Source organism: Callithrix jacchus, chromosome 1 (assembly GCF_049354715.1).
Source record: "Callithrix jacchus isolate 240 chromosome 1, calJac240_pri, whole genome shotgun sequence".
Taxonomy (NCBI): domain Eukaryota; kingdom Metazoa; phylum Chordata; class Mammalia; order Primates; family Cebidae; genus Callithrix; species Callithrix jacchus.
Window position 1 is genome coordinate 75,522,905 of NC_133502.1, and position 144,179 is coordinate 75,667,083.

General features: G+C 39.7%; 1 long non-coding RNA gene and 5 pseudogenes across 1 annotated transcript; all 6 read right to left on the bottom strand.

The window, feature by feature from the left end:
* Positions 1–9,446: 9,446 nt before the first annotated feature.
* On the bottom strand, positions 9,447–13,235 carry LOC100413611 (NACHT, LRR and PYD domains-containing protein 7-like; annotated as a pseudogene).
* Positions 13,236–65,709: 52,474 nt separating this feature from the next.
* Positions 65,710–101,175, bottom strand: LOC144578790 (uncharacterized). Its single transcript, XR_013525238.1, has 3 exons — positions 101,081–101,175; positions 99,346–99,452; positions 65,710–65,793 (listed from the first exon to the last, which is right to left on the bottom strand). It is a non-coding gene; the product is annotated as an uncharacterized LOC144578790 (long non-coding RNA).
* On the bottom strand, positions 83,063–86,802 carry LOC100413247 (eukaryotic translation initiation factor 4E transporter pseudogene; annotated as a pseudogene).
* Positions 101,176–103,661: 2,486 nt separating the features above from the next.
* Positions 103,662–105,420, bottom strand: LOC100391758 (proton-coupled zinc antiporter SLC30A9, mitochondrial pseudogene; annotated as a pseudogene).
* An 18,834-nt stretch (positions 105,421–124,254) lies between these two features.
* LOC100391396 (forkhead box protein N3-like) lies at positions 124,255–126,017 on the bottom strand (annotated as a pseudogene).
* Positions 126,018–143,709: 17,692 nt separating this feature from the next.
* The window catches only part of LOC100412894 (ubiquitin-conjugating enzyme E2 S pseudogene), a 698-nt pseudogene continuing 228 nt past the window's right edge, over positions 143,710–144,179 (bottom strand).

Below are 144,179 nucleotides of genomic sequence, written 5' to 3' on the forward strand. Positions count from 1 at the left end.
GTTGGGAGCATGGGGGAGCTTGTTAATGATAGGAGTTCAAAGGTCATGGTGCAATAATCTGGGAAACACTGGAGAGCAAGTGCATTGCTGGGTGTGAAGAGGGAGGGCCTGTCACCTCCAATTCTACCTCAGGCAGGAAAGGAAGTTACAGAGCCCCCATGAGAGCCACTTCTCCCAGAGCAGGGACAGCGCCAAGGGCTTCTGCTCTGCTCTGAGGTTCAGAGTCCACACAAGGTCACGGTGTCTGTGAGCTATACCTGAGGACTGTGACAATATGGCTTCAGCAGCATCCATGCAGACCGCTGGGAGATGTGTGACTCAGTACCCGGATTCATGCCTCTGCTGTTCAGGGAGCTGCGTTAGGTGATCTTCTTGGTTTGGTGAGTCTTGCAGGTGCTTCAATGAGTCAAAATAATAAAAAATCAGTCACCAACTCTCAAAAAAAAGTAGATATTAGTATAGCAGGAAGTATGCTTGAAACGTATCAGCTGTGTTTTCATGTCCTGTGAATATTATTTTCCTGAGGTGGGTTTCCACCAATTGAACCATGGGCTTCATTGCTTCTGGGAAAAGATGGATACCAATGAGAACAACAGAGCCATTCCCCCAGAGATGCAGAATTTTGAGTGTCTAGTAGGACAGTGAATTAAAAATCAGCCAGGATTTGAAGTAAAAAGGAGTTCTACATGTCAAAACTCTGCCTTCACATGCCAAAAACACAGCTTTCAAGTTGGAGCACTATGCGTGGTAGGTACAGTGGGTAGAGGAACTCAGGATTTGATGCAAAGGAGGAAGAGGAAAGTGGATGATATTTGGCATGGAGCACATAGCAGATACACGTGTCCTGGACACCACTCTCTGGGGCAGAACCCCGGATCCAAGGAGTAACAGGAACATGAAGGAAGGCCTGAAGGAATCAGGAGCTTCAGGATCAAGTACATGTTTCTGCCTGCACGGCCTGGGGGGGGTTGGTGTTTCTCAGGGAGGGACTTCACCCAATGCCACCAATTCCTGCCTATCCAGGAGCTGTAGAGTAACATTGGAGGAGCAATGTCCCTAGAGAAACTGACACTTGGACTGGTTCCCTGCACATGGTGTCCCAGGCACCCAGAGGTTTCTGTGTGCCACCTGAGGGCTGTGCTAGTGATAAGTGTTGTATAACTGGCTTCGTGAGCTAAAAAGACAACTGAATTTCTTCTTCTCATAAATCTGTAATCCCAGAAGAGCTTAGTGAGGACCACACATCTCTGCTGCAGTGGCTGGACTGATCTGGAAACTCTCTCACTCATTCGTGGGGAGCAATGGGGATGCAGCAGTGGGTTCCTTGGGTGCCCCTCCTGTCTCCAAGTGGTCTCTCATGCCTGGTGGCTCCAGGGTGGCAGGACTCCACACAGGCCAGCTCAGGGCATCTAAGGCACATTTCCTGAGAGAAAGAGAGCCAGGTGGAAGCTGTCTCACCTTTGCCAGCCTAGCCTCTGAGGCTACACATGTCATCTCCTACATATTCTGTTGGATGAGGCATTTATAAGGTGCATCAGCTCCAGCAGAGGAACACAGACCTCATCTCTCAATGGAGGAGCATCACAGGCTCTTTGTCAACAAAGAGCTGTGGCCTGGGATATATATGGACATGACCTTTTTGGGAAAATACAACCTGGCACAGAGTGGTGAGGTGGGATGTTGTGGTGCTGGCAAAGGCAATGGACAAGAGAGGTCTGGGCCAAAACTGATAACTTTTAGGCAGAGCAGAGCTGTGACAACTGGAGGCAAATGACCAGACCATGAATTTCATCAGAAGATGCTAACCACAAAAGCCAGTCCCTCTGGGGACACTGGCCCAGTGACAGAGCAGCGGAGCCTTCCTGACTCTCCACAGGAGCCAGGCCCAAAGTGAACTCTCTCATCTTCCCAGAGACAATAAAGGGCAGGCATGAAAGTGCTTTAAAAAATGGGATTGTTACCTTACAATGAGGCACCTTTACTTGAAAGACCTGGTTGCAGAGGTAGCTTGATGAGGCAAGTGCAGTTTCTTGCTTCCTGTGGCTATGAAGGAGCACATATGTACAAAGGTTAATAGTGACTGCACGTAACAAAGCACAGATCAGAAATACAAAATAAAGGGCTACCCTTTCCTGAGCACTTGGATGTGGGTGGGCATCACAATTTTTATGCATGGCAGGAAGAACTGACATCTCCCTCCCAAACACAATTGGAAGATGCAAAAAAATCAGATTAGTGAAGACTGTCCCCATGACTCTGGCCACAAAGAGAGAATCCTTAGAGGCCATGTGGTTTCCAGGTGGCTCTGACATTCCAGGTGATCCCTTGGCCGGGGATGGGGACCCACTGCCTCAGCACAAGTGAAAGCTCCACTGTTCCTCGAGGTCAGGACAGAGATGGGAAATAAAACACTCTTCCCTCTTCAACATGTAAATGCTTCTTTCTGCACCATTTCTTCAACAATTTTCCATCTCCATGCAATCTATGGTTGTCTTACACCCAGACACCATTTTAAAATAAAGTTAGAGTAAAGAATAATGCCTTCAGTGCCTGGAAACACATGCGAAGAACACACTTCGTACACATACTGGAAATCGTAGCAGATCCTCCCCTTTCATCACTCTCTGGGCTACATAGGCAGAGAAAAACACCTTGTGTTCATCACATGTGGCACAAACTCAACCATGTCATGCTTTCTGGCCAGGAAATGCTGGGTGGAGTAAATTCATAAGTGTGTCCTTGCCTGAAGCTGTCATGTATAGCACTTTTTACAGAATATTCGTTCAGTGTGTTTTTGTATGAAAATGCCATTATATTCCCCGGAAAGCAGTCTTCCAGAAAGTGGCATAATTTTTCAAGAGCTGATATGCTAAAATGTGGTTATACAAGCTGGTCTTTGTTTAAAGACTTTTGTGTGCCCTGACAGCAGAGGCATTCCCCAGGGGTGTTCAGTGAGAGTCAATGGCCTAATGAAAAACCACAGAATACTATACAGCCACAAAAAAAGAATGAGATCACGTCCTTTGCAGGGACATGGATGAAGCTGTAAGCCATTATCCTCAGCAAACTAACACAGCAACAGAAAACCAAGCACCTCATGTTCTCACTCATAAGTAGGAGTTGAACATTGAGAACACATGGACACAGGGAGGGGTAAAACACACACCAGGGCATATCGGGGGGTGGAGAGTGAGGGGAGGAAGAGCATTAGACAAATTCCTAATGCATCGGGGACTTAAATCCTATCTGATGGGTTGACAGGTGCAGCAAACCACCATGGCACAGCTATACCTATGCAACGAACCTACACAATCTGTACATGTATCCTGGAACTTAAAGCAAAATAAAATAAAGTAGAATGAAATAGGATAAAATATAAAATAATTTTAAAAAGAAAGAAAGAAAAATGCCCCATGGCAGGGGTCCCGGTTTTGCTCAAGAGAAGGATGGTCGTCTGACTGAGGAACATCCAGAAGGAGTCCTGACTAAGGCCCAGATATTGAAGGGTCTTGCACTTGTGGAAGAAAAAAATGTGTGCCTTTGATAGAACTTCAAACTTTCTTCTTTATGCCAATAGAAGATGGAGTCTCTGGAGCCGCCCGGTAGCAGCCTCATGGCTCAGAAGATGAAGGTGCTGATGAAGACCCACACAGTAATAAAGAAAGAAAAAGCATCCTGACTGTTGCATTAGCAAAGCCATGGCCCCGAAGAGCAAGGGGAGGGGTACAGCAGGCAGCCACATACATGACATGCATCTGCAGCTTGTGAGCAATGCATGAGAACAGGAAGGAATCACACAACGGCACTGCCTTCAGCTTCCATGTGCTATGGCTCACTCCACACCAGCTCTGCAGGCTACCTAAGCCAGAAGTCAGTCTCTGCCTTTAAACTTGCTCACTTCTTCTGGGAATGGAGATACCCACTGATCCCTTGTCCTACAACCTCAGTTAATAGTTAGTGTCTCTGCAACAGCCATCTGCCAAACTCAAGAAGACCCTGGAACAACCTAATTCGAAATGTTTCCCTCTTATCCCTTGAAAAACTATAGAAAAGCAATGTCATACAAATGTTTAATTTCTGATTTCTACAATTTCTGATACCAGGATTTATCTGTTACCATGACAACTAAGAGCTTTATAAATGTTTTCTAGCTTCTGCTATTTTCTGGAACTTATCTACATTTCAGTATTTGCTTAATATTTTTGAGCTGACGCTAGTAACATAATTGTGTGCTGATTGTGTATGTGCTGTGTGTGTTGGCAGGGGATGGGTATAACTGATGTCTTTGTTTTTCGATATGAGAAATTTTTAATAAATTTTTATATTTAATATGCACATTAAATTTCCCATTCCCTCTGCCTGGATTCTAGCTAATTCATTGCCTGTCCCTTTATTATTATTCCCTCCAAACTGAGAAATCATCACTAATGTGATCATTCACTGCAGGCATTATCAGGCCATGGACATTTGTGGGGAGAGGCATTGTCAAAACAACTACCAGACTGAGTTTATCAGCACTAGCTGGGTTAATGTCAGCTTGTGGGAGACAGTACAAGCAGTGCTTTAGGTGAAATTTACAGTCTTAAGTATTTAGAGTAAGGAGTAGCAAAGCTAAAAATTGATGAGCAAATTGACTAATTAGTAATGAAAAGCAAAATAAACTCAAAGAAAGCAAAAAGGAGATAAAATTGTGAAAATAAAAAGCTATAATAGAAAATCCACAATCAACTTCCAAAAAAGTTGCTTTTTTGAAAAGATGTATATAATTTGGGTAATTGTGTGCTCTGGCTTGCCCAGGATAGTCCCAGTTTCCTTGCTGTCTGGCATCACGTTTTGATTAGCTTACCTCTCAAATTATTTGTTACTGAAATATTATTAATAGTTGGATTCTACTTAGCCAGGATGAATTTGGTAAACTTCTGTTTTGTATTTCCAGCTTCTTTCGTGGTCTCATCTCGCTGTATGTCTGATTAAACAGAAATCTCATTATAACATGTGTTTCAGTCTGAGAGATGACCTGTGATAAATTGCCTCTCTTTTTATAATCTTTTCAAGAGAGGACATGACTAGCACCTACCCTAGAGAGACAGCATGTAAGGTTAGCTGATCGATTACACGTGCCTAGACACAAACAGTTAGGGACAGATAACTTCTCCTGATGGTGGGAACATGTTTGGCCCCACCACTTTTGCCACACATTTGGTGTACCCCAGCTAGTTGCGGCAGGGCCACCAGGGTGCCTCTTAGTGAGGACAATCATTAAACAAGGGAGGTTAAGGGTCAGGTATATGGGAAATGGAAGTAGACCAATTCTTTTATAGAGCATAGACAACCTGAACATGCTTGTTATGGCATTCTTCTCATCTTATGTAGAGTAAATTTATAATTATTTATTATATTGTTTTGCAGTTAAATATTTTGTTTTGAAATAATGAGCTAAAAACTTGAAAAGTTTATGTTCAATGAAAAATTATATATGGAAATTCTATTTCTCAAGAAGATTGATGATGGATAGTTACCTTGCACAAAACATTCAGCGACACAGACCTCCCACCATGGGGTTCACGGAGAACATACAGAAATCAGAAGTGACAACATGGAAATCAGAAGACATAAATAATTTCAAGGTTAAGAATTATTATAAGAAGACCATACCTGAAAGTGAAAAGTGAACACATCTTCAGAAATGTGTTAACATAGCATGCTATGAAGAAAGACTTTTCATTTAGATCAAATAGCTGTTTTCACTTTCATTTTCAAATTTTCTTAGCATCTATAAAAAGTGAAGCTATAGCTGTAAATGTTTTGTCTTTTGTTAGCAGAAGAATGTGGTCAACAATTGAATAATGCTGGATTTCTATCAATAAACTGGATTCCTCAAATAGATCATGTATTTAATTCCAATACTGGCTTCAACTTTTCATCTAATCTATGGAATCAAAGTAGGTCTTTGGAAGTTTATTTCGTTAAAGGTGAAACATCTGATATTATGTGAATGTTTTCAGGATTTTAGTTAAAAGCTCAACCATGAATATGAAAGTGTTTTTATCTGTAATGATAATAAAATTTTGTTGATGCCAAGGTTCATGGAAAAAACAATGTTGCTGAGTTAAAAAAAATCTTTTGGCAGAAATCTACTAGAAAGTGATTATATACACAAAATTCAAAATTTGCTCCAAATAAATTGCAATATTTTGCCAACTGGAACAAAAATATTGTTCACAAAATTTACAAAATTTTATCTATCCACAGCTGAGAAGCTGAACAACAAAATGTGTGAAGAAGCTGACAATTAAATTAAAAATAGCATAATGGAATGTGCTTTATTCCTCTTCTTCACTCAACACAAATCTAATCTTATTTTAAGTCATTGAATCTTTGAAGTAACAATTTTATATAGTAATCCAAGTAATCAACAATGATATTTAATTTTTATAAGAGTCATTCAAATTTAGTTTTGTATTATTCCAAATGAGTGAAAAATCTTAAAACACAAGATCTACAAAAAAATACTCAAAGAAAATTGTTTGACTGACAATTTTACAGCATCTAAATTTGGCAAAATATTCCCCCAAAATATAGAGACAACTTGATTGATAAGTTTACCTTGTAAGATATTGGTCAATGAAATATATTCTGAGGAAAGGCACATGGTAGTACCTGTAAAATACTTGAGCTAAAATATTTACATTCTAATTAAAAAATTAGAACTGAGAATAACTCCTGCCAAACTCTGCTGACACTTTGAGTTTAGCTTATGAGACCCTGAACAGAGAACCCAGCCATGCCGTGCCGGATTCTGACCCACGGAAACTCAGATGAGACATTTGTGATGTTCTAAGCCACTGAGTTTGCAGTAATTTGTCAGGCAGCAAATTAAGCAATAAAATGATTTGGTTTTTAAAAACCTAGAAACAAATAATTAAAGCAGAAGAATGGCATTTCATAAGGGGAAAGACATACATGATCAATAAATATATGAAAGATATATTTAAATTTAACATCTAACACGCAGTGCAAGTGAAGCTATGATGAAATGGTATTTGACATCTATTAAATCGCTGTTATTTGGGAAAACCATCTATACCAAGATTTGGAGATGATATGAATCAAGAATCTTGTATATACAGTGCATAGAAATGTAAACCAACATAACTACTTTGGTAAATAATGTAGCATTTTCTGGTAAAGTGGAATATTTGACTATCTTATTATGACTAGGAGATTCTCTTCCTGGGAACATTCCCAAGAATGTTGCAAGTGTGCATTAGGAATGATGAATAAGTTCAAAACAGCACTATTTTTGTTAGAAATACCTTGGAAACAACCAAAATGCCTGTTAGTCCAAGAATGGATAAATTAACGGTGGCACAGACACACGTGAAATATTATGTAGTGGTCAACACAGCAGCATGCAGAGCCATATGGATCAATCTTAACAATATATGATAATAAAATGGAGCACATTTCTATAGGTTAAATATAGCAGGATGTCATTTTGAGAAAGTTAAGTAAATTAATTATAAGAACCTTTAAAAAGGGTTTCAGAAAGTTTCATGCTAAAATAGTATTTTGCAAAAGCATCAGAATCATAAACACAAATTTCAGGTAATCATAAACACAAATTTCAGAGGGAGTTTGGGTATAGAAGGAACACATGGGGAGATGTAAGTGGCAATTGGATGTATAATTAATGTGGCCTCTGAGAAATTTCTAGTAAATAGAATATTCAATTTTGCTTTCATTTTTTTCTATCTAATTTGCTTATAGTTCATATACAGCAATATAAAAACATTCAAGAAATAAAAAACTAGTTATCCCACCACGAAAAAAATACTTAATTTTCTTAATTTTTCCATTTTTTTATTGTGTCTATCATATGTCAAAAGATATTTTTAACAGTTTAATTATGTCACTAACTTATTGTACATTTTTCTCTATTTATAAGTGGCTTTTGGATATAAACTGAATGCCACAACCTCTGATGATTTATAGTCACAGATGCTCTAGAGGATTAATGCAGTATCATGCTGTGTGTCAAATTTCTTGGAAGAAATCTATGAGGAAATCACTGAGTATTATTAGAGGATCAATTATGTGACTGAGTCTAGCTTCTAGCACACTGTTACTGCATTAATAAATTGAAAAAATAAAACTAGTATATTGCATTTGTGTTTGCAAAGATATTGGATTTGTCTATAATGTGTGTGGCTCAAAATACTGTGGAAAACCTGCCTGCAGTCCTCTGCAGTGACCCAGCTGTGTGCCCTGAGACTGACCACATGTCCTCCAGGAGCAGAGTTTCCTTACAGATGAAATGAGAAACTGGATTTGATGAGCTCTAGTCTCCTTCTAACATCTCAAGTTTTGTAAACCTCAGAGGAAAAAAGATTACTTCCAAGCATGTTAATGCAAATGCTGTCACTTGGAAATGTTTTTACTTTTGCGGTCAAATTTTTGTTGCTAGAAAAACAACACACAATTCTAACTTGCTGCATTTTGGAGGCATAGAATATAAAAAATTGATAGTAAATGGAAGACTCTGTATTCATTTTTTAAAATGAAAGAAGGAAAGGCTAAGACAATATTGGCAAACTGGACAGCTACAGAAGGAGTGTTTAGCCACCAAGACAAAAATATGTGGACATCATGTGAATAAGGGACCTGGGTGTGCTCCTCAAAAAGAAGTGATGGTTGGGGCAGAGATATAGAGTCTGCCTTCAAACATTTGAAATATTGTCATAACTGAGCAGGAATAAACTTTCCCCATGCAATTACAGAGACAGAATTAACACAAATAAATAGAACCAGACAGGCAAATAACAAATATTCCCCCCCAAAAAAACCTTTTAAATACTGAACTTCTTCCAAAAACTAGTTTCTTATGAAGCAATGTAATAGTTGCATAATTATCAGAATTTATGAAGAAATATTCTAAAATTGGCTTAGAAGTTTAATAAAATGATCCAAATTCCTTCCAATGTTAAGATTCTTTATATTATTCTGATATTCAAACATTATAAAATAGTACGTAATCTTTTATCCCTCTTTATTTTTGCATATGAAACTTATGCAAACATCTTTTATGTAATCCCACAGATAATATTTATGTTTGTGTTTGAATTTTAAGTGTCCATGTATTTTCTGGAAAAAAAAATTCTGAAAGGGTAAACATTTCCCTTCAATATAACACTGAAGCAGAATTAGTATGTTAAACAAACATGTTTTCATTTGATTTGAGATATTATCTAATTTTCCTTGTGACCTCTTCTTTAATTATTTGTTTTATTTATTTTTTTTAATGCTCCAACTTTTTATTATCCCAGTGAGAAAGTGCACAGCATGAAGTGAAGGGTGTGTGTGGCTTTTGCAGAATCTCCTACAAACAGCGAGAAAAGCAGTGTCAAGTCCTACACAGAGTTAACATGTGACCCTCTGACCCACATTCATAAGATATCTTAGAGACCAGATTCCCACTTCTCATGTAATTCATATGGCAATCCCAGTCTGCTCAGCAAAAAGAGTCACAGCACAGAGGTGCTGCCTCCCTGGAAGCATTGCAATCAATCGTCAGCTTGGAATTTTTTTTCTTTCACTTCCTGCAGCAGCTTCTCAGATTCCAAACTAGTGTCATAGGTCTTCAACCGTAAGTGTTTTAGGTTCCAGTCTGGATGCCCAGCACAAGAGCTCCCTCAGAGCCTGACAGAGAATCCACAATCCACAACCTATATGGTTGAGGCTCAGATCCAAGTCTGTGAGGCTGCAGACTCCTTGGAGAACCTTTGAGATAGGTCTGCAGCCATGTTTGGTTATGTTGCATTGCTGTAACACCAGGGTCTGCACTTTACAGTCCGGGTAACTCAAGCCCTCACACAGCAACTTCACCCCTTTATCCCCGATGGGGTTCTTGGCCAAGCACAGGTGTGTCAGATGCTGGTTGACAATCAAGATATCATCAAGCTCCTTGCAACTGGCTTCTGTAAGATGACAGTTTTCCAACGACAACTTCTGCAGCAAGTTCGTTGGGTGTCCCACAGTCTCATACAGCAATTTGGCACCCTCCTCCAGGAGCAGACTGGCTGAGAGGTGTAGGTGCCTCAGGGTGTCGGGGTCCGGCACGTCTGCCAGGGGGGCTACCGACCCGCGGGAGTCCCCGAGACCACCAACGTAGATGTCTCGTTCAACCTGAGGGAGAGAGCGCGCGGAAAAGAAAGAATACAGGAAAGTAGAGTCTGGAGGTCTGCGTGCAGTCAAGCAGCACACAGCACTTTATTTTTGTAGGTTACAGCTTTTATACCTTTTTTCTTGTTACATTTACTTTAGCTCATCAGAAAAAGGGGGCAAACAGAAAAGGGAACAGAAATCACGTAAAAATAGTTATCAGGGGCCTTTGTTAACAGCTCACAAAGCATTTTCAAGGGGGCTTGTGATAATAGCTTACAAAGCAGTTCAAGAGTTAATATACGTTTTTCAAAGATACACAGTGCAAGCAAACAATGGTTCCTTAAAGGTGGTTTGTTAATTATGCTTTCCATCAGGAGGTAGAACAGAGGCTCAGCTCCTGAGAAAATATGGGCAGGGGTCTTTGCCCCTCTCAAGCACCTCAATTGCAGCAAGCCTATTGCTTACACAGAGACTAAAGGGGATATGAAGCAGTCAGCACAATGTCCTCGCAAACCGCAGGCCCTTACTCTGCATTCTGTTTTTTGCCTCAGTGGCTTAGCCATTCTTGCCTCGACTCGACAGCCCTCGAGAGCAGGGGTAGAGCAGCACAGGTCCAGCAGCCAAGTTGGGGCGAGACAGCTACTGTCTCAAGCCCTTGGCGTGAACCCTGCCATCAGGGACTTGTTGGCTTTGAGAAGAAAGGGGAAATCGCCCCACTGCTCTGGGGTGGCCGAGTGACCTCCAAACCTCAGGTACTGCAGATTGCCTTTGGGAGTTCTGAACAGATCACACATCAGCAGCAGCATCATGCGTTCCCACTCGATGTGCCCTTACAGGGTCAGGTGAGTGAGGGTCTTCTTCCCAATGAAAGCAAGACAGAAGTCCAGGTAAGCAGGGTCAGGGGTGACGTTTTTAATCTCTGCTTTCTGCAGATGACAGGTGTTACCGGCTATGTGGTCACAAAGAACCCTTACTTTGTGAGTCACGGATGACTCGCTCAGGAAGCTTTGTCTCACTTCCAGAAACTTCAGATTGCTGTTTGAGCTGATGAGAGAGCAGAAATCCTTCCAGAAGCGAAGAGAGTGAAGATCCTGCCACACCCAGTTCAGAAGGGTGAAGTAACCTCTCCAACTCAAAGTCCGGGCCGAAGTCCACGTAATTCTCCAGGACACCCCTTTTGCTACCTGCAGTGAGTTCCTGCAAGTCTGGACAGTGCTTCAGGCTGAAATAACAGTGCATCATTTCAGACGTATTTGTCAAGTGAATAGAAATTTCCTTGAATGGGGCCATCACCACCTTTGCCCCCTCGTCCTCTTGAGACTCATACAGGCAGCACAAGAGCTCCCTCAGGCCTGCCATGGATGACGGCTTCTTTACGTGAAGATTTGCTTTGCACCGCAGCAATTCCTGTTTGATCTCCTGTGAGTGACATCACGCAGCCAAAAGTGGTCTCCAACTCCTTGGCTCTCTTCTCTTTGGCGAGGCCGAATAAGAAGTGTTCTGCTTGGATCAGGTCGGGGTTCTGGACTCTTTCTTCACTGAAAAGCAGCTTCTGCACATCCCCAATGTCCCAGGCATGGCTGTCCCTGTCCTCCCCTCCTTCTCCAGGGTGTAGAACAGCGCGGTGAAAAACTGCTGGAAGCTGAGCTGGAGGAAGGAGTAGCAGTTCTTAGAGTCTCTATTCTGGCAGAGGATGCCTCTGTCCAGGAATGGGCGGAGGTCGGACTCCTGCACCCCGAAGCTCTCCAGGTCCTCTCTGTGGAATGCGGACATCTGCGCCCACAGGCCCTGCGCAGTCAGGACCCTCAGCGCCTGCAGCGTGCCCCTGAGCTGTGCACCCTTCGGGAAGCCGCTGCAGAGAAAGTGCAGGAACAGCCCCGTGCGGGAGTGGCAGGTGGGGACAGGGTCCTCCCCCGTTCTCTATCTGCAACTTCAGACTCGTACACACCATCCAGTACCCCGTGGGCGCCGAGCCCAGCTGGAACAGGACTGCGTTGCTCAAAGGCACGTGGCTTGGTCCTCCTCTCCAGTGTCTCAGGAAATAGGCCCTCCTGTCCTCCTCCAGGAACCCCTCCACCCTTATTAGATGGGCTTTTCAGGCAGGAGCTGCAGGTCCTTCAGGGACCTGGGCCATGTGGTGACCAGCAGGGCGGCCTTGGGTAACATCTCCCTCTTCAGCAAACTCCCCAGGAGGACCGGCACCGGCTTCGGCTTCTTCCAGTCCCCGCAGATGTCGTGGATCAGTGCGCCGGGGCGGTGGGGAGGGGAGGCGGGGGAACTCTCAGCTCATCAAGGCTGTCAACCACGAACAGGATTCCCTGTGCTTGGGCTAGGATGTTTGGAATGTCATCCTGCAATTCCGGCTGGTCTTTGGCGATCAGCTCTGCAAAACTGCACAGGCCCAGGTGGCTGAGCTCCTTGCAGCTGAGGTAGAAAGCCTACCTGGCCTTCGGGCTGAGGTTGTAATCTTTCCAGTCCAGCAAACACTTTTTGGCCAGCGTCATTTTCCCCATGCCCGCAGGACCGTGCAGAACCACCGTGTAAGGGGATGGCTGCGTGAGTCTTCTGGGATTCAAGAATGGAATGAACCTTTGGTTTCTCTGAGTGACGTGGTCGTGGAAATTGTCACTGTCTCCTCGCCAAAAGCTGTTCCTCCAGACCAAAGACTGTTCGTCCATCACGTTTCTCCATCCTTCCTTCTCACCTGGCTTTGCTAACTCCAAGTCCTCTTCTGAGTCTCCCAGCTCAGGGTTATCTACTTCTTCCACCTGCCTGTCCTCCAGCTACTCTGCCTTTGCCATCTTAGACAATTCTGGGAGATTCAGCTCTTCAAAGACCTTCACAGTCGCATTCCTTATCCAGCATTCTGAGGATGTGTTGACCATAATTTCTGCCAGTTTCTTGCCATTGGCCTCTTCCATCTCAGACCATGGCGTCTTCTGTAGCACATCTTCTTGGGGAAAAGCCCACAAGATGGATTTGAAAGTTCCTAATTCACCCTCGCTCAGCTGCTCCAGAAGGGACTGCAGAGTGCACTCTAGCTGTGGTGATGTCATAGTGCTCCACGAATGAGACCTTAGGTTAAGGCGGAAGAACTCCATAGGGCAGGACTTGCTTCTAGCCTGTGTTTTCTGCAAAGGACATGGGTAATAAGAGGGTAAGGGAGCTCTGGGATTGGCCTTGGGGACATGGGGTGGAGGCAGGTGTTTCCCGCCCAGGGTGGAGCTGCCCACTTAATTATTTATTTAATAGTGTGTTACTTTCTACATATTTGTGTCTTTTCAGTTTTCCTTTTACTATTTATTTCAAGTTTTATCCCACTGTGGTTGGAAAAGATACTTAGTACGATTTTAATCTTCTTAAATTTGTCAAGACTTGTTTTATAGCCTAAGATGTGTATAACCTTGTAGACTTATTTGGAAACTATATAAAAAACTCTTAGAACTTAGTAATATAAGGACATGTAACCCAAGTACAATAGAGAAAGAATCTAAATAGATATTTCTTTAAGGAAAATATAAAATGGGCCAAAAAAAACCCATCAAAAGATGCTCAACATCATTAGTCATCAGACAAAAGCAAATCAGAAACACAATTTTATATCATCTCACTCTTACTAGACTAACCATTAAAAAAAAAACAGAAAATTAAAAGTGTTGAGAGGACATATAGAAATTGGAATCCTCATACATGGGTGGTGGAAATATAAAACCATGCAGCCACTTTGAAACACAGTTTGACATTTCCTCAAAAAGATAAACATGTTACCAAATGACCTAAAAATTCCACTCTTAGGTTTATACGTAATTACAAAAAGTTAAAAATATATGCCCTCACAACCACTTGTTCATGAATGTTCATAGCAACATTATTCTTATTAGTCAAAAATTAGAAGCAACTCAAATTTCCATCAATGAATGAATTCGTGAAAGGTGGCATATTTATAAAATTAAATATTATTCAACAATGAGAAGGAATGATATACTGATACATGCTACAATCTGGATGAACCTTGAAAATATAATGCTAAATAAAAGAATGCAAGCCCAAAACACACACACACACACACACACACACACACACACACACACACAAGCCACATATGGTATAATTCAATATATATAAAATATCTAGAATAGGCAAATCTATTAATGGCCACTTAGCACCAGGGAGAGGGGTTGAGGAAAATGAGGTGTAACTGCTAATAGATTACTAAGTTCCTCTTTGGAATGATGAAAATGTTTGGAAATTGATTGTGGTAATGGTTGCAAAACTCTGTGGATATCCTAAAAAACCACTGAATTAACAATTTAAATAGGCAATTTATATGTTATATAAATTATGTATCAATAAAACTGTTTCATAAATATTATATACAAAAATATTCATAGAGGCATTGAGAAAAAAATGAAAAAATCAATAAGAATGTCCATTAATAACAACTATATTAAAGGGCATCTCTTTAATGGAATATTATGTGGTCTCCCATAATAATATGGCAGAGAATACACCCACTGATGTATTCTAAATTCACTCACTGATGAGGAGCAAGCTCTGTGCAATTGAAAACCGAGTTTTCTAAATATGTTCGCATACCATATTCCAATTTTTAATTTAAAGAGTATATATTTGTGGCTCATGCCCATAATCCCAGCACTTTGGGAGGCTGAAACAGGCAGATCGCCTGAGGTCAGGAGTTCAAGACCAAGCCGGTCAACATGGTAAAACCCCATCTCTACTAAGAATACATAAATTAGTTGGCTTGGTGGTGTGCGCCTGTAATCCCAGCTACTCAAGAGGCTAAGGCTGAAGAAGGAGAATCGCTTGAACCCAGGAGACAGAGTTTGTGGTGAGCCCAGATGGCACCACTGCACTCCAGCCTGGGCAACAGAGGGAGACTCTGTCCCAAAAATAAAGGAAAAAAAATTTTTTCTAAGACAAATAATTGGGCCAGAGGATGCCCAGATGGCTGGCTAAACATGTTTTCTGGCTGTATCTGTGAGGGTATTCCTGGAAGAGACTGGTGTTTTAATTAGTGGACGGAGTAAAGCAGATGACCCTCCCCAATTTGTATAGGAATCACCAGTCTGTTGAGGGTGTGAATAGAATAAAAAGGCAGAGGATGGTTGAATTCACTTTCTGCCTGACTGCTTATGTATATGTTTACTAACTAATTATGTAAGAGCACTACAAAATAAACAAAAGACAGATCTATTTGCCAAAATCATCTTTGGAAAGTATGGTGAAGAAGAAAATATGAGAATGGGAGGCCAACTGGACCTTTTTTTTGTTTATTTTATATACTCTGAAATTGCTGGAATTTTTGAGGATGAGAATGTATTTTTACATGATGTGGATAATGAGTTATAAACAGATAAACAAATAGTTAAACAGAAACTCTGAGTGTATGGAAATGAGTTTGACAAAGGCCTGCCATTTGTTCAGTGTCCCCTGACTCAAACAAGCAGGGCCACTGGTGCTGGTACAAATAGCTTCCACCGGGGACTTTACTGGCAGGCCAGTCATAATCATGGTTTTGAGGAGGAGAGAGTTTTTGCCTTGAGAAAAGAAAAGAGAGGGTATCCCAAGGTTCTGTGCTTTTTGTTCTCTTTACATGTATTGAATTATTTTCTTCTTCTTTTTCATTCTTTTCATTTCTTGTCATTCATTTCTATTTTCATAATTCATTTCCATTTCTTGTGATTTATTTCTGTTTTTAATCGTTTATACCTATTGATAAAAGAGAACATACCAAAGTGTATTCAGGGGCCAAATTAGAATTAGTTAAGGAGGATTTGTTTTTAAAGAGAGCCTTTGACGTATACAAAAAGGTTGTAGGGTTGCCTCAGGGATAGTGCAGCTGTATTAGTGAGGTTTCTTCTGAAGGGAAAAAATAGGAGATATATTTCTATATGTACATTTACATTTATTTATATAAGTTTGTTATAAGATATTGGCTTACTTGACTACAATGGCTGAGACGTTTCCATGATCTACCATCTACAAGCTGGAGACCCAGGAAAGCTGTCAGTGTAGTTTGAAGGCCTGAGAACCTCAGAGCAGGTGACACGTATGGATCCCAGTCCAGGTCCAAAGGCCTGAAAACCAGCTGATCAATGTTCCAGCACAAGCACTCAGGCAGAGATTGAATTCAACCACCTCTGCCTTTTTGTTCTACTCACACCCTCAGTGGATTGGTGATTCCTATGCAAATTGCAGGAGATGGGCATCCACTTTACTCCATCCACCAATTAAAACACCAATCTCTTCCAGGAACACCCTCATAGACCCAACCAGCCTCATGTTTAGCCAGCCATCTGGACATCCTGTGGCCCAATCAAGTTGACACTTAAAGGCAACCATCACAGCAGCAAGAGAGCTATGACCACCTTTAGATCTAACAGGATCAAGGAAGAGCTGGTTCAGAAACTGAAATGAGTTTGAGAAACAGTGATGTTCAGTAAAGAAGTCCAGCCCTCCAAAGGTTACCTCACTTTGTGAACACCAGAGAAGAACCTGACCTCTCTCTCTGCTCTCCCTATAATCTCTTGCCAGAGGTCCCCATTGGGAAACTTGTGGGAATCCCGCAGACATTGGCCTAGCCCCTGGGGCAGAGAATAGGATAAGAAGAGTCTAAATATGGAAATAGCATAAAATTCTGGATAGAACACTTTGACCTCTATTTGCTATGCAATGTTCCAACTTGCTTTGTGAACTTGACATTTCCTGCAATTCTTTTGAATCGCAACCTATTCTGATTGGCATTTTAAATGTCAAGAATAGTCTAAAACAGGTTCAGCCCAATTGCTCAACAATAGAGTGTTGTATTTACTTTATGCAAGGTCTCTCATGACTAAAATTTGCACAGTACTTTCTTATCCAAAATTGCTTTTGAGAGAACTCTTATAGGCTTAATTTAAGTTTTATCTCAATAGTTTTAGAAATGAAGCACTCTTTTCAAATACTGCCCACGATTCATTTTTAATTGCTCTTTCAAAAGCAGTGCTTGAAAACATCCCCACCGCAAAACTCAAATCATTTTTTATTCCTTCACAGAAGATGGGGAAGGGAGGAGTCCACTGGCAGAAGGGACCCATTCAGGTCAGCAGCATGACTGTGCGTCTTCAGGAAGACCTTGCTGTTGTTCTGTCTTTCCAAACCAAGCGTGCTCTTTCTATTGGGCAAAACAGGGCTGCACTTTAGCCCACGTGGAAAATAAACAGCTTCCTCATGGCCCTCTCACCCCAGCCCCCACATGAACAAAACTCATTGCTACAGCTATTTTCCTTTTGAGAAATGCCTTCTAACTTATCTAGTGGAGAGTGTGTGTTGGACTATGACACACAAGGTGACCAGGGGACCCAAGAGGCCCTTCACGAGCTGCCTTCTGCCTGATGCATCTGCCATGATGTCAGTAGGCTTAGCAGCATTCCAGTGTCAGGTGGAGGTGTCTGTTGTGCAGGGGACCTGCCTCAGACTGGTCCTGAAGTGCCAACATGATGTCCTTACAGCCCTGCAGGCTGCCCTCAGCCCACCTCTGAGTTTCCTGGGGATTCCCTATGATGGCTTCACAGAGAAACAGAAACTTCAAGTCTCCTTTACAAACAGCTCCAGAAGATATCCAGGGCAGCTGGAGAGCACCTTATTCTGCAAGCTTCTCATTTCAACTCAATGTCACCTTCTTGGAGACACCCTCTTTTCTTAACTTTTCTGTGCAAAGAAGCACCAACCCCATACCTTTCTATCATACCACACTGTTTTACTCTCATCATACAACTTAGTATATAAAATGGCCTGGCTTGTTAATTTCCTTGGTTTTTGTCTGTTCCCTTTGTTTAGAATATAAAACACCTTAAATGCAGGGAGGTTATTTGTCCAGGCACATAAAAAATGTTTGAACTCACACTGTTCAACCAAAGTGTAATGCAAGCCAGATATGTAATTTTTAGGGTTTCTACAATATTTTTTTAAGTTTTTTTAAAAATCAAATTATTTTAAATAACGTATCTTATTTAACCTAATATATTAAAATATTATCATTTTAATGTGTAATCAATATCAATATTTCTTTAACAGCTTATCTCAATTTGGACTCTATGTTTCTGGAACACAAATGCCACAGGTGACCTGTAGCTGCTGTAATGCACAGGGCTGATCATAGATACTCAGTAAAACCTGCTGAATGCCTTAAGGCATAAAGCATTCAGACTGTAACCTGAATCAGAAGAAGACTTGAGGCAATGTGACAACTGATACCCTAGTTGGTCCATATGATTTTATAACAACGGTTATACTTCATTTCCTTTTTTCTCCCATTCTGTATATTTGCTGGTTTCATTGTGTTTCTGTTCCCTCTTCCTTTACATTTTGAGTCTAACTTTGCTTTTCAGTTCTACCAGCGTTAATATTTTCATTCTTGGTCGGGTGCAGTGGCTCATGCCTGTAATCCCAGCACTTTGGGAGGCTGAGGCAGGCGGATCAATTGAGGTCAGGAGTTAGAGACCAGCCTGGCAAACATGGTGAAACCCTGTATCTACTAAAAATACACAAATTAGCTTAGCATGGTGGCACACACCTGTAGCCTCAGCTACTCCGGAGGCTGAGGCAGGAGAATCACTTGAAACCAGGAGATGGAGTATAGTGAGCAGAGATCATGCCACTGCACTCAAGCCTGGGCAAGACAGAGCAAGACTGTATCTCAAAAAAAAATTATTTTTTACAGTCAATTTCTTTATAATAATATAAAATTAATGAATTATGAAACCACTCACTAAGATGCCTTATTGCACATTTTCTCTCTTCACCAAAAGGCAGCATTCAAACTCTATTGCTTCTCTATTCTTCCCCACACAAGAACTCTGATTAGGAGCCTTCCCTTATTCCACCATGCACATTTGTAAATCTTAAGATTGGTTGGAGAGGTATTTTTTTGTGTCAAGCCACTATTAAGATTCTTTTATCATATAGTATGTTTCGCTTCATATACTCACATTGAACCTTTCCATCTCAATCCCAGTCTCATCATCACTATCTACTAACTGTACCTATTGTAACAATCTGTGCTCATCACTGCTTGCTAATTATCCACTGCTGTTTTGACATATTTGTTCTGCTCCAGTTAATATTTGGGTTAAGAGCTTAAAGCATCTTTCTCAGATAAGATTCATGAGCTGAATTCTCTCTGAATCCCTACTTTGCCCTGACAGCTAAATGATATCTTTCAAAAAAATCTTTATTGAGTTATAATTAACATAATATAAAATTCATCCATTTAAAATTACAATTAAATTGATTTTATTATATTCACTGAGTTGTGCAACCATTACCCCAGTCAATTTTAGAACATTTTGTCACCCCAAAAAGAGCTACTGTATTTATCCTACATCTATTACCAGTCATTCTCTATTTTCTCAGGCAAACATTAATCTACTTCTGTCTTAGTAGATTTGTCTATTCTGGAAATTTCATATAATTGCAATTATACAATATGGTGTCTTTCGTGACTGGCTTCTCTACCTGGCATGCTTTTCAGACTCACCCATGTTTTAGAATGTATCAGTACTTTTTCAAATTGATGAATAATGTCCATTGCATGAATATACCACGTTTTCTTTAGTCATTTTTCAGTCGGTAAATGTTTCAGTTGTTTTCCACTTTGGGTTATTTTGAATAATGCTACCTTAAACATCTGTGCATAAGTTTTTGTGTGGACATAACATATTTTCTTTTCTCTTAGGGATATACCTAGGAGTGGAATTGCTGGGTCTTATAGTAACTCTATGTATAACCTTTTGAGAAAACACCCAACTGTTTTCCAAAGTGTTTGCACTATTTTATATTATAAGAGGATTCCAATTTCTCCAAATCCCTCCCAACACTGGGCGACAGAATGAGACTGTCACACAGACACATGCACACACACATGCGCATGCACGTGCACACACACACACCCCTCATTATAGTTTTGATTTTCATTTCCCTGATGGCCAGTGATTTGAGCATATTTTTGTAGTATGTATTAGTCGTTTATTTACATGCTTTTAAAAAGTGTCTTCAAATTCTCTGCCCATTTTAAATTAGATTATTAACATTTTAGTATTGACTTGTAAAAATTCTTCATATATTCTCAATTATAAGCACCTTATCGATATATGATTTGCAAAAATTTTGTTCCATTCTATGAATAATTTTTTCACTTTCTTGATGGTATCACTTGCAGCTCAATTTTTAAAATTTTGATAAATTTAATGTATGTAATTTCTTCTGTTAATGGTTATGCTTTTTATGTTATATATTGCTTAAACCTAAGTTACCAAAATTTGCACTTAAATTTTCTTCTGAGAGTTTTACATGTGTAGCCTCTGCATTTAAGTCTGGAATCTACTCTGAGTAAATTTTTGCATATGATGTGAGAGAAGAGTCCCAAATCTTTTTTGTGCATGTGGATATCCAGTTGTTCCAGCACCATTTGTTGAGAAGAAAATTTTTTCCTCATTGAATTTTCTTGGCACTATCATAAAAAATCAATCACCAGGCCGGGCGCGGTGGCTCAAGCCTGTAATCCCAGCACTTTGGGAGGCCGAGGCAGGTGGATCACGAGGTCAAGATATCGAGACCATCCTGGTCAACATGGTGAAACCCCGTATCTACTAAAGATACAAAAAATTAGCTGGGCATGGTGGCGCGTGCCTGTAAGCCCAGCTACTCAGGAGGCTGAGGCAGGAGAATTGCCTGAACCCAGGAGGCGGAGGTTGCGGTGAGCCGAGATCGCGCCATTGAACTCCAGCCTGGGTAACAAGAGCGAAACTCCGTCTCAAAAACAAAACAAAAAAAATCAATCACCAGACCAGGCACAGTGGCTCATGCCTGTAATCCCAGCACTTTGGGAGGCCAAAGCGGGCAGATCACTTGAAGTCAAGAGTTCAAGACCAGCCTGGCCAACATGGTGAAACCCATCTCTACTGAAAATACAAAAATTAGCAGGGTGTGGTGGTGTGCACCTGTAATTCTAGCTACTCGGGAGGCTGAGGCAGGAAAATCACTTGAACCCGGGAGACGGAGGTTGCAGTGAGCTGAGATTGCACCACAGCACCCCATCCTGGGAGACAGTGAGACTTCATCTCAAAAAAAATATAAATCAATTGCCCATAAACGGAAGGCTTGATTTCTAGGGCTTATTTCTCTCAGTTCAATGATACATGTGCCTGATCTTATGGTAATACTATAGTCTTGATGACTGTAGCTTTGTAGTACATTTTAAAATTGGAAAGTGTGAGTTCTCCAGCGGTTTTATTTATTTATTTTTTTTTTTTTCAAATTTTTTGGCTATAAGTACATCTAGTATTTTCATGTGAATATTATTGCGATCTCATTAATTTCTTCAACAAATATTAGCTGACTGGAATTTTTATAAGGATTATGATAAATCTGTAGAACAAATTGAGGAATATTGCTACATTAACAATTGCTTTCAATCCATGAATTTAGAATATCTTTTCCTTTTATTTAGATCATTGTTAATTCTTTAACAATGTTTTGCAGTTTTCAGCGTATGTTTGGCCCTTCCCTTTTAAATTTATATCTAAGTATTTTGTTCTTTTTGATGCTATTGTGAATTATATTGTTTTCTTAGTTTGATTTTCAGACTTTTTAAAATTATACAAAAATATAATTGGATTCTATAAGCTGACTTTATCCTTCAACATTTATAACTTATTTACTCATTATAATATTTTTGGTGGATTCCATAACATTTTCTATATACAATATGTCATCTGCAATTAAATATAATTGTATATATTTTTTTCCAATCTAAATACAGTTTTTTCTTGCCTAATTGCCCTGAATAGAAATTTCAGTATAATGTTGAATAAAAGCAGCAAGAGGGCACAGCTTTGTCTTTTTCTTCGGAGCAAAGGGAAAGTATTCAGTTATTCACCAAAAGCATGGTATTTTCTGTGAGTTTTTCACAGATATACTTTATCAGGTTAAAGAAGTTTATTTTAATCCTAGATTGTTGAGGGTTTTTACCTTGAAAATGTGTTGAATTTTGTCAGGTCCTTTTTCTACATCTACTGAGTCAATCATGGTTATTTTTCTTTATTCTATTAACACGGCATATTTTACTACTTACTTTTAATTGTGATAAAACACATAAAATGTATTATTTATAGATTCTTTTGTTTTTGTTTGTTTTTCTGTTTGAGATGGAGTTTTGCTCTTGTTTCCTAGGCTGGAGTGCAATGGTGTGATCTTGGCTCACCACAACCTCCGTCTCTTGGGTTCAGGCGATTCTCCTGCCTCAGCCTCCTGAGTAGCTGGGATTACAGGCACGCGCCACCATGCTCAGCTAATTTTTTGTATCTTTAGTAGAGACGGGGTTTCACCATGTTGACCAGGATGGTCTCGATATCCTGACCTCGTGATCCACCCGCCTCGGCCTCCCAAAGTGCTGGGATTACAGGCGTGAGCCACCGCGCCCGGCCTATTTATAGATTCTTTAAGTATATCGTTCAGTGGTATTTTTTCACATTGTTGTGCAATCTCTAGATCTTTTTTATCATGCAAAACTGAAACTCTGTACCCATGAAGCAACAATTCCCCAATTCCTCCTCCCTGAACCCCTGCCACCATCATTGTATTTTTGATTTTTATGAACTTGACCCCTGTCGATACTACATGTAAGTGGAATCATGCATTATTTACCTTTTTGCAACTGGGTTATTTCACTAGGCATAGTATCCTCAAGATTTATCCATGTTGTGGCATGTATCAGGATTTCCTTAGGTATGTACATATTTTGTTTACCCATTCATTTGTTGATGAACATTTGAAGCTTTCTGTTTCTTGGCTATTGTGAATAATGCTGGTATGAAACTGGGTGTACAAACACCTCTTCAGAGCCCTGTTTTCAATTCTTTTTCGTATGTACCCAGAAGTGAGATTGCTGGATTATACATGTTTAATTTTTTGAGGAACCACTATACTGATTTCTGCAGTTGCTACACCATTTTACTTTTCACCAACAGTGCACTAGTTTCCAATTTCTATGCATTCTCGCCACCACTTGTTATTTTTTGAGTGTTTGTTGCGTGTGTGTTTTGTTTTGTTATTTGTTTGCTTTGTGTTGTTGTTGTTGTTGTTGTTATGAGACAGAGTATCACTCTGTAGCCCAGGCTGGAGCACAGTGGCGCAATCTTGGCTTTGCCTCCCGGGTTTAAGCAATTTGCCTGCCTTGGCCTCCCGAGGAGCTGGGATTACAGACATGCACCACCACACCCAGCTAATTTTTGTATTTTTACTAGAGATGGGGTTTTCGTCATGCTGGCCAGGCTGGTGTCGAACTCCTGACCTCAAATGATTTGCCCACCTCGGCCCCCTCAAAGTGTTAGGATTACAGGTGTGAGCCACCTCACCCTGCCAAGTTTTTGTTCTTTTGATAGTAGCCATTTTAATGAGACTGAGGTGATATATCTCATTGTAGTTTTCATTTGCATTTCTCTAATAATTAGTGATGAAAATCTTTTCATATGTCTGTAGGCCATTTGTATATCTTCATTGGAGAAATATCTATTCAAGTTCTTTGCCCATTTTTTAATCAGGTTATTTGCTTGTTTTGTTGTTGTTTAGTTGAAGTTCGTTATGCATTCTGGATATTAACCCTTTATCTGATATTATTTTTAGTATTTTTGTCTGTGTTTTTGGCCAAAAAAATCATTGCCAAATTCAATGTCATGTCGCTTTTCCTCTATGCTTTCTTCTGAGTTTTATAGTTTTAGGTCTTATGCTTAGGTCTTTGATCTAATTGAATTAGTTTTTGTATATGATCCAAGATAAGAGTCCAGCTCCATTTGCTTGCTTGTGGATATCCAGTTTTTTCAACACCATTTGTTGAGGAGACTCTCTTTTGCTGTTGAATGATCTTGGGATCCTGATGGAATAGCATTTGACTATTTAAGCCAGGCTATATTCTGGGCTTTCTATTCTAATCCACTGGTTTATATGACTCTTCAAGGTAGAACTGCACTGCTTTAATTACTGTAGCTTTGTAATAAGTTTTGAAATCAGGAAACCTGCACATTTTTTTTTTTCTTTTTCAAGATTGTTTTGGGAGTTCAAGAGGTTTTGGAATCCTTCAGATTCCTTAAGAATTTTTTTGATGATTTTTTTCCTTTCTTCAAAAACATCACTGGGATGTTAATAAGGATTGCTTTGAATCTGTAGATTACTTTGGGTGGTATTGCCATCTTAACATTATGTCTTCCAATCCGTAAATACAGAATGTCTCTCCACTTATTTGTGTTTTCCTTAATTTTATTCAGCAATGTTGTATAGTTTTCAGTGTACAACTCTTTAGCTACCTTAGAATTCATTCTATTGTTTATGTTGCTGTAAACATAATCATTTTCTTAATTTTCTTTTCAGACTGTTCCTTATTAGCATATTGAAACAAGAATGCTTTTATGTGTTGATTTTATATTCTGTAGCTCTGATTATTCTGTATATTAGTTTCAACAAGTCTTTTGTGGAATCTTTAGGGTTTTCTATATGTAAGATCATGTCATCTGCAAACAGATAATTTTACTGTTTCTGGCTAGGACTTACAGTACTATATTGAATACAAGTGGCAAAAGCAGGCATCCTTGTCTTGTTTCTGGTCTTAGAGGAAAGGCTTTCAGTTCTTCACTTAAAGTGAACTATGAAGTATAAAAAGGCTTTCAGTTCTTTTTATGCATAGCCTTTGTTATGCTGAGATTGATTCCTTTTATTTCTAGTTTCTTAAGTCTTTTTTTAACCTTAAAGAATGTTGAATTTTGTCAAATACTGTTTCCATATCAATTTAGGTAATGATGTGTTTTGTTTTGTTTTTCTCCTTGATTCTGTTACAGTGATGTATTATGTTCATATTTCATATTGAACCATTTTTGCATTTCAGAAATAAATCCCACTTAGTTATGATGTATAATTCTTTTATACATTGCTGGATTCAGTTTAATATTTTATTGATAATTTTTACATTTACATTCATGAAGATATTGATTTGTAATCTTCTTGAAATGTGTATCTAGTTTTGGTACTAAGGTGCCTCATACAATGTGTTAGAAAGTTCCTCTCTGCTTCTGTTTTCTGGAAAATACTGCAGATAATTAGGTATCTTTTTTTAAGCAGATGTTTGGTAGAATTTACCAGTAAAACCATTGGACCTGGTGCTTTCTTTTTGAAGTGTTTTTAATTACTGACTCATTTCTTAAACAGATATGAGCTTACTATGATTATCTAGCTCTCCTTGTATCAGTTTAGATGCATTGCATTTTTCATGGAATTGCATCTTTTATCTAAATCATCAAACTTGTGGGCATAGTGTTGTTTATGATATTTTTATTGTCCTTTAAACAGCTATGGGATCTGTAGTGATGGTCCCTCTTTTATTTCTGATATAGTCATTTGAGTCTTCTTTTTTTCTCATTAGCCTAGCTAGAGGTGTGTCAGTTTTACTTATCTTTGCAAAAAACAAGCTTCTAACTTTATTGGTTTTCTCTACTGTTTATTTCTTTCTATGTCATTTATTTCAGCTTAAATTTATATTATTTCTTTTCTTTTCACTTGCTTTAGGTTTATATTGTTCTTCTTTCCCTAGTTTACTAAGTCTGAAGCTTAGTTTATTAATTTTTAAAATTATTCTTTTCTTTTCTTTCTTTTTTCTTGGAGATGGGGTCTTGCTCTGTCACCCAGGATGGAATGCAGTAGCATAGTCTTGGTGCACTGCGACCTCTGCCTCCTGAGTTCAAGTGATTCTCCTGATTCAGCCTCACGAGTAGTTGGAATTACAGGTATCACTTCGCCCTGCTTATTTATTAAGTTTCAGTAGAGACAATATTTTACCATTTTGGCCAGGCTGGTCTCCAACTCCTGACCTTAGGTGATCCACCCACCTCAGCCTCCCAAAGTGCCGGGATTACAAGTGTGAGCCATTGTGCCCAGACTAAAATTATTCTTCTTTTCTGATGAATGCATTCAATATGTTTCCCTCCAAATACTGCTTTCTCTGATGCCAAATCTTGACAAATTATGTTTTCACTTTATTTTAAAATATTAAAAAAAATTCTCCTGCCACTTCTTGACTGTGTGTTATTTACTAGTGTGTTATTTAATCTCTAAATATTTTTGAATTTTTCAGCTATCTTTCTATTACTGTTTTCTACTTTTATGCCATTGTGGTGTTAGGGCATACTTTGTATGATGTCTAGTCTTTTAAAACTTTTAAGATGTGTTTTGTGGCCCAGAATATGTTCTGTTTTGGTGACTATTTCATATGTGTTTGAGAAGAATGTGCATTCTGCTATTATTGCATAAAGAATTATATCAACGTCAGCTAAATCCAGTTGATTGATGGCCCTAATTTTAAATCTATTTACATTTTGGGGTATTTTTAAAAATAAAATCTGTGATTATCTGTCTTTCAATGAATGCCTTTGGATCATTCACATTAAAGTGATTGTTGATATAGTTGTGTTAATGTATACCATGCTTACAACTATTTTCTATTTGCAGCTTCCGTTCCTTTTTTCTTTTTCTTGTTTTTCTTTTGTCTTCCCTGTTTTTGTTTGTTTGTTTGTTTGTTTGTTTTTTGGCTTTTTAAAATTTAATTTTATCTTATCTTAGTGTATCAATTATGTTTGTTTTATTTTTAAGTGTTTACCCTAGACTTTGTAATATACGTTTACCTCTAATCTAAATGTAATAATTCTCAACACTATACTGCTTCACAGGTAGTGGAAATAGCTTCCAACAGAGTATTGTCAACACCTCCTTTCTACCCCCTGTAGCAGAGGTGTCCCATCTTTTTGTTTCTCTGGGCCACATAGGAAGAAGAATTGTCTTGGGTCACACGTAAGATACACTGATACTAACAATAGCTGATGAGCTAAAACAAACAAAAAAACAAACAAAACTCATAACCTTTTAAGAAAGTTTACAAAGTTGTGTTGGACCACTTCAAAGCTGTCCTGCGGCCAGTGGGCTGAAGATTGGACAAACTTACCCTATAGCATTGCTGTCATTCATTCTATTTATACATAAGTGATAATCACACAATGTATTATTGATATTATACTGTTGAACAAACCACTATCTATTAGATCAATAAAGAATGAGGAAAACAAAAGAGCTTTACCTTGTTTCTTCTTCAATTCTCTTTCTCTCTTTATGTAGATATGAGTTCTGACCTATATCATTTTTCTTCTTTCCAAAGAATTTAACGTTTTGTCCAAGGTAAGTGTTTAGGTGACAAATTCTTTCAGTATTTGTTTGTCTTGGGATGTACTTTTCCTTTACTTTTATTTTTATGTTATTTTTCATTTTACTTTACTTTTGAAGAACAATTATACCAGATACAGAATTCTCAGTCTGTAATTTTCCCCCAAAACTTTAAATATTTCACTCTACTCTCTTCTTGCTTGCATGGCTGATATAATTCTTATTTTTGTTGCTCTATAGGTAAGGTTCTTTATCCAACTCTGGCTTCTTTCAATATTTTCTTTTTCTCTTTGGCTTACTAAAGTTTAAATATAATACACTAGATGTCGAATTTTTGTTATGAATCCTTCTTGGTGTTCTCTGACCATCCTAGATCCTGATGCCCTGTTTTGGTGTCTGTCGTTGATTTTGGAAAATTCTCTCAGCCATTATCACTTCAAAAATTCTTCTGCTCCTTTCTTTCATTCTTCTCTTTCTGATATTCTGATTATGCATGTGATAATTGTCCCACAGTTCTTGGATATTCTGTGTGCTATCTTATTGCTGTTCATTGTTTTCTTCTCTTTGCACTTTAGTTTGGGGAGTTTCCACTGGCATATCTTCAAGCTCACTGATTCTTTTCTTGACCTTGTCAAGTGTACCGATGAGCCCTCAAAGGCATTCTCCATTTCTTTTACATTAGTTTCAATATCTAGCATTGATTCCTTCTTAGTGTCTCCACCTGTCTGCTTGCACTACACATCTGTTCTTATATGATGCCCACTTCTTTTTATTAGCGGCCTTAGCATATTAATGATAGTTCTATTTCTGGTCTGATAATTCTAAAATCTCTTCTAAAGCTGTAAGTTTGGTTTTGATATTTGCTTTGTGTCTTCACAGTTTTTTTGCCTTACCTTTTCTCATACATTAACATCTTATGTTGAAAGCTAGAAATTATGGATACAGTAATAGGAGCTCAGGTTAACAGACTATTAGTGTGAGGTTTTATGTTTATCTGGGTAGGAGTTAGTCTGTGTTTAATGTTTGCTATAGCTATAGATGTAAGAGATTTCCATTTCCTTTAGTTTTCCTGTTATGATCTCTGCTGTTGCCTTTGAGTTTCCCTACAACTTGTATCTTAAGCAGAGTTTGTGTCTTGCAGCTCTCTCATTTGTAACCCACAGTTACTTTATTGGAATTTTGTTGATATGGTGGTGAGATGTTGGAAAAGTTAAGGATTCTTTAATCTCATCATTAAATATCTGTTTTATTTAGATGCGCCTGAGTCCCTGTATTGTGACCTTCAGAGACATTTCCTATTCTTTTTATCCTCTTATGTAAAATAGGAAGGCCAAGGCCAAAGAGGGCTTGAGACATCCCTTCCAACTGCATCCCCCTAGGTGAGCAAGGTTCCAGCAAAGTATTTTCCCTGAGGGCAAACTCCTGTCTCTGAGAACAGGATGCTCTGGTGCTGTTTTAAAATGAGTGCTTTTCCCCATGCCCTGCCGGAAGCACAAGAGGATTTTTCTGCCATCTTTACCATGAGAGTTTGGTCACAACAGCGTGGTGCCCCTCTCTACCCCAGGAAAGTTAAACTCCCAAGCTAGTGTTTATTTCAGCCTCTTGCAATTTTCCAGTTGCCATTTAAGTTCCCTTTGCAGTTTCTGGCTTCAGTGATGTCTCTGGTCCTGGTGAGCTATGGCTCTCCGCATTACCTGTCTTTTCATCTCTTGACATGCAGTAGACCTTCTAGTTTCCAGACTACTTATGGAGAATTGTTGTTAATCCATTGTGAAAGTTTTTTCTTGTTGTGGGGATTGGAGTGAGAACTTCCAAACTCATACTGGAGTGGAAAGAGAAGGAGAATTTTAAACAGTTCTATTTCCTGCTGTACAAGATACAAGAGTAAACCGCGTTCAAAATTATGATCTTTAATTATTTACCCATAAGTAAATTAAAGGTAGCCTGGTATTCAACTTCCACTTCACTCTATTGTTCCTTCTTGAACTGCAGAGGGTGAAAAAACAAAAAATATTATTTTCTAGGCTTCCTTGCAGTTAGGGTGCTGTAGCTGATCTAGGTTCAGCTAAAAAGATGTACTCATTTCAGGTCTGGAAGGGGAAAGAAAAGCTGTATTTCCCCTGATTCTACTGTTTTGACTGGTCATGAAGACGTGTGTGTGTGTGTGTGTGTGTGTGTGTGTGTGTCTTTTTTTCCCTATGTTAACAATGCCATCATACCCTGCATAGTAACGTTTTAGTCAACATTGGACTACATATATGACTGTCACCCTGTAAGATTATAGTAGAGATGTTTTAAAAATTGCTATCATCTGGTAACATTTTGATGATGCTAACAATGTACAGGCCTAAGCTAAGGTAAGTACTTATCTTGTAGGGGTTTCCTTAAGTTACAAAGAAAAAAGGTATTTTTGTATAGCTGTAAAATGTGTTTGTTTTCAGCTAAATGTTATTGCAAGAGTCAATATTGCAAGATTTAAAAAATAGTGTATAGAGTTAAAAAGTTACACTAAGATTAATTTATTATGGAAAAAAGTTTTTTTGATTAATTTAGTGTAACCTAAATAGTTAGTGTTTATAAAGTCTACAGAAATATACAGTACTGTCCTAGGCCTTCACAGTCACTCACCACTCACTCACTGACCCACCCAGAGCAACCTGCAGTCCTGCAAGCTCCGGTCCTAGCATGTGACCTAAACAGATGGATCATTTTTTAATCTTTTTTTTTTTTTGAGATGGAGTCTTGCTCTGTTGCCCAAGCTGGAGTACAGTGGTGTAATCTTGGTGCACTGCAACCTCTGCCTCCTGGGTTCAAGTGATTCTCCTGCTTCAGCCTCCTGAGTAGCTGGGACTACAGGCACCCGCCACCATGTCTGGCTATTTTTTGTATTTTTACTAGAGACAGGGTTTTGCCATGTTGGCCAAGCTGGTCTTGAACCCCTGACCTTGTGATCTGCCCACCTTGGCCTCCCAAAGTGCTGAGATTACAGGCTTGAGCCACCACACCTGGCCTTTTAAATCTTTTATACTGTATTTTTACTGTACCTTTTCTAGGTTTAGATATGTTTTGATACACATATAGTTACTATGGTGTTACAGTTGCCTACAGTGTTCAGTGAAGCCACATGCTGTACAGGTTCAGCCTAGGAGCTATATATAGGCTAGACAGCCATATAGGAGCCAGGTTTAGCCAGATAGCCTAAGTGTGTAGTAGGCTACACCATCCAGGCTTGTCTGAATACACTGTACAATGCACAAAATGGCTTAAGGGTGCATTTCTTAGAATTTATCCCCATTCTTATGTGATGCATGACTATAATTGAGTTCCAGTATCCATCAGATGTCAAGACATAAGAAATCTACTCTGCCGGTTCAGTTCATACTGGAGCTGGTGGTAAGATCAAAGGCTGAGCTATGCATGAGGCTGCTCATGATGACTGTGATATGGAACCAGCAATGCCCTCATGTAAAAGTGGCAGCTGCTCCCCTGCTGGCCTAAGTCAAGTGCGGTTCTTGGAATCCCGAATGTTCAACCAAGAGCAGCAGTTCTCAGCCTGGCTATACACCAGAGCTGCCTGAAGCAGCTGTATGAATCCCACAGTCTGTGCCACAGATGGTTACTATTTTATACTCTGGGAGTGAATTCAGCGCCTCTCTTCAATGACTATCCATGCAGAGGGGTGGAGAGCTTCTGATCTAAAATCTGTACCTTGGGGCCTTCCAACAAACCTGCAAGCTATTTGTTTTCCTGTAATACTTATTTTCTTACTGAAACTAGCTGAAGTAGATTCTGTTTTGTGCAACTAAACCCTGACTAATACATGTATTTGGCGGACTTCCAGGTTTTATATAATGAAGCACTTAAAACTTGAGAAGTTACAAAAAGGACTTACATTATAATTTTATATCATCCTGTTTCCTGCAGTTTCACTGCGGCATGGCTTATGGATAATGGCACACTGTGGTATTAAATAACAGCACTGCAAGGCATTTTCAGTGCAGCGATACAGTTCCCACCATAAACAAGAGCAATCAAGTCTGGCCCTCGGTCAAACTGAAGAATGGTCCCAATGTCTATTTCATTCCTCAGTGGTCCTTCCTGCCTCCAGGAGTTAATTTACTTTCCTTCAGGAGTCATTGATTTATCCACTAAGTTGTTAGCTAATGATGCTCTGAGTCTTGGCCTTGCTGAAGGCATTGAGAGAACATTTATAGGAATAAAATTGAAAAATAATGACTTTTGACTTAATAGAATTTTATATCTTGCAAGCCAATGAAGGAAATTCTTTCGTGTGACTGAGGGTGAAGACAGTACGTTAACATTTCCAATCCCTTTTCAAAGTCTGTTTTGTCAGGAGCTTCTTCTTCTAGCCATTAATTAAGTTGACCCTAACATGAGCAGTTGTTATAACATGCTGGAATGTTTGGATACATGACATGAATGTCCCAAGAGAGTAGCTCACAGAATGCAACGCCTTTGCTCAGCATACAGTATACACAGTAAAAGATCCTTGCCACCTGTCACTTGCCCACATTTTTAGGATCAATTATCAACATTATTTTAGGTAAAGCTTATTGAAAATAAAAGTATCACTGCTCTTTTACCCCTTTGTATGATTGCACATGCTATTCTCACTCCTTGAAATACACACACACACACACACAATATTTGAACACCCAGGACGTTCTTGCATGTTCAAGTTCTAGTCAAATGTGACCAGTGTTGGATGGCTCCCCCTGGGTGTCCATCTTTTATGGTGGCAGCTATTAAGTTGTGAGGTTGAGTGCATGCTGCATACACTTGTGGAGAGCAGACATGGGGAAAGATGGGCAGAGGCGAAAGGCAGCTTGTGTCTCCCAGATCTTCCTGAGAGCCTTTTCCAAAGCACTGGCTTTGTGGTGGCTGGTAGGCATGTGCACACCGGGAGACACAGTTTTCCCACCCAAGCCTACCTGCCCTGACCTTTCTGTGGGCCTCCAGCCAGCTGGTGAATAGCTTTCAAAGAATGTACTAATGACCTGAGTGACTTGTAGATTTCCATCGCTGCTTCCAGGGAGCCACAATGCCTCTGTCTGCCACCCTGCATTCATAACCAGTGGGCCTTTTAAAATAAAAAGAATATGGTGGCAGCTTTGCCTGCAGAGGTGATGAATCTCCATCTCACACCAAGCAGCAGATGCCAAGTGAACTATGTTAAATTTCTTTTGTTTTTCTACCCTTTACTGTAGCAGAATGGAAAGCTTGGGTTTGCATATTACTCTTGCTTCCTGGTTTACAAAACTCACTCGAATAAGGGAATGTAGTCATAATAATTATCTCTTTAACATTAAATACTTTTTAATGCATTTTTAGTGTCAGCATGGACCAGCTTCCCTCCCACAAGGATGCAGGGAAGAGGGACAGAGGTGTGCATGGGTTTGGGATTTGCCACCGATGACATGGAATACCTCACCAGCAGTGCAGGGACTGTCCTCGTACAGTTCCACTGGGATGCTTCCCTCCACTTTCCTCTCACATCCACCCCATCTCATCTATGTTGAACGTGTCTTCTAAGAATCATACTCAAGACAGAGTCTCACACACACACACACGTGTACACACACACACACGTGACTGGTTAAAGGGTAGGGAGTGGGAGAGACAGGGAGAGCCATTGGCATGTTGTGGGTTGGACAGTCCTGAAAGTAAAGGGGGAAGGAAATAAGGTGGGAAAAGCCTCAGCCCGCAGCACAGCTCTGAGAAAGTCCTGGCCAGCTCAGTGGTGAGCTCCAATGCAAAGGCTGTCTAGAGAAGAATCTCACATTACAAAGAAATAACTAGACCCAAGGAAATAGCTGCTGCTTTGGGACAGTAGGTTCTCAGCTCCAAGGTTGCAGCCAACAGCTCTCCTAACAGCTGAATGGCGGGTCATTTCTTGATGGTGAACCCACATGGCACATGCTTGGGGCTGCCTCCTATGGATTCCCTCGTGGAGTGAAAGCAACGCTTTCTACCCACTTCCTGCTTCCAGCACTGAGGATTCTCTAAGATATTATGCACTTGCAGCATTTTTGTTTTTGCCCCTTTCCCTCACAAACACTAAAGTATCAGTTCCATGAAAGAAAAAATGTTTTTCCGGGTTACACTTTCCCCTTCATCAAGAACTGTTCTTGGCAAACAAGAGGTGCTCAAGAAGTACTTGTTAAATAAATACAGAGAAAATGCCAGTCATTGAGTTCCTATGAGGTCCCTGGGCATGTGTTAGATTCCCCTTACACATTTCTTATGTTCACAATTACCATGCAGGGAAGGCATTGTATCCATGAAACAGAGGAAACAGGAGGTGATGGAGATTAAGTCCCCTGCCCCAGGCCACACCATCCTGGATCACAGGTGAATGTTGCCTGAGGCTGGCACGTTTCCCACTATTCTAGGCTGGCACACCATCAATCTGCAACAAGACAGCAATTTGGGAAGAGATTTTTCTCTTAATGGCACATTTCTTTGGGAGAGAAGCTATATTATGTTTTCCGCACATCACAGAGTGAGGAAGTACTCAGTTATTTTCTTTAAATTTTGCAGGCTAGTATTTGTATTCAGAAGACATGGAAGCAGTTTGCCTGCTGAATCCAGCATGCTGCCTTGTGTTATTATTTACTTGCCAATGGTCTGAGAACCAAACTTAAGCAGTTTAATTTTCTGCCACAGTTTTAGCTTGCCTCTGGGTAAATCCTCTGGTTTCTAAACATGAAGAGTTTTCCAGTTTTCACACCTGCCAAATACACGACTTATTTTCCCATCTAGACAATTCCTGATTTAAATAATGTTTCAAGCTAGAATTAAGATAAAAATGTATTTAATATTGATTTAAAACATCAAATCTAAAATGCTTGTGTCGATACATACCTAAAGAGATTTTTCCTTAAACATATAATCACGTTCTACAGTTTCATAATAAAATGAACTTAAGAAGTAATTCAAGGCTAGTTACAGACAATAGCCTACACATGACCATACAAGGTGAATGTGACTATATTCCGGCAAGTGTAATAATTCATGATTCGTCACCATGGTCTATGAGGGGCAATCTGGCATCAAGGGTTATATTTAGATATACTGGGAAGGAATAGTTTGTTTTCTCTCAAGTCTTTTAGTAAAAATTTTCAGTTCAGGATTCTTCATATTTCCTGCTTTCCCACATAAATTTCAATCTCCAGCTCCCCAAATACTTTTGCCGCCTTTAGCATCTTTTAAAGATCTCTTACACGAAGAGGAGAACACTGGCCAGCGGCTTGAGGGTGGAGGTTGGGAGGAGGGAGAGGATGGAAAAACTACCTATCGGTTGCTGTACTTATTACCCAGGTGACAAAATAACCTGTACAGCAAACCCCATGATACATGATTTACCCATGTAACAAACCCACACGTGTACCCCTAAACCTCAAATAAAAGTTAAAAATGAATAAATAAAGGTCTCTTTATCACTGTTCCTCAGATAACCAGTCCTTAGGGGCCTCTTGCTGCTATCAGACATGGTGTGTTCGGCAGTGGGAGCTTGAATGAATTCGTGCCCATGCTATGACTTAGCACGTACATCAACCATAAATCATAACAACACGTTAGCCATAGTAGCCCCCAAGCTCAAAACCACTCAAATGTCAAACAAACAAACCTAGGCAATAGACTGTGAAGCATTCATACCATGAAATTCGATTTTTGCAACGAAAACCAACAAGCCACTGCTGATACCACAGTATGGATGAATACAAAAGATACTGCGTGAGCAAAGGCAGATCAGAAGAATGCATATTTTAGGTTATCATTACAAAGTGTGTAAGAGGACAAGACTGAAATGCAATGTTTAAAAATGCATAAATGGTACAAAGACTTTGTTCTAAAATGTGAACATTAATAGCATAACAGAGTGAGTCACCTTTGGAAAGAGTAAGTCATCCTTTTCGTGTCACTACAGAGGAAGACCTAAGACTCCACAATTTATAAAGAAAAAAGATTTATGTGGCTCACGATTCTGATATCTGGAAAAGTTCAAGATTGGGTGTCTGGTGAGTGCCTCAGGCTGCTTCCACGCCTGATGGAAAGCTGAGGAGTGCCAGCATGTGCAAGAGAGGAAGCCAGAGAGAGGGGTGGTGCTGGGCTCTTGTCTTAAACAGCCACCCCTCATGGAAATTGAGTGAGAACTCACGGACACCAAGAAAGATCATTAATCTACTCATAAAGGATGTGCTCCTATGACCTAAACACCTCCCATTAGGCCCTGTGTCCCAGATTGGAGATTGACTTTCAGCAGGAGATTTGGTGGAAATAGCAGGGAGCAAGAGTGGCTTCTTCTGCAATGCTGATGAAGCTTATTTCTGGACCAGAGGCTGTGGCTACATGTGCACATTCAGTCTGTGATAACTTGTGGAGGTGCACATTCAGTTTGTGCAGTTTTTGGTATGCATGTTTCACTTTCTGTATGCAGAGTTTTACAAACTCTGACAATTGCAAACTCCACCATGCTTACTCTCTCACCCTCCGTCTGTCCCTCCCCTCCTTCTCCCTCCCCAGTGGTTTCTGTAACAATTTCCTCAATATTACGTAAAGGAGGTGGATTCGATGATTTCTAAACGCAACTCCAGTTTTAGCATTTTATGATTCCAATATGCTGATGATTACTTGTAAGATATTATTCTGCAGGAAAACTGCATCTGTTTCCTAATAGGTACTTTAAATTTTCTTAGGATTTATTGTCTTGATTTTTGTTATGATACTGCTGATGCAGTTATCAACAGCTCTTTCAGCTTGCTTGACAATTGCTGAGATCATGCACAAAGCTGGTGATGACAAGGGAGAAAAGCTGTTTGCTTCATTTTCTTCTAACAAAATGTCAGTTGAGACAGAAACTGGTGGGGAGGAGTGCGCTCTCCTTTCTGTATCTCGAGGGCATCAGGACTGTAGAGAGAGGAAGCAGGAGCAAAGGTCAAGTTTAAAAGGTGTCCTGCAAGGAAAATGTGGCACATATACACCATGGAATATTATGCAGCCATCAAAAACGATGAGTTCGTGTCCTTTGTAGGGACACGGATGAACCTGGAAACCATCATTCTCAGAAAATTGATGCAAGAACAGAAAATCAAGCACCTCATGTTCTCACTAATAGGCGGGTGTTGAGCAATGAGAACACATGGACACAGGGAGGGGAGCAGCACACACTGGGGTGTGTGGGGGGAAACAGGGAGGGACAGTGGGGGGTAGGGAGTTGGGAAGAGACAGCATGGGGAGAAATGCCAGATATAGGTGATGGGGAAGAAGGCAGCAAATCACACTGCCACGTGTGTACCTATGCAACAACCCTGCACGTTCTTCATGTACTCCAAAACCTAAAATGCAATAAAATAAAATAAAAATAAAATGTGTCCTGAAAAAAGTAGCTAACAAAAAACAGACGGAAAAATAGCATTAAATTTTGCTTTGTTCTGTAATTCATTCATTTATTTATTTTGAGTTCAAGAAAGGCTCTAGTTTTATTAAGGAAAGAGTCTACCGCCATTTGATGAAGGCAGGGAAAGGAATAGACTAGGAACCATGAGGAAGGTTCGAGGGTGCTGAGGCTGAGGCTCCTTGGGAGGAGCCACAGGGCAGGGTCCCAACCTTAGATTTGGTGGCTCAGCTCCGAGGGTCTGCCTGGTTCCACCTCCAGCAGTGGACTCTCACTAACATGGCTTTCAGAGGCCAACATGGCAAAACAAGAAACCTCACCTTCCCATCCAGTGAGAACTGCAAGCTGTCAAACGGACTGAATGGCCAAATCCACAGATGCCACGTGGAAAATCCAACATCAGCATATCCAAGCATGTAGATTCAGGGAGACTTCAGAAGTTTTTCTCAGTTGTGCTACTTTTTTTTTTTTTGAGATGGAGTTTCGCTCTTGTTACCGAGGCTGGAGTGCAATGGCACGATCTCGGCTCACCGCAACCTCTGCCTCCTGGGTTCAGGCAATTCTCCTGCCTCAGCCCCTTGAGTAGCTGGGACTACAGGTGCACACCACCATGCCCAGCTAATTTTTGTATTTTTAGTAGAAACGGGCTTTCACCTTGTTGACCAGGATGGTCTCGATCTCTTGACCTCGTGATCCACCCGCCTCGGCCTCCCAAAGTGCTGGGATTATAAGCGTGAGCCACCGCGCCCGGCCCAGTTGTGCTATGTGGAGGTCCTGTGGTGACCTGGGGGTCAGGTAGGCAAGCTATTTAGGAAGGTGTCAGTTTTGTTGAGGGGCTTCCTTCTGAGACATTCTTGATTCTCTGCGTCTCCTTCTCTTAACTGCCTCTTCCCAAACAAGGATAGTGCAATTGATGAAGTCTCCACTTAATCACAGCCAGATTCTGGTCTTGGCCCCTCAGCCTCCTCACTGGCATGATTGGACTTGGAGTCCCACCTTATAGTAGTGCCTCAGCTTGGGCTACCAAAAGCAAATATCTTAGACTGAATGGGTCACACCACACATACAACAAATTTTTTTCACAACTATGGAAGCTAGAATCTGACGGTAGTTTCCGGTGAGCGCCCTCTCTCCCTTGTAGACAGCTTTCTTCTTGCTGTGTGCTCACATGACAGAGAAACAAGGAGCAAGCCTTTCCTGTCTCTTTTCATAAGGGCACTAATCCCATCATATCAGCCCCACCCTCATGACTTCCTCCAACCCCACTGCCTCTCAAAGTCTTTGTCTGTAAATACCATTCCATTGGGGGTTAGGGATTCAATATGGGACTCTGGAGGGGTGGACACAACTCAGTCATTATAGTTGTAGTTGTAATAAAGAACAAGTACAAGTCAAGTTGTAGTCAAGTAGTTTAATTTTTAGATGTGGCACCTTGCTGTCTAGGCCCAGCCCCCTCATCCTGACCTTGGGCTGGCACTTGCAGACAGCCTGAGGAGCATGCTGGGGATGCAGTCCCAGCCCAGGGAGATGGAATGAAGGGCTTGGTCTGGCATTTAAACAGGGATGACCCTTCATGGAGAGACGCCAGGGCTGGCTTCTTTCTCCCAGCCAGAGCTGCCAATGGGGTCCTGGCCTACCAGCCCATCTGTGGGCCCCTCTTGGGAGGAGGATTCCCAGGGTCTTTCTCACTCATTCCTGAGGCAAGCCCAATAAGGGGTCTCCTTGTCTAGTGAAGAGGCTGCCTATCATTGTCCTGGGCCTGCTGGAGAGTGGCCAGTGCAGCCACTGAAGTGTCTGTGGCCTCCCACAGGGGAGGGGAGGGCAGGCGTGGGGAGGAAAAGCACAGGTGAGGATTTGCTCTTATGTTTCATATTTAAGCCCTTGATTCATTTTGAGTTTTTTTTTTTTTTTTTTTTTGAGACGGAGTTTCGCTGTTGTTACCCAGGCTGGAGTGCACTGGCGCGATCTCGGCTCACCGCAACCTCCGCCTCCTGGGTTCAGGCAATTCTCCTGCCTCAGCCTCTGAGTAGCTGGGATTACAGGAACGCACCACCATGCCCAGCTAATTTTTCTTTTGTATTTTTAGTAGAGACGGGGTTTCACCATGTTGACAGGGATGGTCTCGATCTGTTGACCTCATGATCCACCCGCCTCGGCCTCCCAAAGTGCTGGGATTACAGGCTTGAGCCACCACGCCCGGCCGAGATTTTTTTTTTTTGTATAATGTGTGAGAATTAAGTTAAGGTGTTTGTTTTGTTTTGTTTTGTTTGCCTGAGTATGTCCACTTCCTCCAGCACCATTGTCACAGATGTAATGTTTTCCTCTGTGAATTCCCCTATTAATTCATGTGTACCTCTGTCAAAAATCAGTTGCCTACTTTACTGACTACCCTAACTCTAACCCTAAGTCTTATTTCTGGATTTTCTGTTCTGTCCTTCTGGTCTATGTGCCTCTCACTCTCCTAATAGCCACACCTTCTTGGTTGTTTAGTTAAGTAAGTGCTGAAATTGCAGAGACTGGTTTCTTCCACTTTATTGTTTTTCAAAAACATGCTTTAACTATTCCAAGTCCTCTAACTTTCTGCATGAATTTTAGAATAACCTTGTCTATAGCTACAAAAAATCTTGCAGGCATGTGTACAGGAATTACAAGAAGTCTGTTTATCTATTTGAGGAAATTGGCATTGGAGGAGAATCACTATATTGACTTCCAATGCATGAGCACTTATTTTAGCCTTCTCTGATACAGCTGCAGTGGGAGTGTTAGGCACCTCATTCCAGCCTGACAAAGCTAAAAATCTCTTTGCTGGGCAGGTGGGGTTGGGGGCCACAGATTATTTTGTGTGGTATTTGGCTGGAGAAGAGTGGTTACCATCTAAAAGTGTTCTGCCCTGCTGGGCTGCCCTTTTCCTGGTCCTTTGGCCGGAGAGAGAGAAGGCTTTTCTTGTCTGCACCTGTTAACATTTCTAGGTTGCTGGATTCTCTATATAACTTAGAACATATGAAGCAAAAGGAAAAGGAAAAGAAGAAAGGAAGGAAGAAAAGAGGGAAAGAGGGAGGGAATGAGGGAAGGAGAAAGGGAGGGACAGAGGAAAAGAAGGAAGGAAGGGAGGGAGGGATGAATAAAGGAGGGAAGGAAGGAAGAGAGAAAGAAAGGGAGGAAGGAAGGAGGGAAAGAGGGAGGGAATGAGGAAAGAAGAAAGGGAGGGAGAGAGGAAAAGAAGGAAGGAAAGAAGGGAGGGAGGGAGGAAAAAAGGAGGGAAGGAAAGAAGAGAGGAAGGAAGGAAGGAAGGAAGGAAGGAAGGAAGGAAGGAAGGAAGGAAGGAAGGAAGGAGGGAAGGAGGGAAGGAGGGAAGGAGGGAAGGAGGGAAGGAGGGAAGGAGGGAAGGAGGGAAAGGAAGGGGAGGGGAGGGAGCACCCAGGGAACTTACCACTAAGTCATTCCTCAGGTCCCAATGTCCTTAGCTGGTCTGCTGTCTTCTCTCCACCTTTCAGAATCTTCTTAAGTTGATTAAAACACCCAGGGTATTTATTTGTACATAGTAGGAGCATGAGGGAAAAGTATATCTACCTCATCTTCCTGCTTTAATTTTATTGTTTAAATGAGATATATATGATTTAGCTCAAAGACAGAGACTGAAATAAAACTTGCTTAACATAGGCAAAAATGTACAGAAAGACCTGTAAATAATTTATCTAAATTTACAGGCAATCATAATGCTCATTAAAATCTATGATAACTGTCTCTGGTCTGAGTCACTTTCTTTTTGAATATGCTTAATGTTTCCTATTCTAATGAATTTGACAACTGTAAATCTCTAGCTGGATATGATAAACGCTGTTGAAAAATCACACAATGATCTCTTAACAATCAGCAAGGCAAGGGCATGTGTTATCTTTTATTCAAATTCATATTCACAATACCTAGAAACAGCCTTGGTGTGTAGGCCCTACTCAGTTAAGTTAGAGCTGCCAAGTTTAGCAAATAAAAATATAGGATGCCCAGTTAAATTTTAATTTCAGACATAAAACAAAACACCTTTTTGGCATAAGTACATCCCATGCAATATATGATACATAAGTACAATAAATCATTCATTGTTTTCTTGAAATTAAAATTCAGCAGGTCATCTCTTATTTTATCTGATAATCCTAATGTTTTCATTTGTCGGGTGCATCAATACACCATTATACTATATGTTCATTTATTCCTTTATTAATGCAGATTCGTACCTAGTTTGCTTCTTCTCTATCCTTGTGTACTTATAACTCAGTCTTCCCTATAAAGTTTAGTTCAAACGATGCCTCTTCCCCAATGCCTTGCAGCAGGCCACAGACTCTTTAATTTCCATAGCTTTACATTTTTCTTACATAATTTATTACAAATATTCATATTATCATTATTTATATATATGCCTATCACTCTTGATACTGCATGATGATTGAAGGTATGATCCAAATCTAATTAATTTGTGCATGTTACACAGTGCCTTGATCACTGCAAGAGCTCAATCAATATTTTAAATTAGTAAATGAATTTTCAAATCCCTATGGAAGCCATACTTATAATGAGGATAGCATATGCTTTAATTCCTTTGGAGGTAAATGAATGTGCTTGATGTTTCCCATTCTAATTAACTTGACAACTATAAATCCCTAACTGGATATGAGACACACTGTTGAAAAATCACACAATAAAAGACCTGATCACATTTGTCTTTTAAATGGGATGCAGCTGACTTCACCACTAATGCTTTATTTTGCTTAGAAATGGTCACTTACAAACAGAAATATGACCTTGAAAACAAACTTGTCTTGAAATCAATAATTTCGTTCATTTAAAAGCTACAGTTTATGTGTTCAGAGGCAAGTTTTATTACAAGTCAAGAATGGAGAATGTGGCATGAGGGACATTTCCACTACATAGGAAGAGGGGACACAAGGGTAGAATTGCATGGAGAATATTTGGAGGGTTATCAGGGTGAGGACGGAAACTGGGTCCCTGAAAAGGGATCACAGATTCAGTCATCCTCCAGATTTTATTGAAAGCAAGAGTGGTGAAAAGCAAAATCTCTGATAAAGTAGCACTAAAACTCTTTTCTAAAGAGTGCCACTTCAGAAGCCAAGAGTGAAGATATGTACAAGAGAAAAGCATGTTCCATTTGCTTCCATTCTCTTGGTATAGCTTATATAGGGGGAGACCTAATGACTAACCACCCAGGAGTCACGGGCCACTGGCAAGGGGTGGTTTCCTTGATCTGGTGGGCATATAATGATGAATGAGAGAGCAGACAATGGGGATGTAGAAAAATGAACTCAAGTTTTGTTGTAAATATGGGTATAAAGAAAGGATCGTGGCCAGGAGGAGATATGGAAATCAAGGGAAAGTTTTGTAAAGATGGGAGAACTACTGCATATTTTATGTTAAAGTCTCCAGTGGAGACTGAAAAAGGTAGAATGCACGTGAATAAGGAGATGATACAAGAGCAAAGGGTCCTTGAGAAGGCAGGAGGGGTTAGCGTCATTCCCATGGGTAATGGGGCTGGCCTCAGGGCTAGGGTTTACCTGTCTGCACGGGAGGAGAGGTAGCACATAGATGTGCAAAATGGAAAGGAAATGATAAGTTTGGTGAGAATAAGAGATGATTCTGCTCTGATTGCTCCTAATTTCTCAGCAAAGCAGGCAGTAAACAATGTGGAGATAGATGAGGGGAGCAGTCACTGGAGATTTGAGCAAAGGAGAGAAGGCATGAAATAATTATTTCAGTGGGGTAGCAGGGAGAGCAAAATGTTTAGAGACAGCACCAAGCTTTCTTAACATTTGGTCATAAACAGAATGTGGATTTGATTAGCATGGGGTTTGTGCTTGTTTTTCATCATATTCACTTGTTTGCGTGTAGACTAAAGTGGGTGGGAAATTGTGTCTAATCAGGGATGAAGTTACTCCAGGGAAGTTTAATAAAGGTTTAGAGGATCTTGAGATTTGAGAGAGTTTTTAAAGGAATGATTAGCTAAATAGATGAAAGAGTCTGCTGTGGTTAAAACATTGAAGGTATAGTGGTAGCGATGAACAGTCAAAAAGTAGAAGGGGGTCAATGAATTGGAAGTCTGATGTTTTTGAAAATTGTTGGAGTAGAGATTTCAGAAACAGTGAACTTGAAATACATTGATATTTTTAGAGTGATTAGATAACTGAAAAGTTTTGTGGCTTTTCTAAGAGAGTGGATGATGAAGGTGGTGTAGAGGGAAAAATTATTAGAAATAAAGAAATCAAAGTGTTTAGTGAATTGTCCATTGGCTTTTTAAGGCACCAAAATTGATTTTCAAGAAGAGACTTGACCATGATGATATTTTTATAGATGGCTTATGGAATCACAAATATTTATAAAATAATTCACAAAACATTAATTATATAGTATTGGAGCTTTCTTAGACTTGCCATTTAATAAAACACTTCTGTCATTTTGGATAACGTAATTGCTCCTAGTGAAATCACCTTTGCAAAATTACAACAGTGAGAGAAATCCAACATAAATGACTCCATTTTTGCTGCGGTCTCACAAACTGTGCTTGCTCGTAATTGGGAACAGGCCAACCTAGCTATGGGAGAAATTTTGTTTATAGTTAACTCTAAAGCAAGGATGATAATAGTTCCTTCCTGAAATTAACCCCCTTTTTGTTCAAGGACAGAAACTACCTTTGTAAAACAAGTTAAAGACTACAAGGTTAAAAATATGGCAGGGGCCTGAATTCTGCTAAGATATAGGCATAGTTGAGTGATAACCAGTCATTGTTTCCTAGCTTGCTTTTCTAGAAGTGCTTACTGCTCAGGAGTCATGTACCTAAAGGTCACAAGATGTGTAACTTCCCCAATTGTTCCTATACATAACATCAGTACTGAGAAACCTGAGATTGGTCTTTGAGCTATTTTTCAGACGACTGGATTCTGGCAGACCAACAGACAGCACCCAGGACTGTGACTCACACCAAGAAACAGACTCGACCCATCCTGTGCCCTGCCCTCAGCATTCCACCTAGACACGGACTCAGTATACAAAGGCAGTTTAGACTCTCCTATGATTTCATCCCCAACCAATCAGCAGCACCTACTCCCTAGCCCCTGCCTTAGCTTCCAAGTTCTTAAAGAAGTGGATTTGAGAAATATCTCCTGCATTTCCACTTAGGTCCCTTGTGATAATTAAACTCTTTCTCTGTTGCAATACTGTTGCCACAGTGTATTAGCTTTTCTGTGCAGCAGGCAAGAAGAACCTGTTAGGTGGTAACACAAGTAAATACTGAAACCATAGGTCACGTTTTATTTTTTTCCAATCAATCTTCCCTATGATCCCAAAAAAGTTTCTCATAATGAATTAAGAAGGATATAAACACATTAATTATTCACTAGTATTGTGAAAAGAGCCACAATATTAATATTATTGAGCATCCTTTCATTATCATAACCAGCATGGGCTCACATAGGAGAGATTCTCCATAGAAGACAAATGCTGAAATACCACCGATATGTTCATAACTGAACAAAGTGGATATAGAAATATTTCATTTGAAGGGATCATCCAAAGACCTTTCTCAGGGGCAGAAGAAAGCAAAAAGAGAAGGAAAAAAAGAAGCAACAAAGTTGAAGATTCTATAAAACCACTGCCAAAAACCTCCTGAATGTTGGGATAAGCACCTGTAATCCTTCTTGTTCTCAGTACTTTCATATTTCCATCTGTGGCTTTATGGGTAGATTTTTCTTACCCTTATTTTCTTGCTGTATAGACAATCTTCTGTGTTCAGGAACTATGTCCAGCTATGCAAAGAGCATGTGGATGCTGTCCAGATTTCTATAGATGTGGAATAAAAGTTACAGAGTGATAACATCTCATTCCTTGACAATAGTTCACAATCTCCTTCTTCTGGAATGCTGGCCTCATGGGCTAGAAACACCTAACTGAGAAAAGAGGCAGAGAGCATAACAAAAGACCTTAGTCATGTGAGAACAGGCAACCTGGCAATAGAAAGGTACCATTGCCTTTTAGCTTCTCTACTTTGAATCTGGCCTTGAAAGGGCGACTTCCTTTATCCCATTTCTTACACACTGGACTTGAGGACTCATCTTTCCTACATCACCAACCCTTACTTCATTAAGGACCAAATCATGCACCTAAATGATCTTGTTTCTCTCTACTTTTCCAGTTAGGCAATGCTGACCTTCTTCAATTTCCTAGAACAGGTCAAACTATTTGCCACTTTTGGGCCTTTGCTGAGTTTCTTTCCTCTTCCTAAAACATCCTCCCTGATGCTCTGTGCTTATCCTCCAGCCTCTACTCACTTTCTGATCTCATTCTAGATCTCAGCTTCCATGTCACTTCTTAGAGAAGTCTTCCCCAACTCCCCAGTGTAATGAGATAGCCCTGTGTTAGCTTTTACTCCAGCACAGAGTTTGTTTCCTGCATTGTCACTGACCGCTTCTGCAATTGTTTCCTTGTGTATGGTCCTTCTAACCAAGTGGAATACCATAGCCATGAGAGTCAGGCTCACATCCGTTTTGCTCATGTTAGGATCTCACTTGAAACACACCCTGTCACACAAAATCAACAGTTGATAAATATTTGTTAGGTGAATAAGTTATAGGTTTCTAAAAGAAGCTTCTTTTAGTGATATTATACCCACATGCTAACTCAGTTTTTCTGAGGCAGAAACCTTCTCCTCCCCAAGTCACTCTTACCTTTTGTATAGCTGAATTCTACAGTCCACGACAAATCTCAGTAACTTACAGTGTGACTCCCTAATCTCTCCAGTCTTTCACAGTCTTCTTTCATTCCACAGCACATACATCCACCCCCCAGAGAAATCCTAAAATACCAAGAAAGCTACATGCTATATATTTTAGACTTAACACCCCTGTCTGTGGTGATAATGACAGTAGATGTGCATGCTTTGGATAAGTGCCTTCCATGGTTAGTGATCAACATTAGTATGGCTTTCAATGTGTTTCTTTGTGTCACACCCTGGTGAAGAAACAAATGGAAGAGAACACAAAAATCAAAAGCTTTCTTTTTCCAGATGTTCAAGAACTACTTTTTTTCTTTTGATTCAAGACAGAAATTGCATTTTAAAAATACTCTTTATTATGCTACTTTTCAGTACTCTATGTTCTTCACATGATTCTTAGAATAAGCCAATGTTTTACATAAAATGAGCCTAATTTTGGAAGTAAGGAAAGTAAAACTCAGAAGTTAAGTAAATTACTCAAGATCAGAAAACCAGTAAGTGACACAAGATTCGAAAAAGAGCCAATTTGATTCCAGGTTTGAGTCTCTAAACCTGGAACGCACTTTGTTTTAGTCACTTCATCTGTCCCATATCACCTGCCCACAGAACTTTGGGCTATTTTGTATGAATTATCCCATCATATTATTTACATAGATAATGCTTAGGAAGGTTATATCTAACACTTATGAACATCCCAACCACCAGTGCCAAAGATCTTACTGCTTTTACCCTTTTTATCATCAGGTTTGGAATCATCTTGACAAAAAGTCAAGATGTTCAATGTGAGTCACTTTCGGGGTCAGGTGAAAGGAAACATTCCCATAAGTCAGTGCACATCAGTCTTTCTGCTCACGAGTGTGCATGTGATCTCTGACATCTTCCAAGCCTGCATGGTATATTTCAAAAATGGTTGGTTAAGTGAGGCCCTGCTCCCTCTGTTCCAAACTGGAGCACAGAAACCTTTAGCTCAGGCTTCTTGACAATGATATTTAAAGGGTTCAGCCCTCCCTGGGCACCTCATGCAGCTATACTTCCATCCAGATCACTGGGAGGCAATGATGCTGAGGTCTAAACTTTTCTGGTCTTGGGCAGGCAGCACACCCCCTTACCATACACTGGGCCATTTCCACCTCTTATCCACTAAACATCTACATCTATCATATTCTCATTTAGAATGATCCATTAAATTTTGCCCAGGAGAATGGGATGCAAAAAGCTAAAAGGGGAGGAGCATAAAGAATTCCAACATTGTCAAGGAATGTAGGTGTTCTGTTTTGGAAAAAGTGTGGGAAAATAAGACATGTTTTATTTTGACATAAGAAAGACAGAGTATTAAAACTTACATTAGTAACATCAGACATCTCAGATTACCGTAATAGATACAATACTGATGAAGATGTTTAAAATAATGCCCTAATAACCAAAATGTGACACAGAGACACAAAGTGAGCACCTGCTATTGGAAAATAGTGCTGACAGAATTCAGGATTGCCACAAACCCTCAATTTGTAAAAATCACAGTATATGCAAATTTCACTAAAGTGAAGTGCCATAAAACAAGGTATGTCTGTATCTGCCCAAAGTTCCTGTATTTATTTTTCTTCTAATCATTTCTCAGCTTGCCCCAAATAAGTTTCTATTTCCACCAGTCAACCTAGAAGAAATTACTCTTGTCTGAGGAATTTGTCTGTGTCACAAATGATGTCCCAGCAGCTAAGCGCAATGGGCCTTTCTCCATTGTTACTTTATTTGACTCTCACAAATATCTGTCATACTATTTCCTCCTTATTAAACTTTCATTCTATCTCAGAAAGCTATCAATTCAAAGGTGTCTGATTTCCCCAATCCTCTTTATTTAATACGTAAAGCTATTATCATTAGAACACACTATATATGTGAGTTCAAAAAATATTTCTCCATGCTTCTTAAAATAAAGAGTTTTCTAATTTTTTTATTGTTTCATGTTACGGTGAGCATATCACTAACTTGAGAGGACTTCTGACCACGAATATTACCCTTGTAACAAATATGTCTTGACCATCTTAAGGAAAACCTAATTACACATCCATAAATGCCTAGCTCCAGTCTGGGTTCAAATCCTGTCTCCTTCACTTCTGGCCATACAAATTTGGGCCTACACCACTTATTCCTCATGTGTGAAATAATCATCATCATCATCTACATCTTAGGGTTGTTTGAAAATGGAATGCATTCATACAGATAAGGATCTGAAATGTGTTACTAAATATGAGCTCTACAGTTATGCCCAGTTTTCCTTGGCAATTTTATTAGAGTGATTGATTTTGTACCAGTGTCTCTTGATATCACGATTATATGAGGAATACACGACCATAGTTTTCTCCATTGGAACCTGGTTCTCATAACTTAAGTAAAAAACAATAAGAGATTATGGTGAACTCCAGTTACCTCAGTTAGTAAACAGATAAATCAAAGAAGAGATTAAAAGTGCTCGCCAGTATTGTAAGGTAGGTGTCATAAGTCACCTTCATTCGCACACATTTACTACCTGGCAGTGTTGACTTCTTGGTGTTTAAAGAGGTCTTTAGATAAAGCAGCACAGAAATCAAGACCATCAAAGAAGCTGGGTGCGGCGGCTCACTCCTGTCACCCCAGCACTTTGGCAGGCCTAGGTGGGTGGATGACTTGAGGTCAGGAGTTTGAGACCAGCCTGGCCAACAGGGTGAAACTCCATCGCTACTAAAAATACAAAAATTAGCCAGCCACGGTGGCATGAACCTGTAATCCCAGCTACTCGGTAGGCTGAGAGGGGAATGTTGCTTGAACCCAGAAGGTGGAGGTTGCAGTGAGCTGAAATCACACCACTGCACTACAGCCTGAGCAACAGAGCAAGAATCTGTCAAAAAAAAAAAAAGAAAAAAAGGAAGAAAAGAAGTCAAAGACTCTCTTCCATACATAACAATATATCTGCTGGTACATCATGTACTAGGGGTACAGCTACATCAAAGAGAAAATCTAATTGCTGCATATATAAAGTTGTAGCCACAGAAAGGAAATGCATAATCTTCCTATATTTTGATGATAATAAAACAACAAAATATACTGAATACTGTCTGTATAAATACGACGGAGGAACGAGCTGACGAGAGGCAAGTGCTGGCAGAGTCGGCTGTAACATATATTACACATCAGTGGTTTATCCACGGTTGATGTCAAGTTAAGAATTCTGCAATAAGTACGGAACAGCAGAAGGTGTCTCACAGGCCCATAAGCCTCCAGGCTGCACTGCACTGTTTCTGGTGGGAAGTCTGACTTAAGTGTTTGCTGTGGGAACAGATGCCTGAGCTCTGCCCTCCTCCTCTGTCACCTCCTCTTCACTAGTTCACCATGTTCTGCTTGTCAATGTGATTCTCCCATACAAATGAAGCCACAGAAAACACACCAGGCACAATTTCATGCTTGACACTGAGAAAGAAATCTTGATTAAATAATAAATGCTTTAATTGTAAAGCTAAATGAAAAGAATGACTTCTGGGACAGAAAACCCAAAGTGCATTGCTTAAACTTATAGATGGCCAGATTCAAAATAAAAAACATGTCAGGCTGAGTGCAGTGGCTCATACCAGTAATCCCAGCACTTTGAGGGGCTGGGGTGGTTGGATCATTTGAGGTCAGGAGTTTGAGACCAACCTGGCCAACATGGCCCGTCTCCACTAAAAATACAAAAAATTAGCCAGGCGTGGTGGTGGGCGCCTGTAATCCCAGCTACTCAGGATGCTGAGGCAGGAGAATTGCTGGAACCCGGGGGGCAGAGATTGAAGTGAGCCGAGATCCCACAACTGCACTCCAGCCTGTGTGACAGAGTGAGACTCTGTCTCAAAAAAAAAAATTAACTCACTTTAAAAAAAAGAAGTCATGAACACACATTTTTTTTTTAAACAAGAGGAAAAACTTTGCTTCTTCTCCTCAGAAGTTGCAATGTGTGAGGACCATGACCCGAGAGTCCACCAACAGCTACATATTTAGCAATGGGATACACGGTGACACCAGTTGCCTCCTGTGTGATATGCTTTGAGGAAGAAAGTCAAGGTAAAGTAAGGTACTAGTTAAAGTAAGGACTAATTGAGATTGTGCATTATTAATGGTAATAGATTTTAGATTCCACAAAGTCTGGAGCCACCCGTACTGGAAACAGACTTCTCAACAACCACACGAAAGCTCAAATGCCATTGAAACATCTTTGATATCGAAGACGTTATGCTCCACATAAGATCTGTGCCCCTTGCCTATCTATCTATAAGTAAATTTAAGTATTGTTTGTATACAACAAAAAATCAATAATAATGATATCTAATCCATGGAAATTGAAAGAACAGAACTAAGCACTAGAAAATAGTCTGCATATGAAGAAGTAGTTGTAATCCATTTTTATCTAATTTTCTAGTGCTTTAGGTCAGGCTTTATGGTACTGATTCATTTTAGAATAGTTAAGAATGCCTGACATAATTTTAAAGATAAGCACTAAGGCACATAAATAATATTGAGTTGACTTTCAAATGAGAAAAGTGAAAATAAACTAGAACACAATTCTAGTTGTATTAAAGACAATGGTGAAAATTTTAAAACTTGCCAACATTTAGTGGAAAGCATAGGAGAATATGATACTGGGGTAAGGAAGAATTTCTTAAATAAAATACCAATAATAAAAACTATTTACAAAGTTGATTGAATTCAATTTAAAACCTATCTTCTTATAAGAAAGAATAAAGAATATTAAAAAGAAAAGTCACAAACAGTGAGATGTTTGCAACACGATAATTTGAAAAGAAAATTTTTAAAAGTTTATGATTCAATAAGGAAAAGAGAAACCCAATAAAAATTGCACAACCACGAACAGTGATATAAATGATGAAGAAACATATCAAAAAGTGCTCAGCCTCATTTTTACTTCAAGTCTTACTAATGTAAATTGCAGTGAGATGCCATTTCTCATCCATCAGAGCAGCTAGATTGAAAGGCCAGTTAATAAGCCTGGGAATGTGAAAGGAGCAACGGAAACCCTTGGGCCTAGGAGGTAGATGTAAAAAGGCCTGATCCTTTTGGAAAACAATTTGCATTGCATAATCATCCCACTCCTGAGTCTTTGTCTTGGCAAACTCTTGCACATTCCCACTAAGATTAAGTACAGAAATGCTCATCAATCTGCATATATTCTGAAGAAAAACAGAATCTGCTCTGGGTAATTTTGACCGAAGAAAGATAAATCACAGAATATTTTGAAGCTCAGTGAACCTAGGAAAGGCCTTCAGAAGCAGACTAAATCAAAATTCCAAGGCAGAAGCCAAGCCGGCTGCCACAAGCTCCAGAAACCCACAGCAAATGGCCTGGGGAAGGGCTGCTGCAGCCTGCACTCAGCCCCCATACCGACAGTAGAAATTGCTACCTCCTGCAGAACCTGTACCTTTCTGAGCTCACCTCCTCCTGGAAAACTGCATGGATGTCTTCTTGACCTGCACGTAGCTGCAAGACATATTTGCAGAAAACAAAGCTAGCAATGTGAGAAATTTCAAAAATATGAAAAAGGAAGAATGTTATTAACAACATGAACAAAATGAGGAAAAAAATCATATATTCATCTTAATAGATGCAAAGAAAACATGTGACATAATCCAATACCCATAAAAATTCTCAGCAAAGTAGGACTAGAAGGGAACTCTACCTAAAAAAGGGCATCTATGTAAAAAGCCCAGAGCTAAAATCACACTTAAAAGTAAAAGGCTGAATGCCTTCCCCTTGGGAATGAGGCATGGCTATTGGCTTTCACTGCTTTTATTCAGTGGCAATGAAAAGAGTCAAATTCTGTAAAATATTTGAAGAGACTTATTCTAAGCCAAATATGAATGGCTGATGGCCTGTGACACAGCCCCAGGAGACCCTGAGAACATGTGCCCAAGGTGGGCAGGCTACCCTGGTTTTACACGTTTTAGGGACATCAATCAATACATGTGAGATGTACATTGGTTTGGTCCAGAAAGGAGGACAACTCAAAGCAGTGACAAGGGGGCTTCCAAGTCATAGATGAATTCAATAATTTTCTAACTGGCAATTGGCTGAAAGAGTTACGTTACTGTCTACGGACCTAGAATCAATAGAAGAGAATGTCTCAGTTAATATAAGGGGCTAGGGAGACCAAGTTTCTCATTGTGCAGATAGAATCAATAGAAGGGAATGTTTCTTATCAGACTTAAAGAATCTGTTCTGTCAGTCTTCAGATCTTTGTTTTAATGTTAATGCTGGTCAGCTGTGCCTGAATTTCAACGGGAGGTGGGTATAACGAGGCATGTCTGACCCTCACTTCCCATCACGACCTGAACTAGTTTATCAGGTTAACTTTAGAATGTCCTTCGCCAAAGAGAGGGTCCATCAGTTGGTTGGGGGTGCTTAGAATTGTATTTTTCATTTACATCATTTACTTTCATTGTGCTGGAAGTTCTAGCCACTGCAATAAAGCAAGAAAAAAAAGACAAAATGATTGAAAAGCATAAAGTTAAAATGTTTCTATTTGTCAATGGCATAATTGAGTAAATAGAAAACGCTAAGGACTCTGAGGCAGCTACTAGAACTAATATGCAAATTTACCAAGGTTACAGGACACAAAATCTACATACAATAATAATATTTCTACCTACTAGCAACAATGAACAGAAATTGAAATTTTAAGAAATACCATTTACAATAACAACAACAGCAAAAGCCCTAAGATTACAAGACATTTGCAAGACCTGTAAAATAAAAACCACAAAGTACTGTTCAGAGAAATTAAAAACAAATACATGGAAACATATATCATGTTTCTAGTTTGGAAGAAATATTATTAATAGGGGTTTTAATAATGATTGGGGTTTTAATCACTCCAAATCTATCTATAGATTCATCACAGCAGGCATTTTTTAGTAGAATCTGGCAAACTGATATACAAATTTGTATTGCAAATGACCTAGAGTAGCCAAGAAAATCTTGAAAAATAAAAACAAATTTGGAGAATATGCACTGCCTGATCTCAGACTTACTGTAAGGACAAAGCAACCATAACATGTGGCATCAGGGAAAGGATAGGCAAGTAGGTCAACAGAACAGAATAGAAAATTGAGATACACAGGATAGCCAGCAAGTCTTGAAAAAATATGTAAACATGTAAAATAATTTATTAGTACTGTATAACTATACATGACAAAATAGTTACACATCAAAACTTTATGGAAAAACTGTAAGTCTACACATGCGCAATGACTAGATTTTCAACAAATAGGGCAAGCTAGCTAACTCAGGGAAAAATATTTTCAAAAACTTGGTGCTGGAAAAATTAGATATCCACATGAAATTTAAAAACCTTAAACTAAAAACAAAAGATAATTTCAGATAAATCAGAGATTAAATGTTAAATTTAAAAAACTTGTTAAAAAGTAGAAAATATAACTTTGCAATCTTGTATGAAGTAAGGATTTCTCAGATGAGAATACACTAATCATAACATTAAAATATAATTTAAAATATAACTTTGCAATCTTTTACAAAGTAAGATTTCTCAGATGATAAAAAACACTAACCATAACATTAAAAATAATAGAATTTAATAAAATTTAAAATTACTGCTCTGCAAAAAAATCATCATTTAAAGAATGAAAATACAAACCAAAACGTTGGGGAGAACATTTGCAATACATATATGCACTAAGAACTGTATCCAGAAAATATATTCTTATAAAAGGAAAAACAAAGCAATTAAAAAAAAGGCAGGGGGAAATGTGGGCAAAAAACTTAAAAACAAATTTCACAATATAATCAACATCATTAGTCATCAGTAAAACAATTAACATTACAATGAATTACCACTTCAAAAGTATTAGAGTGGCTCCAATTTGAGAGATAGGCAATCCAAGGTATTAACATGCAAGACAGAATTTTCATGCAGACAGATGGAATTCATACACTGCTGGTAGATCCACAACTACTTTGTAAAACTGCTAGCAGTTTTTTAATAAATTGAAACATATACTCATCTTTGAGTTAGAAATTTTACTCCCAGATAAGGCATGTGTCCACAAAATAGTTTGTATAGCCATTTATGAGTCCACCACTAGAAATCCCCAGATGTCCACCAACGAGTTAACATATGTAGAATATGATTCAGCCCTAAAAGGAGACAAATTGCTTATATACATGTATTAGTCCATTTTCACACCACTATAAAGATATTAGCTGAGCCTAGGTAATTTATAAACAAGGGAGGTTTAATTGACCTACAGTTCCACAGAGCTGGGGAGGCCTCAGATAACACAATCATAACGGAAGTGGAAGGGGGCACCTTCTTCACAAGGCAGCAGAAGAGAGAAGAGTTTGTGGGAGGAAATGTCAAACACTGATTAAACCATCAGATCTTGTGAGAACTCACTATCATGAGAACAGCATAGGGGACCAGTCCCATGATCCAATCATCTTAGGAGGCTTTGAAATGACTGCTAAACAGATGTCTTCACAAATATTCAATACTACCTTCTTGAAACACTTCTTTGGCTTCTGAAATAACAGACTCCTAACTTTCCTTCTACATCATCAGCCATTCCTCAGTCTTTTTTGCTGGGCCACCCAATTCTTCATAGCCTCTAAATGATGGTGTGTACAAGAGCCCAATCTCTGGATCTCTCTTCTGTCTACTCTTCCTTTCTGTGTGATTTCATCAAGTCCCTTGGATCTAAACACCAATAGAACTGTATCACACACAAATACTTTATCCAAAATAAGACCCTCTATCACTTTCTATTATCTTTTTGCTTTAATTTGTTTTCTTATAGCCCTTATAACTATCAGATAATGTGTGTGTGTGTGTGTGTGTGTCTATGTGTGTGTAAGGGTTTAGTATCTGCCCCTACCCTACAAATATATGCTGCATGAGAGTAAACCTGTATTCACCATGGTATATTCCTAATGCCTAAAATAATGACTATTAACTACACAGAATAAATACAAACGCATATTGAGTGAAGGAATAAATAAATGATTGAATCTACAAATGCCCAGAAAAATGATGTGGAAAAATAGCCATGATGAGGATAGTTACATCTCAAAAGGAGAATCAAACTTAGCTCTGATTAAAATTGGAATTGGGGAATGTTCAAGGAAGACATGTGCTGGACCTCTAAGGCTGAACTTCACAGTGGCTACATTTTCATGTAGCTATTCTACTACAAAACAGTGACCCAATCACCTCCGTGTTTAATAGACTCCATCCCTCTTGCCTTTTTGTAACACTGGCTCCAACAAATATAAAAATATGTATTAGTTAAAACTCTTCAAAGTTCTGAGAGTAAATATCTTTGATATTAGATGTTCTGAGCAACCAAACCATCTTTCAGGATGGAGAATTATTATTTTTTTAAATACAGGGAGTCAGAAATGAAAAAAAATTTGCAAACTGCATAGTAGTAAAATTGAAAATAAATCTCATAGGTAGATTTGAAATACAAGCTACTGTGACAAGGCAAAAAAAGAAGTAAAACTTAAGTTTAAGTCAATGTGAACTTAAATGCGGGTGAATAAGAACCAAAATCAATAAAAATCAGAAACTGGTTAACAGAAATTTATGGTCCTTAAGACAGCTTTATGAGAAGTGGCTCCTGCAGAAGTGAAGGATTTCCTGCTTCTTTTCTCTTAAAAGAAGGGATTATAAATACTGAAGAGCTAGAGAATTTTAGAAAAAAAAATTACAAGTTCAATATATGCTAAAATTTAATTACCATGACTATAAAATGAAATATTTTATGACATGTCCAAGACTTTAAAAAAAGAGTAAAACTCGGAGAAATTTAACAATTCAATAAAGTCCAGTCAAGGAAAAAAAAGAAAGAAAAGAACAAGAAAGCATGGTAAGTAGAAAACATAAAATAATACACTGGGAGTAAACTATATATAGCTCTGATCTAAATAAATATAAATGCATGAAGAAGATTTCTCAAAAGACAGATATTCTATGACAAACGTTTTTAAAAATAACTATTTTGTTTACAAAAGACAGACCTGTAACACAGCAACAAATGCAAGTCTAAAGAAGGGGATGGAAAAAAAGCCACTTAGAGGATACAAAGATATTTCATATTTTTTTTTTAATTTTTTATTGGATTATAGGTTTTGGGGTACATGAGCAGAGCATGCAAGACAGTTGCGTAGGTACACACATGGCAGTGTGCTTTCTTTTCTTCTCCCCTTCACCCACATTTGGCTTTTCTCCCCAGGCTATCCCTCCCCACCACCCCCTCCCACTGCCCCTCCTCTTTTCCCCCCAATAGACCCCAGTATTTAGTACTCCCCTTTCTGTGTCCATGTGTTCTCATTTTTCATCACCCACCTATGAGTGAGAATATGCGGTGTTTCATTTTCTGTTCTTGTGTCAGTTTGCTGAGGATGATGTTCTCCAGATTCATCCATGTCCCTACAAACGACACGAACTCATCATTTCTGATTGCTGCATAATATTCCATGATGTATATGTGCCACATTTTTCCAATCCACTCTATTATCAATGGGCATTTGGGTTGATTCCAGGTCTTTGCTACTGTAAACAGTGCTGCAATGAACATTCGTGTACATGTGTCTTATAGTAGAACGATTTATAGTCTTTTGGATATATACCCAGTAATGGGATTGCTGGGTCAAATGGAATTTCTATTTCTAAGGCCTTGAGGAATCGCCACACCGTCTTCCACAATGGTTGAACTAATTTACACTCCCACCAACAGTGTAAAAGTGTTCCTTTTTCTCCACATCCTCTCCAGCATCTGTTGTCTCCAGATTTTTTAATGATCGCCATTCTAACTGGCGTGAGATGGTATCTCAATGTGGTTTTGATTTGCATCTCTCTGATGATCAGTGACGATGAGCATTTTTTCATATGATTGTTGGCCTCATGTATGTCTTCTTTCGTAAAGTATCTGTTCATATCCTTTGCCCACTTTTGAATGGGCTTGTTTGTTTTTTTCCTGTAAATCTGTTTGAGTTCTTTGTAAATTCTGGATATCAGCCCTTTGTCAGATGGGTAAACTGCAAACATTTTTTCCCATTCTGTTGGTTGCCGATCCACTCTAGTGACTGTTTCTTTTGCCGTGCAGAAGCTGTGGAGTTTCATTAGGTCCCATTTGTCTATTTTGGCTTTTGTTGCCAATGCTTTTGGTGTTTTGTTCATGAAGTCCTTGCCTACTCCTATGTCCTGGATAGTTTTGCCTAGATTTCCTTCTAGGGTTTTTATGGTGCCAGGTCTTATGTTTAAGTCTTTAATCCATCTGGAGTTAATTTTAGTGTAAGGTGTCAGGAAGGGGTCCAGTTTCTGCTTTCTGCACATGGCTAGCCAGTTTTCCCAACACCATTTGTTAAACATGGAATCCTTGCCCCATTGCTTGTTTTTGTCAGGTTTATCAAAGATTGTATAGTTGTATGTATGTTGTGTTGCCTCCGGTGCCTCTGTTTTGTTCCATTGGTCTATATCTCTGTTTTGGTACAAGTACCATGCTGTTTTGATTACTGTAGCCTTGTAGTATAGTTTGAAATCCGGTAGTGTGATGCCCCCCGCTGTGTTCTTTTTGCTTAGAATTGACTTGGCTATGCGGGCTCTCTTTTGGTTCCATATGAAGTTCATGGTGGTTTTTTCCAGTTCTGTGAAGAAAGTCAATGGTAGCTTGATGGGAATAGCGTTGATTCTGTAAATTACTTTGGGCAGTATAGCCATTTTCACGATATTAATTCTTCCTAACCATGAACATGGAATGTTTCTCCATCTGTTTGTGTCCTCTCTGATTTCGTTGAGCAGTGGTTTGTAGTTCTCCTTGAAGAGGTCTCTTACGTTCCTTGTGAGTTGTATTCCAAGGTATTTTATTCTTTTTGTAGCAATTGTGAATGGCAGTTCGCTCTTGATTTGGCTTTCTTTAAGTCTGTTATTGGTGTAGACGAATGCTCATGATTTTTGCACATTGATTTTATATCCTGAGACTTTGCTGAAGTTGCTTATCAGTTTCAGGAGTTTTTGGGCTGAGGCGATGGGGTCTTCTAGGTATACTATCATGTCGTCTGCAAATAGAGACAATTTGGCTTCCACCTTTCCTATTTGAATACACTTTATTTCTTTTTCTTGCCTGATTGCTCTGGCTAGAACTTCCAGTACTATATTGAATAGGAGTGGTGAAAGAGGGCATCCTTGTCTAGTGCCAGATTTCAAAGGGAATGCTTCCAGTTTTTGCCCATTCAGTATGATATTGGCTGTTGGTTTGTCATAAATAGCTTTTATTACTTTGAGATACGTTCCATCGATACCGAGTTTATTGAGGGTTTTTAGCATAAAGGGCTGCTGAATTTTGTCAAATGCCTTCTCTGCGTCAATTGAGATAATCATGTGGTTTTTGTTTTTGGTTCTGTTTATGTGGTGAATTACATTTATAGACTTGCGTATGTTGAACCAGCCTTGCATCCCCGGGATGAATCCTACTTGATCATGATGAATAAGTTTTTTGATTTGCTGTTGCAATCGGCTTGCCAATATTTTATTGAAGATTTTTGCATCTATATTCATCATGGATATTGGCCTGAAGTTTCCTTTTCTTGTTGGGTCTCTGCCGGGTTTTGGTATCAGAATGATGTTGGTCTCATAAAATGATTTGGGAAGGATTCCCTCTTTTTGGATTGTTTTAAATAGTTTTAGAAGAAATGGTACCAGCTCCTCCTTGTGTGTCTGGTAGAATTCGGCTGTGAACCCGTCTGGACCTGGGCTTTTTTTGTGTGATAGGCTCTTAATTGCTGCCTCAACTTCAGACCTTGTTATTGGTCTATTCATAGTTTCAGCTTCCTCCTGGTTTAGGCTTGGGAGGACACAGGAATCCAGGAATTTGTCCATTTCTTCCAGGTTTACTAGTTTATGCGCATAGAGTTGTTTGTAATATTCTCTGATGATGGTTTGAATTTCTGTGGAATCTGTGGTGATTTCCCCTTTATCATTTTTTATTGCATCTATTTGGTTGTTCTCTCTTTTCTTTTTAATCAATCTGGCTAGTGGTCTGTCTATTTTGTTGATCTTTTCAAAAAACCAGCTCTTGGATTTATTGATTTTTTGAAGGGTTTTTCGTGTCTCAATCTCCTTCAGCTCAGCTCTGATCTTAGTTATTTCTTGTCTTCTGCTGGGTTTTGAGTTTTTTTGGTCTTGCTCCTCTAGCTCTTTCAATTTTGATGATAGGGTGTCAATTTTGGATCTCTCCATTCTCCTCATATGGGCACTTATTGCTATATACTTTCCTCTAGAGACTGCTTTAAATGTGTCCCAGAGGTTCTGGCACGTTGTGTCTTCGTTCTCATTGGTTTCGAAGAACTTCTTTATTTCTGCCTTTATTTCATTGTTTATCCAGTCAACATTCAAGAGCCAGTTGTTCAGTTTCCATGAAGCTGTGCGGTTCTGAGTTGGTTTCTGAATTCTGAGTTCTAACTTGATTGCACTATGGTCTGAGAGGCTGTTTGTTATGATTTCAGTTGTTTTGCATTTGTTGAGCAGTGCTTTACTTCCAATTATGTGGTCAATTTTAGAGTAGGTGTGATGTGGTGCTGAGAAGAATGTGTATTCTGTGGATTTGGGGTGGAGAGTTCTGTAAATGTCTATCAGGTTTGCTTGCTCCAGGTCTGAGTTCAAGCCCTGGATATCCTTGTTGATTTTTTGTCTGGTAGATCTGTCTAGTATTGACAGTGGAGTGTTAAAGTCTCCCACTATTATTGTGTGGGAGTCTAAGTCCTTTTGTAAGTCCTTAAGAACTTGCCTTATGTATCTGGGTGCTCCTGCATTGGGTCCATATATGTTTAGGATCGTTAGCTCTTCTTGTTGTATCGATCCTTTTACCATTATGTAATGGCCTTCTTTGTCTCTTTTGATCTTTGTTGCTTTAAAGTCTATTTTATCAGAGATGAGAATTGCAACTCCTGCTTTTTTTTGCTTTCCATTTGCTTGGTAAATCTTCCTCCATCCCTTTATTTTGAGCCTTTGTGTATCCTTGCATGTGAGATGGGTTTCCTGGATACAGCACACTGATGGGTTTTGGCTTTTTATCCAATTTGCCAGTCTGTGTCTTTTGATTGGTGCATTTAGTCCATTTACATTTAGGGTTAATATTGTTATGTGTGAATTTGATACTGCCATTTTGATGCTAAGTGGCTGTTTTGCCTGTTAGTTGTTGTAGATTCTTCATTATGTTGAAGCTCTTTAGCATTCAGTGTGATTTTGGAATGGCTGGTACTGGTTGATCCTTTCTATGTGTAGTGCCTCTTTTAGGAGCTCTTGTAAAGCAGGCCTGGTGGTGACAAAATCTCTGAGTACTTGCTTATTCACAAAGGATTTTATTTTTCCTTCACTTCTGAAGTTCAGTTTGGCTGGATATGAAATTCTGGGTTGAAAGTTCTTTTCTTTAAGAATGTTGAATATTGGCCCCCACTCTCTTCTGGCTTGTAGTGTTTCTACTGAGAGATCTGCTGTGAGTCTGATGGGCTTCCCTTTGTGGGTGACCCGACCTTTCTCTCTGGCTGCCCTTAGTATTCTCTCCTTTATTTCAACCCTATTGAATCTGACGATTATGTGCCTTGGGGTTGCTCTTCTTGCGGAATATCTTTGTGGTGTTCTCTGAATTTCCTGCAATTGAGTGTTGGCCTGTCTTGCTAGGTGGGGGAAATTTTCCTGGATGATGTCCTGAAGAGTATTTTCCAGCTTGGATTCATTCTCTTCGTCCCCTTCTGGTACACCTATCAAACGTAGGTTAGGTCTTTTCACATAGTCCCACATTTCTTGGAGACTTTGTTCATTCCTTTTTGCACTTTTTTCTCTAATCTTGGTTTCTCGTTTTATTTCATTGAGTTGGTCTTCGACTTCAGATATTCTTTCTTCTGCTTGGTCAATTCGGCTATTGAAACTTGTGCATGCTTCGCAAAGTTCTCGTATTGTGTTTCTCAGCTCCTTTAATTCATTCATATTCCTCTCTAAGTTATCCATTCTTGTTATCATTTCCTCAAATCTTTTTTCAAATCTTTTCTCAAGGTTCTTAGTTTCTTTGCATTGATTTAATACACGATCTTTTAGCTCACCAAAGTTTCTCATTATCCATCTTCTGAAGTCTAATTCCGTCATTTCGTCACAGTCATTCTCTGTCCAGCTTTGTTCCCTTGCTGGTGAGGAGTTTTGGTCCTTTCTAGGAGGTGAGGTGTTCTGTTTTCGGGTGTTTTCCTCCTTTTTGCGCTGGTTTCTTCCCATCTTTGTGGATTTGTCCGCTGGTCGTCTGCGTAGTTGCTGACTTTTCGATTGGGTCTCTGAGTGGACACCCTGAATGTTGATGATGAAGTATTTCTGTTGCTTGGTTTTCCTTCTACCAGTCTAGCCCCTTTGCTGTACGAGTGCTGAGGTCCGCTCCAGACCCTGCTTGTCTGGGGTGCACCTCTAGCAGCTGTGGCACAGCGAGGGATGCTACCAGTTTCTTTTTCTGCTATCTTTGTCCCAGGATGGTGCCTGCCTAATGTCAGTCTTTTGGATATAGAGGGGTCAGGGAGCTGCTTGAGGAGACAGTTTGTACTTTATAGGGGTTTAATTGCTGAGCTGTGAGCTGTGTTGTTCATTCAGGGCTGTTAGGCTGCTATGTTTGATTCTGCTGCAACAGAGCTCATTAAAAAAACCCTTTTTTTTCTCAAATGCTCTGTGTTGAGGGGTTTGGGCTTTATTTTTGGATGTCCGTTGAGGTCCTGCCCAGCTAGGATGCAGACTAGCCACTGTTTGCCTGCCGAGGCTCCGCCCTGCTGTTGTGAGGCTCGCCCTGGCTCCGCTGTTCTGCTGTTCTCCGCCACGCCCTGCGGCGGAGTCTCTCTGTTGTAGCGGGTTGCCTCGGCAACGGCAGGCTGCGTCAGCAGTGGGCGTGTATCTCAGTAGGGACGGGTTGCCTCGGCAACGGCTGGCTGCGTCAGCAATGGGCGTGTATCTCAGTTGGGGCGGGTTGCCTCGGTAATGGTGGCCGCCCCTCCCCCTCAGAGCGTCTCGGGCCGTCTGCACGGGGCTTGTTTGAAATCGCGGTTTTGTTCGTCCCACTGGGCCAATCCTAATGCTCTGTTCCTGCAATCCCCTGGGCTGGCCCACTGTCCAAGTCTAGCTCTGTCTCAAGTCCAGCCCTCTCACGTCTCCAGTTGCCGGTTCAACAGGGCACCCGGACAAGTGCGCCCTGTGGGGAGCGCTGGGTAGGGCCGGCCGCCGCCACCCCGGCTGCTGGCTTCGCCAGGCGGAATATCTGCCTGGTGTCCCGCGTCTCCTCTTCACTTGGGAATTTCCCCGTTCCGTGAGCAACAAAGATCAGTCTGGAAATGCAGCTCAGACTCACCTCTCCGCAGACACAACGAGAACTCCAATCCTGGGTTGTTCTCACAGCGCCATCTTGAGTCCGAGTCTCGATATTTCATATTGATATAAAGCTACCATCTGCTAGTAGATATAAGAGCTATAAATATAGCTGCACCTAGCATATACCTTCAGAATATATTTTAAAAATTAAGTTCAGAGTGAAAAGAAAAAATGTGTAATCTTAGTGAGATAACCCTTTTAACCTAAAATTAACAGATGAGATATACAAAGTAATTATAAAGTACAGAGATTTCAATAACACAATTAAAATACTTGATAATAAGTACTGTTTTGATAAACCATATGCATACTTATAATTATCAATCAACTGGAATATGCATTATTTTCAAATACAAAAATGTAACTATATGCTAGGTTATAAATTTCAAAATAAAAAGCTATGTAATATAAATAAATTGTGGCAAAAGCAATGCTTTGCATCAATGTCAACTATGTAGATGATTACTGAGTTAGTGTCAATTTCATGCTCATTTAGGGGAAAGGTTATATTTCTACATTATTCTCTGTACAAAGTTAAAATAAAATGGACATAGAGTAAGATATAAAAATATGATATCAGTAGAAAATACAGAAAAAATTTTATGATCCTGGTGTAAGAAATACCTTCTGAAGCAAGACACACACAGACAACACAAGTAGTTAACAGAAAGATTTAAATTCAAAACTCCCTTATGGAAAGACATATATATATATAAGAAGAAAAGAAGAGCCATATGTCACAGACATTAAAATATTTACAACAAATAAACTATCAAAATATGAACACTGAAAATTTGTTTAAAATTTCATTCATTCAACAAATAGAGGAAGATTTCCACATTCAAAGTAATGTCTGAGGAGCTGAGCAGTTCGTAGTCCATGGAAAAGCAAACTCCTTGCTTTACTGCAGCTTTCATGCACGTGGGGGAAATAGGAACAAACAGAAAAGAAAATTATTATAGTATATTATTTTTAGGAGGTTGTGGGTGAAATAAAAGTAATAAAGTAGGGCAGATAGCAGCAAGCGAGAAGAGATACAATTTTAGATAAAACGCATCTCTAAGAACGGATGAAAGAAGCAGAGCCACTGAAAGATTTGTAACGACGCCTTTATAGGATTGGACCTTGTGCAATTGTGCAAGTTGGAGGAGAAGTCTAGACAAGACCTGTGGCTCTGGTGTCAGGACTGAAATCACCAGAGGTCAGTTGGGGTAACTTGGACATGGAGTGGGAGAGGATTAGGACACACTAGAACCGTTGAGGACAAAGTGAGATTCAGGAGGACAAAGTGGGTCTCATTGCCGCCAATCTCAATGAGGCCGATGGCTTGCAGGAAGAGCTGAAGCTCCTCACCATAGAACTGCACAGTTACAAAGCCCAGGACCTGCAAGAGCTAAAGCACTGGCAACGTGAACTCTGCCTTGCACCCAAGAGATCAGAGACAATGTGCAAAACCTGCAACGGCGTGGGGGATCTTACCCCAATCTTGAGAGCATTGAAATGGCCTCTGCTTCCCTTCAACCTTCCACACGTTACATACATTTCTAATGCATGTAACCAATGCCTAGAAGGATACAGGGAAGAGAATCTGGAAAATATAGCTCCTGCTTATCTAAGGTGACACAGTGCACAGTCACCATGCACAGTATCTTCCTCCCAGGAAATCTGATATGCAAGCAGAAACCTGGATGAACAGGGAGTCTGAGGTCTGAGAGAAGAGAGCAGACAGAGGGTGAAGGCCAGAGATGAGGTGTGCTGATAAAGTACCCAGGACAGGAAGGAGCCTGTGTAGCTGCAGGAGGATGAGTGGGAGAGAAAGATGTCACCAAAAGGTGCCCCAGGGATTAATCATTTGGAAACTTTGATCAACATCAAACTTCATTTTCTGTGCATAGAAGGAATCCAATAAATATATTTAAACAATTAATACACATATAATTTTCTTCAGTAATATTGGAAGCTAAAGAAATTCAGTTGGTTCAGAGAAAAGGTCTAATGTAGAATATTCAAGTTCCTCAATTGTGACTTCAGGTGCTTGTATGTGGCAGCTACAATATCTTTTCAGCAGCATATGAAGGTTGCCTTCTTTGTTTCTCCACAAAACTTAAAGAGACAAGGATGCAGATGACAAGACCAACTTCTGTACACTAATTCTATCTAAGACCAACATCTTAGACTATATAGACAAGGACTGTATGAGAAGGGTTAATATCTGATGGTAGAGTCAATTCAGACCTAATGCAAATCCCAGGTAGTCTCTGAGGTGGATATTTACAGGTTAGAGAAGCAGAAGTTAACCCCAGACAACGGCTCAATGGCAGCTCAATGGCTTAACCCTAAGAAGACTATAAAGAAGCAAAATAACCTATGTAGTTAAGAATGAGAGCAAGAGCCTACACTGATTCACATATAGAATATAAATGATTATCTGACTTATGTGTGGGTGATATTCTTGTCAGAAACTATGTAAGGCAGTATCTCCCCAGGAAAGAGCTACACAGATTGGAGCACCTAAGACTGCCATTAAATAAACTACTCAAAGCAGTTGAAACCCTAGAGAAAAGTTCATTACATAGAAAGTATAAATTAAAAGTACAGGTGGGGCTGGGTGCGGTGGCTTACGACTTTAATCCCAGCACTTTCAGAAGCCGAGACGGGCAGATCACCTGAGGTCAGGAGTTCTAGACCACCCTGGCCAACATGGTGAAACCCCAGCTCTACTAAAAACACAAAAAAGTAGCTAGGCATGGTGACATGCGCCTGTAACCCCAGCTTCTTGGGAGGCTGAGGCAGGAGAATCACTTGAACCCAGGAGGTGGTGGTTGCAGTGAGCCATGATCATGCCACTGCACTCCAGCCTGGGTGAGTGAGACTCCTTCTCAAAAAAAAAAAAAAAAGTACAAAATACAGGTGGAAAACTATCATATTCCATGTGATATAAGACAGGATAAATTTCTACTTTTAGGTCCTTAAAAACATGAACCTAGATGTCTGAGGATTCCGTGAGCATACAAAGAAACCTCTTAGCTGAAATATAAGTGAATAAGTAGGACAGCCCGCTACCCTTATTGTATTTGAACAATGGAAACACCTGCCATATGGATAGGCCCCATGAGACAGAAACACAGACTACGCTTGGATAAACAGCACAATTCAGGCCACACGTCAAGTAACCTCCAAAACAGAGGCAAAGAAAGGAAAAGAGACTCTGTCCACTGTAGAGGAATTTCCCATACTGATAACTGTGAGAACCCAGGACTTGGGATCAGCAGGTAGACAGCAGATATCCCCGATGGACTGAGGGCAGGCAAGTCAGTTATGTCCAAAGTAACATGACCAAGAAGGAGGCATCACATGCAGAAAGGCAGTCTGAAATCATCAGTTCTTGTTCATGTGAATACCATTCAATGCTCTAACAACTGGGTCCTCAAGGGAAAAATAAATAATAGGCTAATGGGCAACCAATGTGGAAAAAAAACAACAGGAGCAGAAATACACCAAATAGAACAAAGTAACCCACCAATCAGACGTGTTTCAATGCCCCAGAAAGATGGTTCAAAAATGAAAATAAAGAACTAATAAAATTAACTAGAGTTTTAATATAAATTAACCAATTGGTAGAAATACAAACTAGATAGGTCCATCAAAAATTGGACATTTGCAACAAACTTACCAATTGCATGGTCAAGGGAGGGAAGTATTCATAACAAAGCATTTCAGAGAAACCGTGTCAGATACATCCACTATCCATGGAATCTGTAATAGAAAAGGGAGCACAAGGAATATATACTGGGGGAAATCTGACAGATAGACTACTTTGAACCTGTGATAGAATCACAAAGAAACACGTATGTACTATAACTTAAGACTAGGACTTGCACACCTGATGGCACCCCAAAGCACTATAGTTATTGCTTAAAACATCAAAGAGGCAGACCAAGAAACATTTTTATAGCTTGGGAAATGGAGGCATGAGCCCATTAGAGGTTATATTATGGAAACTTCATAGTCTTTAATCCAGCTATGAAAGAATAAATAATTGAAAGGTTTAATGGCTGTAAAAGAAACAACTACCCCAAAAAACAGGAATTGACATAAACAGAAAATGGAACAGGGCCAGAACCTCTCCACAATCATAAAACTATTAACACAGCCAAAATATAGTCCCATACCTGTGTTGTATGACATCAAAATTGCTTATAAAGGTAAAAGGGTAGGGATTCATCAACCAAGCAAAGTTCACAAAATGGGCAGAAATGTATAGAAATCAGGGATAAAATTTTCTTGTTACCTCACAAATATCTCAAACTAAAGAAACTTGGATGAGAATAATGTACGCAGTGACAAATTGTTAGCAACTCTCTTGACTTATATCATCAATTTTTATTGTAAATTAAATGAAAAAATAAAACATAATATAGACAGGATGTTTAGTGCTCTGACTCAGTCTCTTGACAGTAGAGGACACCATGTGGATTACGGGGACCCAGCTATCCTGACACGGCAGGTCACTGCACTAGCAGTAGACCCAAGAGGAATAATAAGACCATTTAATGTCCCAAGAACATGAAAGTGCTGCCAAAGCAACATCACTGAGAGCTATTGTAAAAGCAGAAGAAAAGAACAAAGGTAACGAAGAACATCTAGATCTTCATAGACATTGAACATGGACTTATCGAGCTGACAAGGCACTTGGAATGACTGAAACAGAGAGGCAGTGTATAAAGATAATGCCTTTTTTCAGGTTTGGGGACTGCGTTGGGTGCATATGTGTCTCTTTTCTTTTTTATTTATTTGTTTTGAGACAGAATCTCTCTGTCGCCCACGCTGAAGTGCAGTGGCATGATCTCGGCTCACTGTAGCCTCCACCTCTTTTCAAGCAATTCTTTTGCCTCAGCCTCCTGAGTAGCTGGGATTACAGGTGCATCCTGAGTAGCTAGGATTACAGGTGCACGCCTGCCTATTTTTATTATTTTTAGTAGAGATGTTGACCAGGCTGGTCTCGAACTCCTGGCCTCAAGTGATCTAGCCATCTCGGCCTCCCAAAATGCTGGGATTACAGGCATGAGCCACCAGGGCCTGGCCCATATGGGTCTCTGAATAAGAATTGAGTTGAGTCCCTGGACAGGTTAGAAAATTAGACACGCCTAAAAAGTATGTGATTATGACAATATGGATTTAGATCTAGGGTATGGCATAGCATATTGGATTGACTTCGAGGCAGGATTGAGTTTTAGAGTGTATAACTACTTTAACTGTAAGTCTGAGTCCCAGTGTGTGGTAGCCACAATACTTTCTCAGCATCAACATGTGGGAGCTGTCTAATTTTCATTTCCATAGAAGCTAAAGCCAATTTGGTGAAAGGGGCAGAATTTGCAGTAATCATATCTAGAGATGACACCAGAGGCTCTCTTGATTGCATACTGCCAGTCACAGTGAGGGCATGGAAAGTAAGGTGACAAGAGAAACACATCCCCAGTAAAGGAGTTCACCAGACAGACTAGAAGAACATAAGCCTTTATAACTCAAAACTACTTGCCCAACTGCAAGAAGTAATGCAGCCCCTCATCTTTCCTAATGCCTGAAGGTTGGATGTATGGTCCAAAGCTGTCTAGATGTTGGTCTTGACAAGTGCTCTTATAATAGAATCAGATCTGGAGCGATGCCCTTGGCAGACCACCAGTAGAGTGGCAACCAACAGACAATTACAGACACCACCAAGAAACTACAGCTTTGTGGTTGAAAGAGGTGCGTGTGTGTTGTGTGTATTAGCAGTTTCTATTCAAATCATCTTTTTGTTGTTCCATTTAGATTTAGGTATGTTTACTTTAGAGAGCAAACATATTGGTAAAGACATGACTTATTCTTCACAGTCCTACTTCAGACCATGTTGCTTGGGACTGCATGACTTATGGGATGGAGCCTGGTATGACTCACCTTTCAAAGATAAAGCAAAGCTCTCACTAAGTTTTCTATCGAAACAGGAGGCTGGTGAAGCTTTTACTAAAGTGAGAATTCAATATAAAGAGAAATTATTAGAAAAATATAAAATTATTCACTCCAAAAAAAAACCTACTTGAATAAGCGTCTCTAACATATATTTCAGGATCAGCTCTAACATATCTGAAACTTTTAATAGATAAGGAAGTTTTCTGCCAAGCCCTCTCATTGCCATTGATTGCCTTATATTTACAGAATAGCAAGGTCTTTCTGTAGAGAAAAATGCACCTTTAAGTTTTATTCACACTTCATCAAACTCAATGTGGATTCTAAAATCCTTTCAAGTTTCCTGCCAGTAGGAATTACTTTTTATGCTAGGAACATCTTTTTAATAGAAGTTACAGAGAAAGAAAAGGCATGAACATAAATCAAAGTAAGGCCATAAGAAAAACTATGTTTTATCAAAGGAGCGAACACCACTTTGAAAGATGAAAGAAACGGTAAGTACATAGGCCATGGCCAGAAAGGAGAGATAAAAGAAAAACAAGAAAGAGGAACAGGATTTTGGAAGACTATTGAAAAAAATAGCGTGTGGGTATGAATATGTGTGTACTCCCGTGTGCGCATGAGGTTTGTCGTGTTACAGCAGCCAGATGAAAGAGATGAGACTGGAAATCCCTCATCTTGAATGTCAAGTGTTTCCAGGCTGGATACATTTGCATAATTTACTCTGATTGTTCCAAAGGGAAAAGGATCTTACAATGACAAGTATGTCTGAATCAGAACAGTAAGAACTGACACGCAGTCACAATATACACACCCTTAGAGCTACAGAGGCAGTTATATGAGAATGTCAGCAGGATGGCAAGGTGGGAGAAATCTCTAATGGAGGCAAGACTCAAAAGTGGTTCACACCATCATAGGGCTGTCTTCATGAGGGAGGCTCTACTAGACATGAGGACGTGGAATTATATTTGGAAGCAGAATGGGAACAAAATGCAGAGGAAGGCTCTCCCAGCCATGGATTTATCCACATACTCTCAGCAGTGCCATGACTTTATCCATTAATAGATGCCATGCTCATGCTGCTCAAGGTCCATTTCTGTAAGGGTCAATATCTGTCCTTTACACTTGGGACTTGTTGTGTTAAACACTGCAGATAAAAATTCTACATTGACTCTGCAACTAAAATCTCAGGCAGGATAAAGAAAGGAGAAACATGCAATAAAGTCTGATGGCAAACAACTCAACTCCCAATCTTTTTAGTACTTTGATGTTACAAAAGTTTTAATATCAGACATGTACTATCCTGGGTGGATTCGCCTACTATAAAAGTATGGTAACGGGCAGAACTCAATAGCTGTCTTCACACGTATGTGGCACACGTATCAGTCCTGTTTCCTGCATCTCATGAAGACAGCAGTGATGGCTGTGATGTGTGCTTCATTACAGACTCAGGGATTCCTCAAAATCCAAGCAGCTCTGCTCCACCCTGGGCAGTGATTCAGGCACTCAGCCCAAAGAATCATGCCAATTGTTTCTGTGAAATATTTGAAATCTACTTTCTTAAAATCTACAGAACATGAGAAGACTGTCCAAAATGTCCATATTATTTTCTGATGTGTTATAAGATCCAAAGTGCGAAATCATTTTAAACTACAGATATTCCTCAGTACTCTAACTCTTCTTAAACATGAGAATTAAGCACAAAGTAGAAATTTTCCTTGTTTTTCAAGTAAACTTCATACAAAAAAATTATTGTCAACTCAAGGAGTAAAGAGTATAATAGATTTTTCTGGCCAGGTGTGGTGGCTCAAGCCTGTAATGCTAGCACTTTGGGAAGCCAAGGCAGGCAGATCACTTGAGGTCAGGAGTTCAAGACCAGCCTGGCCAATATGGTGAAACCCTGTCTTTACTAAAAACACAAAAACTAGCCAGGCATGGTGGTGGGCACCTATAGTCCCAGCTACTAGGGAGGCTGAGGCAGGAGAATCTCTTGAGCCTGGAAGGCAGAGGTTGCAGTGAGCCAAGATCGTGCCACTGCACTCCAGCCTAGGTGACAGAGCGAGACTCTGTCTCAAAAAAGAAAAAAAAAGGGGGGGCGCTATTCTGCCAAATGACTATTCCACTATTTCTTCCTCTTTGAAACCCCCCTCTTTCGTTACCTAATCCTGTTTCAAAGTCAGGTTTATAATCTCTAAAGAAGGCATTATCCATCATGCTTAGCCTTCTCTTACCAAGAAACCAGCTCCTCATTCTTCACTCTAATAACTCTTTTCCATTTCTACCCTCATGAATGGGATTAAATAAAAGTTAAATATTTGGAAGACTATGTATTCCAAATATATAGTACTCCTTTCACTAACCTTTCATAAGAAGTGCATTTTTCTATTGTTTATACCTCCAATGTAATATTCAGCCTAGATCCGATTTTATCAGATATTAGAGATCTTAGATTTTATTTACTTATTTGAGTTACCATATTGATTTCACTGTGTTACTCTCCACTCTACTCCAGTACATAGAGACCGAAAGCCAAAATCAATGTGTTTGGCCCATATTCCTATGATTTTTCTACTGATCGATTACTGACAAACTAAATAAGTTTTTGTTTTTTTGTGGTGGGGGAGAGGATAGCTTTTAGTAACAGGGTTCCCTTTTATGAACTTTTCCCAAATATCCCTGAAAAGGACCCAGAATGAAAGCATCAACCTCATGACGACATGTTCTGACCAGTTTTTGTGATGCACTGTCCTCATGCTGAGAACCTGTTATTCTCGGGTGGTAAACTGAATCAGAAAAGGAAACCCTATCTACACGATCCAGTAGCTGTGGAATCACTTTCTACATCCTCCTTTCACTAATCAAAAAACAATACTTCCAATAGTGAAAGAGAAAAAAAAACTACAACTTTTCAATTCCTGAGGATATTTACCATTTTCTATAAATAGTTTATGGTGCTATTATTGTGCTTATTCTCATTGAAATTTCCAGAAATGAGTAGCGATGAATTTGTCCCCATTTATCAATAAAATGTGGAGTCTGTTGGGGATAATTTTAAGGGGAACATAATAAAGCATCCAGTAGTATTGTTGAAAAAAATGTCAGTCCAATAAAAGAAAAGAAATAGAATTATACCCTAATGAGATATGCAACAACCGAGTATGTGGGCCTGCAATTATGTTACAAAAACTTTACACGCTATTATAACTTAGTACACGGTTTTCTAGCATCAGTGTTATGACAGCCACAGTGTTATGACACATTGATTAAAAGAATGTTGTCTCTAACAGAGGCTCAGAAAATGGGTGAATATATTGGAAACTTTTTTCTCTATAAGGACAAGACATATAACTCAAATGTGGAGTTCAAGACATAAAACTCAAATGTGAAAACAGAAATGTGAACTCATGTTCTTGTAAAAAAAAATCTCATTTCTAGCATTGCCTCTATTAACTTAAAAAAATACAATTTATAAATTTAGAAAAAGAGAGGAGACATTATTTCTTGTAAAAGGTGACCATCTCTTAGGGTAGAAAGTGGGTCTCCAGCCAAGACCAGAGACAGGCACTCTGAAAGAGGAGGGGTTAGGGCAGGAACTTTATGCTGAATGGGTTGGATAAATATACATACTCAACAGGTTACAAGGGGAGCTACGAATATTCACGAAGGTGGTCCTGACACATGCTTATCGAACAAACATGCATGTTCACTTTTGGGTGGTGACTTGACAGTTAAATGTATTACAATAATGCCCTATACATCAAAAGTTCTTTTCAGAACATGAATGCACGCAAGTGCACAGCGTCTGTAAGCCAGTCAGAGGCAGTCCATTGTGAGTGGTCTTCCTATCAGGAGAAAGTTACTTAAATCAGTCTCATCAAAGCTGTAATTATGGCTGGCGGAACAGGCAGTAAGTTAGTCGGCCTTTGGTGGAACTGCGAAAGCAGAGCTTGTTTACCTGCTGGAGAAAAGGAAAAGCCTTGGGGCAGGTAGGACATAATTTATTCATTAGGTACAGAGACGTGTAATTTAGCCCTTGACTGGTATGGTGTTAGGTCTTGTTTATAATTTGGCATCTTATTGTCACGAAGAGTCTCTTCTGTCAGTCTCATGATCTCCATTTTAACATTAAGACTGCTCACTTGTTGTGTCCAAACCATAAAAGACAGGGGGTAAAAAGAGGCCCATATGACCTCCCATACCACTGTGGCTGGGAGCTAAGTTTTTTTTTCTGGGGTTCCCTTGGCCAAGCGGGGGTTTGTTCAGTCCATGTAGGCTTAGAATTTTATTTTTAGATTACATTTCTAAAATTACTGAGAAGTGATTTCAGTTATTACTTGTGCTCAAGAAAAACAATCTGATCGTTGTTTCTACTAAATGAAAACTAGCTCTGTTAAAAGACTACAGGCATTTCTATAGGCAGAAAACATCAAGTTGAGGCTAGACATCTTTTTACTGGCAGAATGAGAATAGTTTGAAATATATCCTACATAATGCTGGAGCAGAGATGCTGCTTGAAGGGGCCCTGCCACTAAGTTTAAACCATTTGAGCAATACAAAGAAACGAATAATCCCATGAAAATCCATGAGCTCATAAGAAGATTTTAAAAGTTGAACTACTGTGAAATACCCCAAAGGGCAAGTATGGAAGGGTTTTTAATGTACAGAAATACGACATAATGATAAACACAATTGTGTATATTGCATGAAGTTTTAGTACCTAACACAGCAATCAAAATCAATCATTAAGAGATCTGTTGACCCTACCAGAATCTCTGGGACACAACTAGGGCAGTGTTAAAAGGAAAATTCATAGCACTAAACATCCACATCAAAAATTAGAAGGATCTCAAATTAACAACCTAATATCACAGCTGAAAAGAATCACAGAAGCAAGAGCAAACCAACTCCAAGGCTGGCAGAAGACAGGAAATGACAAAAATCAGAGCTGAACTGAAGGAAATTGAGACACCAAAAGGACATTCAAAAACCAAGATATTCAGGAGTTCGATTTTTGAAAAAATTAACAAGATACATAGGCCACTAGCTAGACTAAGAAAGAAGAAAGAAGAGAAGATTCAAATAAACACAATTAGAAATGACAAAAAGGATGCTACCACGGACCCCACAAACAAGAAACTAACCATCCAAAACTACTGATAAACAACTCCAGCAAAGCTGCAGAATACAAAATCAACGTGCAAAATTCAGTGGCATGTCTACAAACCAACTACAGCCAGGCCGAGAGCCAAATCAGGAACCCAATCTCATTCGAAATTGCCGCAAAAAATAAAATAAATAAAATACCTAGGAATACTGCTAGGCAGAGGGGTGAAAGATCTCTACAACAAGAGTTACAAAACACTGCTCAAAGGAATCAGAGATGACACAAAGAAATGGAAAAAAAAAAAAACACTCCACGCTCATGGACAGGAAGAATCAGTTTCATTAAAATAGCCATACTGCCCAAGCATTACAGATTCAGTGCTATTCCTATCAAACTATCAATGACATTGTTCATAGAACTAGAAAAAACTATTTTAAAATTCATTTGGGACTGGGCGTGATGACTCATGCCTGTAATCCCAGCACTTTGGGAAGTGGATGCAAGTGAATCATTTCAGGTCAGCAATTCATGGCCAACATGGTGAAACCCCATCTCTACCAAAAATACAAAAATTACCGGGGTATGGTGGCAGATGCCTGTAATCCCAGCTACTTGGGAGGCTGAAGCAGGAGAATTCCTTGAACCCAGGAGGTAGAGGTTGCGATGAGCCAAGATCGTGCCATTGCACTCCAGTCCAGGTGACAGAGTGAGACTCCATCTCAAAAAATGATAATTAAAATAGAAAATAAATAAAATAAAATTCACTTGGAGCCAAAAAAGAGCTCAGTCAAAATGATCCTAAGCAAAAAGAACAAAGCTGGAGGCATTACATTATTCAACTTCAAACTATACTACAGGGCTACAGAAATCAAGGCCGCACAACAACGGTACAAAAGCAGACAATAGACCAACGGAACAGAATAGAGAGTCTGGAAATCAGGCTGCACACCTAAAACCATCTTATTTTTGACAAATCTGACACAGCAATAGGGAAGTGACTCCCTATTTAATAAATGGTACTGAGATAACTGGCTAGCCATATGCAGGAGATTAAAACTGGACCCTTTCCTTACACCACACACAAAAATCAACTCAACAGGGACTAAAGATTTAAATGTAAAACCCGAAACTATAGAAACCCTGGAAGACAACCTAGGCAATACCATTCCGGACATAAAAACAGGTAAAGATTTTGTGACGAAGATGTCAAAAGCAATCACAACAAAAGCAAAAAAGTGATGAATGGCAATTAATTAAACTTAAGAGCTTCTGTGCAGCAGAAGAAACTATCAACAGAGTAAACATACACCTACAGAATGGTGGAAAATATTTGCAAACTATGCATATGACAAAGGTCTAATACCCAGCATCTATAAAACTTAAATTTACAAGAAAAAGACAACTCTATTAAAAAGTAAGCTAAGAAAATGAACAGATACTTTTCAAAAGAAGACATGCATGTAGCCAACAAGCATATAAAAATGTTCATTACGGATGATTTGAGAAATGCAAATCAAAACCACAATAAGATACCATCTCACAGTAGTCAGAATGACCATTATTAAAAAATTAAAAAACATAACAGATGCTGGCAAGGTTGCAGAGAAAAGGGAACACTTATACACTGTTGGTGGAAGTGTAAATTAGTTCAACCATTGCAAAAAGCAGTGAGATGATTTCTCAAAAAGGTAAAAATAGAACTAACATTCAACCCAGTAATCCTGTTACTGGGTATATGCCCAGAGGAATGTAAATCATTCTACCATAAAGACACATGTATGTTCATATTCATTGCATGAACTATTCAAAATAGCAAAGACATGGAACCAATCTAAATGCCCATTAATGACAGATTGGATAAATAAAATGTGGTCCAGGCCAGGGGTGGTGGCTCATGCCTGTAATCCCAGCACTTTGGGAGGCCAAGGAGGTCAGATCACGAGGTCAGGAGATAGAGACCATCTTGGCCAACATGGTAAAACCTGATCTCTACTAAAAATACAAAACTTAGCTGGGCATGATGGTGCATGCCTATAATTCCAGCTACTCAGGAGGATGAGGCAGGAGAATCTCTGGAACCCGAAAGGTGGAGGGTGCAGTGAGCCGAGGTTGTGCTACTGTACTCCAACCTAGTGACAGAGCAAGACTCTGTCTCAAAAAAAAAAAAAAAAAAAGAAAAAGAAAATGTGGTACATATTCACCATGGAATACCATGTATCCATATGAAGGAACAAGATCACGTCTTTTGCAGGAACATGGATGAAGTTGGAAGCCATTATCCTTAGCAAACTAACATAGGAACAAAAAACCAAATACCGCACATTTTCACATTTAAGTGGGAGTTAAATAATGAGAACTCATGGACACAAAGAGGGTAGCAACACACACAGGTGCCCACTTGAGGGTGGGAGGTGGAAAAGGATCAGAAAAAAAAATAACTATTGGGTTCTAGGCTTAGTACTTGTATGACAAAATAATCTGTAAAATATACCCCCGTGACATGAGTTTACTTATGTGACAAACCTGCACATTTAACCCTGCACCTAAAAGTTAAAAAAAATCGGTTTAACTTTGTTCAGAGTATGTGTATTGAGAGCAGGTTATGTTGCAACAACAAATAGGCCCCAGAGTATGAGTAGGTTAAAGTACAAACAAGTGTATTTCTCTTTCACATATCAGTTGCAAGTGGTTTTCAGGTTGCCGAGTCACCTCTCATGCATATGATCATTCAGGAACTGATGTCTGCTTTGCCACCTTTTTCATGACTTCAGCATTGTGTTACATTTCCCAACCAGCCCAAGGAGGAAGAGCTGAACATAGACACATCACTCCTGCTCACCTTGCACTGGCTAGAATTTAGTCACACGGTCACCCCTAAGTGCAAGAGAAATGAGGGAATGTAGGTTATCTATACACTGAGGATGCAGAGAAAGTGGGTTTGGATATCAACTAGCCACTCAGTGCAGAAGAATATCGTTTTGGTCAAGAAACAGAGCTATAAAAAGGGTTGTGGTAAAAATGTGTTAGAAGTGGTTTCACAAGAAATGAAAAGATTGTAAGAGAACAATCCTTTTTCTTTCTTTCCCTCCCTCCCTCCCTCCCTCCCTCCCTCCCTCTCTCTCTCTCTCTCTCTTTCCTTTTTTTTTTGATGGAGTCTTGCTCTGTTGCCCAGGCTGGAGTACAGTGGTACGTTCTTGGCTCACTGCAACCTCCACCTCCTGGTTTCAAAGGATTCTTTTGGCTCTGCCTCCCAAGTAGTTGTAATTACAGGTGTGCACCACCACGCCCTGCTAATTTTTGTATTTTTAGTAGAGATGGGTTTTCACCATGTTGGCCAGGCAAGTCTTGAACTCCTGACCTCAAGTGATCCACCTGCCTTGGCCTCCTAAAGTGCTGGGATTGCAGGTGTAAGCCACTGCACCTAGCCTTCTAAAGTATTTATGAATGCGCAGTGGAAGTAAAAATTTACAACATTGAAAAATAAGCCCATCAGGCAATAATTTGCCAGAATCTGACAGGCATTTCCATTAGCTAAGATTTCTTCACGTAGCAATAAATCTCGCAGGACAATTGTACACAGGGGTCCCCCAGAAGTGGCCTTGATTTGCAGCTGGCTGAGGCAATGGCACTGGATTGAAAAATTTTGGCAGCAGGATACAGTTGATGTGGAAATTAAAATACAGCACCTCACCAGCCCAAAGTGAGGCACTTCCAGGAAGTTAAAAGTGTGACACAGAAATGCAAACTCCACACCTCCCATGCTCCCTGCTGCCTTCAGAAGCCAGACTGCTTCCCACTGTCTCCCCAGCAACACTCATCTGCTGTCCCCATTGCTGTCAACCAAATGCTCTCAATAGTCATATGGAAACTGCATCAGACAGAAGACAGGCAGACTGTAGGTAAAGAAATGCGTTGTTGCAAATTGTGCCCTAGGAACTGCAGTCTCCACCACAGAGCCCTAAAAATAGGGATACCAGGGAAGAGGCTCAGTTGATATATAAAAACAATGGCAATATATCATGCTACGTATTTCCTCAGTGCATCAGGAAGCAGCCCACGGGAGCACAGCATTCCTAATTTTTCCAGAAGAGCAGTTGTAGATGAACACCAACTAGACATCAGGAGGGGGACTAAGATGTAAGTCTAGTGCAAGGCATGCAACAGAGCAAAGTAGAAACAGGGCTGACAGTGCTAGGTGACAAAAAGAGTGTCTTACAGGACAGCATCTCTTTTGAAATGAAAAGAAGCTGGTGGGAACGATCCAAGATGGCCGATCGCTAACATCCCGGGATTGCAGCTCTCAGGGAAGGCGCGGAGAACTAGAGGACGCCACACTTTCAGACAAAGTCTGGTCGCTCACGGAGCAGAAGATTCCCCCAGTGGTGGAAACACAGGGGTCGCCAGCGCGACTCTCGTGGTCGGCGCAGTGGTTCCGCCGGCACCTCGGCGCGGCAGCTCTCGGAGCAGAGTAAACGGGACGGGTTCCCCTTCTGACCGAGGTTTGGAGCCCCGGGAAGGCAGAGTCGCCTACTACGGAAACAAGAAGGAAGCCCGACAGGAGAATCCTGGGCGGAAAAGCACCATCAGTTTTAACGCCGCTGCTCTGGCCCTGGGAACTAACAACCTGGACGTCCACTCAAGAGACCTAATCTGAAAGTTGGTAACTTCAAAGACGAGAGGAGGATAAATTTACAATGACGGGAAGAAACCAGCGTAAAAAAGCTGAGAATACTCAAAGTCAGAACGCCTCTCCCTCTAAAGATGATCACAGTTCCACATCAACAATGGAACAAGGCTTGATGGAGAACGAGCGCCTCCTGATGACAGAATCACTCTTCAAGGAATGGATAATAACAAACTTCGGTGAGTTAAAAGAACATGTTGTAGCCCAATGTAAAGAAACTAGGAACTTTGACAAAAGGCTTGATGAAATCCTATTGAGAATAGACAACTTAGAGAGGAGTATGAGTGAATTAATGGAACTGAAGAATACAATACAGGAACTCCGAGAAGTATGCACAGGTTTAAACACTCGAATTGTTCAAGCAGAAGAAGGGATATCAGAGGTCAAAGTCCAACTTAATGAAATAAAACGTGAAGAAAAGATTAGAGAAAAAAGGATAAAAAGGAATGAGCAAAGTCTCCAAGAAATGTGGGACTATGTGAAAAGACCAAATTTACGTTTGATAGGTGTACCTGAATGCAACGGAGAGAATGAATCCAAGCTGGAAAATACCCTTCAGGATATTATTCAGGAAAATTTTCCTAAACTAGCAAAGCAGGTCAACATTCAACCCCAGGTAATACAGAGAACACCACAAAGATATTCCTCAAGAAGACCAACCCCAAGGCACATAATCGTTAGATTCACCAGGGTTGAAACGAAGGAGAGGATACTAAGGGCAGCCAGAGAGAAAGGTCGGATAACCCACAAAGGCAAGCCTATCAGACTTACAGCAGATCTCTCGGCAGAAACTCTACAAGCCAGAAGAGAGTGGGGGCCAATATTCAACATCCTCAAAGAACAGAACCTTCAGCCCAGAATTTCATATCCAGCCAAACTAAGCTTCACAACTGAAGGAAAAATAAAATCTTTTATGAACAAGCAAGAACTCAGAGATTTTATTACCACCAGGCCTGCTTTACAAGAGCTTCTGAAAGAAGCATTACACACAGAAAGAAACAACCAGTATTAGCCTTTCTAAAAATACACCAAAAAGTAAAGAGCACCAACATAAAGAAGAATTTACACCAACACATGGATAAAACAGCCAGTCAACATCAAATGGCAGTAACCCTAAATTTAAATTGACTAAATTCGCAATCAAAAGACACAGCCAAAACCCAACGGCATGTTACATCCAGACCTGTTTCACATGCAAGGATACACAAAGACTCAAAACAAAGGGATGGAGAAAGATTTACCAACCAAATGGAGAGCAAAAATAAATAATAAATAAATAAAAAGCAGGAGTTGCAATTCTTGTATCGGATAAAATAGATTTTAAAGAAACAAAGATATAGTGGTAAAAGGATCAATGCAACAACAAGAGCTAACGATCCTAACACCCAGATACGAGACTTAGACTCAATGAGACAGAAAATTAATAAGGATATCAAGGACTCGAACTCAGATCCAGAACAAGTAAACTTAATAAATATTTATAGAGCTCTCCACTTCAAATACACAAAATATACATTCTTGTCAATACCACATCACACCTACCCATTAGTTTAAATGAAACATTGATTGGCCATTATTAATACCCAATTTTTTTCAAAATAAAGCAATATTTCCATTTACTCTCCCTCTTTCTCTTCCTCTTTCTTCCTCTCCTTTACTTATTTTTTTTTTCTTTCCTTCTCTCAAAAAAAAAAAAAAGAAAAAGAAAAGAAGCTGGTGAGGCACCTGTTGAGGTGGTGCAGATTAACAAATTAAAAAGCATTAACTGTAGGAATCAAAAGACAATTTTAGAAAGTGCAATTAATATATTTAAGTAAACAATGTCTAAAAAAATTTGAGCACCCAAAAATCATAGCTGAAATAAGCTAACATTAAGTGGGAGAGGGTGAGACAGCAAACCATGTAGGAAAATAAGAAAAGCAATAACATGATTAAAAATCTACACTGAGGTAACTGGAAGCTGAATTGACAGTGTGGGATATTGTGTCAGTGATTTAGTGAAATGAATATCAGCTTTTCTAGAATGTATAGTGCACCTTTCAAATACAAACCAGTCAGGGCCCAGGGTCTTTCTATCATTAATCCTTGTCACGTGGTTTTTGCGATTATGGTCACAAAATGCCTGTAGCAACTCCAGGCTTTGCTTCCAAAGTCCAGGCAGGAAGGAGAAGAAAGGGTAATATCAAAGGGCAAACAACATTTTTTTCCCTCACAGTCGTTTGTTGTTATAGAACTACGTTGCCACTCGCTGAGCTACCCTTTGCAAGAAAAGGCCACAAACTTCGTGGCTTCTGCCTTATATTTTATGCAGCTGAAACTAGCAGAGTTCCTTCCAGCCTTCCTCACAGGCTCTCTGAAATTCTCAGGCAGGGAACTTGGAAGCTTGATGAAAAGAAAATCTCTGCTGGAAATAAACACCATGTGGAATTCAACATATCAGCTCCTCCAGCCACCTGAGGTCTATGATAGAGCTGAGCTCACAGCTCTTCTACCTTTCTTTTCTGCCATCCAAGCATACAGATTTTAGGTAGACCAACCCCACTGCTTTACCCTCTGAGTCCTAACCTATAGTTGGCAATATATAAGATGTCACTTCCTAAACAATGATGCTTTGTTTCCACTGTGATTGTTCTTTTTTGTTTTTGTCCTAATTTAATGGACCTTTGACATATAAACTAAGGAGTAAGATTTACATAATATTTTTAAAAACTAATGATGTTGCTTAGAAAAGTACATGTACTTTTCTTTATTCCTCCCATTAAGAACAAATAAAAATCCTGACATTATATATAAAACAAACTCAGCAAGACTCTGAAAAGGGGCAAGAAAGCAGAGCATCTAGTGACACAGAGATCCAAAGAAACGCTGGTGAATTCCCCTGGTGTTATTTTTGCCTCAGATATCTTACATTAGGTAATGAAAAATCTAGTGACCTGGAAACATTAACAAGCACAGACAAAAAATGCCCAATAAAAGCCCGCTCTCTGTAGCCAAAGGACTGTGAAAAGGGTACCCTAAAAGGGGAGAAAGCTGAGATAACAGTCATTGTGCTCTAGCCAAACCAAACAGAAAAAAGGCACACAGATCTAACAGGAAAGAATAAAACTGCCCCTATTTGCCATGACATGAAAATCCCAAGTAATCCACAAAATTAACTCCATGAAATAATAAGCAGGTTCATTAAGGTCTCAGCACACAGTCAGCCCTCCATATCTGCAGGTTCTGCAGTCACAGAATCAACCAGTCGTGGATCCAAAAAGATTTGAAAAAATAAATTAAAAATAATAAAATAAAAAGCAGTGTAAATGAAAATACAGCATAAGAACTGTTTATATAGCATTTAAATTGTATTGGTATTATAAGTAATCTAGAGAGAGTCTGAAGTATATGGAGAATATGCACTGATTATATGCAAGTACTGTATCATTTTATATAAGGGACTCAAGTAGCCACAAATTTTGTTATCCATCTGGGATCCTGGTACCAATTCCCCATGGATATCACGAGACAAATCTACTAACAAATAGGCACAAAAACTAACAATACAATATAATTTAATATCGTTTGAAAAATACGTAAGTATAAGTCTAACAACAGACGTATGTGCTGAAAACTAAACAATGCTGATGAAAAAAGGTCAACCCAAATGCCCATCAGTGATAGACTGGATAAAGAAATGTGGCACGTATAAACCAAGGGATACTATGCAGTTTTAAAGAGAAGGAGTTCATGTCCTTTACAGGGACATGGATGAAGATGGAAGCCATCATTCTCAGCAAACTAACACCAAACACTGCATGTTCTCATTCATAAGTGGGAGTTGAACAATGAGAACACACGGACACAGGGAGGGGAACAACACAGATCGAGGCCTATGAGGGGGTGGGGGGCAAGGGGAGGGAAAGCACTGGACAAATATCTAATGCATGCAGGGCTTAAAACCTACGTGATGGGTTGATAGGTACAGCAAAAGATCATGGCACACGTATACCTATGTAACAAACCAGGACACTCTGCACATGTATCCCAGAACTCAAAGTAAAATAAAAGAGAGGGAGAGAGAGAAAAAAAAAGAGCCTGATACCTCCGTGCCCTCTCTCGCTTCCTCTCTTACTATGTGATCTATGCACAGGCCAGCTCCCCTTTGCCTTCTGCCATAAATGAAAGCAGCCCGAGACCCTCACCAGATATAAATGGCCAAACTTAAACTTTCTAGCCATTACAACTGTGAACCAAATGACCCTATTTTTTTTTTAATAAATTACCCAACATCAGGTTTTCCTTTATAGCAACACAAAACAGACTAAGAGAGTGTCTTTTAAAAAGTAGACATAGACAGCTGGACGCCATGGCTCATGCCTGTGATCCCAGCACTTTGGGAGGCTGAGGCTGACAGGATCACTTGAGGTTGGAGGTTCAAGACCCCCTGACCAACATGGAGAAACCTCGTCTCTACTAAAAATACAAAAATTAGCCAGGTGTGGTGGCACATGCCTGTAATCCCAGATACTAGGGAGGCTGAAGCTGGAGAATCACTTGAACTCGGGAGATGGAGGTTGCAGTGAGCCAAGATTATGCCGTTGCACTCCAGCCTGGGCAACAAGAGTGAAACTCCATCTCAAAAAAAAGAAAAGTTGACATGGATTTACTGCATGACCAAACAATTGCACTTCTAGGTACGTATCCTAAAGAAATAGGCTTTTGTTCACACAAAAACCTGGACACACATATGTATTATATTCTTATATGTCATAGGTAAAAACTGAATATAATCCAGATGGCCTTCAGTAGGTAAATGGTTAAATCTATGGATGTACTTGTCGTATATCCACGCCATGAACTATTACTCACCAAAAATAACTATTGATATATGCAGCAATACAGATGAATCTCCAGCAAACTATGCTGCTGAGTAACAGTCAGTTTCTGAAGGTTGTATACAGCATAATTCTATTTATGTAACATTCTTTAAATGAGAAAAAAATTAAAATGAAAAACAGTTTAGCAGTTGCCAAGGGTTAAAGGGTGGGTAGAAAGGGACAGGCAGGAAGTGGTTGTGACATACACTAGTAACATGAGAGATCCTTATAGACATAAACATTTCTGCATCTTGTCTATTTGAAGGCAAGATTCTGGCTTGCTATAGTACTATAAGTTTGCAAGATGTTACTATAAGAAGGAACTGGCTAAAGAACATGCAGGATCCATTTGTAATATTTATTCAGGAAAATGAATCCATAACCTCTTAAAATAAAATGTAAAGAAACAGAAAATTAATTGTACTCATAAGAATAAACTTCTTTTTTATTTACCATCCATGTAGTTATCCATTCTGATGTTCAGCATCCGTTCTGGTATCCAGCATCATCTCTTTCTGCCTAAAATCTTTCTTTTAATATTTCTTTTTTTTTTACTTCATACACACATTTAGCATATGCAATTTTAATCAACCAAAAGAAAATCCCAAATGTACAAGTGAAAAAAATCCAAACTGTTGACACAGGCTTAACTAATATCAGCTACTTCTATGTACAGCTGTATAAGTTCAAAAAAGCTATATGTATACATAAAAGTTGTTTATACACAGGTCTGTACATAAGGGTCTATACATTTATTTCCTCAGAACCCTTAGGTGTCACGTCTTGGTGAGGACACCAACACTTCATTCACATATCTTACAAAAAAGAAAGACCATTTCCAGGATTGACAACATTGTGAATCCTGTATTCGGACAATGTACACTCCGCTGGGCTGGTTAAGATGCTTCCATCATAATGCAGATCACACCAGGTGCATGGGTTCCCCCAAGCAGCTTCACACAGAGTGCTCCAAAGTAAAAGCCCATAAACCAACCTGAGATGAGGAAGCAGAGTCCTGCCCAGGGTGCCACCACAGGTCTAGGCTTAGTTGAGTCTGCCTGCCCTGCTCACTGTCAGTATTCCAATTCATCTACACTGTTAACTTTGGTGGGCATGGAGGGCAGGGGTTGCTGTAGCACATCTGAGCCAAACCATTTGGCGAGTCCCACGGGGGAGCTGCTCCTCTGGCTGGGGCGATGCTCCAGCTGGGAGTGCATGTGGGGCAGGCCTGACCGGCTGGGCACGTTCTGAGGGGCTGTTTGAACACTGACAGCTGCTGCCTGGGAACCAGAACCTGGAGGATGCAAAACTGAGTGCTGTAGTTGCTGTTGGATCATTGCCAGATGCAGAGGTGTTCCAGGACGAGTTTAAGAAAGGATGACTAGCAGCAGGTAAAGGATAAAAGGGCTGACCCAAGATGGGGCCAGATATTCCCTGGAAATGAGTCGAGTCCATCCCAGGAGGAAGCATGCCAGCTTGGAGCAAATTCGGAAGATGCTGTGGATATACTCCCTGTGCCAGCATTCTCTGTACCAACCCTGGGTGAAGCTGGTGAGCAGGCCAAACCATAGGGACATGGGTGACAAGGGGAACTTGGTAGGCAGGGCGGAGAAAAGGTGTTGCAGGAACTGGGGATGCCAAGGTGGGTGTTTTTCTCCCAGCTGTTTTAGGTCGATAATCTTGTTCTTTGGTGTAACGGTTGGTCTGGGACACTACGTTGGAACATGAAGACCTCTGTAACGCTGATAGTTTTGGATTTGTAGTGGGAGAAGAGCCTCGATCAGCACTGGGTTCAGAGCTGGATGACAGGAGATTCTCTTCACTAGACTTCTGAGTATCCTCTTTACCGTCACCAAGAGCTGCTTTTCCAGATGTTGGCTCCTCCTTGCTCTTCTCTTTGCTCTCGTACATCTTACGAATCACTGAGATAGGGGTAAAGGAAGGAGAAAGCATGCTTGTGATGGAGGCAGCAGGGGCGGGGGAAGAGGAATTCCCTCGATGCACTGGTGCTGGCGACTTGGTCACTCGCTGTTGCCTGTTTCTGAATCCATCTCTGGTTCTGTCCACCTGTGGTTTGCCAAAACCAGGTTGGTAGAAGTTTGAGGCCTGTACAGCCAGGTCATGTGGCAAGGCCAGCCCCTCTAAAGCTGCCTGTTCCAACTCCAGCTGGCTCATCTGCTGGGCCGTGATGGGCTCATGGGTTTGCGCATGCCTTGGAATGAATCTCCGAGTAGCTGCTGTGGTCCTGGTGTGAAACCAATTGGTGATGGTATTCTTGGGCAAAGGTAGCCTGCTGAGTCTGCTCAAGTTTGAAACACCTGTGACAAGGGAGGAGAGGGTGTTCTTTGGCCCAGTAAAGATGTTGTAGGCTCCAAGCTCCTCATAAGGCCACTCAGAAGATTGGAAGAAGCAGGTCTCTGAACTGGTTGACCCAGAAGTTCCTGCAGGATGTTCCTACGGACAGGCTGGCCTGGAATCTCAGCAGGGGACATCAAATGGCTTTCAAGGTTTCGGCTGACTTTGGGCTAAGAAGGCAAAGTCCCACTTGCCTTCATTGTGCTCACTAGCTTGTTGAATGCAGTCATGTCTCCATCTTTCTTGAGTTGTTGATTGTTGGTTACAGCATTCAAGGTCTCTTCTCGGTGTTCTGCCATGAAGGGAGTTGAATTCTTCACTTGCTGGTCCACCTTCAAGCCCTTCAGCCCTGCTTCTACCTCTTCCACTGAAAGCACAACCTCTGAATGTGAGCTTTCTTTAAGTTTTTCTTTATTTGCAGAAAGGCTGGAAAGAAGCAGTTTCAAATCCACTTTGGCTTTGTGTAGCATTTCTAAAATATCCACTTTATTTTCAGTATGGTCTTCCAACGGTATAGGAGCAAAGTAATTCCCTGAGTTCTGTCCAGGAGAGATGATGGCTTGCTCCAGACCTGCAGGTCTCTCTAGCTCTTCGTGTGGTGTTGACCCAAGACGGCTGGATCGGTTTCCTGATCTGCTCCGGTTAGAGAATCACCTACTGAATCAACTGGCAGAGACTGACCCTTCTCCCAAAACATCTTCTATCATCGAAGCCAAGCCTGGCACCTTAACAAGGTTAAAGAACTCGTTAAAGTCAAATTCTCCCGGGGACTGCTCAGGCAAGTCAGCATCCCTTGGCACTTCTTGATCAGCCACAGGCTTCTGTGCAAGGATGACCTCTACCGCATCCTCTTTGGCCACTCCTCCATCGCACTCTACTGTACCTTCCTTCACAGAGGCTGTCCTTCGCCTTGTTCTTTTTCTCCCTTGTGATCTTCTTCTAGTATCTTATCATCAAAGCCAGTCAGTGCGATGGTTTCAGACTGATCTGTGGGTCCAGCTGAGAACCACTCTGGTTCTTCTTCTGTGTAAGAATCATTTCTTCTGCGTTCACTAAAGACAAGCTTACTATCCCCAAACTCTCTCCTGAAATGCTTGTCCTTAAGTCCCTCTCTCGGACTCTGTCTCTTAAGCCCGGCGGGTCCTTATGCTAAGACGGTGATAATTCTCAAAGGTCTGGGCAGAGATTATCCTCCCACTGCCAATCCTGCGTCCACAGACGAAGCGCATCACTGTCTTTTTCTAATGGACTTCCTGAACGCCGAGAAATAACAGCAGCTGTCACGTGGCAGCCCCCTCCAAAGCTCCGCCTCTGAGGGCTGAGAACAACATCTAAGACATCTTCTTTCACACGCTCTCGTGGATCTACTATCCTGCTCTCCAGGGAAGGCCGGTCTGTATCCAACTCTTTCTTCAGACTTTCCACTGGTGAGCTCCGCCCTGAAGCCGGGTAGAGAGAGGCATGCCACTTCTCAGGGTCCCAGACACCATCACTGTCATATTTTTCAGAAAGGCATGAAGGCTGCTGTTTGGAATGGGGGAATTCTTTTATATACAAGAGTTCTTCTTTTGTATTGCGATGGGGGCATTTGGAGGCAGGCAGCTTCTCCAGGTCAAGGAGAGCATCTCCATTTTCTGTTTCACCCACACTTCTCCTATCCATGGCTCCTTGGTCTACAATGCTCTGCCCTCGGTGCCTCCGCCGCTCGACGGCCCTTTGCGTAGGCCGCTGCTCCCCACCCCAACGCCCACGCAGGTCCCAGTGTCACTCCCCGCAGCCTTCGCGCTCGTGCCCCCCCAATATTTCTTACAGTACATATCTGTTGATGATGAGTTCTATCTCTTGCATATCTTTATTTTGCCTTTGTTTTGAACGTATTTTGCTAGACATAGAATTCTAAATTGTGATCAATTTTTTTTCTTTCAATGCTTTAAAGATGTTGCTTTTCTGTTTGGCACATTTCTTGATTTCTACAAGAAATTCACTGTTCCCTGTGGATTATCTGTACCTTTGTTATCTGTATCTTTGTTGTGCTATAGGTAGTATGTCATTTTTTTCTCTGCCTGATTCTCTATACCACTTGTTTGAGCAAATGAAATATCATATGATAAGTTACTTGGAAATAGTTTAATTTGTTTGCCTCTTGCTTTAAAAATTCTGTAGGCAGGACAGAAACAATGATCAATTTAGGACTAATTATTCCCATCTACCCAGGCAAAATCCTTTGTGTACTCCATCCAGTGTCTTTTGGATAGCGGTTTTCCACTCTGATTTTGGTGAGAACAGATGCCTTTCTGGGCCTTATACCGGCGCCAGCCACCATGACCTCTAATCCTTTTGGGTAGGTTTTCCTTAGCCTTCCTCCCATGCATCCACTGAGCAATACTGAACTCAATATTGGAGAATCCTTGGCAAATGTACACAGTCCTCCTTTGTCAGCTCTCTTGTCCAGTGCTCTATTCTGTGGGTTCCATATGCCCTGGCTTTCTTAGAACCTCAGATCCTTCTCCTCAAGACAGGGAGTTGGATGGTCTATGCCTGGGATTCCTCTCCTGTGTGGTGGTGATAACTAAGGCAATTGTAGAACTAATCTCATTTGCTTTCCTTCGTTCAGAAATAAATATCTTTGTTACCTGGTTTCCATCTCCTTGCATATGTTTCATATATTTTATTCATATTTTGGTTGTCTCAGGCAAGAAGGTAAATCTGGTCCTTGTTAACTTTATTTTGACCAGAATATAACGAAAACAAATGGCACAAATAGGTTGAGTAAAAGACAACAAAAGTTTTGCTTCCAACAAGAAATGCCCTTGAAATATAAAGCACAAATAGGTTAAAAGAAAATGGATGGGGAAAGATACATCATGCTAACAGGAATCAAAACAAGTCTAGAGTGGTTATATTAGTACCAAAGTACATTTCAGAACAAAGCCTATTGCCAGGACTAATGTACATATTTTTTAAAGTGTCAAATAATTAAGGAGCCATAACAATCCTAAACATTTTTGCACTCACTAATAGAGCCTCAAAATATCTGAGGGAAAACTGATACAACTGCAAAGACAAAAATGCCAGACAAACTCACAAATGCCAGATTTTTGATACTCCTCTCTTAATAATTTATAAGTTAAAAGAACTAGAATACAAACAACCATTTTATATAAAACAAGTAGACAGAAAATCAGTGAGGATCTCGAAAACTTAAATAGCACTGTCAACCAACTTGACCGAACTGACATTTAGAAAAGACTCCCCAAAACTCAAAAAATTTCAACTGCACACTAAAAATTGACCATGATAGGATATTCTGAATCATAAAACTAATCTTGATAAGTTCAAAAAGATTTAAGTCATATAAAGGGTATTCTCAGCCACAATAGAATTAAATTTGAAATAAGTAACAGAAAGACCCTGTCAAATCTGCCAAGTATTTGAAGGTATTTAAATAAGACTTAAGTCACAAAACACATTATGATAGACAACAGTAACCTGGAAGGGTTGGGGATAGAAAGGGGATGTGCCATGAGAACTTATGCAGTGGGTACAATGCGTTGTATTCAGGGGATGGATACCGTAAAAGTCCTGACTTTGCTGCTATGCAATCTATGCATGTAATAAAATTTATACCCATAAATGTATACAAATAATAAAAAAGAAAGAATGTGATTACACACACACACACACCATAGAATACTACTCAGCCGTAAGAAAGAATGAAATCATGTCTTCTGTAGCAACATGGATGGAGCTGGAGGCAATTATCCTAAGTGAAATAACTCAGAAACGGAAAGTCAAGTATTGCATGTTCTTTCTCATAAGCGGGAGCTAAACAGTGAATACACTTGAATGTATGGAGAGGTGTAACAGACATTGGAGAATAAAAAGGGTGGGATGGTGGGAAGGGCTTGAGAGCTGAATTACTCACCAGGTACAATGTTCACTCTTCGTGTCATGGGCATGCTAATAGCCAAGTTCACCACTATGTAATATATGCATGTAAGAAACCTGCACTTGTACCCAACAAATATGTAAAATTTTAAAAACAAAAATAAATAAATTATAAATAAATAAATACTTTTTAAAAAGAAACTAAAAGTCCAATCTTATCCAGTGTAATAGGTTAAGGAAAGTTAAAAAAAAAAAAAAAGGCAATGAAAATAAAAGCTGTTTTTGGAGATGGTATGATTCTCTAAATACTGATAAAAATATGATTAAATTAAAAAATCAGGCCTCTAGAACTAATGAATAACTTTAGCAAAGTTGCAGATAAACATGCAAAAACTGATTTTATTTCTGTAAACTGATGACAAACAATTGAATGCTAAAATTTTTTAAAGGAGGGAATACCATTAATGATAGCATCTAAAAAATAAAATACCTACAGACAAATGTGACGAAATAAGGTAAAGACTTGTAACACCAAAGAACTATACCATACTGATGAGCAATTAAAGATGACCTAAATAAATGAAGGGATGTACGTATTCGTGGGTTAGAAGATTCAGTATGGCTAATACATCAGTTCTCTCTAACTGTAACTATATATTCAACACAGCCCCTATTAATATCCCAGTAGGCTTTCTGTAGAGATTAATCACCTGATTCTAAAATCCATATGAAAATGGAAAAAGCATAGAAAAAGTAAATAATTTTGAAAATGAAGAATAAAGATGGAGGACTACAGTTATCTAATTTTAAAACTTACTATAAAAGAATAAGAACCATGACAGTGTAGTTTTGGCATAAAAATGCACAAATAAATCAATGGAACAGAATACAGAGTCTAGAAATAGACTTGCCCACACACACACACACACACACACAAACACTAAATGAGTTTAAGCAAAGTTTCTAAAGCACTTTGGTAGAGAAAGGACAGTCTTTTCAATAAATGGTGCTTAAAAAATAGGTATCTATGTGCAAAAAAAATGAATGTTGATCTGTACCATTTGCACAATATATGAAAACTAGCACAGAATGGATTATATCCCTATATGTAAAACTTAAAATTATAAAATTTTCAGGCAGCAACACAGGAGAAAACGTTTTGATACTGGCTTAGGCAAAGATTTTATAGCTGACCAAAAGTATGATCCACAAAAAAGAACTAACTGGTAAACTGGACTTCATTAAAAGTAAAAGCTACTGCTCTTCAAAAGACACTTTTAAGGGAACAAAAACACAAGCCACAGACTAGGCCAAATATTTCAAAGGATATATGTGTTAAAGAACTTGTATCCAGAATATGTAAAGAAGTCTGTAAACATGATAAAAACCAACAATCCAAATCAGCTCACCAAAGTGAGCTGGTGAATCGGACAGGTGCTTCATCAGGGAAGATACGTGGATGGCAAATTGGCACATGAAAAGATGCTCAACGTCATTTTCATTAGAAACATGCAAATTAAAACCTGAATAAGAAACTGCTACACATCTGTAATGATGGCTAGAATATAAAAGTTTACCCACACCATGTATTGATGAGGATGTAGAGGAAATGGATTTTCATACACTGCTGGTGGGAATGTAAAATGGTACAATCATGTTGGATAACAATCTAGCATTTTCTTTAAAAAGATAAAGGCATACCCACAACATGCTCCAGTCTACTCCTAAGTGTTTACCCAAGATGAAATAAAGCATATCTCCATACAAATATTTATACACTAATTTTCACAGCAGCATAATTTGTAATAGCCAAAAGGTGAATGGATAAACAAACAATGGAATAAAATCATATTAAAAACAGGAATGGAAGAATGATACTTCCACAGCATGAATAAATCTCAAAACAACCATGAGGAGAGGGCCGGGCACGGTGGCTCAAGCCTGTAATCCCAGCACTTTGGGAGGCCGAGGCGGATGGATCACAAGGTCAACAGATCAAGACCATCCTGGTCAACATGGTGAAACCCCGTCTGTACTAAAAACACAAAAAATTAGCTGGGCATGGTGGCGCGTGCCTGTAATCCCAGCTACTCAGGAGGCTGAGACAGGAGAATTGCCTGAACCCAGGAGGCAGAGGTTGCGGTGAGCCGAGATCACGCCATTGCACTCCAGCCTGGGTAACAAGAGCGGAACTCCGTCTCAAAAAAAAAAAACTATGAGGAGAGAAGGAAATCATGTATGATTACATTTCTAAAAAATTCTAGTAAATGCAAAAGAGTGTATGGTAATAGCAGAGTAGTGACTGTGAGAGTCATAAAAAGAACAGGATTACAAAGAAGCTTTAGGAAATTTGGGAGAATTGTTGATTATCTTCATTATCCTGATTGTGATGATGTTCTTGCAGGTATATACATACGTCAAAGCTCATCAAATTATATTTTTAAATATGTGCACTTTATTGCATGTCAATTTTATTCCAGTGTAGCTGTTAGCAAAAAGTAACATAGGTTTGTATTGTCCTAATAATGAAAATCCCCACATCCAGCCATAGTCCCTATGAGTAAACTGCAATTATGAAATGAAAGTTCTTGTTTCATGAATGTAGGTCCAAAAAGTCACTCTGATGCTACTGATGAATTGTAAGCATAAAAATAGCAAAAATCTGTGCTCTAAACTAGGTTTAGGCTTTTACTCACGGGTTCTTTGAAGAAGTACGACAGCTTACTTTTTAAAGTGGACTTTTGTTTATTTTAATGATGCCCTGAACCTCCTCAAAGAAATGGATGGGTTTTGAGTATAAGAGGAGTTAATAAAAGCACTAAGAACAACAAGTACCTGAAACTGACATACTCAAACAACACTTTTTTTTTGAAGATTTAAAATAGCATCCAATCATTCTGTGATGCTAAACATATGTATTAATATATATAAATTTTTAAAGGTAAAAGTGGCTGATACTCTTTAAACTCAATGGCTGTTTAAATTCTGGGCTCCTAACAAAAGCACAAATCTTCAAGAAAAAGAAAGAGACCTTTTTATCAGACGTCCAATGTCTGATTCCCCCAACCTCACAGCATGTCCTGGCCTTCTTGTGGGCATGCTGATCAGCAGGAGCATGTTAGCATTCATCCCTTCCATGGGAAGATTAACTGCGGTGCAGAAAGAGGAGAAGGAGAATGTAGCAAGGGGAATATATTGCCTTGTGGCAAAATGGGCACTGGGCTGGCCACATTAAAGCTGTCGACATTGTGCATGCTCACAATGTGCGCTCTGGGTTTGTGTCTGTCGGTCTGTGTGTGTGTGAGAGAGCCAGAAAGAGAGAGAGAGAGAATCCTTAAATAAGGTACTGGTAACCTTCAGAATAAACCAAAGAGCATCATTTATTAAAAAGCAAGATCGTTGAACAAGAAGGAGACACACAACATTGAGAATGGAGTGGACATTTTGGAGTCAGGGCCAACTTCCCATTTCAGGGCCTGGAAACCACAATACTTTTAAGGGCTCATGAAAATGTTTATTTTAATTTATATAAAAATAAGAAGAAAATAAATATATAACAATTTAGCCTGAAAATATTTTATTTTCTACCAACATAGCCATGATTTTTAATTTTTTTTCCATAAAGAAAGGTGCTGAAAAAGCCAACAGTGTCTCAGTGCCACCGAAGTTATAACGTGGCCCTGAAAGAAGGAAGTTACTAACAAGGCTTCGTGTCGTATTAAACACTAAGGCTGAGGACCTAGGAAATATCAGTGCTTTATGAACTACAGTGCAATTTTCCTGGGATAAGAAGCAGAAGCCAAGGAAGGAGTGAAAAAGATATGTTTGGTGTGGAGTCCTCAAAAAGTGCTGTGACACCAGCTCCTGGAGCAGGTGCACAGCTGAGTCTGTCCAGGTTAGAAGTGGCAGTACCTGTTTGAAGGTGGCCTGCAGTGTCTTTTTAATGTCCCACCTGCTAAACTAAAACATGGATGTCCCCTCCACTACAGGCTAAAGTTATTTAGAAAAAAAAAACCCAGGAGGACTTGTAATATCCAACTCTGGCTTATCGTTTCTTCTGTATCTCCAGGAGGAAAAAAAAGAAGATAATTATGTCTAGAAAAAAAGTGATAACGTTATTCAAAAACTCATTAGGGAATAAGGAGGTGGACTGTGACATGACGAGAGAGAACAATGTCAAGGTTGACAATAAAAACAAATTTCACAGGGAACTCCAACTGAGATACGCTATTTATCCAACTTTTAGAAGGTTTTCTTGAGAATTGCAAAATAGCAGTATCTTCAGAAAATAGTAAAGTTCTTTAAGTCTCTAAACTCACTTAATACTAAAACACAGTGTTTGTGGCACATCCAAGCCCTTCCCAATTTTCGCATATCCCAGCCTTGATTTTTGCTGCAACTGATAAGAATGCTTTATTGTGCCCCTTAGGGTGTCTGGGTCTGATGGATTCATTCTGTTGTGAGGGTCTCAATGTGGGCAGAATTGGAACATGGGCTTGTTCGTTACCCTCCATAAATTGAAAGGGAATGTAGAAGCTACTGCCTTTGGAATTCAATTCTGACGCAATCTTAAAAAGGGTTGCACTGACTGTTGCAAAAAAATCTAAGTTATACTAAAAATTAAAAAAGCAAAATATAGACTTCCAGTGGAGTAAAGCCCAATGCACTTCAGTGATATAGATGAAAATTCCAAAAGTAGTAACACCGTTATTGATGTCTGTCCATCCTCACAGTAGAAGAGGACACGAGTGGCCAGGAACAGAACCAGCATTCTCTGTCTTCCAACGCCCTCCACCTTTGCCAAGGGCATGGACTGGTCTATGGGACATGGACATTGGATATTTAAAACAGTCAGTGTGTGTTTCCTAAGTAAGAGACACTTGTAGCTACAGTGGTAGATACACCATATACTGGCATAGTTGGCCCTTTCTGTTGGTGGTTTTGCATCTGTTGATTCAATCAACCATAGATGGAAATTACCCCCCACAAAAATTGCATCTGTGCTGAACATGTATAGATTTTTTCCTTGTCATTATTCCCTAATCAATACAGAATAACAATTTAGATAGCATTTACATTGTATTATTATAGAAATGATTTAAAGTATACAAGATGTGCATAGGCTATATGCAAATACTACAGTATTTTAGAGAGGGATTTGAGCATTCATAGAGTTTAGTATCTGCAGGGGTCCTAGACCCAGTCTCTCATAAATACTAAGGGACGCCTGTATTTTATTTTAATACTTCTTTGTCCTCTATATTGTGCTACCTGATCTTTCTATTCTCTAACAATATACACAGTTTGTAAATAGATTTTTTAGTTTTTCTTGACCACTTTATTAATCCTTAAAATTATGGAGCTCTCTTTAGGTCAGTGGGTTGAAGAGAGGGTCTTTCAAAACACCTCACCTCACCCTTTGAGCCTCTCCTCTGTAGGTGGCAAGCAAGGTATCTAGGTTAGGGGCACAGCTGTGGCTTTCAAACCCATGACCATGGGGGTGTTCTGAAAAATATACTGACCTTAAACCTTTCTGTATGACACCTGGGACACAGATTTAATTTTAATTGAAAAGTTGTAAATGTTATATTTTAAACTGATTCAGCTAAGAATTAAAATTCAGGGACCATGTCCCTTTCTGCACAGGTGCTTGAATTGGGCAGGGTTGTTACCAAAACACAAGAGGTTCTATCTAGGTCCTGCTCCTTGACACACAGGAAGCCAATGACTGAGACAGTGAGTATTGCCAGAGAAGACATCTTTAATTGGGTGCTATAGCCAAGGAGATGGGAAATCAATCTCAAATCCATCTCCCTGACAGACTAAAATTAGGGACTTACATAGCAGAGAAGAAATGTAACTACATGGAGGAAAACAGGAATTAGGGAGGTGTAAGGAAGAGGAACTGGTCAACAGGGAGCAGGTACTTAGGCAATTATGGTGGGTGAAGGCTCTGACGTCTTACTGTCCAGATGCAGTGATCTGGTAAGTTTTAGTTCCATGACACTTACTATCTTGGAAGTCTGATTGTTGGTTTCCCAAGAAAGGAACTGAGATAAGACAAACGTAACTTTCTAAAGATTCAAGACTGGGAGGGTCAATTTCTATGTTTATTCAAAAGAAATAATAAACATTCGTTCTATGGGAAAATTGGATCCGTTTCAGGGTTATTGGGCAAAAGAGAGTAAATGGTTAAAAAACATTTATGTTAGCACTTAAAACTATATCCTGTTTCTCATATGCATAACTATTTCCTAAAGTATGCCATTTACAGATTATTCTGTATAATTTATCATAAAAAATTTTCCGCCAATATTCATTGTTTTATTCACCATAGTATAACCACATGAATTCTGCTATAATTATTAGAAAATTAAAATAAAATACTTGGTAATTAAATAAGTTTCCTTAGAGCATTAGTATATTATTTCTATGCAGTACCATTTAGAAAATAGTAAAAGATAAACCAAAATTGTAGGACAATTTGTACAATTTATATAAGCTTTGATAAATAAACATTGAGAAAGGGCCTGACTGCAATTATCTTCAGACTTCAGTATCTACATCTTTGTGAAAAGTAGAATGCCTGAGGGCTTTAAGTTATCATAAAAAGGATGGTTCTTTTGCTTTCATAAAGATTTAAAATTCCTATCTTCAATTTCAGTAATATTACAGCACAATCAATGTGTCTTTTCTTTTATGATTTCCAGCAGTTCTTATTGCCAATTAGCCCTTTGAATGCATAAAGCACCCATTTACAAATCGCACATTTAAATTACTTGGCAGGTGGATATCAATGCTAGATCTCTGTGTGTGCTGGATGCAATAAAGGAAAGAGTTCGAACAGTAAATAAAGGGGGATGTTTAGTTAGACAGGAATGCATTTTAATGAAATGATTGAGGTAGGTGCACTGATATATGAGGACGTAGGAAAATGTAGCTAAGCATTTTATAAAGAGGTAAAACTGAATCAAACAGGAAACCACAGCTACCACAGCTGTTTCCTGTTCTCTAATTTTCCTTCCTTCCTTCCTTCCTTCCTTCCTTCCTTCCTTCTTTCTTTCTTTCTTTCTTTTTTTTTTTAGAGACAGGTTCTCCCTCTGTTGTCCAGGCTAGAAAACACTGGTGTGGTCATAGCTCACAGCAGCCTATATTTTTTTAAAAAGCTTTTTATGTAGATATAGGGTTTCACTATATGGCCTCGTCTAGTCTTTAACTCCTGGCCTCAAGCAATCCCCCTGCCTCAGTCTCCTGAGTAGCTGGAATTACAAGCCCAAGCCACTATGCCCAACCTTTTCCCTAGAGACTTGCCCATGTGTGGATTTGCATCACCTACCACAGATTGCCAGGATGTCATATTTTATTGCTATTACAACTTCAGCATATTAGAGATTGCCTACATTTCATGAGTCTGGACTGGTACTTTGCCAGTTATGCTTTTTGACTCTCCTTTTTTTCCCTGATGTAAAAAGCAAATTGTATGGCATCCATGTAGATAAACAGTAAAGGTTAACTTTTCCAGGGAGCTCACTGAATGATTCTGAAGGAGCTTCCTGGAACGGCTTATAGGTGTGCTGAGCTCTTACCACCCCCAGAAGCTACATAGTACATGACACTGAATACTTGGCACCTGCTCTTTGGAGATGGCCAGTAGTTGAAATGTTATCCACTAGCTGTCAACAAAGCCAATATAAAGACTCATAGAGATTGTGTAGTTTTGCCTGCAATACAGTTGTGCTGTTTGTCAGTAGCTTTGAGAGAATGTATATAAGTACTGAAAAATAAACAAAAACACAGCTGGTTATATATCAAAAAAGTAGACATAAGAATCAACAAAACTATCAGCTTCTCTACTTATCCTGCCTCCCCTTGGAATCCTGCTACTGTTCACTTGCATCATTAGATAAAAATCAATCTTTAAGTAATGAGCTTTTCTGTTGCTTCCCTCCTATATATCTATAGTTATATTACTTTCCTTTGGGGCATGGATTTTGTTTTACATCTTCTTGATGGCAAAAGTTTCTGCTAAGGCATTCCAGGAGACTGTGACAGGCATCTTTACTTTTTGAGTCAATACCTCGGTCATTTATGTAATGATGAGTACCCTAGAGATTCAGCAGATGCTGTTCAATTTGCATTTATTTGCATATCTGTTTTGTGATCATAAAGTTCCAATGACTTAGTCACAACAATCCAAGGTGGAAGCACATTTGTGTGTTGGTAAATTCGGACGGGATGCTGAGTGAGACAAGGCCTTTGAGATGCATGGGTTTCAATTTGCATTTATTTGCATATCTGTTTTGTGATCATAAAGTTCCAATGACTTAGTCACAACAATCCAAGGTGGAAGCACATTTGTGTGTTGGTAAATTCCGACGGGATGCTGAGTGAGACAAGGCCTTTGAGATGCATGGGTTGTGAGAGGGTTAAGTGTGTCTGAGGTGAGAGGAAATTGGTTCAGATGGTCAGAGCCATGCCTTTATGAGGGCAAGTGTATGAATCCTAATTCTGGGCTTCTGGTATATGTGTAAGGAGCATCAGATATCAGAAATCTAAGTAGACAAGAGGACCAAATCAAAAAAATGCTTTAAGTCATGGATCAGGAAGTATCTGAACCAAGGTGAGAGAAGCAGAGGCTGCGTTTTAGGAGACTGAAGACCTAATGGACAAGGTCATTACATAAATGACCAAGGTATTGACTCAAAAAGAAAACCCTACAGGGAAAAGAAAAACCTGCATAGGGAAACCTACAGAAGAGTTTCAAACACGCACAATGATGTTCCGCCCTCTCTCTCCCAGATGGCCAGCCTGGGCTGATGGCTTGTAGGTGTTCTTTTGTCCAGGAAGGCTGAGCACTCTTGACTGAGGGTAGGGGTATGCTCTGGAGGCCTATTTTGCATCGCTTACCACAAAGAACTGATGTGGTCCTGGAAGGAGGTCCCCTGACAGGATAGCAGAAAGACCCCCTACTGCTGAGTCTTTCTAAGCGCATTTCAGCTATAATTGGCATGAGAATCAACTGAGAAGCTCATTGCAGATGCGAATTCCTAGGATCTCATCCTTGACTCACTGAATCAGACTCTCCAGGGCTGTGCTTGGGGTGACCGTCAGTTGCACATAAGTTTGCAAACTGCTGAGCTCCATGTGGATGCTGTGTTCAGCTTCCTATCTGACCCACTAGTCGACGTTGTGCTGCAGTTGCTTCTCTGGTCAAACAATAATGATAATGTGTATTCCAGCTACTGGTTAAAATAACAGAAAATTCCTTTTAAAATTTGAAATTCCTATCCAGAGTTTATTATTCTATTTTTTACTGAACCAGGGTAAATTCTTTCCTGGCCTCCAGCTGGGAATGTCATCAACATCAGTATTTTTCAATGTATAATAGACATGTCAAAAAATGGTTTTGTAAGAGTTTTGGGTTCATTTTCTCCACCACCATTGCTACTACCACAAATTATGGACAATTGTATAAAAGACACTGTGTTATTCATCATGCAGGATCAACATGTGAGCAAAATGCATTGCTCCGGTAATGTCCATCTAAGATCTCTTAAACCACACCACATAATTGCAGGCAGGGTGTGTTCATGGACAGAATATAGGCTTTAAACAATACAACACAAAGAGAGCACCTCTGTGACAAAGGAAGTCATGAAGGCTCCACAAAAGAGACAAGGATGGGCTGGGTCTTTCACGGTGTTCAAACATGCAGAGTAGAGGAGAAAAAAAGGCCTTCTGGGATGGTGTACATAAGGGCTTGCTAGTGGGAAGAGGCAGATGTATGTTCCCATTATCCATAGGGTGGTCCAGTGCGACAGGTGTATAAAGTGCAGGGTGGCTGGTAAAATGATGCTATGGTTTGAATATGGTTTTTATTTCATATTAACATGTAATTCCCAGTGTTGCAAGTGGGATCTAACGAGAAGTGTTTGGGTCATGAGCCAGCTCCCTCATGAATGGCTTGGTGCCATCCTAGTGGTAATGATTCTTGCTCTATTAATTCCTGCCAGACCTAATGGCTAAAAAGAACCTGACACCTCCCCCCACCCCCTCTTGCCTCTTCATCTGTGAACTGTATGCTGGCTCCTCTTCACCTTTCACAGTGAGTGGAAGCTTTCTGAAGCTCTCAACAGAAGCAGATGCCAGTGCCATGCTCCTCGTACAGTTTACAGAATTGTGAGCCAAATAAACCTCTTTCCTTTGTAAATTACCCAGCCTCAGATATTCCTTTATGGCAACACAAATGGACTAACACAGATGAAATTATTTTCTCACACATAAAAAAATATGAAGTTTGTTTTTTGAATAGCCTTTCTTTGAAGTAAGGTGAGCATACCATATATTTTACAATTTGGAAATTTTTTACATTTAATTATAGCTTAGTTTATTAAATCAAAATAAGTCAAATAAGATATAAACAGAAAACATTGCAGATTATTTTTATGTGAATAGAACTGCAAATAAGTTACCTGTGCTTGGATTTTCCACAAGACTGACAAGATTGCACTTAGTCAAATGTAGGAGTTCTGTCCCTTTCCTGGGTGCTTCTTTGAACCAGCCCAAACTGGCCTCAAACCTATCAACAACAGAACATATGCTCAGTACACATCCTATACAACTGTGCCAGAAAGTGGACAGGAGCAGGTAGCTGTGGCAAAGCAGACCAGAGCTGATAACTGCTCATGGGACACTGCAACCTCCAGAGAAAATAGCTTCTCACACCCTCCTTACTGGCAATGGGCACCCACCTTCACCACCTAAGATCAGAAAACCCCCAAGCCAACCTTAGGAGACTAACAGCAGAATCTGCCCCCAGCTACATGATCTGGAATTTGAGTTACATTTTTCTAAAACAATAAACCAAGCCATACTCATTGTTTCAGGTTCTATTTATTTCCATGAGAGCATCTCCAAGGCAGCAAACTATTGGTTGCACCCAATTTATAGATAGTATTTTAATAACTCATTGGAGAATTGATCTTATACATACTTCTGCATTTGTCCTTAAAATCCTGGAAAGAGAATAGAGAGGGAAGATGTAGGTAGAATACGAGCAGAAAATTTGTTAAGAGAGAGATAACACAGTGTTAGTCTCCTGCCAATGAGGTCTCGCATTGCAGAACAGCTTCAGCCACAAGCTTGATTGGTCCTGAGGAGTATTTCCCCCACTCAAGGCAAGGTTTCTTTTCTTTCACAGTCTGGGATGCTGAGACAAGAGTCTCTTTACTGTTTACCCACCCAGACTCATCCACCCCTACCTACCAGGCTGACCCATCCCCCCATCCCCCAGACACTCCCAACTCCCACCCTCCAGGTACACCCAATCCCTACCCTCCAAGGCTCGTGCAACCCCAACCTTCAGGAATAGCAACCCCATCCCCCAACCCAAGGGCAGATGATTGAATTAAGATTGAGGGATGATTAGTGTAGGTATCATTGCATAAGCAATGTAGAGTTATGGGAAGTTTGCTGCCCCATCCTCCTCCTTGTGATTAGAAAGAACAGGGCATATGGAAGGAGCTGGAGCTGAGGTGGGGACACTGCCAGGGTCAGTGGAGAGAGAGCAGCAGGGAGAGCAAAGGAGCTTCCCAGTGTGAGAGAGGCATTCCATCCTATACTGATAATCCAAGGAGAGAACTTCTGATGAAGGCTTTGCTTTAATAAAAATTGCATTAACTTTAGCAGCTGTCTAGCTGGGTGGATATCCACCTGGGTGGATAATAAAAAAATAAATTCGAAGGAAGTTATGTACTTGATGAAGTGATTTTTACATCTATAACATATTTCAGGTTTCCTGATTTTTTAATCCATCCACACAGTCCTGATACATTCACCCAATGTGGACTATGTGAGATCTGAAACCGAGAGCCATAAATGTGACACCTCATGCCATCAGGCTGACAAATGAGTACAGGCTCTGCCTAGTTTCTCTTTGGTTGGCAAGCACCTTCAGAAAGAAGTAGGAGGTGGTGCTGGCAACTGTATGGAAGTGCCTGTATCTTGACAGGCATCAGATCCAGTCCCTCTACGCATAGGGGCTAAACACACCTCTGGACAGAAGCTCTAGTCTGTAGAAATGATAAGGGATATGTATATACTATCCCATTTCTTCCAGGAATTAAATGATCATCTCTGCAAACCTCACTTAAAAGTGTGTGCATCAGAAACTTGAGGAGAACAGACGTCTGAATACAGCCAGCCCACCTCTTTGCCCACTCCACCACTTGCCAAGCAAAGAAATCTGGAAGAAATCTGGACTCCAAAAGCCAGCCTCACTGCCATGATGAATCTTCTACATCACCATAAGAATACACCGGCTTCTCTTCATACCACATTCGACATCACATACAGCCATTATTCTCTAAAGTTCTGATTAGAACACGTTTCTAAAGGAATTTTCACATCCATGAATGAACTGAAAAGTAAAGTGGCAAAGAAAACTATTTATACTGCAGGAGGGTTTAACGTATTTTCTCCTGGATCCAGTATCTAAAGTTTTATAAGCAGTCTCTGCGTAGTTCTGAGACGTCTCTGAACAAAAAAGGTTACATCTCCCCTACATACTTCTTTAAATTTGATGTTTACTTTTTATAATCAGATTTTAGATGTTTCTTTTCTCTTTTGAAAGTATTTCTTTGTTAAAGTCTTAAAGGCAATTGACCAAGATGGAACATATCAAATTAACCAATACCTGAGTAATTGATCAGCCATCTGGAACAACTAAGTAAGCCTTTCAGAGAATAATCTTCTAGTGGGAACTTCAAGCCTGATCTGTGCTCCTAAATGCTGCATCTATCTAGGCAGAAAGGGCTACTTTGAGGCCTGGATGGCTCTTGTCAAGGATGCATCCTTTTCACAAAAATTTCAATCTAATATGTGAGTGCATACTATTAAAGCAAGAAATCAGGAATAAATTTTCTTCTTAGTGAAACAACTGACCCTTTCTTTCAAAGGCAGAAAAACTTTAAAATATTTTTATTTTTTAAAAATATTCATTATCTAAGAAAAACATAACTAGGTCATTCGACTAGATACATGTTAATCATGTTATTATTTGTCCTTTTTGTAAAAGGACAGGCTAAAAGCAGTACTCTACAGTTGTATTTATCACTATTATCTGGATGTCTAATTCCAGGCAGGACACAGATGGGGCTCAAAAAGTATTTGTTGGCTAATCGGTAAAGTTACATGAGACTTTGAGGGTCCTAAGCCCATCCTGAAGCTTGATGCTAGGTAATAAAGAACAAAGTCTGGAGCTGGAATCCCACTCCTCTTTGCCAGATTTGACTTAATGGCTCCTAGCCTAGCTCAGTAGACTAGAAGGTCTACCAGGACCCCAGCTACCCTGCCTGTCTTTGAGTCAACATGATTGTTTACTTAATGTATGGATAAATTGTTTTATTTTACTGATCCATCAAAGTAATTTTTGTCCAAGTATATTTGTTATTTCTTTCTTTGATTTTCATTTAAGAGCTAACCACTATTTTTTAATGTTCGCCTTGTATTTGAAGAGTAGTTTCAATTTTTTTCCCACATGTTAATAACTCATTTATTCAGCAAAGAGATCACCCAGCCGCCATTCTCATAAGGACAATGCTCACTGCTACCTGAACACTTTCAAGTGCATTATAAGTTGTTTTGATGGAGACAGCTGTAGCTTTTCACCACATTTTCAATTACTGAATTTTTTTTTCACCTTGATAACTTGGGGTCAGTAGATAGCTATTTACTTACATGTTATAGTCAATATACTATGCTAAATGCCCATTTGTGACTGCAACAAACTCACAGACACACTATGAACCGTATCATACAAAATCATGACCATGAGTTTCAGTGATTCTGTCTGTCTCTTAAAGAAAGAAATATCCCACAGCTCAGATTTACATAAGTAGTGCCTCCTTTTAAATAAATTAAAAATTAAATGCAGTCCTGCTTGTAAAATTATAAATATTTCTAACCCATTTAACAGAATGTTAAAATGTTTATAAATGCATTATCTCCCAGTAAATAAACATGGAACTGAACCTCATTTTTAAAAAGTCATCACACTGGCCCATGGAAATATCTAGGATTTATCTCTTAACGTTAGAAAAATTAAAACAAGAGGAAAAGAGAGAAGAAGAAAAATGAAATTTTACAAAATGGCAACTACAATGACCTAAAAGAGTGTATTGAGATGTCTTCCTTGAACTCTGGAATTCAAGGAATTCTGGAATGAACACTTGTAGGTAAGGAGAGTGATTCTCTTAGCACTGAGGTCAAATCACAAGGTATGGAGAAATCATTTACACATTTTATAAGGAAAGACAGACTTTGAGTGACTATTTAAAAATCACATACCAAAATTTAGCCAGAATATCCAAGACTGGCAGATTTTGATGGAGTGAAATCTTCAGTGGCAACAAATTAAAAATCATGATCCTATGGATGCCACTTATTTTTACCAATGCAAAGAAAGGAAACATGATTGCAAAGTACAGTAGACACTGAACAGGTGAAAACTAGACATTATGAACAATTTAAATGACCAAAATGTTCCCTATGGAAGCATAAAAACATGATTTTCAAATTGATTCAACTTGTAGTGTGTCTCTTAGATGTAAGAAGCAGTTCTAGTTTGGTGGCCTACTGAACTGCTCTTTACATAAAATATTTCCTTCATCTTTAAAAAAAGGCTTCTGCAAAGCACTGACTTCTTCAGTGTGGGAGAAGAGAAAACTTTGTAGAGTGGGCTGACAAACTTGTTTCCAAGGGCCCTGCTCAGTGATTCATTCCATCAAATTCAGAGTATCTCCAAATCTACATGTTAAACTTCAGGATTTCGTTTTTTCAGTTCCTTCTCAAGTCTATTTCAGCTCCTAATGTATCAATAATATTTTCTCCATGTTTAAGCATAAAGATCTCTAGTTCTTCAGGAGTTTTCACTTCTTGAATTTCTTGTAACATTTGGTCAAAATCTTATTTTTCCAAATATGATTTTGTAACAACTCGCCCATCAAAATCTACTTCTGCCTTAAATCTTACTTTACCTAGTCCCAGATCTGTGGCTTTAACATCATGAATTGCCCTTACTGATGGGTCATTCTCCAGGAGTTCAGTGAGCCTCTGTGCTTGTTCTGGCTGGATGGACCGCCCTAAGAGTGCTTCTGTATTAGTGTAGATGAGGAATGCTGACACCACGCCTAATAAGGTGTCCACACCCAAAGAACCTAGGCTGTCATACAGTGGATTGCCTGTTACGGAAGTAAGACCCATGCAAGTGGCTGCTATTATAACTCCCAAGACTGCAGCAGTATCCTCCAATAATATAACATTTGTACTAGGATCACGACTTTCCATTACATATTGGTAAAACGACATTCCTTTGGTCCGAGCACTCCTACGAAGTTCATTTACAGCAACAAGAAGTGTCGCTCCTTCAGATAATAATGATCCTGCTAAAATACAATAGGCCCATAGAAGGGATTCTATTGGTTGAGGATGAAGCAATCCCATGACTCCATGGTACCAAGATAGTCCTGCACCCATCATGAAAATACCAACACCACTAATTAGTGAAGAAATACAGCGCATATTCGAAAATCGGTACGGATGAGAAGGATCTGGTGTTTGAACAGACTTACTGATGCCCAATGCTAGTAAACCCTGATTACAAGTATCAGATAATGAATGTATAGCTTCTGAGAACATACTTGCTGAACCAGTATAAATCCAGGCAAGAAATTTAAAGAAGCAGTTTAATCCATTGATGCAAATTGCAACCATCACCACTTTTCCTGGTCCCTTAAAAAACACTGATGCTGTTCTGGAGCGCAGTTTCTCTGTATTCTATTTCTGCTTCCTTGCGCGATCTTTTCTCTCTGGCAAGAGCTCCCAGGCTTCCCCAAACTTCCAAAGATTTTGCCTCCACATCTGATCTCAAGTATGCAGTGAAAGACTCAGTATCTTCATGAGGACTTCGTCGTCTGATGTTTCGAAGTTGTTCTAGACCGCTGGATTTAAGGCAGAACTCATTTATTGCTCTGACTCCAGTGATGAAATTATTCTGAGTGTACTTTGATCCATACTCCCTTTTCTGAAGGACTGCCTTAAACTCTTCCTTGGAGAGGGTCTGGCTTAAGTGGAGCTTTGAGTTCTGCGCCTATGTCTTCTGCTGTTTCAAACGATGGTACTTTTCCCACTCTGAGAGTTTGTGATCCCTGTCCTTCTTTCTGAACATCTGTGGAGTACAACTTGACTTGACTCAGTGTACAAAGGTATGGATGACTATAGGGAACCAAGTTTGAAAAGCTTCTAAATGTCACTAAATTCTGCCACTCCTGGCGGTTGCTGGGGCCACGGGTCACCGCCCTGCATCGCAGACGGAGCCAGCACAGAGAGGACCACCCACATCTGTGGGCCGCCGCGGCAGCCAAGCCCGGTAACATCCTGGCCGGGCAGAGGCCCCTTCTCCGACACCGCCTCCTGCCTTCGCGCCTTCACCGGTACCAACTGACTCCATAGACTGGGCATCCGCAAACACTGACGCCTTCGCCGCGACCTGGAAAACCAGCTTCAATGTTTTTAACGGCATTTAAACAAGACCTTCCCCAGGTATTTGCTGAAGTCCGTATCTCTATTAGGTCAGGATCCATGGTTCATTCTATTTGAAAGTATAAGGAGCTATCACCATATCATCTTAGACTCCATTCTTTCATCTGCTCTCCAAAAGATTGAGGAATACATTGACCTGACCAAAGACAGCCTTCTACTCTGTGAGAGTGTCTTCTAAAATGTTGACAGCCAGACTTATTACCAATTTTACCCCTACATACAAAAACACACTCCAAGAAAAAGTGATGAAACAACTGGAAGAAATCCCTTCGGATTAGAAAATCTGTCCCGTCTCGTTACCGCCGTGCACAAAAGCTCAGCAGTTCCAAACTCACCCATCCCCACAGAGTTAAGGATTGATGTTTTAGTGCCTTACCCTTAAATAAAAACCAACAAACAAGAGTCAACAGAACTTGAGGAGAACCTTTAATAAAACCGCTAACAAAAAATATGGAAATGAAGACAAAGAGAAAAAAGAATAGAAAACTCAAAAGAGAGATATTGTAGGGAGCCAAAGAGACCTTCAAATTAACAATAATTCTACTCCTAAGGAAGACAAAATAAGATAATGTGTCCTTGGAAAAAGAAAGATAAAGACATGGGTTTTGGGAACCAGGATCCAGTGTAGGATAGAGGAAAAGGGAATTTCCAGGATGAAACTGGAATGATGACCAGGATTGAATCAATGCAGTAAGCCTGTGACATCAAGAAGGGAACAGAGGCTTTTGAAGAAATGTATGTCTCCAAGGGGGAAAAATAATCTGACAGCTTAATTAATACGTTTGACTTTATTTGAAGGAGTTTTTCAGTTTAATCAGAGGATTTAGGAATGATAGACACATTGGAATTCATAGACTCTAAGTGTTTCTATTATCTACAGCTGTGTAACAAACCCTAAGACTCAGTGGTTTAAAATTATAACTTATTGCTACCTCTCAAGCTTCTGTGGGTGGACAGGGCTCAGCAGGGCTCACTTCAGGGCCTCTCCTATGATTACAGTCAGATATTGGCTGAGACTGGAGTCACCCTAAGGGTCAATGGCTGAAGGTATCACATGATTCACTCACATGTTTGTGCCTGGGTGCTTCCTGGAACAGCCAGAGAAATATCAGTCTTCTGTTTCTTTTCACACAACCTCTCCACATGCTGACTTGGGCTTCCTCACAGCGTGGCTACCAGGCATCTCTTTCTGTGCACACAGTCTCTGCATGTGGTAACTTAGGCTACCCCCCACTATAGCCATGGGTGGGAGGGTAGTCTCAAGGCAGTCATAATCCCTCATCCTAGCAGCTTCCTCCAGAGTATTCAAGGCACCTGAGTGGAAGCTGCAAAGTTTCTTGTGATATAGCCTTAGAAGGAAAGGAAGGCCACCTGTACTACACTCTGTGGTCAAAGACTAGCCCTGATTCAAGAGGCAGACTACACAAAGGCAAGAAAACTGAAAAGTGTGGTTCATTGGGGGTCATATTTGTAAACAAGCTCCAATGTTAATCAAATAATCAAATAATACAGTTACCCCACATGTTAATGTGAACAAATATGTACACGACTGCATAGATGAGAACAATTTTTACAGGAACTAAATAAACTAAATATTGACTTAACTTTAAAAATGCTATGGCTATACTGACAGAATGGGGTTAGGATGGCATGTGTGAGGGAGGGGAGGGGGAGTGCAGCATAGAGGACCCAGAAAGGACAATGCCAGGGAGACCAGCAAGGCCTAGAATCGGGGGGGCTCATTCTCAGGTTCACACAGGGTCAGGGCCAGCACCCAGTGACCCCTCTTTCCATTCTGCTCCCTCAAAACTGTACCTGCCTCTTACTAGCGTCTGCCTAAGCAGCAAGAGAGGAGTTTATTTCTGATTTTCATCTTCCATGTAAGAAGTTAGTAAGCCATAATTAAATTTAAAAATTAAAGAGTATGAGTACAGAGTTTCAGTTTTAGAAGATGAAAAAGTCCTGGAGATGGAGAGTGGTGATGCTTGTACAACATGGGAATGTACTTAATGGCAATAGGCTGAACACTTGAAAATGGCTAAAGTGGCTGATTTCATATTATGCACATTTCATTCTCTATACAAATAGCATCTTATCTAGAATTAAGTAAAATATTAATACATTTAAATTAATCTATTTGAATATTTGTAATGGTTTTAAAAACTTCCAACAGAAATAAAGATACCATGAGGAGAGGAGAATCAAGGAATATCTAATAATAAGGTACGTTATCTAAGTTAAAAAGGTCAGTAGCTAAAATAGTTGAAAATTGCTTTCTCTCAAAAAGGAAGAATCAGGAGTATAGTAAGAGATTACTGTTTCTTGTTCCAATATTTGTGGCACTGTTTAAGTTTTTAAACCATTTTCATGTATTACTTTGATAAAAATAAGAACTTACAATGAAAGTTAAAACTAAATCATTTGGATAGTAGGACAAATCTTCCTGGTTTCTATACTTTATCTCTAGGAAAAACAAATGACCTGTATAATCTAGAAAGGGCTAATTTAAACTTTTGATTCCATTATTTCCCGCTATTTACTTTTACTTATTTGGATGCTACTTCAGGGGCCTGCTCCAGAGCACTAACCTTTGCTCTCTGGAGGACACAGCTTGGTAGACGTAATTCCCAGAAACCAGCAAGTGTAAGAGAACAGTACGCAATTCATAAGGGCAATAGGCAGCACTTAGAAAGTAAATCCTTCCTGGTAAAATAAGATGCTTTCCCTCATGAATTTCAGGTTAAATTTGTTTTTTTTTTTAATGACAGTTATAGTGGATACATGCATTTACTGAGAAAAAAGATAGATCATAAACTTGCTGAAGGAGATACCAATTATTATGATCAGTTGTATGCCACGAATCAATCCCTAATATATAGTAAATCCACTCAATAAAATGGAAGTTTATCTTAATCTAGTTGGATTTTATGACATTTACGTGGCTTGGTGATTTATACCCAAAAGAATTGTGGAGAGTTTTATTACTAACAATGTTTCTAAGTGTCACACTGGAAAAAGCACATTCTGTCTAGACCTCTGAAACGTCTATTATCTTGGAAGAGGATTGTCAGTCACAAGTTACACTTTATTAATAGCTAAGTCAAACTGAAACTTTATTCACTTCACAGAGTCACAAAACATGTTTCTACCTGAAGCGGAAAGGATTCAAACAAAAGATAGCATCCAAATCTATATATTTTATGATAGTCTATTACTATTTATCTTTGTTGTCAGAAGAACATACTTCCAGGGAGACATATAAACAAAGGTACTAAAATAAGTTATATTTGCCCAGCTTGAGTATCTGTATAATCAACGTACAAGCCTGTGAAAATTTTCAATTTCAAGAGCTATGTGGTTTTGATTAATAAAGGGAAATTCTTTTTCTTTTTTTCCACAAATCTTGATTAGTAATTCTCAGTACTGTTCTTCCCCTCATTAAAATAAGACAAACACATTCCAGTCTGTCTCTCCCATTGAATACACTTTGACAATAGCCAAGAGGTGGAAGCAACTCAAATGTCCTTCCAGGGATGAACGCATTGCAAATGTGGTATATACATGCAATGGAATGGTATTCAAAAAGAAGAAATGCTATTAACATTCTCAAGCATGAATGAACCTGGAGGACATTATACTAAGGAAAATGTAGCAATCACAAAAAGGCAAATACTACATGATTCTACTTATACAAAGTATCTAAAAGAGTCACATTTTTAGAGACAGAAAGTAGAATGGTCATTTCCAGAGGATGTAGAGAGGGAGCAACAGGGATTTGGTGTTTAATAGGTACAGAGCTTTAGATTTGCATGATGAAACCTTCTGGAGCTTGCTGCATACTTATGTAAATATACTTAGGACTGCCAAACTATACACTTAATTATGTATGGTTAAGATGGTAAATTTCATGTAATGTGTTTTTAACTAAAATAAATAAATAGTAAAGGGTAGCTGGCAGATTGAGAAAGTAGACCAAAATTCCAAATACCAAAAAGCTGGTGGAGAGCTTCCCATTTTTTCTTTAATAATCCCCAAATTAAACCCCAGGGATCCTTAAGCTCAGAAGCGGGAGCTACAGCAAGCTCCAGGAAGCACACAGCAGAGTGGTATAATTGATACTCAGGGTGCAAGAGGACTGTTGTAAAATCAGAAATTACCAGGGAGATTGTGGAGAGGAAGTAGCATGAGAAAAGATTCCATAAACTCGTTTATGAACTCTTGGTCCCATCCTCAGGAACTGCACAACTGTGGATCTGATCCTAACTTGCAGAACAAAGCCTTTGAGAACTAAACTATGGGATAAAATGACACACAGGTCCCAGCCTGGTCCCTAAGTGGTGCACACACAGGAAATGTCTGAATATAATGCAAAGTCTCTGATAGCTGGACTGGCATAGGGATCAAAACCCAGAGGAGGCCAGTAGGAATCTGCAGCCTGAACCCAAACGAGTGAAACGTCTACTAGAACACCTATATGAACAATCCTGATAAGATATAAGCAAGACCCAGAGTTTCCTAACATAATACCCAAAGTGTCCAGGATACAATAAAACCTCACATTGCCTAAAAAGAGTCAAGGAAATCTCAACTTGCATGAGAAAAAGCCATCAAGAGTTATTCATGTCAGGATAACATAAATGTTGAAATTGTCTGGCAATTACTTTAAAAACGTTAATACAAATGTTCCAATAAGAAAGAGTGAACATTTTTGAAACAAATGAAAAGGGAATAAAGAAGAACCAAATGTAAAATTTAAAACTGAAACATATGATAACCAAATTTTTAAATATATTGGATATCAAACCACAAGGAAGTCAGAAAGAAGCTGGTGAACTTGAAGACAGAGCAATACAATTATAAATCTTAGCAATACCAAGAAAAAAGATGGAAAAAAGTAATAGAGCTCCAAAAACTTATGGGACAATAACAAACAATCTAACAATGGAGTCACTGGAGTCCCACAAGAAAGAAAGTGGAATGCAGAAAATAATATTTGAAGAGATAATGATGAAAATTTTCCCAAGCTGAGCGAAAGATTTGAAAACTACAGATGTAAAAGCTCAGCAAACACCAAACCGGCTGATCTCAGATAATTCCTCATCTAGACACATCATAATAAAACTGTTGAAAAATAAACACAGAGGACATGGGAACAGAACACAGTGTTGTATCTTGGATCCGATCTTGTGACAACAACACAGCCAGAAGTTAAAACAAAGGAAGTGGTCTGAAAAGCAGCCAGAGAAAAATTATGCATTATTTAGTTTGTGTGACCTTGGATTTCACACCAAAAACCAGGAAGGCCAGAGGGAAGAGAAACAGTTTTTGTTAAAAGTGCTGAAGAAGTAATCCCAGCACTTTGGGAGGCAGAGGCGGGTGGATCACGAGGTCAAGAGATCGAGACCATCCTGGTCAACAAGGTGAAACCCTGTCTCTACTAAAAATACAAAAAAAATTAGCTGGGCATGGTGGCGCGTGCCTGTAATCCCAGCTACTCAGGAGGCTGAGGCAGGAGAATTGCCTGAACCCAGGAGGCGGAGGTTGCGGTGAGCCGAGATCACGCCATTGCACTCTAGCCTGGGTAACAAGAGCGAAACTCCATCTCAAAAAAAAAAAGTGTTGAAGGAAAAATACTGCCGATTCAGAGCCTATATTCAGGAAAAGTATTCTTCAGGAATGAGACTGAATTGTAGACACTCTCAAATGAAAGAAAATTGCCTAAATGTATTGCCAGGATCCTGCTGTAGAAATACTAAAGTCAGAAGTTAGGAATGTGAGGGGAGGAAGTGGGTAGGATTATAAAAGGGAGACATAAGAAACCCTTGTGCTGTGACACCCTTTTGTATCTTGACTCTGTGCACGCATGAACCTAGAAAAACAACAAAATTGTATGTAACTTACACACTCACATATACAGTCACACTGATGCGTACAAGTAAACTGGGGAAATCTAAAGATGAGTGACTTGCATCATTGTCAAGAATACCACATACCTACCATCCACCACACCCCCCTACACATATTATATACTGTCTCCCCCTTCCCTGTCCCAGCAACCAAGAGAAAGACTTTGAACCCTGCCCTCAGCAGCCATGGCTGTGCCCCACCAAATCCTTCACCCACATCCACCCTTGTTATTTTTCATTTGATTAGTCCTTCTTCAAGTGAGACTGATGGGCAGAAAGTCAGCAAAATGTTACACTGGAGGAAACTGGACAAAGTATACAAAGTATTCCTCTGTATTGCTTCTTCCAACTGCATTTTAATCTACAATGATCAGTACATTTTCATTTTAAAATGTAAAAAATTTTTTAAGTGAAAGAATAATAACTGTCCAAGAGGCTGTCCAAAAGGAGCCTGGGGGACATGAGAACTGAACGCAGTGTTGTATCCTGGATTCAATCCTGTGACCACAACACAGACAGTAGTTAAAACAAAGGAAATCTGAATAAGTTATAGCTATTAATAATTATGTATCATATGGACTTATTAAGTGTATCCAATCTACCATACTAATGTATGACTCCAATAATAAGAAAAACTGTGTTTGGAAGGTACTATGTGAGCTGTCTAATATCTTAGCAATTTTTCTGTAAATCTAAAATTGCTCCAATGTAAAGTTTATTTAAAAAAAATAAATGGGCAGGCTTGGTGGCTCATGCCTGTAATCCCAGCACTTTGGGAGGCAGATCACGAGGTCAAGAGAGCAAGACTATCCTGGCCAACATGGTGAAACCTCATCTCTACTAAAATTACAGAAATCAGCTAGGTGCGGTAGCGCATGCCTATAATCCCAGCTACTCAGGAGGCTGAGGCCGGAGAGTCACTTGATTCCGGGAGGCAGAGGTTGCAGTGAGCCGAGATCACACCAGTGCACTCCAGTCTGGGCAACATAGAGAGACTCTGTCTCAAAAAAATAAATAGAATAAACAAATGGATATATACAACCGGGCACAGTGGCTCATGCCTGTAATCCCAGCACTTTGGGAGGCCAAAGTGGGTGGATCACCTAGGATCAGGAGTTTGAAACTAGCCTGACCAACATGGTGAAACCCATCTCTACTAAAAATTAAAAAAAAGATTAGCTGGGCGTGGTGGCATGCGCTTGTAGTCTCAGCTACTCGGGAGGCTGAGGCAGGAAAATCGCTTGAACCCAGGAGGCAGAGGTTGCAGTGAGCCGAGATCACACCAGTGCACTCCAGTCTGGGCAACATAGAGAGACTCTGTCTCAAAAAAATAAATAGAATAAACAAATGGATATATACAACCGGGCACAGTGGCTCATGCCTGTAATCCCAGCACTTTGGGAGGCCAAAGTGGGTGGATCACCTAGGATCAGGAGTTTGAAACTAGCCTGACCAACATGGTGAAACCCATCTCTACTAAAAATTAAAAAAAAGATTAGCTGGGCGTGGTGGCATGCGCTTGTAGTCTCAGCTACTCGGGAGGCTGAGGCAGGAAAATCGCTTGAACCCAGGAGGCAGAGGTTGCAGTGAGCTGAGATCACACCACTGCACCAGCCAGGGCAACAAAATCGAAACTCTGTCATAAAATAAAATGACGTGTGTGTGTGTGTGTGTGTGTGTGTGTGCGTGTGCGTGTGTGTAATACTATTTTCTGAAAACAATCTTGTGTGGCTATACTAATATCAGACTAAGTAGACTTCAGAGAAAAGAAATTATCCAGGACAAAATGGGATATTAAATAATAATGAAAGTGTCAATTCACCAAAAAAAAAAATCCCACTGTAGCCATTCTAAATGTGGACACACCTGACAACAGAGCTTCAAAATACATGGAGCAAAAACTGGAAGAATGGAAAAGGCAAATAGTCAAATCCACAATTATAGTGAGTAATGTCCACATTCTTCTCTCAGTAACTGATAGAACTAGTACACAAATATTCCTAGCGGTTCTACTCAGGAATATCAAAAACTGAATCCATAGTCTCAAAATATTGTATACTTGTTCCATTACACGACATTCTCAAAAAGACAAAGTTATTGTGACAGACAAAAGATCAGTGGTTGCCAAGGCTCAGGGATTAGGGGAGGATGTGATTAGAAAGGGGTTGTTCAAGGGACTCTGGGGGTGTTCCTGTCCTGGATCCTGATTGTGGTTGTGGGTACATGATACTGTGCAATGGGCAAAATTCATGGAACCCTACATCCAATAAAGGTCAATGGTATTATGTATTAATTCAAACATTTTTTAAATGCTAATACAATTGGACAGAAACTGCCTTCATACAGTAATGGTAAATTGTTTGACCTGCCTGGCATATTGTAGGCTCAACTAACACTCGTGGACTCACTGCTCACTCTGCCCCTTCCAGCAAGGTTGATGAAATACTAAGGTTCTTTCCAGCTTCTTTGGATCTCCCTAGGGGACCTCTCTCACTCCTGGGATTTCAATGCCATCAACATTAATACTACATATAATAATAAAACGCTATGATTCTGCAAGAATAGGTCTTTTTAGATGGGTTGGCTTATTCTGATTCAAAGGGTGGGGAAGGAGAAAAGGTGAGGAAGCCACCACTGGGTTAAGAATTGAGTTCCCTCCCTTCTCCCCCTTCATTCCCCCTTCCTTCCTCTCTCCTTCCTTCTTTCCTTCCTTCCTTCCTTTCTTCCTTCCTTCCTTCTTTCCTTCCTTCTTTCCTCCCTTCCTCCCTCCCTGCTTTCTTCCTTCCTTTGTTTATTTTCATAAAGATAGCTGATTTTCTGGCCATTGGTCTCACTGAAGAAGGACCAATCAAATAGAAAATATCGTGGTTGAATGTGAGTGAAGGATTTGGTGGGGTGCAGCCATGGCTGCTGAGGGCAGGGTTCAAAGTCTTTCTCTTGGTTGCTGGGGCAGGGAAATGGGGAGACAGTATATAATGTGTGTGTTTGTGTATGTGTGGTCTGGTAGGTATGTGGTGTGCTTGTGTGTGTGATATGTGGTGTGTGTAGCATATATGTGTGTGATGTGTCTCTGTATGTAGAGTATGTCTGTGTATGTGGCACATCTGTGTGTTTGTGTGTGTAGTACATGTTTGTGTGTTCGTGGTGTGTGTGGTGTGTGTGATATGTGTCTATGTGTGTTGTGCATGTGGCACACATGTGTAGTGTTTGGTATGTATATGTGTGGGGTATGTGTGTGGTATCTGTTGTGCTGTGTGTGCATTGTGGTATTTCTGTGTGTATGGTGTGTATGTGTGGTGTGTATGGTGTGTGTGTTTGTGGTATATGTGTTATGTTTGTGTGTGGTGTGGGTGTTGTGTGGTATGTGTGGTATGTATGTGTGTGGTATGTGTGGTGTGTGTGTGTGGTGTGTATGGTGTGTGTGTTTGTGGTATATGTGTTATGTTTGTGTGTGGTGTGGGTGTTGTGTGGTATGTGTGGTATGTATGTGTGTGGTATGTGTGGTGTGTGTGTGTGGTGTGTATGTACGCTGTGTGGTGTGTTGTGTGTGGTATATTTATGTATGTGTCTGATGTGTGTGGTCTGTGCAAGTGCGTTGTGTGGTGTGTTTTGTTGTATGTAGTGTGTGTGTGTGCTTTGTGGTATATATGTCTGTGTGTGGTCTGTGCAAGTGTGTTGTGTGGTGTGTGTGTATGTGTGGTGTGGTATGTTTCTGTGTGTGTGGTATGTATATGTGTGTGGTGTGTGGGTGTGGTATGGTATGTATGGTGTGTATGCATGCATGGTGTGTGTGTGTATGCTATGTGTGGTATATATGTGTGTGGTTTCTGCATGTGTGTTGTGTGGTGTGTGTGTGTGTGTGGTATGTGTTTGTGTGTACAGGGTGCTCCTGTTGAGGAAGAGTTGGACCCATGAACTCTGGGGATAATCCTCTATTTCATGGTCAGCTTTTTGTTGTGCTTTGCATTATAATTCCCTTCCGCTGATGCCAAACACCCATTCATGTTTTCAATCAGGCTTTTGGTCAGGTGTAAGCATACAGTGGAGGGCTCAGGAAGGGGCCTGTGTCCACTACTAATGGGGTGCAGGAGGCTTCCTTATGTCTGATACCCTTCTCTGCAGCCACTGTGGGAAGCCATGACATGGAGGAAACATCTGCAAAGCTATGATGCTCCAGGTGTCTCACGACTCACATCAAGACTGTGGAGAGGGCCAGGGTGCATGCCATGGTTTGTGCAGTGGGAGTAAATGCATGACTTCCTCCTATGCCCACCTGAGATCCAGGAAGACGGAAGCAACCAGCAAGACTGGAGACAGGCTGTAAGGGTCCAGCCAGTGGACCATGAGCTGCCCACACGGAAAAGCAGCAGCTCGGCGGTGGTTAAATGTGCCTGGGTTCCAGTGCCTGTCTTTGCTACTTACTAGCTGAACGATCTTGGCCAAGTTAACTTCTCTGCATCTGAATGTATTCATTTGTAAACAGAGACAAAAATAAAAGTCCACTACTTTTTTAGGTAGTTATAAAAAAAAAGTGGGTTAACATTGCAGCAAATGGGTCAGAAGAGTCCAGACACACTATGACTTGTATTACTGTTTAGCAATCATCACTCTGATTTTAACTCTTTATAACTCAGTCTCTCAGTCTCCCCTTATTAACTTGTGAGCTCCTTTAAGGAGGAAACAATGTCTTCTTGTTCTTTACATATCCAGACTTTAATTATTGCTGGCATTTGGAAGGTGATCAATAGAAATGGACTAAGTGTCAATTGTATTATTGTCATATGGATTGTGTGTGCATGTATGTATATGTGCTATGTGTACATATTACATATATGGAATATGCATTGACTGCTATATTTCAATAAGGGATGACAGGGATGATCACCTTAATCTCGGCTCTGCCTGACTTTGTCTTTTTAAATGACGGGCTCTGAGTTAGCCAGTGTGGTGGAAACATAACCCCACCTCCAATGTCCTGCTGTTCCCACCACAGGGGTACTCACTTTCTGAGACAGGATGGGCAGGTCTGGCCTACTAGTTTCCCATGAATGATGAAAGCTGTGGATCCTTCATTGACATTTTTTATATTCGAACCCAAGATCAATATCTCTCATGCACTGTAGTTCATCCCTCATTTATAAGAACATGTAAGGGTCAGGCGTGGTGGCTGACACCTGTAATCCCAGCACTCTGGGGCACTGAGGTGGGCAGATCACCTGAGGTCAGGAGTTCAAGACCAGCTTGACCAACATGGAGAAACCCCGTCTCTACTAAAAATACAAAATTATCCGGGTGTGGTAGCACATGCCTGTAATCCCAGCTACTCAGGAGGCTGAGGCAGGAGAATCGCTTGAATCTGGGAGGTGGAGGTTGCAGTGAACCAAGATCACACCATTGCACTCCAGCTTGGGCAACAAGAGTGAAACTCCATCTCAAAAAAAGAAAAGAAAAGAAAAGAAAAAAGAGCAGCAAGGACTAAACCAGGAAGAAGCAAAGACAATGAGCCAGGCAATTATCTCTCTCTATCAGATAATGCTAGAACCTTGGGTGCAGAGTGCACATTTATTAACAATACTTAAAAGTCTGCAGGTATGCAGCTGTTTTTTCTTACAAAAATGACAATGAGATTTAGAGCTTGCCACTGCAATGCAGCTGTCCTCATTTATTCCCTTAGCTCTTTGTAGACTCCCATGTTTTAAAGTCAGCCTCATTGACTTTTCCTTGCCTACCACCTGCTAACAAATTCTTTTTTTTTCAATTGATGCAACTCAGTAATTTTTATTGTGACTGGAAGACAATACATCACAAAAACTTTATGCTAGGTCTGGGGAAAAGTGTTATTAACAATAAATGATGAAATAGTTTGTCTTTGGCAATACGATCACATATAAAGAATGCAAAATGCAGGTACAGATGCCTTCCAATCAACACCATCCAGTCCCTAGAGTTCGGCTGATTGCACCTGCCTCCACATTGTATCTTTAGGTTCACACGAACATAACTGAACATCACATTCTTTCTCCTTTATGATTCTCCCTTTCTATTAATAATATTGGCAGTTTCATACAGAAAATACAGAAAAAAAAAACTTGGCTTTTGAAAAATTATTACTCTTGTAAATTAATTTGGCCATGTAAGTCTATTGGCCAGCCAACGTCAGATGACCCTAAGCATCAATAGTAAACCTCTGGGTCTTCTGATTGCTTTATCACATTTTTTTTCTGTAAAACAAAACACTACTCAGAAATGTTATAGAATCAGAGTATTAAAAAATGTACAAGTGTATATGCTTCCCAGACACACACGGATACATTTCCCTCCCTATTTTCACCATGGCAGTATTAGGTAGTGAGTGTGAATGACACAGCATGAATCCGGTCGCTGAATCAGCTGTGAGCTCAGGTGGCCTCAACACACATACTCAAGAGACGTAACTGAGAGTGTGCTCAATCTCATCTAAGAAAAGGAGGAGAGGGGCTGGGGAACTCAGGCCACACTCATAAAAGGATGAATACAATTTCTAGGTTTAATAGGTTCACCATATCGAAGTCTTTGAGAATCCAATATGGAATATCAATTATTTTGCAAAAGATAGAGAAAGCATTTCTCAACTTTTGCAAATGAAATACAGTGGAAAAACACTGTTGTATATATTCCAAATAAATAGTCTTGATTCCAACACTAACAAAACAACAGGAAGGGTACTCGTGGGCATCTCATGGTTAAGTCAGAAATGATTGTTCACACAGGTCTGATTTCAGAAGTACGACAGCAAGATGCAGCACCATAGACACGTTGGTTTCGGCTGTTAAAAGAGGGATCATTTTAAAAATTGTGTTTTCCTTCCTTAATTTTTGGTCAGTGAATTTTTGGTCCACTTGTTTGCTGAACTGTGGAAGAACTGCAAGGTCACACACATTATTCATGATAAAGCAACCGAGCTGATGCGTCTGTGCTTAATTCAAGAATAACCAGTAGGAGAGAAAGAAAACACAAGGGGTTAACCACCATGGCAGGTGTTCCATCAAAGGAAGAGGGGTTAACAGATGAATTCACAGAGGTAGGCAGATCTACACAGGACACTGAATGCCATGTGTAAATACTCGTGAAACTCCAGAAACAGGTACACCACACAATGTATATACTTTGATTTACACATTCTGTTACAAAGGAAAAAAAGACACCATTACAACTTTGTAACTGTGTTAACTGCAATATAAACCAAGTCCAGAGTTTGGCAGGTAACTAAAAGAGGGTTATCACTTAGGTTATATAGCAGAAGTGTTGATGTATATTATATATAGTAGTAGAAATAAGAAAAAAGTATTATTTAAATTAGATCACAGTGCTGCATTATGTGCATAACAGTGCTTGATATAGTATTGGTGGGCTGGGACCTACGACACTAAGGCCTTAACTGTCAACACCAGGAAGTCACCATCAAGAGGAAACATACAGTTCGAATGTTTTCTTTTGGTGGCAAAAAGAACTCCTGAAGGTGAAAGAAAAATACTTCTCTACAGAAACATAAAAATCAATTGCAACATCTGGGCAGCTGTGATCCACCAGAAAGAAACGAGTCCCAACCTGAATTAAGTTTAAAGGGAAAGAGAAATCACAGGAAATTTAATCCAATCTCATCTACAAAACCTTCCCATTTACGTCACTTGTACATAACTCCAATTCCTTCTCCAAGAGCCCTTCCAGCAGAGGCGAAAGGCTCCCGCACACAGAGTGGAGTGAGTGGAGCTTGCATCAGGAGGCCTCAGGTTGGGCAGTCCTGGCGTGGTGCAGGACTCTGGGCTGGACACAGAAGCCATACTCCTGGTTCCTACTCTACAGAGCCCACTGCCTGGTGCTGTTCCCTCTGGCAGAAGCCTCCTTCAACACAACAACCCCTCCCAGAAGGCTCCGTGGTAGTAACTGCTGTGGCCAGCAAGCACTAGACACGTTGAGTGCCTCTGCAAAACAAAACAAAACAAAACTCTGTTCTTGGGAAAGGTCTCTGGCACATTCCTTCCTAAAAGCTCCCAAGATTGAGACCTGCAACAGTCATTTTGGCTACGGTTTTCTCCAACCACCAATGAAATATGGGTTTGGTTCATTTTAGTTTCAGATAGATGGCTTCACCAAAGAACTCTTGAAAAGAATACTGATTAGAAAGGGGAAGGAAAGTAGGAGCTTATGGTAGATTATAAGGCTGGGAAAAATCTATGATGCAAACCCTCTCCACATAGTACTAGATAAAGATAAAAGACAATTATAACAAGATAAAAGTAACTGTGCATATCATTTAAGAAAAAAAGAGTGACTGTCTCTTTCTCTTAAATGTGTCCGAGGGCCAATAGTAAGTAATCGTAGATGTCATGGTGCTGATGTGTTCACAGTTGGTTTCCAAAGCATCTTTAAATATTGCTACAGTTCCCCGTTGCCCTCTCCTCTCTGCCCCGTGTGAGTATGTGAGATACTGGAATGACACATGAACCGCCACTTCTCCCAGCAGGAGAAATGAAAGCAAAAATACCACACCTCTTGATGGTGTTCAGGTGATCTGTCAGACTAATGGATACATTGGGTAGTTTGGAAGCTAAAAGAATACCTGGCATTTGGGAAGGGATTCCAAGATGAAAGTGAACGACACCTAAGCAAAATAATCTTTCACAAATAGGCTTGTGCTTAAATTCTCTATTGCGCTTGGAGCAGGGGATGAGAGAGGGTGCCTCCTGCCCCTTGGCTTGTTAAGGACACGGACAACCTCATTCTGCAATGAATTCACTAAGAACAGTCACATACACATTGATACTTTTTGTTTTTGTTCTCAACAATCAAAATACAAAGAAGAACACAATTGAGCCATTGTTTTGGTTATGCATAATGTGTATGCCTCCAAAAACAGAAGAAAAATAGGAAGAAGTACCCTCACTAAAGGTTCCCGGACAAGTCTTCCAGAAGATCCAACGAAGAGAGACTCGAAAATCACACTTAGAAAGCTGCCCGATGAGGTATTTATGCAAAAAGAGTGCTTCTGGAGTTAAGAACACACTTTTATAAGATATTTCTCTATTTCTCAAAGAGATCAGAAAAGTAAATCACACACATTGCATTTTACTGTTTTCTAAAAGAGGCCTCTGCCCCTTTAAGAAAATGAAATGCGGGGACAGCCCACTGTGGGGGGGGTGTGGGTTTAATTGTAAGAAGTTCACGGCCAGAAACAGTCCTGAATGTTATTAACCTCTGCCTTTCAGGAGAGAGGTCTGAATATTATCGTCTGGGGGATGGGATGAAGGTGGGAGACTGAGCTGGAGGTTTTTAGGCTTGGTCAGGTGACAACACAAATCAAGGTGTCGTTCAGGCTCCATAGCTGTGGATGGCTTTTAGGGTGTCAGATGTTTGGGGAGATGGAGGGAACAGAGCACTGCAAAAAATACTTGATTCCCATCTACACCCTGACCAAAGATGCTGGAAGTATTATTCAGCTTCAGGTCATGAATTGGACCTGCTGTATAGAGATGTAGGTTTCTTCAGGTTCTCTCATCAGCAACCCACCAAAAGGTAAGTGTGGGGAATGCACCAATTAGTTCCCACTGTCTGGGCTGGTGGAGCTTCTGACACTACATGATCCTGGCCGATGGGCTTGGCTTTGACTCACAGGAGTTCCCTTTTTCAAAGTTAAGGTCATCTCCGTTCTCTCCCTCTCCTCACGCATTGTATCCTGAGCCACAGTAGTGGGTGTTTGTGTTTTAAAATTTCCCTCCACTTGGATGGAAGATCATATTCTTTTAGAGATTTCTCTTTGGACCGCCCCCAAGAAAATTTCTTAGGCAAAGGAGTTTCTGGGCTGCATGACATAGTCTGGTTTCTAAACTCAGCTCTTACAATCTAGGTGGTCTTAATTCCAGGTCGGTCAGTGTGCTGAAGTGGTAGCGACAGCCAGCCCCTGCATCCTACATGGCATCCTGGTGACAGGATGTCTGGGGCTGGCCTTTCCTACCTCGGCATTGTATCCTCCTTCACACGAACCCTGTCTCGTCCCCTCACCCAATAAGGCCCTTTAGTACGGTTCCCCTTCTTCTGGCTAATTTGCATAATTACTCACTGCCTTTTTCCTAGAACCAAATCATGGTAATGATTTTCTCAAGTAAGCATCCCATAATTCTCTTGATTCTATCATACACACTCACTACTAAGTTTGCCCTCAAATTATTTTGTCATGTTAAACGTGTACAGACAGAGGAAAAGGACACACTTTTCAACAGAGAATCAGAGGGGCCAGGGCTGGAGTGCACACAAGCAGTACAGAGTTCAACCATCCAAGCCCTACCAGAGCCTGAAGATATTTTTATATTGCAGAGTAAGTTCCCAACAGTCAGAATTTGTCCCTGAAGAAGGTTAAACCTTAAACACCTGCTCCAGAAAACCAAAGCAAAATAACTCGAAAAAAAAAAAACAGAAAAAAAAAAAGGAAAAAAGAAAGCAAAGAAAAAAAAAAAAGAAGAAAACCAAAAGAAACTCTAAGTGTAAGGGCTTAAAAATTAGAGGTATCACCTTTTCTCTATTTTCTATATTTATATGAAAATAATTCATGCTTCATACTTCATGCTAAATACATTATTTACATTACAAGAACTTTGTTACTGTTGAATTAAAAAGTTTGTTTTTGTGATTTCTTTTTCTTTTTTTTTTCTTCAAAGGAATCCATGCATTGTGGATCAGAAATTTCTGCTGGCTGACAAAGGGCTGATATCCAGAATTTACAAAGAACTCAAACAGATTTACAGGAAAAAAACAAACAAGCCCATTCAAAAGTGGGCAAAGGATATGAACAGATACTTTACGAAAGAAGACATATATGAGGCCAACAATCATATGAAAAAATGCTCATCGTCACTGGTCATCAGAGAGATGCAAATCAAAACCACATTGAGATACCATCTCACGCCAGTTAGAATGGTGATCATTAAAAAATCTGGAGACAACAGATGCTGGAGAGGATGTGGAGAAAAAGGAACACTTTTACACTGTTGGTGGGAGTGTAAATTAGTCCAACCATTGTGGAAGACAGTGTGGCGATTCCTCAAGGCCTTAGAAATAGAAATTCCATTTGACCCAGCAATCCCATTACTGGGTATATACCCAAAGGACTATAAATCATTCTACTATAAGGACACATGCACACGAATGTTCATTGCAGCACTGTTTACAATAGCAAAGACCTGGAATCAACCCAAATGCCCATTGATGATAGACTGGATTGGGAAAATGTGGCACATATACACCATGGAATATTATGCAGCAATCAGAAATGATGAGTTCGTGTCGTTTGTAGGGACATGGATGAATCTGGAGAACATCATTCTCAGCAAACTGACACAAGAACAGAAAATGAAACACCGCATATTCTCACTTATAGGCGGGTGATGAAAAATGAGAACACATGGACACAGAGAGGGGAGTACTAAACACTGGGGTCTATTGGGGGGAAAAGGGGAGGGCCAGTGGGAGGGGGAGGTGGGGAGGGATAGCCTGGGGAGAAACGCCAAATGTGGGTGAAGGGGTGAAAGCAAACAGAACACACTGCCATGTGTGTACCTATGCAACTGTATTGCATGCTCTGCACATGTACCCCAAAACCTAAAATGCAATAAAAAAATAAGAATTTAAAAAAAAAAAAAAAGAAATTTCTGCTGGCTACACTGGCTGAATGTGGAAATCATTGATTTTTGCAAAGATAAATCCTGACTGACATTAATTGCAAACCCCATTTTGAGGGCATGTTTTACTTTTTTTTTTTCTCTGTCAATGTGCCTTTAATCTTTAAAAAAATACACCACAGTGCACATGGCAGGTTCTATAGTTTTCTGTTTATGGTTTTCTTTTCACTTGGATCAAGTAGTTTTGATAGAAAAAGATTTATACCATGATTTCCTTTCCTTAACAGCTATTGTAACTTCCTGGACTTGATTGCTTTTCACTTGGGCAGTTAAGAAGACACAGCTTGTTTTCTGTATCAGTTTTCTCTCACTCTCCTTCTTGTGTGTCGTATGTCGTGTGTGTGTGTCATGGGGTGTGTGTGTGTCTTCATGCGTGTGTGTGTGTGTGTGTGTGTGTGTGTGTGTGTGTGTGAGAGAGAGCGAGCGAGCGCACAGGGCCAACCCTCAGGCATATGGCTTTTGGAACATTTTCTTAATTTAATAGAGAACAGAATTCAGTGATTAGCAAGATCACTAAAAATTTACCCCATTTATTCTCCATGAGTCACTGACACCCGATGTACATGACAGTCCAACATCCACCTCGTAAGACGTCATTGGGCTTCAGGGTTTGGAAGCATGGAGGACTGGTGGCCGGCCCTCTGTGCTTGCCATGTGACAATTCCAGGGGCTTTTCTGGCACCATCAGATGCCTGGAGCCACAGGCTTGGGTCTGCTCCTAGGGAGACGAAGGGTTCCTCTTTCTCCTCAATCGCTTTCTGAGCCTTCACTCAGTGACCCCAATGGGATGGACAACCTGACATTTTAAACCTAAGGGTTGGCCTGGACAATGACTACTTTGCACAGGTGCCTTCTAGGTGCTGAATGTGTGTTCATGCCACGTTGACGTTGACAACCCTGAGGATTCAGCCACAGGTTTCTGACAAGCTGGAGGAAGCAATGGTAATTTTGGCTTTTTCGGTTTTTGTCTTCAGATAATGAAAAGCTTTTGTAAAACAGCTGAGTGTCAATATGAGTTCTACAGCTTCAATCTCCTTTAAAATTCTTAAGGGTCCAAAACAAAGAAGAGGGGGTGAATTAAAAAAAATAAAAATAAAAGGAAAAGAAAGAAAACCAAACCAAAAACAAAAAAAAAAAAAAAAATAATAATTGCTGATGTTGCCACAAATCATTAGAAATCTCCTGACATGCTGAAACCAAATGGCCGTAAGTTCAAAACAAATCAGTGACTTGTTTTTAATTTTTTGTGGTTTCCTTTTGCTCTTTCTGCTCCTTTGCCGTCCGATTGGTGATGTTATTCAAACAGGACCGGATCCGTCGCTCTCGGGGGGCTTTTCGGTGCGTCTCTTTTTGAAGGGCAGTGTGTCGCTGGGGACCCTTCTGGCCTTGGCGAAGTGCTGGCGCTTCTTGTGCTGGGATGCGTACCCACTGTCCCCCAGAGCATCCTTGGGCTCCTTTTGGCTGTGCTTCCTGTCGTTTTCTTCAGTGTCACTGTGGCTCTCGTGGCTCCAGCAGCTCCCCTCGCTGCCCTCCTGGCTCCTCTTGGTGGCAAACTCGTAGTGGCCATCAGCAGAGGAGGAGGAGGAGAAGAAGGAAGATGGAGTCGCTGGTGGGAGAGGTGCTCCGGACATTGGAGGACTTGGCACTGCTGTAGTTGTGATCCTCGTTGGGGTCTCTGCTGACCACGGGGGAGCAGCACGGTGGCTCAATCTCAGTCCATATCCAGCAGCTGGTGATGCGGTTCCTCATGGCCGCTGTCACCCCAATGGGAGTGATGGGCAGCGGCCACACGCCAGGAAACAGCCTTCGGCTCAGGACTCGCGCTCCATTTTGGATCACTTCTGGAGGAACTTGGAGAAGGGCTCCGTTTCTCTTGAAGAAGGTACTGCCCGGCCAGATGGGTGGACCTGATGTGCTTTGATATGCCTGAGGACAGGTGGGAGGTGTATTAAACACGTGTGGGTGTGGGTTATAAGGTGTCTTTTTCAAAGCCTGAATTAAGTTTTATCTATACTGTGGGTCTGTGCACCACAACGACCCTTTTCCACCACAACGACTCTGACTCCTCTCCTTGTCCACTTTCTTTCTTTTTTTTTTTTTTTTTTTGAGACGGAGTTTCGCTCTTGTTACCCAGGCTGGAGTGCAATGGCGTGATCTCGGCTCACCGCAACCTCCACCTCCTGGGTTCAGGCAGTTCGCCTCCCTCAGCCTCCTGAGTAGCTAGGACTATAGGCGCGCACCACCATGCCCAGCTAATTTTTTGTATTTTTAGTAGAGACGGAGTTTCACCATGTCGACCAGGATGGTCTCGATCTCTTGACCTCGTGATCCACCCACCTCGGCCTCCCAAAGTGCTGAGATTACAGGCGTGAGCCACTGCGCCCGGCTGTCCACTTTCTTAAAACACTTATTCAGTGACAAATTGTGTCTCACTGAGTTTTTCCACCCAGTAGGTGCATTTGCAAAATACGGAAAATGTTCCAAGATCCAATTGTAGATATCCTTCACTGGCAGGCGCTTGGTTGGAGAGTCCTCAATGGCCATAAATATGAGGCAGCTGAAGGAGTAGGGAGGGGGATTTGCAGTTAAGGTTCTGCCTGGCATCGTAGGGCATGTCAGAGTGGGCGGGGGACAGGGGGGTGTCGTCGTCCAGGTCCTGGACGGGGCTGACATTCCTGGGGACAGACTCCCCAGAGCTCTTCAACAAGTTCTTGCTCTCGTGCAGCCAGTTCAGGTTGGTCAGCTCTTCATCTTGCATGGGCCCCTCTTCTAATCGGATGTCAGGCAGAGAAACGTGGAGGTCATCGTCTTCTTGAAGGGCCTTGGAGAAACCGCTGCCCCGGTAACACTGAGTCCACTGGAAACACTAATTCCTGAGCTTTCTGGCTTCTTACTGGGAGGCATGACTGGACCCATTTACGTGAAGGCTCCTGGACGGAGCGGGGCGCCAGGGCGCCGGGAGCGCGGGGGCGCGGGAACTAACAATTCATTGTACTGCTTTGAAAATCAATCCAATTAGATCATTTAGCAACTCTCAGATAATAAAATGCTGAATGCTTTTTAAAAATTTACTTTGAATAAACAAAAGTTTTATATATTTATGGTATACAACATGATATCTTAATATATGTATACCTTGCGGAATGGCTAAATCAAGCTCATTAACATATATTGGCTCATACATTGATCTTTTCCTTCTCTGATGAAAACACTTAAAATTACTCTCATAACCATTTAAAAAATATGTAATTTTATTAACTATAGTCACCATAATGTACAATAGACCTCTTAAACCTTACAAAATTTTTTTCTTTTGACCATCTTCCCAATCCCCCCAGCCCTCAGAATTTTTGCAACTCTTATTTTTCATTACTACTTTTTATTTTCCTATGCAATTAAGTGATTACAGATTTTTAGAGAATCATGCAAGTGTGCATTTGGCTCTAGTTCTTAGAGAACTAAAAAAATCGGAATCTCTGAGGATAGAACCAAAGATAGATGACTGATAAATAGATGATAGACAGTATGTTCATTAAGCGAATGACTTGCTGTAAAGTCTGGGAAGGAAGACAGATAATTCATGTGTTGGAAAGAGCCCCTGGTGTGGAATTTAAAATCAATTTCCTACACAGATACTTTTCCTCGTTGAAACGAGTTTGTTTCATAAGTCTTTCAGGTCAACTTAAATATCTTGTTTTTCTATTCATGAAACTAATAACTGTTTAAAATAATAGTGATTTTTCTGACTAATTTATATAGCTATTTAAGAAATTAACTTCCCCTAATTTATATGGCTATTTAAGAAATTAATTTTCCCTAAACAAGTAACATTGATTATAAAAGTTTTTAATTAAATGTTCTTAAAATATCAAATCCATATGGAAGAGTAGTTTGGCATCATAATGGTAGACCCAGATAGTTCATCACTGGTATCTTGATTGGTATCCATGGTTTTCTGTCATTTGAGGGTTTTAGAGATGTCATTGCATAAGATTCAGTTCTGACCATTTCTAAAGCACAACATTGTCCTATTTTATTTCAGACTTTTCCCCCAGCCTCTCACTGGTGTGGATGGGGTAGGGTTGCTCTGAAGCAGGCAGTGAGTGCCTCACAGGGTGCTCACCTGCTAGGGGATGGAAGTGGTTCTAGCCCTTCTCTAGTTCCTGCTGGGTCTGAGTGATGCCACAAGTGTCTGCTGATGTGCAGTCTGACAGCGCAGTGCTGACCCCCTCCCCACTACGATGCCCTCCAGTCATCGCTCTTTGGCCTGACCAGAGCACACACACCCCAACTCCTTCTCCTAGTTGGGTAACCCTGTTCAGTTGGACAGAATTAGGGAGTTTCTCTTCTGTACTCTCTTATGGTTTTGTAAAACTGGGAAGGGGAGGACTGATACCCCCATCTTCTTCCCTGGCACATATTTATCATGCTTCAGACACTCCTAACACAGCCTACTTCGGAACACCCTGACCCTCAGCAATCTTAAGACAGTGCATTGTCAGCAGTCTTAGTGTTTGTGTTGACTGCCACCAAGCCCCAAGGGGATGCAGGTTGAGCTCTCCCATGAACTTCATGGCCAGGCTACTTCATGTCCTGGCACCAGAGACTTACAGATTCTAGAAGTCAGCAAGAATTCAGCTGAGGGTGGAGGTGCCAGTCTCTGCGTCTTGCAGAACACTCCAGCGTTAACAAGTGATTTTCTCAATGTTCCAACAGGGCCACAGGGAGAAAACACTTCTCCCTTTCTCCCCTCCCGTGTCATAAGGAGGAACAGGAATGGCTTCCAACTGTGAACACAGCATGCTCCTCACTGAAGCCCACTTCCCAGTCTCCCTTTTATTTTGTCTAGAAGCAAGGCATGAAGCTCCGATCTATAATCTGTCAATAAACTCTTGGGAAGATGGCTGCTTCCACAGACTGGCTGTTCTTGTGAAACAGAGTGGTTTTTGCCTTTAGCCTCAGCCTTATCTATTATTTCAAGACAACATGAGAAATCCCAGAAGACAATATTCTAACAAATTGAGTCAAATTCTTTTATGGTTTTCAAACTGATATCACAAATCTACTATCAATTACATAGTTTACATTTAAGTCATAATTCTAATTTGACAGATTATCCAGTAGCTTTGATACATTCAGATAATTTAAGTAACAGTTACACAAATAATATCCCAATGGAAATCAAGCATTTCCCTAAAGGTAACACAATGGAAACAATGCCTTTAATTGGAATAACTTCATCAATTCTATATTCCTATGCCTTCTGAGAGTTATAAACTAAAAACAGACTTGCCATCTTATGTGGGCTGAGGTTCCCACTTCACAGGGATGATGATAAAGTTATTTACAGTCAGATTTTGTGCTGCGATGAACTTGGAAGCTTCTCACTCTCAATATAATTCTTCCGAAGCTGCAGGTGGATGTGCCCTTCTTATAGCTCACCCTTCTGTTCTGTCAAAGGGAAACCCTCAGCTCATGCCTTTACTCAGAATTTAATTTCACAACCCAGTGCATTTTGTACACCAAGTAACCTTTTCAACTTCATGCTTTTCCAGTTCTTATTGTAATCTCTCCTGAATTTAGATAGATAAAAACAGGCACCTCTATCTCAGCTGCAGTTATCCTCCATGACTTGATGCAATTCAACTGACCTCTTTATTGCAGTAATTAGAGGTTGCATTCTTCTTTATAATTTCTTGTCTAGTGCTCTATTCATTCATTGTCATCTTGTCTATTGCTTGCACACCACAGTTTGATAGAAATCATATTAGATATTTTGTATACCTATTAAACCATTGATTAAAACTGATAGTTAGGTAGTGGCAATCTGAAACTATCTTGGTTCACCTTCTTACCCAAATGGATTCTATTTAGTCAGAGTGTGATGCTAATATAGAGAGGGTTATGGCCAGATCTTGCTGCTACAAACAGCTTCCTCTTAAAGAAAGTAGTATAATAATTCAGTCACAAATCTAGCCTGTAAATATGTTTTCTTTTACCCACCTGCTGCTTTAAACATGTTTAAATTGGACCCCAGGTTACCACAATTCCCTTCATGGCATTTTTGACTCTTTTAAGTGTCTGGCAGCCTGCTACTTACAGGAATTTCACTTTGTGATTCTCAGTTTATGATGGAAAGTAGACATTACTGGTTTTCACAGTTACATGTATGTAAGAATGACTTTTAAGAACTCTTCATATATAAATTTTCTGTATTCTAAGGCAGTAGATGTGGAGTGAGGTTTGGAAACACATTTTTAAACTAAAATCTCAGGGGATTCTGATGTCAACTGTCAATAAAGCAAACTGCAGAAAAAATCTACAGCACAGGCTTTGGACTTGAATAGATCTGATTAGAGTCTTTGTCTTCTGAGTTATTTGCTGACTGTGTTAGTGTCCTTGAGTATATTATTTCAGCATGTCCCAGAGACCACTAATTTCTTTGGAGCTATGTAGGGCAACATGATTTCTCCATCCTTACTCTAAGAGGACTATGCTTGCCATTTACAAAGAAAGTAGAAACAATTTAGAAAATCGTTTACTTCCTCCCCTATCATACCATTGTTTTCTGCTGCCTTAGAATCAAACTCCTGAAAGACTTAACTATAAATGTAGTCTTGCTTTCCTCTCCTAATTCTCTCCTAAACCCAGCATGATCATGTTGATTTGACCATGGCATTAGTAAAAATCTAAGGAACTGTTTTTTCAGTAGTCTTTTCCTGTTTTTAAGCAATATTTGACACAGTTAACCATTTCATTCTATTTTTAAGTATAATTTGGAAATACATATGTAAATATATATGTCAATATAATATGCACACACATATATCTTTCCTAGAGACATATATTTTATACATAAACATGTTTTAAAGTATGAAAGAATATACAAAACACAATTACTTTGGTTTTCTTTTAGGAGTGGTTAGCATTGCCAATTTGGGAACAAGACACTTTAGCTTATCTGTGACTTTACTTTGATAAAGTGAATAGGCTCATAGATTATTTCTGCAATGAAAAATGCTTTCAATGCTGAGAAATTCAAAGCTTTCCCCCTAAGATCAGAAACAAGGTAAGGATACTTCCTCTCACCACTGCTTCTCAATATCATACCAAAAGTCCTATCTAATGCAATAAAACAAGAAAAGAAATAAGATATACTGATTGAGAAGAAAGAAATAAAACCATCTTTGTTTACAGATGGCATAATCATTTATGCAAAAAATATGAAAGAATGAGCAAAAAAAGCCTGGAGATAATAAGCAATTATAGCAAGGTTGCACAATGCAAGATTAATATACAAAAGTCAATCACTTTTCTATATGTCAGCATGAAATTTGAAATTTAAAACATATTACCACAACATTTGCACCCCTAATAATGAAATCTCTAGGTATAAGCTGTAAAAATATGTATAAGATCTATATGAGAAAGACTACAAAACACTGATAAAAGAAACCACAGAATAACTAAATTAATGAAGAGACATTCTGTGTTCATAGACAGAGTCAATAATCTCAAGATGTCAGTTTTTCCCAACTTCTTCCTAGAGATATATATTTTGTACATAAACATGTTTTAAAGTATGAAAGAATACATCAAACACAACAATTACCTCAGTTTTCTTTTAGGAGGGGTTAACATTGACAACTTGGGAAAAAGGTACTTTGGCTTATCTGTAACTTTACTTTGATAAACAGAATAAGCACATAGATTCAATGCAATTTTCATCGAAGTCACAAAGTAATTTTGTGAATATCAGCAAATTAATTTTAAAGTCTATATGAAAGGAAGTAGCTCACAATATTGAAGCAGGAGAATAAAGTTGGAGAACTGATACTAAACAACTTCAGGACTTACACTAATCAAGACCATGTGGTAATAGCGAAATCGATCAATGGCACAGAATAATAACAAGCCCAGAAATAAACCCACATAAATACAGTCAAATGATCTTTCACAAAGGGACAAACATAATAAAGCAATGGAGAAAATGCAGTCTTTTCAACAAATGATGCTGAAACACTTGGACACTGACATGCAAAAAAATAAATAATGAGTCTTGACACAGGCCTTACACCCTTCACAAAATTAACTCAAATAAACCAATCACTGAAACAAGTATAAAAGACTATAAAACTTCTCAAGGGTAACACAGAAGAAAATCTAGATGACTTTAATTTTTGTAATAACTTTACAGATAAATCACCAAAAACATGATCCATGAAAGAAAGAATTTATAAGCTGACATCATTAAAATAAAAAAAAAATAGACTCTGTTAAACACACTGTGAAGACAATAAAAAGACAAGCCACGCGCTGGGAGATAATACTTGTAAAAAAACCACATATACAAGTAACTTTTAAAACTCTTATCCAAATATACAAGTAACTTTTAAAACTCAATAATAAGAAAACAAACCAGGTTTAAAATGAGCCAAAGACCTTAACAGACACCTCGCTAAAGAAGCGATGGAGATGGTAAAGAAGTGTATGAAAAGATCCGTCATATCATATGTCATTGTGATAATGCAAATTAAAACATATTAAAATAGTTAAAATCCAGAACAGTGACAGCAAATGCTAATGAGGATGTGCAAGAAGAATACTCATTGCTGGTGGGAATGCAAGATATTATAGCCAAATATATACTTGCTGGTGGGATTGCAAGATATTATAGCCACTCTGAAAGACAGTTTGGAAGTTTCTTACAAAACTGTACACACACTCACCATAAAATCCAACATGGGGGAGTACTAAACACTGGGGTCTATTGGGGGGAAAAGGGGAGGGCCAGTGGGAGGGGGAGGTGGGGAGGGATAGCCTGGGGAGAAATGCCAAATGTGGGTGAAGGGGAGAAGAAAAGCAAAGCACACTGCCATGTGTGTACCTACGCAACTGTCTTGCATGCTCTGCTCATGTACCCCAAAACCTATAATTCAATAAAAAATTAAAAAAAAAAATCCAACATGAAGCCTTAATATTTTACCAAATGATCTGAAAATTTACATAAACACAAAAACCTGCACACAAATGTTTATGGCAGCTTTATTCAGAAATACCAAAACTTGGAAACAACCAAGATGTCCTTCAGTAGAATAGATGAACAGATAAATAACTGTGGTATATCTAAACAATTGAATATTATTCAGCACTAAAAATAAATAAGCTACCAAGCAATAAAAATACATTGCAAACCCTTAAGTACATATTACTAAAGGAAACAATCCAGTTTGAAAAGGCTACATGCTATATGATTTTAACTGTGTAATATTCTGGAAAAGGCAAAACTTTAGAGACTATAAAAAGATCAATGCTTGCTTGGGTTGCGGGGAAGGAGGGATGAATCAGCAGAGCACAGAGGATTTTTAGGGCAGTAGAACTACTCTGCCTCCTAATGGTAAATATATGTAATTATACATGTGTCAAAACTCAAATATACAATACCAACAGTGAACTCTAATGTAAACCACGGATTTCAGGTGATAACGATGTCACTCACTGCAGATTAACACATAGCAACAAATAGACCACTCTTGGTACCGGATATTGATAGTGATAGTGGGGGTGCAGGATATTATTGATAGTGGGACATTGATACAAATATGTGGGGAATATGTGAAATCTCTATCTTTTGCTCAATTTTACTGTGAACCTAATCTGCTCTAAAAATAAAGTCTATGTAAAAATATATACATGAAGAAATCTTAAAAACATTGCTAAGTGAAAAAAAGTCCCTGTAAAAAGGTAATGCACTGTATTATTCCAACGATATGACATTCAGGAAAAGGTGAAACTATGAGGACAGTAATGAAAAAAAAAACAGGTCAGTGATTGCCAGATGCTCAAGAGAGTGTACAAGATATAAATGAGACTGAGAGATATAAATAGTGAAGCACAGGGAATTTTTAGGGAAATGAAACTATTCTATATGATACTGCAATGATATATACATGTCACTGTATATTTGTCAAAGCCTATAGAATGCACAACACAAAGAGTAAACTCTAATGTAATCTATTTACTTTATTTAACAATAAGGTATCAATATTAACTCAGCAATTATTTTAAAAAGTACCACACTAATTCAAAATGTAAATAATAGAGAAAACCGAGTGGGGGAGGGGATTAGGAACATTGTGTACTTTTCACTTACTTTTCTATAAACTTAAAACTCAAAAAAATTAAAGTCTTTTAAAATTATCTATAAACATAAAAATAAAAATAGAAAAAAGCAGATAAGCATGACAGATAATGAAGAGAAAAATCAACCAATCAAAACTGATGCAGGTATTTGAATTAGTAGACAAGGACATTGAAACACTTATTATAAATGGATTGTATACATTAACAATGTTAGAAACATGAAAGATACAAGAACCACCCAAGCAGCCTTCTAGAGATGAAAACAGCATTGTGTAGAATGAAATTGTGCTGAATTAGGCTAATGTGGATTAGATATTGTAGAAGATTAACAGGTGAACTTGAAGACATGAAAACAGAAATGAGAAATCAGGCTGTGCATGGTGGCTCGTGCCTGTAATCCCAACACTTTGGGAGGTCGAGGCAGATGGATCACCTGAGGTCAGGAATTTGAGACCAGTCTGGCCAGCATGGTGAAACCCGTCTCTACTAAAAATACAATATTAGTTTGGCATTATGGTATGCACCTGTAACCCAGGCTACTCGGGAGGCTGAGGTGGGAAAATCACTTGAACCTGGGAAGTGGAGTGCAGTGAGCAGAGATCATGCCACTGCACTCCAGCCTGGGTGACAACAGGGAAACTCCATCTCCTAAATAAATTAATTAATAAAACACAAGATGAAAGGAAATAAATTAAAAACATATAAAGCATCTGTCAACTATGGGAGTTTCAACTAGTCTAGTTTACATGTAATCGAGTCCCACAGATGACAGAATAAAGTGCAGAAAGAAACAAAACTATTGTTTAAAAAATTCCTCAAAATCTTATATACATGTAAAAATCTAAAATTCCACAGATGCAAAAATACTTCAAAAACAAGATATGAAAAAAACAACATCATGGTACATCATATTCAAATTGTTCCAAATATGTGACAGAAAAAACTCTTAAAAGCAGCCAGAAGTGACACAAAATGAAGAATGACATCAAATTTCTTCTCAGAAAAAAAATAGAAATAGTGAGACACTGGGGTAACATTTTTTAAATACTAAAATTTTTAAAAATTATTTTTGAAAACTCTTTTAATCTAGAACTCTGTAACCAGCAAAAATGTTTCAAAAACAAAGATAAGCTAAATATATTTTTCAAACACAGAGAAGTTAGTGGAATTCATCACTAGTGCACCTGCACTAAAAGAAATATTAGAGACAGAAAGAAAATTACACCAGAAAGAAATACATACCTACACAGTGGGATCAAAAGCACTAGAAATGGCAATCCCATAAGCAAATAAAAACCATTTTCCTTACAATTTAAATGTCTCTATGCACAAATGGCAATGTAAATGAAAGTAACAACATTGTCATTTAAGATTTATAATATATGCAAAAGTAAAATGCATGATAATACTACAAAGGTGAAAGGGGAGAGATGGAAATATACTTTTGTGAGATTCTTATACTACAAAGGAAGTGTATAATGTCAATGAAGGCAGGTTCATTAAATAACCTAAAGAGGTTTACTATCAACTTTGAGGCACCCACTAAAATAACCAAAGTGTTATAATAAAATATACAACGGTAGATAGAAGTAGAATCATAAAAACATTCTATTAATTCAAACAAAGGCAAAAGAAGGAAAAAAGAACAAAGAAGGGATTGGACAAATAGAAAAAAAATAGCAAGATGCCAGACTAAGCCTTACCGTATCAATAATCACATTAAATCTCACAGTCTGAAAAAATAATTAAAACTCAGAGAATAAAGGCTGGACTTAAAAGTAATACTAAACTATATCCTGCCAACAAAAAAGTACCTATAAATATGCAAATATATTTAAAGTAAATGGATAGAAAAATACACATTATCCTAATCCAAAGGAAGCTGGATGGGCTATACTGACATCAGACAGAATACTTCAAAGCAAATAATGTTACAAATAAAGAAGATTTTATGACATAATGATAAAAGTGTTTATTAATAAGATATAACAGTCCTAAATATTTACACACAGAGAGAACTTCAAAATTTATAAGGCAAAAATAAATAGAAATGCAAGGAAATAAAAAAATCCAAAATTAGTATCTGCAGTTTCTATTTCCCTCTTTCCATAATTGATGGAACAAAGATAGAGATAAATCAGTAAAGATTAAAAAAAAATTTAAGCTACACTACCATACCTTGACCTAGCTGAAGTATATAGAACATTCCAACTAACAACAGCAGAGTACATATCATTCTAGAAGTATATAACAACAAAACATATACCAGGATAGACCACATTCTGTGCCATAAAACAAATCTCAGTTTGAAAATATTTAAGCTATACAAATATGTTTTCTTACTATAGAAGAAATTAGAAATTTGTAGCAAAAAAAGACTTACGAAAAATCACCAAATATTTCAGAATAAATTACCACACTTCTCAATAACTTGGGTGAAAAACAATCAAAGGAGAAATTAAAATGTATTTTGAACTAAATGAAAATAAAATCACAACATATCAAAATCTGCAGAATGCCAACAAAGCAGTACATAGGAGAAACTTTAGAAGAGTAAATACCTGTATTAGAAGAAAATATAAGTTTCAAATCATTGACTTATGATTCCACCTTAAGTAGAAAAGCCAAAAGGAAACTCACAGTAGAGAAAATGGAATAAAGATCAAAAAAGGAAATCAATAAATAGAATACAGAAAAGCAATAAACAGGATCAATGAAACCAAAACATAGTTCCTAGGGAAGACAAATAGAATAAAACTATGGCCAGATGAACCAGAAATAAAGGGAAATGGCAAAAAATATCTGCCAATATCAAATATAAAGTGGTAACTTTACTATCCATTTCTGCAGATACTAAACATGACAAAGACGTGATGAACAAATGTACACAAATAAGTTAGACATCTTAGATTAAATGGATAGATTCTTTGAAAGATACAAACTTCCAAGCCCATTTTAAAAAATAATTTGGAGAGTCCTATATCTATTTCAATTTCAAAGGTTTATTTTGTAATTGAAACTTTTTCCAAAAGAAAAGCTTCAGCCCCAGATGGCTATGCTGGTAAATTCTACCAATTTTTTATGGAAAAAATAAGAAAAATTATTTACAAAATCTTCTAACTCATTATATGAGGCCAATACCACTGTGATACCAAAACTAGACAAAAAAAAAAACTACAGATCAACATTTCTTATGCACATAAATTCAAAAACTTCAAATAAAATCTTAGCAAATTGATTCCAAAACTATATAAAAGCATCATACATTATGACCAAGTGAAGTTTACCCCAGGAAGGCAAGCTTAGTTTAAAATGTTTAAATCAATGAATGTAATTCACCATATTAACAAACTAAAAAATATCAACTATTTGATTATCACAAGATATGCAGAAAAATGACTTAGAAACATCATTAATTAAATCCAGCATTCATTCCTATTGAGACTATTTGCACCTGAGATTAGAAGAGAATTTCCTTAATGCGGTAAATACCAAATAAAAAAATTCATCACTAAAACATACTTAATCATGAAAGATTAAATGTTTCATCCCTCAAGTTGTTACTGAAACATCAGGGGTTTCATCAAAGTTCTGCTGCTCACAATGCAGAAAGCCAGTCACTGAGACAATAAGTAATGACGAGGAAGAAGGCCTTTTTTTTTTTTTTTTTTTTTTTTTTTTTTTTAATTGAGACGGAGTTTTCATTGTTGTTACCCAGGCTGGAATGCAATGGCGTGATCTCGGCTCACCGCAACCTCCACCTCCTGGGTTCTGGCAATTCTCCTGCCTCAGCTTCCCGAGTAGCTGGGATTAACAGGCATGCGCCACCATGCCCAGCTAATTTTTTGTGTTTTTAGTAGAGACGGGGTTTCACCATGTTGACCAGGATGGTCCGGATCTCTTGACCTCGTGATCCACCCGCCTTGGCCTCCCAAAGTGCTGGGATTACAGGCGTGAGCCACCGCGCCCGGCCCGGAAGAAGGCTTTAATTGGGTGATGCAGAGGAGGAGATGAGAGATCAGTCTCAAATCCATCTCCCTGAAAAAAAAAACAAATACAAAAACAAAACAGGGGCTTATACAGCAAGGAAAAAAAAGTAACAATGTGTAAGAAAACAGGAACTAAGGAGGGGCCAGGAAGCAATCATGATGAATGAGACGTCCAGCATCTCATTGTCTGGATATAGGATTCTGTTAAGTTTCAGTTCTTTGACACCTTTTTTGAGATGCCTGAAGGTCATTTCTCACGTAAGAAACCCAAATAAAAGTTTCAAGCTTTAAGACCAGGAAGTCAATTTATATGATTATTTATAAAAACAAGCAAACAAAACACACACACACTCAAATTTATCTTGGTTTTATTTCAAAATCATGCCAAGACAGGTATGTCCTCATTCACAACTTCTCTTCAATATTACACTTGAGGTTTCAGCCAGTATAGTAAGATAAGAAAAATAAAGAAAATGCATTTATATTTGACAGGAAAACATAAAACTATCATTATTCACAGAAACATTGTCTATGTTTTAAAAAAAGATAATGAAATACATAATTCTACAAAAGTAATAAGTGATTTAACAAGGTTCAGGATACAAGATACAAAAATCAATTATCTAGAAATACAAAGAACCTAGACCATCCTAAACAACCTGAAAAAAGAATAAAGATAGGGGATGTAATCCTAGCACAGTGGGAGATCGCAAGGTCAGGAGATCAAGACCATTCTGGCTAACAAGATGAAACCCCGTCTTTACTAAAAATACAAAAATTAGCCAGGTGTGGTGGCTCACAGCTGTAGTCCTAGCTACTAAGGAGGCTGAGGAAGGAGAACTGCTTGAACCCAGGAGGCAGAGGTTGCGGTGAGCCAAGATCATGCCACTGCACTCCAACCTGGGTGACAGAGAGAAACTGTCTCAAAAATTTAAAAAATAATAAAAAATAAAAAAGAGGAATCACAATATAGAATTCAAAGAATTATTATAAAACTGCAGTAACCAAGACAGTGTGATAGAAAATCATGTTGAAATAATTTTATATCCATACACAAGAAAGAAAAATTGGCCCATACTTTGCTCCACAAAAAATGAACTCAAAATCATTAACAGACCAAAACTGTAAATGTAAAAGTATAGAAAATTTTAGAAAAAAAAAAAGGAGAAAACTTTTGTGACCCTGGCTTAGATAAAGATTTCTTAAATATGGTACCAAAACCAGCATCCATAAAAGAACAGCTTGATAAATTAGTTTTTAATCACTATTAAAACTGCCTGTTCTTCAAAGGATACTCTTATAGATACTGTCAAGAGCATGAAATGACAAGCCATAGACTAAGAGAATACATTTTGAAAACATATATATGATAAAGAAGTTTATTCAGTAAATATAATGACAAAGGAAATTAAATAATAGTAATAGCAAAACAAAACCTTGTCATTTGTAGTTGCTATATAATAAAGAAAATTTTGCAGTGCTGTGTGTTATTTAATATAATACCTCCCTAGTTCTGTTTAAGGCAGAATAACTGCCTTCCTGCAAACCATTGAACTCTTATCTGTCCTCCCCACATTCTTAGCAAAGTTTCCAGGCACCTAAAAATTACTTTCTTGCTGACCAGCTTCAAGGTCACAGAGCAGATGTTTCTCAAAATGTTACTTTTCACATTAAAGTACATCACATGACATGTTATAAGATGATTAACTGTTCTTTGATCTGGCTTCTGTAAACCTGTTTCCCGCTGCATCATTCTAGGTGCATAAAAGGTACCCCAATTTCTTAGTCCTTTGCTCAGACTTAGGAAGTGATTCCATTAAATAAGATCCTCCTGCAACCCCATCTGTCTTTCCCAGTCTCTGATTTCCCACTACAATAAAGAACTCTCAAACCCAATACTAAAAAACACAATTTGCTTTTAATGGGCAGAAGACTTAAACAGATACTTCACCAAAAAAGATGAATGTTTTGCAACCAAGCAAATGAAATATCATTAGTCAGAGGAAAAATCAAATTAAAACCACAATGGGAGGGTCCTATGCACCTAATACTCAAAGTAAAAGCACTGACCACACCACATATTGGAACAGAGGTAAAGAAGCTCAGACTCTCCTGTTGGTAGAAATGTGAACTAGCACAACCACTATCAGTAAGTTTCTGTGGATTTATTAAAAGGTTAAATGTTTCACATTAAAAAAAATTCTACATATAAGTGAGATGCAATGTTTTTCTTTCTATATAAAAAAAATGGAAGTATACAGAGACAGAACAGAACACTGGTTACAGGGCAATGGTTGTGGCAGGGAGCCATGGACTTGGGGGGAGTGGTAGTGGGGACATGCAGATCAGAGGGTACAAAGCAGCGGATACGTAGGATGAATAAATGTAGGGATAAGGTAGAACATAAGAATTGTAGGTAACCAAATCGTACTATGCATGGAATTCATGCTAAATGAGTAGATTTTAATTGTTCTTGCCACACACACACACACACACACACACACGTGTTAACTGTGTGAGATGATGCACATACTACTTTGCTTCACTGCAGTGCCCTTTTAACTGACTATATGTGCCCCACATAATGTATATCTTAAATATACACAATAAGATTCATTTTTAAAAGAGTTGAATGTGATCCCACTCTAAAGTATTTCCCCTGAGAGGAAAAAAAAACAGAAGGTATCTAAATGTTCATCAAAAAGTGAAAGGATAAACAAAATGTGCTCTATCACACAATGACACAAAGGCTTGCATTACTAGTACATACAACCGTAAATGAAACTCAGAAGTGGAAGAGGCCAGACGTGAAAGTATATGCTGTATGATTTCATTTATGTAAAATTTGAGAAGAGCAAAATTAATTCAAAATGAAAACCAGTCAACTGTTGCTTGGCCATAAAAGTAAGAGAAAGAAGGGATTACCAAGAGGTAAAAGGAAAGCTTCGGTGATGTAGTTATGTTAGCAGTCAGGATTATGGTGATTGATTCATAGGTGTGTACTTCTGTCAAAATTTTTTAAATTGTACACTTCAGGGGCCAGGCTTGGTGGCTCACGCCTGTAATCCCAGCATTTTGGGAGGCCGAGGCAGGTGGATCACGAGGTCAAGAGATCGAGACCATCCTGGTCAACATGGTGAAACCCAGTCTCTACTAAAAATACAAAAAATTAGCTGGGCATGGTGGTGTGTGCCTATAATCCCAGCTACTCGGGAGGCTGAGGCAGGAGAATTGCCTGAACCCAGGAGGTGGAGGTTGTGGTGAACTGAGATCGCGCCATTGCACTCCAGCCTGGGTAACGGAGGGAAACTCCGTCTCAAAAAAAAAAAAAAGAAAGGAAATTGTAATTATACCTGTACTACAGAGCAGACATATTGCAAGCACAGATCTTAGATTTTCCACTTCGCATATATGTAAGCCCTGGGGTCATGGTAGGAGGAACAATGCCTCACAAAAAAAAAAAAAAAAAAAAAAAAAAAACAGAAAATATGAGGTTGAGGAGGCCGAACTACGGATAAAGACCTCGACTCATCACTGCTCTCGGGTCCTCACTAGGAAAGCGCTGAAACTCCTAAGTAAGCTGGCAAACGTAGCACAGCCAACTGTCAAATTTTGAACATTTTCAACTTTCTGTACTCCCATGGATGGATTCCTGCTAAACCACTGCATTTTCTTAACTCTGAGCATTGGCTGTTTTCATTCTTAGCAACTTCCTTACAGCATACTTACATCAAATTCAATCATTGCTTAGGGAGAAATCACGGCAAGAAAAATCAACATTTCTTCATCTACCTCTGTTTTTATGCTAGGGCGCCATCTGCTGGCCAATGCCTTTCTTCTTACTTTTAAAAATTGTTCTGATTACATTTGGCGAATTCGTAACTAAGAAAAATTAGTTTGGTTGAGCACATCAGCGTCCATGCAAGAATCTGGCCAAGCTATTTTATCATTACACCGTTTGAAGTAAAGTCAGAAGACTAAGATTCCTTAACAAAAAGACACTGATCTAGATTCGGCGAGGCGGGGGATGGGAGTGGGGGGGTGGGTGGGGCAGGGGTGAGGAAATGGAGGGGCCTCTCAGATACAGGTGTGACAAGCAGGTACCTGCTTCGTGCATTTCGCAGACAATGCAACAGATCAAGGATCCAAAAATGTCCATTCCTTTTGACCCTCAAATAAATATTTCAAAGGGCCAGAGATGTGGGCAAACACATACATGTATGACTATAAATGGCTTATTTATTAAACCTTGGCTATATCTATGGAGATATAGAGGCATACACAATATACATCAATTATAATTTTATATTACAGTTTCAAATTATTGAGAATAATATAGAAAAATATCTAGGATACAGTGGTAGGTAAAATAAATTAGGAAACTAAAAGATTTTTTAAGTATGATGTCAATTAACTACAAAATATATAAATTTAAAATAAATTACATAGAAAGAATGGTTAGCTATGAATATGGTATAGGCAATACAGTTTAATTTTAGTATATTTTTCTGACTTTTGATAATTCCAAAAGGATATATAATAAATATCTTTCACTTTTATAGTAAGGTAACTCACATTTTTAATGTAAACCCATTTACATCTGAAACACATTGCAATGGCATGGGAGAAATAAAGTCGCATACTTTACTTCCACCTAGTGGATTTAAGAGAAATTGCAATCAGAAATCAAAGGCTTTCTTTAAAAGATAAAATATTGAAAATCATAACCAAAGGTAAGAGGAGAGAGGAGTGGAGAAAAGGGGAGAGGAGTGGAGGGGGGGTAGAGGAGTGGAGGGGAGGGGAGAGGAGTGGAGGGGAGAGGAGACTGGAGGAGGGGAGGGGAGAGGAGAGGAGACTGCAGGAGGGGAGGGGAGAGGAGACTGCAGGAGGGGAGGGGAGAGGAGACTGCAGGAGGGGAGGGGAGAGAAGACTGCAGGAGGGGAGGGGAAGGGAACAAAAAAGGGTCATGTGGGCAGCAGCTGTATGGAAACATGCAAAATCTAAAAACATTAATATTTTAAGCAAAATGTCATCACTAGTATTTATACAGATTAAACAAGCTCTATTTAAATAAGCCTCAATACATCTTCTTTCATTTTATACTGGATTACCTCTACTTCTTTCATCCACGACACCTCCACCAGCCCCCACTGTCTGGCAACTGCTCCCCACTGGCTGGTCCCGTCTTCCCAGGCCTAAACAACCTTGCTTTTCTGGCTCTGTCCCGACCTGTCGCTTTTTGCTGGGGTGCTTGGCCTTTCTCAGGTCTCCTTTAAATATCCTTTTGCCCGAATGAGTTTTGAGAGTTCTCTGTGCCCTTAAAATGATCAAATCTAGGCCGAGTGCAGTGGCCCACTCCTGTAATCCCAACACTTTGGGAGGCCAAAGAAGGAGGATCACAAGGTCAAGAGATCGAGACCATCCTGGCTAACATGGTGAAACCTCGTCTCTACTAAAAATACAAAAATTAGCAGGCTGTGGTGGCGTGCACCTGTAGTCCCAGCTACTCCGGAGGCTGAGGCAGGAGAATCGCTTGAACCCGGGAGGTGGGGGTTGCAGTGAGCCGAGATTGACTGAACTCTACCTTGGCAACCCCGGGAAAAAAAAGATCAAATCTACATTTTAACATGAGTTCTTTCAAGCTGTTTCCTTGTTTAAAAATCTTCAAATGGTTCTTGTCACTGAAACTAACATCTAAATTCCTTATAGTGCCATCAGGGGCATAAGATGACCTCAGCCTTGTCTCCACTTGCAGATCCGTCTCCCTTTACCCACGGTCCCCATCACAGCAGCTTCTCGGGCTTCGAGAGCTTGCCATGCCCTGTGCCTTCTCACTTTACCAACTTGTCAAACCCCTGTGCACAGGCACCTGCTCCTTTGTGAAAATGAGTCACCTGGAGAAATGTAGATGTATCTACAATGATGGAATCCTAAGACATGATCTTTCCAATGACTAGTACTAAGGGAAATTTTATGTGCATGTCTGTATCTAGATAAAGATCTATATCTAGAAATAAATGTATACTGACACAACTAACTTTGGAATTAGAAGCTACGCTGCTGAGAGCGTACAAGGTTGCATATTTCTGGGAAACTCTTTGTTAATTAGTGCCAGATAGGAGGTTAAAATCTCTGACAGAAAAAAAAAAGTGTTATTTTCTTTATGCCTGCAGGTTTTGCACATGGCTTAGAAATGAAAGCCAAGGATAGAATTTGAGTTATGAGTACCTGACTGGGGAGAAAAACAGAGAGGTGTTCAGAGAGGAAGGATGAAAACGAGGAGCTGGAGAGTCCTGAGAACCGGCGGAGGGCTCCATTCATTTCTTCTTCTTTTTTTTTTTTTTTTTTTTTTTTGCTTTTTCAACTTTATTTAGAAAAACAAATCCAGGTCCCCGTGCCTGTACCCTTCCAGACCCCAGCCATAATTTAAATAACTTAGAGACAGAGTTGGAGGGAGGGGACAGGAGAGGTTGGGGTTGTGGTGGAAGGAGGAGGAGAGCCCATTACAGACGCTGCAGTGCCCGCTTCTTGTCCGTCTTTTTCTTGGCCGCCAGCTTCTTGTCTCACTCGCCAGCATGCTTCTTGGCCCTGGGACCCTCAGCCTCCCCCCACCCCGGGCCCCTGGGGCCCCAGGATCGGTGGAGGAGGCTGCACTGCCACTGGCCAGGGCACGACCAGCTTCGGCCCTGCCACTGGGCCCACCAGCATCCCCGTGGATCTCTGTAAGCAGACGGGCCGAGCCACATACTCCTCATAGTTCTCGAGGAGAAGGCGGCCAGCCTCCTCGTTGAGTGCAGGCTCGGGGTTAGGGTGGATCACAGGCACCTGATGGTCAGCAGCACTGCCGGATGCCCAGCTCAGCTGTCCAGTCCCTCTAGAGCACGTTGACGCAGATCTCGCCATTGGCACCCACGTTCGGGTGGAAGATCTTGGTTAGGAAGTAGCCCTTGGGTGGGGA